Source organism: Trichomycterus rosablanca, chromosome 14, assembly GCF_030014385.1.
Source record: "Trichomycterus rosablanca isolate fTriRos1 chromosome 14, fTriRos1.hap1, whole genome shotgun sequence".
NCBI classification, from domain to species: Eukaryota; Metazoa; Chordata; class Actinopteri; order Siluriformes; family Trichomycteridae; genus Trichomycterus; species Trichomycterus rosablanca.
In genome coordinates, this window is record NC_086001.1 from 2,927,501 (window position 1) to 3,047,381 (window position 119,881).

Genomic DNA, 119,881 nt, shown 5'->3' on the forward strand with positions numbered 1-119,881 from the left:
CGACGACTGTGCTTATAGATAAATCACAGCGAGATTGACGGAACTCGTTACTTGCTAGAACATCGAGTCGTTAATATAAAACGAGGTTCTTGATTGATGACATGAAGGGTTCTGTTGGTTTTGGAGATGGAAGCACTGTGTGTGGTCATGACAAGGTGTAAATGACGTAAATTAACTAACGTCTGAGTGGAGAGTGGCAAAAACAGCCAAACCACTGGGAGGCGCAGTTGTCAGTGCGCTCTTAGTGCAGGTCCCAAGCCCAAAGAGAAATAGGAATTGATTCCAGCATAAAAACTGTCCCAGGTCCACTGGGGTGACCCCTAAATACTGTCCAGATAAGGGCAGTGGTAGCTCGGTGGTTAAGGTACTGGACCAGTAATCATAAGATTGCCGGTTCAAGCCCCACCTTGAACAGTGCCAAGTTGTCACTGTTGGACTCCTGAGCAAAGTCATTAACCCTCAATTCCTTGAATTGTATTCAGTGATGACTGTAAATCTCTATGGCTAAAAAGCGTCCGCTAAATGCCGCAAATGTAAATGCAAATGCAAAAAGGCCAGCGGGTGAAGCCAGGCGGGTCGTCAAGTCCGACCCTCAGCCAGTCATGTCAGCCAGACAAACAAAGGACAGACGAACAGACACACAGTCGGAGTCGGAGGACTCATCCCCAAGCCGAGTCCCAGATATGATTGTTAAAGTGTGGGCTCCAGGTGTAACGTGTAGGTTTGCTTAGGTGCAGAAAATGCTTTGAAGTGGAGTTTAAAGAGAACTGCACTTTCTGACAATCTGTGCCTGTGTGCTTGTGCAGAGTAAAGTGAGGTCTGTAAGAACATGGGTTGATGAATTCGATGTAACGGGACTCCAGTGGCCTGTACAGAGCTTTGGTTGCTCTTTTATAGCTCCAAATTCCCACAGACACAGTAGAAAATCTTGATTAGAATGTTTTACAAGCTCATGGTCAGGTGTCCACATATTTGTAGCCGTATCGTGCATATTCCTCACATACAGTGTATCACAAAAGTGAGTACACCCCTCACATTTCTGCAGATATTTAAGTATATCTTTTCATGGGACAACACTGACAAAATGACACTTTGACACAATGAAAAGTAGTCTGTGTGCAGCTTATATAACAGTGTAAATTTATTCTTACCTCAAAATAACTCAATATACAGCCATTAATGTCTAAACCACCGGCAACAAAAGTGAGTACACCCCTAAGAGACTACACCCCTAAATGTCCAAATTGAGCACTGCTTGTCATTTTCCCTCCAAAATGTCATGTGACTCGTTAGTGTTACTAGGTCTCAGGTGTGCATAGGGAGCAGGTGTGTTCAATTTAGTAGTACAGCTCTCACACTCTCTCATACTGGTCACTGAAAGTTCCAACATGGCACCTCATGGCAAATAACTCTCTGAGGATCTTAAAAGACGAATTGTTGCGCTACATGAAGATGGCCAAGGCTACAAGAAGATTGCCAACACCATGAAACTGAGCTGCAGCACAGTGGCCAAGATCATCCAGCGTTTTAAAAGAGCAGGGTCCACTCAGAACAGACCTCGCGTTGGTCGTCCAAAGAAGCTGAGTGCACGTGCTCAGCGTCACATCCAACTGCTGTCTTTGAAAGATAGGCGCAGGAGTGCTGTCAGCATTGCTGCAGAGATTGAAAAGGTGGGGGGTCAGCCTGTCAGTGCTCAGACCATACGCCGCACACTACATCAAATTGGTCTGCATGGCTGTCACCCCAGAAGGAAGCCTCTTCTGAAGTCTCTACACAAGAAAGCCCACAAACAGTTTGCTGAAGACATGTCAACAAAGGACATGGATTACTGGAACCATGTCCTATGGTCTGATGAGACCAAGATTAATTTGTTTGGTTCAGATGGCCTCAAGCATGTGTGGCGGCAATCAGGTAAGGAGTACAAAGATAAGTGTGTCATGCCTACAGTCAAGCATGGTGGTGGGAATGCCATGGTCTGGGGCTGCATGAGTGCAGCAGGTGTTGGGGAGTTACATTTCATTGAGGGACACATGAACTCCAATATGTACTGTGAAATACTGAAGCAGAGCATGATCTCCTCCCTCCGGATACTGGGTCGCAGGGCAGTGTTCCAGCATGATAATGACCCCAAACACACCTCTAAGACGACCACTGCTTTATTGAAGAGGCTGAGGGTAAAGGTGATGGACTGGCCAAGCATGTCTCCAGACCTAAACCCAATAGAACATCTTTGGGGCATCCTTAAGCGGAAGATGGAGGAGCGCAAAGTCTCGAATATCCGCCAGCTCCGTGATGTCGTCATGGAGGAGTGGAAAAGCATTCCAGTGGCAACCTGTGAAGCTCTGGTAAACTCCATGCCCAGGAGAGTTAAGGCAGTTCTGGGAAATAATGGTGGCCACACAAAATATTGACACTTCAGGAACTTTCACTAAGGGGTGTACTCACTTTTGTTGCCGGTGGTTTAGACATTAATGGCTGTATATTGAGTTATTTTGAGGGAAGAATAAATTTACACTGTTATATAAGCTGCACACAGACTACTTTTCATTGTGTCAAAGTGTCATTTTGTCAGTGTTGTCCCATGAAAAGATATACTTAAATATCTGCAGAAATGTGAGGGGTGTACTCACTTTTGTGATACACTGTACCTGCGACCTGGATTTGGGTCACAGCCACCGTTTTTATGAAACCGCTTTATAACGGCGACGGCGCTCCAGCACACAGCAGCGTGAAAGATGGGTAACAAGAAAAGCTCCCGCTGATTTACCTGCTGGCACCAAATCGTACCCACATGTGGCAGGTGGGTGGGTGTTAATGACAAGTCCGTGTTCAGATTGTTGTCGTGTTTTTGGGTTTTTTTTGTGCTAGAATGACAGCAGGTGGGATGAATGAGGCTTGCAGAGCAAAGCAGCCGTTTTCTCAATTTCTATAAATGAGGAATTTTATAAATAACTCCACTCTAATTATTTTGGGTGTAATTTGGGTTGATGTGATTTTATTGTATTTTATTTTGATTCTGTGTTTAGGGTGCTCGGGTGTCCTTGGCAGAAAAGTATGCATCCGTTACCACTGAGATCCAGGGGTCAGGGGTTCGAATCTCAGTGGTGCTATCGGCCGGTTGGGTGTCTGTATGGACATGATTGGATAATGTCTGGGTGGGAAGATGGGGGGGGCTGAATAATCTAGCCATTAGGATGCTGGTCAATGCTGGTCCCAAGTCTGGATATAAATAGGGAGGGTTACATGGGTATACCGTTAGTCCTAGGGAGCTTGGTAGGCATGGTAGCCCACTACTGCTGAGATGTGGGGATCCAGGGTTAGAATTTGAGTGGCGCTATCAGCATGACAAGATTGGCTAGTGTCAGCCAAACCATTGGAAGATTCACTTGTCAGTGCGCTCTCAGTTCAGGTTCCCAGCCCGAGTTAGGAAGGGATTCCAGCATAAAAACTGCACCAGGTCTGGTATGAAGATCCCCTAAATACAGGAGCAGCCGAAAGAAAAAAAAACAACGCTGTATCCAGATGCAGGCAGATGAGATTTTGAGATACAGGTATCTTTTATTTGAACCCGGGTCTCTCTGCTTGTTCTCAGGTGGTGAAGATGATGATCGTGGTGGTTTTGACTTTTGCTATTTGCTGGTTACCATATCACGTTTACTTCATCGTGACGGGACTGAACAAACAGCTGAACAAGAGGAAATCCATCCAGCAGGTTTATCTGTCCGTGCTTTGGTTAGCCATGAGCTCCACCATGTACAACCCCATCATCTACTGCTGCCTCAACAACAGGTCAGAGCTCAGTTCTAGCAGGTTTGATATAAATATAAATCTGTATTATTGTACATTTTAATCAACTGCTGGACATCAACACTCCTGGCAAACATGTCTACAGCTGAGGCCAAAAGTTTAAATACACTTGTATGGAACTTTATATTTTATTTCTGCATTTTCTCCCTTTTTCTCCCAACTTTTAGCATAGACAGTTGGTCCTCTGCTGCTGGGGACCCTGATCGTGTCTGAGGAGGGTATATTTGCCCTCCAATGCGTGCACGGTCCACCAACTCCTTCTTATTCGCCAGTACTTTGGTGGGTTGGCGCATGAGGCCAGTCTTGCACATGGAGAGTCACGCGCTGATCTCCACATTCCTTCACTTCTGTACAGGCGCCTTGGGCTACCAACCAGGGTCTTTACACAGTGTTGAAGACCTTGTCTCCTTTTTAGTCCGGTCTTTTTCCACCCAGCAGACTAGTGGCTAATTTGTCTGCTGCAGCAACTGGTTCGGTAACAGAGCCGAGATTCAAACTCAGAGGGTTTCGAATCCCAGCGCTGGTGTGCTAGCGGAATATCCCGCTGTGCCACCTGGGAGCCACTGAAATGATTCAGTGCTGAACTAAGGGAGAAGAAAATTGACCCGTTCTTTACACTTCAAACAGAACTGGATGAATGAAAAGTGCCCACCACACCCACTCACCCTGACTAACCCCTGTGCTCTTTCAGGTTCAGAGCCGGCTTCAAACGAGCTTTCCGCTGGTGCCCTTTCATCCGGGTATCCAGCTACGACGAGCTGGAGCTGCGGACAGCGCGTTTCCACCCACGTAACCGCAGCAGCATGTGCACGTTGTCCCGCGTCGACACCAGCGTCCTCGGAGACGACCCCCGCCAGCCCATCCGCAGGAGCACCAAGTCTCAGAGCCACGGCGAGCCCAACGGCGTCAAAGCCAGCCCCCCGCCCACCAAATACGGCCTCTACAGTGGGCCGAGCTTCGCCCCCGACCAGCTCAACTGAGATCCTAAGCGAGGGGCGATTATTTATTTGTGATTTACTGGTGTGTTTAAATGTACGTGGTTTTTAGTTCTCAACACTGGAAATTAGAACATACGAATGAAATTTATTGGTCTATGCCAGGGGTGCCCACACTTTTGTGGCTTGAGATCTACTATTTCAGTCGACAGGTCATCGCGATCTACTTTTTATGGTCGACTTCATCATTTTTCAAAAAAGCTTTGTAGTTTTTTTAAATGCGCTTCAGTTCCTATATTGATATTCAGCTTTACAGGGGAAGCAACTGAAAAATCATACTGACCTTATTCTGATGATTTGCTCTGAATGGTGTCGGTCAGGTTTATGTAGTCTGGACAGTAGCTGCTGATGCCGATTCTCAAGCAGCTTCCAAGTGTTCATCAGTAAGTGTCGATCGATATTTACACTTCATTATTCTCATGTGGGAAAAGGCTGATTCACACAAGTAGGTTGATCCAAAAATGCTGTTAAATATGTGGCACATTTCTTATGTTTGGATGTTTTTTCTCAGCCAGCAAGTTCCAAAATGGTCCAGCAGAGGCGCTTCATATGAATGTCAGATTGTAGGGTTAAATTTCTCCGTCAGCTTCTTCCATGTATGGACTTGAATGAAACAGCGCCTCTGCAGTGATCTTCCCCGAATTGAACTTGGTTGCACACTCATCTTCACAAACAGTGCAGGTTACAAAAGGAAAAATGCAAAAATGGTGCAAACTGGCTACTGATGAATGAAAACTTTCTATATTAGTGGTGCTTTAGGTGGGCTGAGGTTTAGCTTTGGTAACAAACCACAAATTAAAATAGCAGTGGCCGCATTTCATGTCAATCACGTTGATCTGTTTGAATGAGGTGCGAACTACCAGCGTGCTGTATCGACTGGACATATTGGGCACCCCTGGTCTATGCGGTGAGAATCTTGTTGCTGGGCAACTGGAAAGTATATACGCCAAGCTTAGGCTAATAAGCGAGGCTAACAATTTAGCTAAGACAGAAGTGACAAAATACTAGAATTATACCTCAACACTGCATTATTACTTACAGTATTTATTTACATTCAAACTTACAAATGCAATTGAAAACAACACTGGTTACAGCAAAAATGGACAAATTCAGTGTGATTTCTTTGTTGCCATACCTTGTAAAAACAAACAAAAATACTGACTGCAGGTTTTTCGATTTGACCCATTTTCAGAGATACTGTACTGTTGCTACATGCTACACCTGATCTGAAGAGAGATTATCATTTTGTTTTCATGTTTTACCCTGGTCAAGGTCACAGTGGATCTGGTTTGCCTGGAATCACAGAATGCAATGTTTAGGGCTTTGTCCAGCAAACCCCTGCAGACATAGCCGATCATGTCTGTATGTAGACGCCTGACCGGCTGATAGCACTGCTAGGGATTTGAACCCTGAATCCCAGCGGTAGTGGTCTAGCGTAGTTTACTGCTGCGCCATCCGAGTGTGGCAACCTCCTAACAATTACACATTTTTCTTTATTAAAAAAAAACAACACAGCTCTTTTTAGGTCTTATTCTTCATTATAAGATTATAGATAATTATTAATATTATTATTGTTATTATTAAGTGTTTTCATTACATTGTATCACTGAATGTTATTAAAAGTGTTAAAGGTAACATTTTAAAATCATTTGTATTATAAGAAATGTGTTTTTGTCTGATGTAGTAATTATAATGAATGTAAAAAAAAGTCCAGTATTAATGTTTAATGTATTTAATTTTATTTAAATATCTGTGCAGATACTCAATATTTGCTATCATTTCTTTGAAATTTCAAAATACTAATTAGCTGACAAATATGATTAATTATTTTTATGTTTTATCTCCGTTTTTCTTGGTCTTGGGTCTGGTTTACCTGGAATAACTGGGTGCAATGCAGTAACATACCACAAACAATCCATCACCTTGGTCATCCCTCCTCCCTCAGACACAGCCAATCATGTCTGTATGTAGAAGCCAGATGAGGGATTCAAACCCAGAATCCCAGCGGTACCGCAGCACCACCCGAGTTACCTCTAGTGATTTACTGCCCTAGTTATTTATGATTTATATAATGTATCAAGCCTTTAATAACAAGTAATAGATATGTGCCTGTATTTATTTATTTATATATTTATTATTTATTTACAGTGACTGTAAAATTCACCTTTTATATTTTTGTGTTGAATAAAAGTGATTTGGAAGCATCGAGTTCATACAGTGTCAGAAAGACCAGTTTTTATCATTTTGTTTTGCCAGCAGGTGCATTTGCTGCTATAAATGATCTCTAGGAGTGTTACTGAGTGTATGTTACTCAGTGGTTAGTGTATGATGCCCTGTGATGATCTGCAGTCCAGTCCAAGATGAATTCCTGCCCCGATGCCCAGTGTACCTTCTGAATCAACCCCTGGTAACCCAAAAATATTCACAATAAAAAGTACATTCTACATTTAACACTGACTTTATAACTAATACACAATATTACACATTTTCAGATTTTACAGGGATTTTACAGCGCACAGCTTTTATGCCTGGATGTCTGGAGGAAAATGAAGAAAGGTAACCCAGAAGAGGGTGATAAAATAATTCCACTTTATTTTAACCACATCATTAAATCTGTGAGAAGCTGCAGAATGAATCTCCAGCTTTAATAAACCACGAGTCTGTTGGTACGGGTTGGTTGGTCATATTTCTTCACAGATTTATAGTAGTTCCAAGTTTATTTGTCATTTGTACAAAAGTCAGCAGTAATTGTACATTGAAGTTTGTGTTGTGATGCTTGGGAACTCTACAGTTGAGAAACAAATTAAGAAAATAGAAACACGGATGGGGGAAAGGATAATTCAAGAACAATAAAGGGGAGGGCATGGTGTCTTAGTGGGTAACACTGTCGCCTCACAGCAAGAAGGTCCTGGTTTCTATTCCCAGGTGGAGCGGTTCAGGTCCTTTCTGTGTGGAGTTTGCATGTCCGTGTCTGTGTGGGTTCCCTCCAGGAGCTCCAGTTTCCTCCCACAGTCCAAAAACATGCAAGTGAGGTGAACTGGAGATACAAAATTGTCCATGACTGTGTTTGACATTAAAAAAATGACCTGATGAATCTTGTGTAATGCGTAACTACCTGTCTTGTCATGAATGTAATCAAAAGTGTGTAAAACACGATGTTAAAATTCTAATAAATAAATAAGAACAATAAAAAATACACTTTAATAGCTTACAAATATCAGTTTCTCACCTAAATAACACATAATGCCACTAAAAGTGTCTCTTTTTGTTATTAAATATGAAATATTTGATATACCACTTTAAATAATTGGAGTGAAATGTATTTGTCACATCCGAACAAATTCTGTCCAGGTTCACATTTCATACTGTTAGTTTATAATTTTATTATTATTTATTAGATTTTGTCGTATTTTAGTCATTTGGTTTTCCACTTCTCTAATAGAATCAGCGTTTCTCCTCATTTCAGGTGTTTGGTAGCTAATTAACTTCACCTGTAGCTTGTTAGCTCGTTAGCTCGCTAGTTAGCCTATATAAACCCTCAGCGGTTTACTTTCATTTGGCGCTATAATAAGCTATGTGTTGTTAGCAATGGTTGCTTTGTTTGCTAACACCTAGACGCTATTAATTTGGTGTATTTTTGTTATGATCCTCTCTTTAAACTTTGTATACCTTTAGTACTTACTTATCTAGTGCACTTATTTTAAAATTCTTTATTAAAAGCTGAATTAAAGTATTATTTTCTCTTTTAAGCCCTATAGCAGCCATAGAAGAGCTAACAGAGCCTCTGTGTACACATTGTATCTCATAAATGCTAACAGGGTGTCCATAAAGTTTCATCTTGTTTATTCTTTCAATTTAACACAACTAATTAGATGTTTTGAGGCTAAAAACCTTCTAACATGCCCAAATAAAAACATTTTTATCCAAAGCCTGATTCAATTGGACTGCATTAGTCTAACTCCAACAGACCTTTCCTTTGTTAAAAAACAATACATTTTACTCTTTAGCTCTTCAGATTCTATTATTATTAGATTATAATAATTATTAATCATTTGTATTATAAGAAATGTGTTGTTTTTGTCTGACATAGTTATAATGAATGTAAATAACAGTCCATCGTCAAGTATTAATATTTAATGTCTTTTGTAAGGATTTTAAACGTCTGTACGGATTCTGCAATATTTGCTATCATTTCCTTTAAATACTATTTAGCTAAAAAGTATGATTCATTTTTTTTATTCTTATTGTCATGTTTTATCACCGTCTTGGGTCTGGTTTTTCTGTAACAGGATGTCTAACTGCTTCAGTCTAACTCCAGCAGACCTTTGCATTGCAATAATTAGGCGTAGCAATATTTAATCTGTTTCTAATATAAGTCTTTACTTTTCTGTGTATGGTTCCTTCAAGATAGCTGAGTGTGTGTGCCTATTTGCATTGTCGGACACTGAATAGTGGATGACATTGGATGAAAAAGTGTTTAAAAGGGTTGCGATCACTGTGCAGAAGCTGGTAACTTCCTCCACACCAAAACGTCTCAGTTAAGCATAAAACCCTTGCACACTCATTACTAAAATTAATATATGATATCAAATATCTGTCTCCAGTGAACATTGACCCAAAGGAAACTCCATAGCTTTATAGAACTATGAAAAACCATACTTCAAAAAGTATTACAGTCATTCCATACAAATCCTAGAGTTTGAGAGCTCAGGTTATTGTGTTTATACCACTGCACCACCCGAGTTTTCTAAAATTGTAAAGGTCTGATGGTGGACATTACAAGCAGACACTAAACAACATTTAGTACATCACATCACAGACCCTGGTGGTCCCTGTACCCCACAGTAACATATGTAATATGTACAATAATGAACAATTTAACACTGTAGTATTTATATTTGCATATTCAGAAATAAACAACTAGAGTTTTAGAGACAATGTGTTTTTATTTATTTATAAGTACAGAAAGACAAAAGATTAAGATAGCATTTTAATACTTAAAATGTAAACACATAACTTAACACAAAATGAACTTAGTGAAACAGTTAATGCTAATGTCTTAATCTTCTGATACATAAAGAGCTCTCTGCATATGAAATATAGAAAGTGTAAATGTCCCGGACTATACAGCTTACCAAAATGTTTATAAAGTGCTTTAATGTTGGACCGATGACGACGAACTACTTCTCTCGGCGTCATTTTGATTATAACATCTCACTTCTCCATAATCAACCAATTTACAGTCCAGATTCAAAACTAAATGTAAAGAAGTTTACCTATACAACACCAATTGCAAAATGCATTGGTGCCACTTTTGGTCAAATGGAGCTGTAGGATAGAGACGACAGGCGCCTGTGAATTAATATAGTGGTTTGTAATGTATGATAATGTGCAAAAATGATTCCATCAAAATGTAAGAGGTGTACAATCCTGAGTTAGAAGCTGTTGAACACGTCACCCATTCACAGGACGTATGCTGGTACAGAAACATTTTGATTAGGCAAGACATCCGAGGCTGAAGTCGGTATTAAAATCGAGCATTAGATGAGCTGCACTCAGCCTAAAGGACAAACACCACCATCTACAGCACGTGGTCTACAACGGTGCATGATATCCGACACCACAGGTAACACCATGAAGAAGTCACTGTCACACGGCTGTTTGGCTTGGTGTGATCGCCGACAGTCAACTTATCCACTGGATCTGTAAGCTGTGTTCACAAGGACTATTTAGTGACCATCAAAATGTTTTTTTTTTTTTTTTGGTATGCAACAACGCCATAGCCACCGATGGCTGAAAGTCCTAGAGAGCATAATGGCTGCTCTGTAGGTAGAAGGAATGGCCCTCTTGTCTCCACTAATAATCAATTATCAGTAAATATAGAGTCTGTCTCTCTTCCAACCTTTTTCTGAAGCTACGCCTGCCCACTAATGTTGCATTAGCTGCAGTTCGGAAACGTGGCATTGTATGAACCGAACCCTAAAATGCTGGTGTGTGTTGTGTAAAAGGGGACACTGGGATAAAAAACAGCAGCTTGGACGCATCTTAGTCCACGTCTTTAAATTGTACCAGAATTTGCTTGTGCCATTAGATTGAAGGACAAGAAAGTACACATGCTTCAGGATCTGTTTGGCATGTTCCAATTGGAGTCACCCTTGGTTAGCTAATACTGAATATTGTCTGGAAATGACTGGTGTGGGTGCAGGTTTTCAAAACAACCAATCAGAAGTAGTTTAAAGACCAAGACTGACTTATTACAGTCCAGACAGCTAGAGCTCATGCTTGGTTGGTATGAAAACCTGCAGCCACACTGTGGCCCAGTGTTGGGAATATTAAATGCCACTGGTATACTTCAAGGCTTGGCCTTATGGGCTAGAGACCAGGAAAACCAGTTAAAGTGACAAGTTACTTGATAATGCCTACAACAAACCAGCAACAGGATACTCGTCGATGCATTTTGGATGGATTCCCTAATAAAATGTCCTTCTGAACACAGCCTTACACTTTATCAGACTGATTTGGCACTCACAATGCAACATGAAATGTTTACGATATTTAGTAATACACCTTCTTGTAATTATATAAACCTGCAGCAATATTTACTGGCAATCAGTTTTACGACACGACAGCATGATCACTACTTTCAAAACTAGTATTTGCATGCTTAGGCTCACATAACGGTCATGGGCGTGGCCTTTTAAAGCATGCGATACACATCTTGCTGTTTGCAGAGAGTCTTCTGCGCTGGAGGTCGGCCGACGTTTCTTGTGAATCACGGCTGGTGTCTTTCCAGTTCTTCATCACAGGTGCAACTGTATTATCACTCGACACAGTTTACAAAATATATCTTTTTTTTTTGGTGATGCACCCATAAAGTGTCCAGGTCTGAGTGACGTCTGCACTCGAGCGTGAGATAAACTCTGACCCTGAATTGTCTGAAAGTCTTGCCGGCAGTGTCTGATTGGAACTGTAAAAATGTAGAAACGCATCTGGTAACAACAATACTGTCGGAAAAAAATAAAAACGGCTTCAAGTTTTACTCTCGATGCGGCGAGGGGCGCCAGGCTCTTCCTAGCCGTCATCGTAGCAGATTTATCTTTGCATTGATTTGCATTATTTCAGTATTGTGCTTTAGGTCCAGCGCCCTCTTGTGGGCACGCACTCTACTGAAAAAAAAAGAAAGAAACTAAATAATATAAAAAAAATGACACGAGTCTTTATAAACGGATATCCAGTGAATATCCAGTGGCAGATTCTGATGGATTACAAAATGGTCTCCTTGGCTTTTTTGTCCGTTAGGAAGGTGTCGAGCTGTGATAAGTCCACCACGGCGTCGTTCCTGTTTATGGAAATGTCTTTGAAGTGGTCCTCATCACTTTGGTCCTTGGCAAAATTGACAAATACCTAAAGAGAGTTAAAAAACCAGGTGTTAATTACTAGTTAACAGCATATAAATTTCTATACAGTGCCTTGCAAAAGTATTCAGCCCCCTTGAACTTTTCAACCTTTTGCCACATTTCAGGCTTTAAACATAAAGATATGAAATTGTAATTTTTTGTGAAGAATCAACAACAAGTGGGACACAATCGTGAAGTGGAACGAAATTTATTGGATATTTAAAATTTTTTTTAGAAATAAAAACCTGAAAAGTGGGGCGTGCAATATTATTCAGCCCCCTTGCGTTAATACTTTGTAGCGCCACCTTTTGCTGCGATTACAGCTGCAAGTCGCTTGGGGTATGTCTCTATTAGTTTTGCACATCGAGATACTGAAATTTTTGCCCATTCTTCCTTGCAAAACAGTTCGAGCTCAGTGAGGTTGGATGGAGAGCGTTTGTGAACAGCAGTTTTCAGCTCTTTCCACAGATTCTCGATGGGATTCAGGTCTGGACTTTGACTTGGCCATTTTAACACCTGGATACGTTTATTTGTGAACCATTCCATTGTAGATTTTGCTTTATGTTTTGGATCATTGTCTTGTTGGAAGATAAATCACCGTCCCAGTCTCAGGTCTTTTGCAGACTGCAACAGGTTTTCTTCCAGAATGGTCCTGTATTTGGCTCCATCCATCTTCCCATCAATTTTAACCATCTTCCCTGTCCCTGCTGAAGAAAAGCAGGCCCAAACCATGATGCTGCCACCACCATGTTTGACAGTGGGGATGGTGTGTTCAGGGTGATGAGCTGTGTTGCTTTTATGCCAAACATAACGTTTTGCGTTGTGGCCAAAAAGTTCGATTTTGGTTTCATCTGACCAGAGCACCTTCTTCCACATGCTTGGTGTGTCTCCCAGGTGACTTTTTATAGATATCTTTGAGAAATGGCTTTCTTCTTGCCACTCTTCCATAAAGGCCAGATTTGTGCAGTGTACGACTGATTGTTGTCCTATGGACAGATTCTCCCACCTCAGCTGTAGATCTCTGCAGTTCATTCAGAGTGATCATGGGCCTCTTGGCTGCATCTCTGATCAGTCTTCTCCTTGTTTGAGCTGAAAGTTTAGAGGGACGGCCGGGTCTTGGTAGATTTGCAGTGGTCTGATACTCCTTCCATTTCAATATGATCGCTTGCACAGTGCTCCTTGAGATGTTTAAAGCTTGGGAAATCTTTTTGTATCCAAATTCGGCTTTAAACTTCTCCACAACAGTATCTCGGACCTGCCTGGTGTGTTCCTTGGTCTTCATGATGCTCTCTGCGCTTTAAACAGAACTCTGAGACTGTCACAGAGCAGGTGCATTTATACGGAGACTTGATTACACACAGGTGGATTCTATTTATCACCATCAGTCATTTAGGTCAACATTGGATCATTCAGAGATCCTCACTGAACTTCTGGAGTGAGTTTGCTGCACTGAAAGTAAAGGGGCTGAATAATATTGCATGCCCCACTTTTCAGGTTTTTATTTCTAAAAAAAGTTTAAAATATCCAATAAATTTCGTTCCACTTCACAATTGTGTCGCACTTGTTATTGATTCTTCATAAAAAATTACAATTTCATATCTTTATGTTTAAAGCCTGAAATGTGGCAAAAGGTTGAAAAGTTCAAGGGGGCTGAATACTTTTGCAAGGCACTGTATATGTATATAAATGTATATATAGAAAAGGTTCGTACTTGGTCTAGCGTGGTCTGTGAGACGGAGTAGTCCTCGATGTGGAGCTGCTCTTTGTTCCTGGACAGGATGCTGAAGATCCGTGCCAGCGAGGACAGTGAAGACGGTAGCTGGTACTGCAGCATGTTCCTGTGCTTCTCCTTCAACATGCTGCCGGGAAGCTCATGTTCGATCAGCTCTATCACCGGCTCTAACCGCGGCTCGCCCCCCCCGACCCGCAGGATGATGGTGTACCCATCACCAAACCTGTACATACACAAAAAAAAGCAGAGAACGTTAATCAGGTCTGATATATTGAGAAAGGGTTCTATTGCTAAAAGACTAACAAAGATTCTTTGTATGGTTCGAGGAAAACTTATAAAGGTCAAAATTCAGTGTATGTGGTACCATTTTTTTGGGCGTTCTACCAAGTTAAAAGCACAGAAATGGAAATATTTCTGTTTTTGAGGTTTTCTCATGTTCTACATGCAATAACTAACACTAAAGAACTCTACAAAGCAGTAAATAACAACAACAATAATAAATCTATATTATATAATACAATATAGGGCAGTTGTAGCCTAGCGGTATAAGTGCTGGACTAGTAATTGAAAGGTCACTGGGTTAAGCCCCACCACTGCCAGGATGTCACTGTTGGCCCTTGAGCAAGACCCTTAACCCTCGATTGCTTAGACAATAAATACTTTCACAGTACAGTTAGTCGCTTTGGATAAAAGTGTCTGCTAAATATTCAGTATTAAATGTAACTAATGCCCTCAAAATGGTTTATATTCTATAATATCTAAATCTGTAAGATCATCTAAAGGTTTAATATGGAATCTGCTTGGAAAAACACCCAGAGGTTCCCAGAACCTGCAACTCATTATTCATTTCATATCATTTTCATCCTGGTCAGGGTCAAAGCGACAAGTGAAGTGTCTTTAAGATTCTTATTGGAAGTTCCTACCTGTTCTTCAGATGCTGAACGCTGCCCAGGCAGCGGAACCTGCCGTTCACCATAATGGCCATACGAGTGCACAGAGCCTCACACTCCTCCATACTGCAGAGAAGAAGAAAACATCGCTTGTAGTAATCTGTAATATTTATTTATTAGGATTTATCAGATTCATCAGTTCAAGTTTAATATCAAACACAGTCATGGACAATTTTGTGTCTCCAATTCACCTCACTTGCACGTCTTTGGACTGTAGGAGGAAACCGGAGAACCCGGAGGAAACCCACACAGACATGGGGAGAACATGCAAACTCCACACAGAAAGGACCCAGACCGCCCCACCTGGGGATCGAACCCAGGACCTTCTTGCTGTAAGGTGACATTCATTCATATATTGTCTGTTTATCCACTGCTTTATCCTTGTCAGGGTTGTGGTGGGTGCAATTCACTGGATGAAAGGTAGGAAACACCCTGTACAGGTCGCCAGTCCATCACAGGGCACAAACACACACACACACACACCTAGGGCAATTTAGTATCTTCATTTAACCTGACTGCATGTATTTGGACTTGTCGGAGGAAACCGGAGCCCATGGAGGAAACCCACATGGAATCGAACCCAGGCCCGTCTTGTTGTGAGGCGACAGCGCTACCCGCTAATCATTCATAAACCTTATTATTATTATTATTATCAACCCAAAAGAAAGAAATGTATTTAAAGGCTGCTTATATGACACGTCTGCTAAATCTCTTACCTGTGTGACGTGAGGACGACGGAGCGCCCCTCCTTAATAATGCTGAGGATGCAGTTCCACAGCGCCCTCCGAGCTTTGGGGTCCATGCCCGTGGTGGGTTCATCCTGTCACAACGAGAACAAGAACACGAGGTTAATAACCTGGACTGCTGATTCAACAAGGAAAACACACGGATCAGCGTAAAGGAAGGAAGCAGATCATCACGCGTCTCTATCTGCAGGAATCATCTTTACTGTAACTGCAAAGCTAACATTAAATTCCTCTGCGGGGGGTTAAAAGTGGACCGAGGGCAGGGTGGGCAGCAGCGTGAAGATCACGCGGGTATTATTCGATTCCTGAGGATGTTTCATATTGACGTTTTTCCCTCAAAAGCTCATCCTGAGTCTGTTCGCCTGGTATAACCGTACCTATAACTGGCAGTTGTAGCCTAGCGGTTAAGGTACTGGACTAGTAATCAAAAGGTCGCTGGTTCAAGCCCCACTATTGGCCACTGTTGGGCCCTTGACCCTCAATTGCTATATGCTATCACATTACTATTAGTCGTATAAGTTCTTCGAAGGTTTTGGGTAATACAGGTATTTGTGTATTGGTACCATTTTGGACTCGCTTCTTAATTCCACTTACCAGAAAGACGACGGGCGGCCCGCCGATGAGAGCCATGGCGGTGGAGAGCTTGCGCATGTTTCCTCCGCTGTAGCTTCCTGCAGCTTTGTCCACATATTTAATCAACCCCAGTTTACGGATCCCCCACTCGGCTACCTGCGAACACAGAAACGTTCAGGATACACAATTAGGGTCTGTGTGAAAACCTGGTGATCACTGTACATATACATATTTACGTCATCCTATGTGCTTTAGAGAAAAGGGCGTGTCTAAATGTTTAGATCCCTTAAAATGCTCTTTAATTCTGAGTGATAATCTGACTGAATGACCTTCTAAAGTCTGGTATTAAACAATGAGCTTCTGTCCACCCTGTCTGTCCGGGCTAATCTTCCTCACCTCACAGACTTCTTTTTCAGGAACGCCGTGCAGGATGGCGTAAAATTCCAGGTGCTCGCGGCCGGTCAGCAGGTCGTTGATGGCGTCGAACTGAGGGCAGTAACCCATGTTCTGATGCACCTCGTCAATCTCCGTCAGCACGCTGAGACAGAACAGAGAGAGGTCACGGTCAGACACGCCGGACGATCAGGACTATGGATCGGTGGGTATGGAAGAGTTTATTGTGCTTGTACCTCCTGCCAGCTAGATAAGCTTCTCCGCTTGTGATGAGCGAATCGCCAGTCAGCATCTTGAACGTACTCGTTTTTCCGGCGCCGTTCACACCGAGCAAGCCGAAACACTACAAAGTCACGACACATAACAAGAGTTAAAATAGATATCAGTATAGCGCATTTAACCTGTAATTATTTGAGTGGCAGAGCCACAACCAGATGACGCCTTGCCTAGTCCTAATTTCATCTGGGACGCACTTATTCAAATATTTACATCTCCAATACAATGCTGAATGAACTCAGCAGAGACTCACATTAAGAATCGTGTCCTTCTGCATTACCATTTCTGTCTGACAGAGGGGGCACTGAGGCGCAGTTGGTTTTTCTTAGCTGTGGGAGTAAATTAGCTCCAGGTGGAAATTCCTCTATATATCTTGGTGCCTCCCTTTCAGATTTGCCAGCCCCTCTGTCCTCTGTCACCCTGTTTTGGCCTCGGAATGCAGTTTGCCCCAGAGGCAGCGTGACTTGTCCTGAGCGGACCCCACAACTGTAAATTCACATTATGCTTAAGGTGTGCCAGTTGGTTGGGTCGGGGTGCTCATGCATTTCTGGTCTGAAGATTCTCTGTGTCATATTGTGACAACCAATTCTCAGTCCTGCGCTGCCCCTGTTCTATCCGCTTTCTCCGTTGCAGGCTGCGGATGTTTCCGTGTCTCATTTGTTAGTTTGCTTCTATTCATTTGTGCCTTCTTATTTGCGACTGTCCTCTTTTTTTTGTTGGCAGCTTTTCATCCACAGTATGGTTCGTCCTTGGTTAATCATTTTAGTAAAACTCTGACAGATATTGTGAACTCTAATGCTGACCCTGAAGGTCAAGAAAATATCAACCCTGGAACTGATGCTTAGGATCAAAGTGGTGCATCTCAAATAATATGGGTGCGCTTGAAATGCTTTATGCCCTTGTGGGTTCTTTTGGTCATCAGTGAACACTACCAGACTCATCATCCCTGTAACTCTGGAGTAATTCAGTAACCAGAAGACGTGGTGATTGGGTGTATTTACCTCTCCGCGTGGAATTCCCACACACAGCCTGTCCACGGCCGGCTTCTGCTTCCTCTTGTACACCTGAAACATCACCGTACCATCACGTTACCGCCGAACGATCCTGACATCCTGTTTAACTGTTAAAACTGTAAAAAAAATTATAGTCCTTACTTTAGTCAGCTCTCGGAGCTCCAGGATGTCACTGTGTCCACCTCCGCCCACAATCCTCTGCCTCTCTCGGGCCACGTCCTCGTCCTCTTCGGTGATCGGCTTCAGGCGGGCGCTGAACCCTCTGTAAAGACCGAGACATACAGACGTCAATGTAAAGACGTGGTAGAAATTCACCTCATAGTTTCTACTCTCAGTCAGGGGGGCAAATCAGGACCTGGAGGTGCAAAAGTCCAGCACAGTTTGAGGGAAAATGCTTTAATTTTATTTTCAGTGTTTTTACTCCTTTTTAAATCAATTTAATGTCCAGTTTGAGCTTCTCTTTCTTTTTAATCGCTGACCAAAAGGAGCAGAGGCTGTCACATGCCCCGTCCGAAACAAACACCTGTCGCACTGCTATCCGTGATCAGTTGCCCCCCCTTGTAGGTGCTTCAACCGGTCAGCAGAGGTCGCAATTCAGTTTAGTCAGTTTCCCGCCACCTACAGGCACACAGCCAATCATGAGTCTGACTAGGTGCCTGACCGGCTGATAGCAGATAGTGGAGATGAGATTCGAACTCAAGAGGTCCTACCAGCCTTGAGTTTGAACCTTTTTTTGTTGAGAAGAAAAGAAATGACACAAACAGTGCCGGACTCTGTCAAACCAGAGACCATTTCAACCACTAAAACCAGCAAGCTGAAATATTTTGTTCAGGAATGAATGTTGAACGTCGTTACCTGGACTTGAGGCAGAAGCGATACTGTATAAGTATGGTGATGCAGAAGAAGACCACGCCCTCCACAGCCATAGCAAACAGGTTCTTGCCCACCATGTCCCACGCCAGAGGGGATTTGAACCGATTCTCACCTGAGGACACATTTAAATTATCATTTTTAGGATCATTGCTTAAAAATGTTACATAAATGTACTGTAGGGCAGTTGGTTAAGTTACTGGACTAGTTATCGAAAGGTTGCTGGTTCACTGCCAGGTTGCCACTGTTGGGCCCTTGAGCAAGGTCCTTAACCCTCAATTGCTTAGACAATGTACTGTAAGTCGCTTTGGGTAAAAGCATCTGCTAAATGCTGAAAATGTAAAAGTACTGTTGATAAAACTTATGAGCCGTGCTCGTTGACTTAGCCGACAGTTTAGGCACAGGGATAGAAATCAGAAGGTTGCTGGTTCAACTGCCAGTCTCACTTGCTTGAATGGGAAGTCGCTTTGGATAACAGCGTCCTTTAAATGCCGTACACGTCTTACTTTTGTACAGTTTAAAGGCTAAAATGGTCAAAAAACCCTAAAATATATTACATATTTCACCTTATAATGGCCAAAAGTATTTGGACACCTGACCATGAGCTTGTCGGACGTCCCATTTCAAAACACAAATAATTAAAATAAAGCGACCTCTTATGTGATCTTTTTAGCTGTTCAGAGAAGGGTTCTCACAATAGTTTACAGGATGTGTGTGGGAATTTGTGCCAGGGTTCTAACTCAAATATTAGAAGGCGTGTCCCAATACGTTTGTCCATATAGTGTATTTTCCTGAACACATCAACACATCAACAGTGCTGATGCTTGAGGAGCTTTTACAATTCTATTTATTAATAGTTTGAGGGACGCAGCCTTTTTCATAGTCAGCTACACATAACTGTTAGAACATAATCAGGTAAGCGATATCGTACCGAATCTCTCCAGCGCGTCGGCCATGGCCTGGTTCTTCACCATGTCTATGAGTCCCCGGCCCAGGCAGAAGTGAGGGAAGATCAGGAACACGTTCTTCAGGATGTCATTGATCCCGCCGATCTCCTGAAACGTCACAGTGGCTCTTCAGTTTTCAAAACAAGCGCTTTAAAATGCAAAATATATTTCAGCTGCAAATTACAAGGGTTCTTCAAAAAGTTTCCACACTTTTATATTGTGGTTATAAGCGGTGAGGTTGTAGTAGGAGGAGTAATCAGTCGTGTCTGAGAGACTATTCTGAGAGCCTAAGTCTGAGATTACTAGTCCAGATTTAGCTCCATGTGATTTCCACCTTTGTGGATGCTCTAGGAAGCTTTAAGGGAAAGAAGATTTTCATGTGATGATGATGTGAAAGCAGCGCTGCATCAGTGGCTACACACTCAACCGAAAGCATTTTTTGCTGATGGCATAAAAAAGTTGGTACGATGATGCTGGGAGTTAAAAAAGTACATAAATAAATAAATATAAATAAATAGAGTTTAAAAAGTGCAGAAACTTTTTGAAGAACCATCATTGTATCGCTCGCTCGGTACTCACGTTGTTCCCGAACAGCTCCAGCACAAACGTGGACACGCTGCCGTTGATCCCGATCAGGATGTTGACGCTGGTCAGGACCACGTAGGCCGTGCTGGGGATCTTGAAGAAGAACGACGCCGGGTACATCAGGGGGGTGATGGACCACCTGGACCAATCCCAAAACAACAGGTTCATTTTTAGCATTCATGTTATTTATTTGTTTGTTGTTTTTTAATTTGAATAGGAGCTGAAGGTGTGATTTTACCCGTAGAGCAGCAGTAGCAGCGCCAGGACGGGCAGGTTGGTGGAGGAGACGTAGGCCTCCTGCTGGAAGCAGATGAAGATGATGATGACCAGGGTCGCGGGGACGATGTAGTTACACTGAAGGAGGGAGACAGAGTGAGAATAAAAGAGATTAAAGTCTAAACAAGCGGTACAGACTTCAAGAAATACATTTGATTTAAAGTAAAATAACATTTCGTTTAGTGATTAAACGATGTCGAGCGTCACATTACTGCAGTAACAGATTTTGGAGTGTGTCTGTGAGAATTTGTGCCCGTTCAGTCAAAAGAGCGTTTGTAAGGTCCAGCACTAATATTCTGGATCTGGAGTAACACTATATGGCCAAAAGTATTTGGATGCCTGACCATAAGCTTGTCAGACGGTCAGTGTCAGTGGCATCTATGTGATCTTCTCGGCTATAACAACGAGACGCTCTTTTGAGACGGCTTCCCAAGACTTTAAGGTATGTCTGTGGGAATTTGTGCCCAAGCATTTGTCCTGGATCAGGAGTTAAGACCACAAGGCACAGTCACAATAACAGGAAGGGGCCTTCCCCAAACTGTTTACACAACCATTATTATTATTATTATTATTATTATTATTATTATTAGGACGGATGTCTATATACGCTATATGGCCAAAAGTATTTGGACGCCTGGCCATAAGCTTAACCTCTATGTGAACCTCTCAGCTATAACAACAGATGCTCTTTTGTGAGGGCTTCTCAGTATGTCTGTGGGAATCTGTGCCCAGGCATTTGTAAGGTCCGACAGTAATAGGAACAGTAATTTCCAACGGTAAAAGGCCAAAAGTATTTGGACGCCTGTGTCAGTAACCTTTGTGTGATCTCAGCTATTACAACAGCTGCTTTTTTAAGAAGGCTTCCCAAGACTGTTGGAATTTGTGCCCAAGCATTTGTAAGGTCCGACAGTAATAGGAAGGGGCCTTTCCTAAACTGTTTACACAAACATTATTACGATTTGGAAGGATGACCAAAAGTAATATGAGCTTGACCTCTGTGTGATCTTCTCAGCTATAATAGCCGCTTTTTTGAGAAGGCTTTAAAGTATGTCTGTGGAAATGTGTGCTGATGTCAGAGCTCGAGCTTTTCTTCATGTCATGCTGGAACAAGAAAGGACCTTCCCTAAACAAAGTTGAAAGCATGGACTTTCCTTCATATAATTAATTTATCACACCTGTGGGCGATTATTGTGGCTGAAACACATCAATTTAATAATTAGAAGGGGTGTCCCAATACTTTTGGCCGTTTAACGTGCCAGAGTGAGCCGGGGTCTCTCACCATGTCCCAGACGAAGTTGGCGAGCCAGTAGAGGAAGGGCTGAACCCCGCTGATGAACTGCATGTGCTTGGCTTTGTTCACTCTCTCCTGGATCAGGAACACCACGAAACTGGCCGGGACGAAGGACATGGCGAAGATGACGCAGATGGACACCAGAACGTCCACGGAGGTGGTCATCCTGTCGGAGACGAGTGGCTCAGAGGTCAGAGATCAGATCGGACGTTAAAGCTACGTGGTTAGCGTTTATAACGGAGAGGAGGGATGTACTCACAGGGCCACCTGGGAAAGCTGCTCCTTGGTGAGGTTGAGCGGGTGATTGAAAGCCTTGATGGCATACTTGGCGGGGTTCAGGCCGGCGGGCAGACTGGAACGCAGGATGCCGTTGTTCATCACGTTGAGGAAAGATGCGATGCTGTGCCAGCCTTTGTTATTGAACCAGATCTGCAGGACAAACACAGCCGGGCAGATCAGAACAACATCAGCCTATTTTTACTTCCGATTTAGTCATATCCTAGTACCGTTTGTATTTCCGCCTCTACTGGTGCTGACTGAGAAGAGCTGTGACTAACACACACCCTCGGACAAGAAGCAGGTAACCTGCACCAGGCGGGTTCATATATTCATACGGAGATCCGTAACACGCACAGAGAGTCACGCACTGATCCCCATTATTCCCCGTCTCTGTGCAGCACCATTAATCAGCCAGCAGAGGTCGTAACTGCAGCAGTTCCACCCTCTGACAAGCCAATTATTATCTCTGTAGGTGCCCAGACGGCTGATAGCAGAGCTGAGATTCGAACCCCCAAGCTTGAGGTCGCAGCACTGTGTCTGCAGTGCCACCTGAGAGCCCAGATTTTAATATTTTAAAAACAAGAAACCGAATTTGTTGCAATGCCGTCGTTTCACCCCGAATGACGTTAAGTAAAATACAAATCAGGTACTTGAATACGACTAAATTGGAAGGAAATATGCAATACAAAGCAAAAAATCTAAGGATTTTATTCCTAATTGTAAGGAAACTAACATTTAAGCTGCTACATTTATTATTACTAGAATCAAATCAACAATAATACGAACCTTGACGTTGTTCTTGGTGTCCAGGCTGCTAATAAAACTCGATAAGCATCTCAGAAACCTGTCGGTTGCAGTTCCCTACAAGCAGACGTTAACCAATAATAATAGTTAGCCATTAAGCTAATAACAGTTAGCCAATAAGCTACTATTGATTTATTGTAATTAATAACAGTAACTGAATGTTTTTAAGCTAAAACTCACTTGTTCCAGATCAAACCGTCTCCTCATGTTAGTGATGGCGTCAGAGATCTCATCAGTGGAGGAAAGTTCCAGTGAACCTTTCGCTCCCAGTGAGAATCCACCGTACCTAAAAAAAGCAGTAAACAATAAATAAATAAATAAAGGAATGTAAATAAATGTGTTGATGTTATAAATGTATATTCTGAGAGCAGTTTAAAGGAATCTGGTAGATTTTTGAGAGCTCTGTACCTGAATTCATTCACCCAGAGTTTATTTTTCAGACTGAAACGATAAAACAAAACAAGCGCTGCTGTAATAACGGCATCAGTGGATAAATGAATAAATGAATAAATGAATAAATGAATAAATGAATAAATGTAGGATTTAGCTCTCACCTTTTCCCGATGATCTGCGCGTACGTTTTTACCAGGTAATCTGAGATGTTTCTACCCGTCAGATTCTGCAGCGTGTTCGAGCTGCTGATTTTAACCTGCAGATAAAAATAAATCGTTAGAAACACGACTGGACTGATCAGAATGATCAGATTCAGAATTAAATCCTCCTTTATTCTCTATTATTCGGTACCTGTGGCGGTGGCAGACCCCCGGCCCCGGCCGGACACTCCGGCAGCATTTTCTTCTTACGCTCACAGCTGCACTCGCAGAGGGGCGACGGGTTCTCCATGCTCCAGTTTCCTGTCTGAAACATGTCCAATACCGAGCTGGACACTTCAGGAAGCTCCCACTCGTCGTCTCTGATCGGACACGGACCGTCTCTGCTTCAAATAAAACAATCGTTTATTATTTACATCATTCAGGACACCACTTTTAATGAGTGAATTATCGTGTTTCAGCCACAATAATTGCTAATTAAATTAAATTAAATTTAATTTAATTAAATAATTAAATATAATAATATAAAATATTATTAAAAATAATAATAAAAATAAATATAATACTATATAATAATAATATAAAATTTAATGTAATATAATGATAAAAATTAAATACAATAATAATAATAATAAAATAAATATAATACTAAATAATAATAATAATAAATAAAATATAATAATAATATTGAATATTTTTTAAAAATAAAATATAATAATAAAAATAAATACAATATACTAATAACAACAGTGATATAATAAATAAAATATAATAATAATATAAAATATAATGTAATATAATGATACAAATTTAAATATAATATTAATAATGAAATAAATATAATACTATATAATAATAATAATAAATAAAACATATTAATAATATAAAATATTATTAAAAATAAAATATAATAATAATGATACAAATAAATACAATACTATATAATAATAAATAAAATATATTAATAATAATATAATAAATAAAAATAATAATAATAATAAATATAATTTAATAATAATATACAATTTTAAAAAATAAAATATAATAATAATACATATACTATGTAATAATAATTAAAACAATATAATAATAATATAAAATATTTTTAAAAAATAAAATATAATAATAATAATAAATACAATACTATAGAATAATAATAATAATATAAAATATTATTTAAAAATAAAACATGGGAAATATAATAGTAATAATAAAGTAGTAAACTGTGTCAGTACTCACCCTGACCCGTCGTCCTGCACGCAGCTCTCACCGAAGACCCGAGCATCAGTTAAAGCTCCGAGCAGCTTGTTGGTGTGAGAATCTTCGGGGGCGTCGTTACTGTAACACGATTACGACGGTTAAACTCGTGTTCTGTTATAACCGGTCTGTGGTTCAGAATTAAGAGTAAATATAGTGGGTTCGTACCTGATGAAGGTGAACTGCTCCTCGTACATGCTGGGCTCCAGCTCCAGACTCGGGTACTTCCCAAACGGTGGCACGATCAGACTGAAGACCAGAGCGATGCACACGAACACGGCGGGAAGAACGATCTGGAAATAAAGAGGAGTCCGGTCAGAGACGTCGTTCACATGTATAAAAACGAGGTAAAATTAAGTCAGTTATTAAATATAAACGAACGTGTTACAAAGAACGTCTGAGCAGGCGCCCGGCCGGCTGATGGAAGAGCTCGAGATCTCAGCATTAATGAGCCAACGTGCTTTAGCGCCCAGCAGAACGTTTTGTGCCCTTAGCGAACATTTGATACACAATCAGGGACTCACCTGGGCGAAGAAACCTTTGCGTGAGCGTCGGGCGTAGAGGAAGCGTTTCCAGAGCAGAGCCACGAACTGCTGCCTCTTCAGACTCCAGCCTTTAACCTGGTACGAGCCTTTACCATCCGAACCTCCCAACCAGTCCGTTTCACGAGATTCTGAACATCACAGAGACACAATTACACGGCCGTCCTACTGAACCTTTATATTATTCAGCATTTAGCAGACGCTTATTTTTACCAAAGCAACTTGCAGTATACAGGGTGTCCCTAAAGTCTGGACACACAGGAAATATCACTGACTATAACTAACTATATGTTTACTAAAATACACACACACACACATATTGCATTACAAACAGAGGAAACCACATTGAAGATGAAATGGATTAATATTCTAATGAAATAAAATGTTGTTGAAAAATGTATTAAAATTAGGGCTGTCACACGATTAGTCGTGATTAATCAACTGCAAAAATAATTAAGCAAAATTTGAAGTTATGCACATTATTGCAAGAAAATGTTTCCCAATAAAAAAGTTGATAAAATTATGATAAAATTATTAAATCTAAATTATATTTAGAAAGCCAGCCAATGCCTATATAGAGTTGTTAACAGCTCCCATCTTTCAGCCAGTTTATTAAAATGAGTCTGTTTACATGATCTGGTAAAAGTGAGGATCGTTTCCTGTTCGTAACCCTGCCACTGAAAACAGGAGCTCAGGGTTCTAATATGAACCATTTCTAGATGCAACACATATAACATCATGTCGACCCACATCGTTAACTATATTAAAGCGTCTACAGTCTATTACGATCCATTTAACAGCAGTGTTTGTAATGTTCCCACGACATGTTCAGTTCATGAGCTTTCCATCCAAATTCATCTAAAATAAAGTTAGACTGAGTCTGAGCTCATTTAGCCTGTAACGTGTATCCGTGCACGCAGACGCCTGACAGACACATGCGTGTTCTGACCAAAGATGATATTAAAGCATCAATTAATAACTGTAATTTTGTCTACTGATGATTTCTCACACTTTATTTCAAACAAAAATGATTATTTAAAATATTCTATATTTTACATTATACAACAGTTAGTTCCGACCTTACAATCTGATTGGTTGAGAAGCGTTCTAACCGTGCTGATATTCGTGATAACAGCACGGCCTTTTCACACCACAACTGTATTACTCCGCCGACGCGTTGCCATTAACGACGCGTTGCTTCATGCACATAAACGCGCACGCGGGCGACACAGACTTTATTCCCGATCGCGTTTTAAATCCGTTATCTGATACACAATCTAGCGCACTGTGTAGGGAACATAAATCAATTGTCTAATTCACTATCTAGTGCACTATGTAGGGAACATAAATCCGTGATCTGATACACAATCTAGTGCACTATGTAGGGAACATTAATGTGTTCGTAACGTGAACAGTTAGCTTAATAGCCCAGTTAGCAGCTCATAAAAGTTCTGTTATCACCCATAATCCTTTGGTGTGTGCGAGAGGTTTTTTATTTCTTTTTTCCCTTCGGAGGTTCTTGCTTTCTTCTTCTTGTAGTTCTTACCTCCCTGAAATGAGTTTTGGCAACTTGGGATGTTTGCTTTGTAGTGTTAAACTTTATATTCGTTGTGGAACTACTTTTTGGCGGAAGGTATTGTCAATATTAAAGCATATTTATTATGAAATTCAGGGCTTCTTTGATTTATTTTCTTTCTTTATTTTGTAAAAACTGTTGTATAAAAGCAATAGAACACTCGAGGTCGTGTGTTATCACGAATAACATCACGGCTGTGATGATCTACTCGCCTTCGGCTCATGCCTGCGACCGAATCACAGCCGTGATGTTATTGGCGATAACACACGACCTCGAGTGTTCTATTGCTTAAATATGTAGCAGCAGCAGCTGGAGTAACGTGTAACTCACAGCCGCAAACTGGAGAAAGAGCCGTGTTATCGTTATACAGTATAAGCACAATGTTACTGTGTTAAAGCGGCGCTAATTACCACAGTGACGTGTGTTTCAAGTGGCACAAACAGCCCAATAAAAACTTTGATTTAAAATGTTATTCTCAATTAATTATTTTAATCACGATTAAAATTTTAACACGTTAATTAACGCAACTAACAACAGCGCTTTATTGATTTATTGAATACATGCATTTTGCCTGTGTGTCCAGACATTAGGAACACCCTGTACAGTCCAAGCAAGTGAGGGTTAAGGGCCTTGGTCTAGGGCCCAACAGTGGAAACCTGGCAGTGGTGGGGTTTGAACCAGCGACCTTCTGCTTCTTAAGATTGGATAGATGGATTTATATGCTACTACAATATCTGGGCAAAAGTATGTGGACACCCCTAATTTTGATAGAATTGAGTTGTTTCTGCCACATCCTTTGCTAACAGGTATAAACAGATATGAGGTAAATAATATGCTTTAATATTATAGGAACAGTTTGGGGAAGTCCCCTTTACATTATTCAGCATTTAGCAGACTCTATTTTCCAAAGTGACTTACAGCTTACAGTCATTGAGGGTTAAGGGCCTTGCTCAAGGGCCCAACAGTGACAACCTGGCAGATTACTAGTCTAAAACCTTAACCGCTAGGCTACAACTGCCCTCCTCTTTGCCTAAAATCTGTTTTATGAATAAGCTAGCCATTAAACTAAAACAGTTATTCATTAAAGCTAATAACAGTTAGCCATTAAGCTACTGAAAGTTAGCCATTAAAGCTAATAACACTTAGCCATTAAGCTATTGAAAGTTAGCCATTAAAGCTAATATTAGTTAGCCATTAAGCTGTTGAAGGTTAGCCATTAAAGCTTATGACAGTTAGCCATTAAGCTATTGAAGGTTAGCCATTACACTAATAGTTATCCATTAAAGCTGATAATACTTAGCCATTAAGCTATTGAAAGTTAGCCATTAAAGCTAATAACAATTAGCCATTAAGCTATTGAAAGTTAGCCATTAAAGCTAATAACAATTAGTCATTTAACTAAAACAGTTAACTTATAAACTAACATCAGTACTAACAGTTAGCCATTTAGCTAATAGCAGTAAGCCATCAAACTAATAACAGTTAGCTATTAAACTAATAACAGTTAGCTAATAAACTACTAACAGTTAGCCATTAAAGTATTAACAGTTAGCCATTAAGCTAATGGGTTAGCCATTAAGCTAATGGGTTAGCCATTAAGCTAAAACAGTTAGCCAATGAGTTATAACAGTTAGTTGTTGGCCACTGGATGGATGGAATCATACACTACTACAATATATAGGCAAAAGTATGTGGACGTCCCATTCTGTTGTTTGAATTTAGTTGTATAAAATAATGCTTTAACATTGGGGTAACAGTTTGGGGAAGGTCCTCTTTCTCTTTCAGCATGATTACACCCCTGAGCATGAAGCAGCTCTATAAAGACATGGTTTGACTAGCTGTGTCCAAAGAAGCTCCAGAGCAATTCAGCATAAATAAATGAACATGGTTTTGGAACGTGACGTCCAACCAGCTGATGGTCGGGTGTCCCAATACTTCTGACCATTAAAGCGTGCTGTATAAAGATGATGGATAACACGGCTACCTGGATCACCTTCTGAGTCGTTGGAATCGAGGTTATCGTCCTCTCTGAAGGGTTTGAGGCAGCTCTGGTGGTCGCCGAACGCGTGCCTGCGGTGCCTCCTCAGGGTCAGGATGGTTCCGTCTAGAAAAGTGAAACCAGTGGTATCTCATGGATCTTCTGACTGAGTCAGTAAATAATAACGTCTGGTAGATCCGTCTCGTCTTACCTGAGGTTTCTGCGTCGACGCCGTTGTCGTTGGCGACTTTCAGGAAGATCTGCGCTCAGAGAAAAAAGCTCTTAGTCACGATAAATCAGACCAGAAATATCTAGACGTATCTACAGCCACGGCGGCGCTGACGTACCTCCTCCAGCGTGGTGTCCGAGATGCCGTAGCTGGAGATCCCGAGGTCTATCAGCCGGTCGTCCACCTCGTGAAACAGCTCCACGAACGCTCCGTCCTTGGCGGCTTCGTACGGCAGGACGTAGGTGAGCTCGTGGCCCAGGTCCTCCACCAGCCGGGCTGTGGGGACGTGCTTGAAGATCACGTTGGAGATCAGAGAGACGTCTAGACGATCACAGAAGATAAAATATATATAAGTGGTTCCCAAAGTTAGCCATTAAGCTAATAACAGTTAGCCATTAAGCTACCAACAGTTAGCCATTAAACTACTAACAGTTAGCCATAAAGAAGGAATCTGGTCAGAGACGTTGTTCACGTTTACAAAAACGGGGTTCCTGGTCAAATTTATTGGCTAATAACAGCTAGTGAATAAACTACTAACAGTTAGCCATTGAGCTAATAACAGTTAGAAATTAACTACTAACAGTTAGCTATTAAGCTAATAACAGTTTGCCATCAGGCCAATTGAGCTAATAATAAGCTAATAATAGTTGACCATTGAGCTAATAACAGCTATCCATTATGCTAATAACAGTTAGCCAATACACTACTAATAGTTAGCCAGTGAGCCAATGACAATTAACAATTAAGCTAATAACAGTAAGCCAATGCACTACTAACAATTAGCCTTTGAGCTAATAACAGTTAACAATTAAGCTAAGAACAGTTACCCGTTAAACTAATAACAGTTAGCCACTGAGCTAATAACAGTTAACTATTGAGCTAATAACAGTAAGCCACTAAGCTAATAACAGATGTCCATTACGCTAATAACATTTAGCCAATAAGCCAATAACAGCCAATAAACTACTAAATTAGCCATTGTGCTAATAACAGTTAGCCAATGAACTCTCTCTCTCTCTTACGCCTTACCACCCAACTTTGGGCATAGGCCACGAACAAGTGCTCTCCAGTCATCGCGATTCTGGGCCATCTTTTCCAGTTGTCCCCATGTGTACCCCGACCTCTTCACATCCGCATCTAGGTCACGGCGCCAGCTGTTTCTTGGCCTGCCCCTCTTCCTTTTCCCTTGTGGATTCCAGAAGAGGGCCTGTCTTGTTATATTTGATGCAGGTTTGCGAAGGGTATGGCCGACCCACCTCCATCTTCTTTGGAGGATTTCTTCTTCTACGGGCTGCTGCCCTGTTTGATGCCACAGCTCCAGGTTGTTAATAGTAATTGGCCAGTATATTCTTAGGATCCGCCTGAGGCAGGTATTTATAAATGTCTGGATTTTACTCATGGTGTTGACTGTTGTCCTCCAGGTCTCCGCGCCATACAGCAGTATAGGCTTCACCATAGAGTTAAAAATCCTGATTTTGATGTTGCGTGGCCAATGAACTAATATCAGTTATTTATTAAACCTCTAACAATTAGCCATTTAACTAATAACAGTTAGCCATTAAGCCAATTGAGCTAATAATAAGCTAATAACAGTTAGCCATTAAGTATGTGGTCCATATGAAGAGACTTTGGCCTGGAAGCTCAGGGTTCCTGTAAGGTTCCTGAAAGGTTCCTGAAGTGAGAACTCGTGTATTAAGTTAATCGTACCAATAGTGGTGGTGTCACTTTCATGGTCACTACCGAGTCCAGCGTCAGAGCTGCTCTCAGACACGCTGTCGTCCTGCAACAATAAAATATAACTTTAGCGGCTAATAAACAAACCACATGACCAACATTTCTCATAACCGGCTACTTCTCTTGCAGACTGACCCCTTGGTGATCACCCACCTTCTTGAGGCTGTTCTTGGAGCAGGACACGGTGCTGCTGGAGTTGCGGCAGGAGCTGAGGGAAAGGTCGAAGTCCCTCTTGACCAGGGTGAGGTAGTAGCCGGTGCCCAGCTGGGTCTTCAGGAACAGCGAGGAACCCACGCAGCACAGCTTACCGTGCGAGATGATGGCGATCCGGTCGCCCAGGATGTCCGCCTCGTCCATGTGGTGGGTGGACAGGATGATGGTCCGACCTGAAGGAGAACCAGGTTATAGGTCAACCATTGAGCCCAACTCAGGGTTTCGACACGATTGGCTGTTTGCAGCATCTACTGGCTGGAAGGAGACGGTGAATAATGGAGAGCAGAGCGTGACTCTCTGTACGCTATACTGATCCCAGTACTGATCCTGAGGGGAGGGTGTTAGGTACAGCCCTCCTCAGTCAGTGCAGGGTCTGCAGCACTATAAGGGAATTGGATATGACTAGATTGAGAGCGTTTGCGGCATTTAGCAGACGCTTTTATCCAAAGACTGAACACGATTTTGAGCAACTGAGGGTTGAGAACCTTGCTCAGGGGCGCAACAGTAGCAACTTAGCAGTGATGGGGCTTGAACCAGCGACCTTCTGATTACTAATCCGGTACCTTAACCACCGAGCTAGCACCTCCATGTGTTGAGAAAATAGATAGAAGAACATCAAATCCAATATATTCAGGTTGCTTTCACACCGTACCTTGGCGATACTTGAGCAGGAGGTCCCAGATGCCCCGGCGGGCGTACGGGTCGACCCCGGCCGTGGGCTCGTCCAAGATCACGACCTTCGAACCCCCGACGAACGCCAGCGCCACGGACAGCTTCCTCTGCATCCCACCTGTGATTAAATACACGTCATTTATCAAGAACGCCTTCAACCGGAGGAAAACTAAGAACGAAATTGGACCTAGTACTGTTCCCTTTTTTTTCCAGGTGCTTACCGGAGAGCTGACTGGTGCGGGACTTGCGTTTGTGAGGCAGGCCCAGGTCGGCGACTATCTGATTCATCTCAGACTTCACCTTCTCCTCCGACAGACCTTTGAGACGGGCGTAGAACCAGATGTGCTCCTCCACCGTCAGCCTGAGGACCGAGCAAGGACATCAAGCTTCACTATCAATATCAGAGTCAAATATAATGTAAAAATAAGGTGAGTAAATTGAGCAAAGGGTCGCTGGTTCAAGCCCCACCACTGCTAGGTTGCCACTGTTGGGCCCTTGAGCGAGGCCATATAGTGTAACCTACAAAATGAAAATGCTGATTCGCTTTACGTACATGCTAAAGAGGACGTTGTGCTGGGGACACACGCCCAGGTTCTGACGGATGGCGCTCAGATCGGTCCGGATGTCTTTACCCATGATGTAGGCAGTGCCCGATGTAGGAGGGAACAGACCGGTCAGGATGGACCTAAAGGACGACAAACAAGGTGTAAATCAAAAGCTGTTAAAATATTCCAACAATATAATGATCAGGAGAAACGCCCTCGTACATGGTGGTCGTCTTTCCAGCTCCGTTGTGCCCCAGGAAGGAGGTGATCTGCCCCTCGTAGAAGCCCAGAGTCAGACCGTCGACCGCCAGCTTGTTCCCGTGTCTGTAAACCTTCACCAGGTTCTCGATGTAGACGCCGGGCTCCAGATCGGCCGGGACCTCCTCCATACACACCGCTTCAAAGGAGCAAATAATAAACATAAATAATATATATAAATAATAAATAATATACAAGTGTTTTACAATCAGACCCCAAAAAGGAGAACATCAAAATCCAAAAAGAACACCAGACTCCAAAAAGAAGGACATCAAACCCCTTAAAAAGAAGAACATCAAACCCCTTAAAAAGAAGAACATCAAACCCCTTAAAAAGGACATCAAACCCCTTAAAAAGAAGAACATCAAACCCCTTAAAAAGGAGGACATCAGACCCCAAAAAGAAAAACATAAAACCCCTTAAAAAGAAGAACATCAAACCCATTAAAAAGAAAGACATCAAACCCCTTAAAAAGAAAGACATCAAACCCCTTAAAAAGAAGAACATCAAACCCCTTAAAAAGGAGGACATCAGACCCCAAAAAGAAGGACATCAAACACATTAAAAAGAAGAACATCAAACCCCTTAAAAAGGAGGACATCAGACCCCAAAAAGAAGGACATCAAACCCCTTAAAAAGAAGAACATCAAACACCTTAAAAAGGAGGACATCAGACCCCAAAAAGGAGAAGAACCGACCCCAAAAAAAAGGACATCAGACCCCTTAAAAAGAAGGACATCAAACCCCTTAAAAAGAAGAACATCAAACCCCAAAAAGAAGAACATCAAACCGATTAAAAAAAGGACATCAAACCCCTTAAAAAGAAGGACATCAAACCCCTTAAAAAAGAACATCAAACCCATTAAAAGAAGAACATCAAACCCCTTAAAAGAAGAACATCAAACCCCTTAAAAAGAAGGACATTAAACACCTTAAAAAGAAGAACATCAAACCCCTTAAAAGAAGAACATCAAACCCCTTAAAAGAAGAACATCAAACCCCTTAAAAAGAAGAACATCAAACCCCTTAAAAGAAGGACATCAAACCCCTTAAAAGAAGGACATCAAACCCCTTAAAAGAAGAACATCAAACCCCTTAAAAAGAAGAACATCAAACCCCTTAAAAAGAAGAACATCAAACCCCTTAAAAGAAGAACATCAAACCCCTTAAAAGAAGGACATCAAACCCCTTAAAAAGGAGGACATCAGACCCCAAAAAGAAGGACATCAAACCCTCAAAAATTAGATAAGACCCCCACAAAGGATGTATGGACCATTCCCCTTTACCAGAACTGTATGTTGACCACTAAGCCACTAGTGTTCCATGATTACGTAATGGCGGACACCCCTTCTTGAGTGGTCATTCTAACATTCGCTGTGCCAATCTTGCAAACCGCCTGCAGGTGGCGCTATAAACAAAGATCCGTACCTTCTGTGTTCTCCCTGTTGTTGGAGGATGACGCAGCAGTCCAGCCGCACTTCTCTCCGCACCAGTACGACTTGGTGAAGGGGAAGTACCACGGCCGCGGGATTCCGTATTGTCCTGCGGGGAATCGAAAGCGTACGTTCACTCTGCGGCTACGAGGTGCGAATACTTCCAAATGAGAGTATAAATAAAAGAAAAGGAGGACGTACCCGGGAAGACGGCCTCGATGTACCAGGTCATGACGGCGTAAAGAAAAGCGTCGAACATCATCAGGGAGATGGAGGTGGTCAGGCTGTAGCTGTCCTCCTGCATGGGACTGGACAGCAGGTTGTCCCACTGGATGCCCACTCCCTGCTCCTCGAACAGAGCGAAGTACTCGCAGCCGAACCCGAACGCCACCGGCGACAGGAGGCTCTGAGAGGCCGAGACGTTCGGTTAGAAAACTGATATCGCTGAGGCACAAAATTAAACAGGTGTTACGTTCCAAACTCACCACGACCACTTTGGCGCCGAAGCCGACGTAGTCCTGCCAGGCTACGCACAGCACGTAGGGCAGGTAGAGGGTGAAGTAGATGATGCCCCCGCACGCGGCCGCCAGGTTGGCGCGAGAGAAGATGGTGCTGATGAGGAAGCACTGCATGATAGTGACTATGGCGAAGGAGACCAAGAACAGGTAGACCACGCCTGGGTCGCTGTAGGGCAGCAGGTTTCCCATCTGGAATGAGAATTAAAGGTGAGAAGGAGAATTGAGAGGCTATTTGAAGTGACTACGGGGCAATTATTCATTTTCAGAAAGGAGGTGGGTAGCGTTTGCCCAAGATGAAGATTCGTCCCACTTGGAGAGTAAGTGACCTCATTGCTGAGTACGAAGGGTTGAGTGGAGCACCCACCTTGAGAATGAGAACCAGCAGGGCGGCGCTGATGAGCAGTGGGATCAGGCTGCTGATGAACCAGCTCAGCCACAGAATCCCGTTGTCCAGTCCCATAATCCTCATGGTCTCCTTGAGCCGCGCCTCCTTCTCGTAGACGATGCCTTTGATGATGATGGCCACCGAGTACATCCAGGCCAGCGTCATGAAGAGGGGCATCGAGCGACTCATCACGCGCAGGAAGCTGCGACAGAATCAGAATCGGTATCAGAATCTGTATCAGTATCAGAATCAACATCAGTATCAGACTCAAAATCAGTATCAGAATAAGAATCAGAATCGGTATCAGAATCATGATCAGAATCAGTATCAGAATCAATATTAGATTCAGTATCAGAATCAATATTAGATTCAGTATCAGAATCAGTATCAGAATCAGAATCAATATTAGATTCAGTATCAAAATCAGTATCAGAATCAATATTAGATTCAGTATCAGAATCAGTATCAATATCAGAATCAATATTAGAGTCAGTATCAGAATCAGAATCAATATCAGAATCAATATTAGATTCAGTATCAGAATCAATATTAGATTCAGTATCAGAATCAGTATCAGAATCAGAATCAATATTAGATTCAGTATCAGAATCAGTATATCAGAATCAATATTAGATTCAGTATCAGAATCAGTATCAATATCAGAATCAATATTAGATTCAGTATCAGAATCAGAATCAATATCAGAATCAATATTAGATTCAGTATCAGAATCAATATTAGATTCAGTATCAGAATCAGTATCAGAATCAGAATCAATATTAGATTCAGTATCAGAATCAGTATATCAGAATCAATATTAGATTCAGTATCAGAATCAGTATCAATATCAGAATCAATATTAGATTCAGTATCAGAATCAGAATCAATATCAGAATCAATATTAGATTCAGTATCAGAATCAATATTAGATTCAGTATCAGAATCAGTATCAGAATCAGAATCAATATTAGATTCAGTATCAGAATCAGTATATCAGAATCAATATTAGATTCAGTATCAGATTCAGTATCAGAATCAGTATCAATATCAGAATCAGATTCAGTATCAGATTCAGTATTAGAATCAGAATCAATATCAGAATCAATATTAGATTCAGTATCAGAATCAATATTAGATTTAGTATCAGAATCAGAATCAATATTAGATTCAGTTTCAGAATCAGTATATCAGAATCAATATTAGATTCAGTATCAGAATCAGTATCAATATCAGAATCAGATTCAGTATCAGATTCAGTATCAGAATCAGTATCAATATAAGAATCAATATAAGAATCAGAATCAGTATCAGGGTCAGTTTCAGAATCATGAGCCAGAATAAAATGCTGTAGGCTGAGCGGGTGTCAGAGTGGGGTAGGCTGTTTGGGCAGGAACCCCTGTGGGCTAAGTAGGCTAAGTTTACGGGCTAATAATTCTTCCAGCGTGGCGTCTTACATGTCATCCACGTAGCACGGGTAGGGCATCTGCTGGATGTAGACTCCGGTCCTCTCCTTGCTGCCCGTGAGCGCCCTGATGATTCCTTGTTCGATGACGTCCTGCAGGTAAGAAAATCCACCCCACACGTAGCGCAGATCCTCAAACGGGTCGGCGCGAGGACCAGGGTCCCAGTACCTGAGGACAGACCGGGTCGTTACTCTCTCCTGTACAACGATCCATTAAAAAAGAGAAACCGGAACGAGCCCAGCACTCACCCGTCCTTGATTTTGTTGGTGCGCTCGACGTTGTCGATGTCCATGCGGATCTTGTAGCTGACGTCGGTGGGGAGCTGGGACGAGTCGGCCTGCATGTCCGGGAACACGATGCCGGCCCAGAACTTCTGATGGTCCAGCAGGTTCATGGATTTATTCACCAGGCGCTCCTCGTTGGCCACCGGCTCCAACTTATCCAGGTTCACGCACTGCAGAGGGAATCGAACCGGTCAAGTTGGCATTTTGTTGACCGGTTCCACGCTGGTCTGACCTAAATACCCGGCTCTGCAGCGTGGGTGTACGTACCTCCATGAAGCGAGAGATGGTGAGGATGGCCTGGTCGGTCTCGTTGAACACCTCTCTCCAGGTGTACGCCGTACCCGGGGCGCGCGTGTCCTCCGAGGCTTTGGACAAGAACCTAGAAATGTCTTCCACCTGCCATTCTGTGCCCTTCAGCTTGGCATTGAGGACCTGAGCGCTGGCGTTATTCTGAAGCAAAGTCTACAGAAAGGAAAGACCAAACAATTAGCGCGTGTTAATATGTTCCAGCAAAACTCCAAAACAACGTGACCTGAAATGTCACAAAAGGGGTGGACACGGACACTTTCTGGAACTAAATGTACAGAATCGGTCGCTCTGGTTTGTTTTATTGCAATTAAAATCTCAAAAGTGCAAACTGCCTTTAATCGGGATCTCCAAAATCTTACAACAATTGGCCGGTAGGTGGAGTGAGTGAGTGTGAAGACGATTCAAACAGAAGGAAACTGGATCTGGGCCACAATGTATAGCAGGTAGTGTGGGTGCCACACAGCAGTATTTGTTCCTGGGACCTGGGTTTGATCCCCATATGCATGACTTTCTGGTGGGTACTGTGTGTTGCTTTGAAAAGAATAAGCACCCTGTCTAGGATGTTTCGGAGTTGCAATACTCCCACTGAGACACTGAACATGATGAAATAGTCATAATAAATAAATAAATTAATTAATATATGTATTAAATAATTGGGTTTCTGGTTATGCCAGCTTGCTAGAAGCGTGTTAACCTGCTACTTTAACAAACAAATCCTTTTAAATCCTTTTAAAATCCTATAATTCATATTTGGGGATGCTGTGTATCCAGTTTCATTAGAAGAACCATGGGTAATGCCTTTGACATGAAGGGAAGCAATCCTTGCCTGTACCTCAAAGTCTGCTGCTAGTGCCAAAGTAATAGATCCTGTCAAAACTGCTAGTGCTAACATGGCATCTTAGTACACAACGTCGGAAAGGGTCATCCCGAGTCGAGCGCCATATCATGAACCAGACTGACAGCTATCAACAATATAAGGTCTGGATTTCATATCGTCGAATCGAAGACCGTTGATTACCGACTGTGCATGGAGTCACGCAGGCATCCCAAGAATCGTCTCCTTCTCTGGTTAGATGTTTGTCTTTAATACACACGAGCTCATTAATGCCAGAGACGGGTCTGTGTCGCCGTCCGTCTCACCCCAACGCTGGGCCAAGTATGCTCTGCGGAATCCACGGCATCCGTCCGAGAGCTTAACGACTTTCTACAGATGTTCTGCCAGAACTATTTTAACCGCTGGTGCAGATAGCACATTCCAGCAGGAGGACGAACCTCTCAGGGTGCTGGATTTTGTTCTTTCTGAGACTGCACAGCTTTTTGTAAGCTCTAGAACTGGGTGGCAACTCTTGGGTGGGTCGCGAGCCCAAAAAAAATACATCAACCTAAATCCTAAAGGTGTTCGGTTGAATTGAGCTCCTTCATACCAAGCGTGTCCATACACATCTTAATAAACCTACCTAAAAGTCATACTGAAGCATAAAAAGGCCTTCCCCAAACTGCTGCCACAATCCTGGAATTAATTCATTTCATATATAGTTGATTTTATTCACCCGCCATCAGTGGGTGTGGCTGAAGCACCTAAAATCAATCATTTAAAGAGCCGTCTACATACTTTTGGCCATGCTGTGTTTATTGCAGGCTGCATCATAGCTGCTGGGTCGCGTTAAACATCATGGACTAATTGTGGGTCGATCTGATAGATCTGATATACTCTGCTAGCACACCAGTGCCGAGATTCTGAACTCCTCGGTTCGACGGCGGTCGGCTGGGCGCCATCTAGCGGACGTAATTGGCAGTGCCTGCAGCAGACACTGATTGGCCACCGTGTCTGCTAAGGCGGGATGACCGGACTATGCGGGTGGGGTCTTCTCATGCTATGCAAGGACCCTGATTAGCACATAGAGAGGCATCTGTGCAGAATGCATGGGCGGAAAAAAGGGGTCTGCTAGGACTGTGCATGGGTCGGAGGAGGCGTGATCAGCAAATATACCCTGATCTAGAATATGTGCCCTCATGCTACTTTCATCAGACACAGAAATAGCAGCCGTCTGACAAAAGGCAGCCTCACAGGACATGGGTTTGATTCCTTATTGTCCCTTTTTGTGTGGAGTTTGAATGTTCTGCTTGTGTCTGTGTGTGTTTTCCTACCACAATTGTCCAAAACACACACACACACAGTCGGGTCAATTATAGGTACTAGAAAGTGTGAATGTGTGTGTGTGTGTGTGTGTGTGTGTGTGGACTGTGATGGACTGGTGACTGGTTCTGAGAGGTAAAACAGACAATAAATATATAAATAAATGAATAAATTAATAATAGACAACACGTTTAGTGCCACGTGGCTTCGTGATACAGCTGCACCATCATTCCCGTCCACTAGGTGGCGGTATTAATGTTTCAAATTCCACACTGACATGATTTGTGCTCGGTCTGAGAAGAGGTTTTATGAAGACAAAAAGAACAAACTGTACTCACCCTGACCAGGTCCATTTCTTCACTGTTCTCCATAAAATCCCAAACTTTCACCCTCATCTCCTCCCACATTCCTCCTAAATCCCGCAGCACCCCCAGCTCCTGAAACGTCTGGTTCACCTGCGGGAGAAATCATTCACAGTTGCTCTAATCAGGGATTCTTTTGTACTTCTACTTATTTAATGCAGGTTTTCTGAGTTATAATATACACCACATGTCCTAAACTATGTGCCCGCTTCACCATGACTTGCAGTTTTTAAATGATAGGCATTAAAACATATAGGAATTGTCCGCTAGCTCGTTTGCACGCTGGAACAGCCTCCGCTTTTCCAGGTAGGCTTTCTAGGAATTTTAAGTGTGTGTGAGTTATAATTTCAACACATGCATATGTTGCTTTCAATAAATCAACCTAAATCCTACACGTGTATAGTTCAGTTGAGTTCCTTCATACCAAGCTTGTCTATACATATCTTGATGAACCTACCTGAAGGTCATGCTACAGCATAAGCAGGTCTTCCCCAAACTGCTGCCACAATCTTTATTAATGAATTCTTTTCATTTATAATTATTTCTATTCTATTATTCTGTTTACTCGGCAACTGGTGCGACCGAAACTCCTAAAATCAATCATTTAAAGAGGCGTCTACATACTACATTCATGCAGAGTTTAATGCAGGCTGTATCATAGCTGCTCTTTTCATCGCTGCTGTTAAACAGCTAAAACCTCGTCTGAGAAGGCTTCTCACAAGACTGTGAAGTATGTCTGTGGGGATTTGTGCCCATTCGGTAAAAAAATGACAGCATTAGTACTACCGGGTTCAGTCCAAAAGCTGTTCAGTGGGGTTGAGGTTAAGCTGGAATAGAAAAGGGCCTTCCCTAAACCGTTGCTGCAGATTTGGAGGTATGTACGTTCGCAGTTAGCCATTGTCGTGGCTGAAACATGAATTAGTCATAATTCTTTAATATTTAATCCTGGTTTGTACCTGAGCTCCCTCTCTTTATTCTATTTTTTTCAGAGAACTCAACTGTCTCACTCTGGTGGATGGAGTAGCTGGCCCAATTGTCTGCCAGGTTGCCACTGTCGGGCCCTTGAGCCCCTTAAACCTCAATTGCTTGCATTGTCTAAATTGTAAGTCGCTTTGGATAAAAGCGTCTGTTAAATGCCGAAAATGTAAATATGTAGAGTTTCGTGGTCAGATTGAGGTATTTGGTCACAATGAGTAGTAGAAGTATGTTTGGAAAAACCCAACAACACTGTACCTACTGACAAAAAAGTGGACAGAATAGTGAAGGAGCAAGTTTACCACAGAATTCTTGAAACTTGGACGTATTTAGATTTGTTCTAGCAGGACAATGACCCACAACTTATATCAAAACTAGTATGGGGCAGTGCTAAGGTACTAGACTAGGTTCAAGCCACTGTTGGGCCCTTGAGCAAGGCCCTTAAACCTCAATTGTAAATGTAATCATTGGGAATAAATAAATCAGACTCGAGCTCGACCTTATCAAAATTATATGGACTGAAAAGTCAGGACTTTGCTAGCAAACCAGCAAATGTGGTTAAACTCTAGCAGTTTTGCCAAACAGAGAGGTCAAAGGTCGAAGAAAAGCTGTGGAGAACCTTGCTGGTGGCTTTCAAAAGCTGCTAACAAAGTAGGTGTTGCTTTTGACCTCCAGTAAACCATCCTCTGCTTATCAGATCCGAAAACAGAACTGAAATATTTAAGGTATTGGACTAGTAATCACTGTTGGACCCTTGAGCAATCAAAAAAAAAAAACCTCAATTGCTCAGACTGTATACTGCCACAGTACTGTAAGTCGCTTTGGATAAAAGCATCTGCTAAATGCTGAAAATATAAATGTAAATGTACATGATCACTCACCTCATGGATGATTTTGCGTGTGGCGGGCGTGTCCGGCGTGTATAAGATCTTTCCCATGAGCAGGGGCTTCAGGGCTCTCCAGATCATACGCGAGATGGGACTCGACTCCAGCGTCTTCATCATGTTGTTGCAGTACGGAGCTGAGAGAAACGTAAACGTAAACGCGTGAGTCCCGGCGAGCCGCGTCGCCGCAGGAAATAGGAACAGGACAGGAAACTTACTGGACGTGTTATCGTAGACGGACGCCGGCTCGCCCTCCGAGTCGTTGTGGTTGCCGAACAGAGCCTTGTAGTTGCTGTCCTCGTACCAGTTGAGCGACTTGATCTTGAGGCCGCCGCCCTCGGGGTGGCCGCACACGATGCGGGACACGGCCTGGTACACGTGGTTGGGCGAGTGGGTGGCGTTGCCCGTCAGGTACAGGATCTCCGTCCGCATGTCGCGCCAACTCTTCATGCCCACCAGCTGAGAGCCGGAGAGACAGGAGACGATTCATTACACATTCAAGCACACTGTGCAGCAACAGTTTAGGGAAGGACCTTTCCTGTTCCAGCATGATGGCAAGCTCTTGTCAGAAGGCTTCTTACAAGACTGTGAAGCATATAAAAGCTGTTCAGTGGAGCTGAGGTTATGCTGGAATAGGAAAGGGCCTTCCCTAAACTGTTGTTGCAAATTTAGAGGTATATACGTCTAAAATTAGCTATTGTTGTGGCTGAAACATGAATTAAAAAGAATAAAAGGTGTGTCATGATACTCCTGTTTATATTGTGCATATTAAAGTACTAACGTCTTAATAATTCTATGGTATAATATTCAGTCATTTTTAATTAATATAAATGTTTAATTAGGTAATAATTTAGAGATAAATAGAGCTACAGTTTGATAGATGTATATTTAATGATTTAACATACACTCAAATAAAAAAGTGATAAAAAATAGTATTATTTAATAATAAAATAATCCTCGTGACCGCTCTCGTTACAGCTCACTCATTACACGACTCAGGAGTATTAGACGTTAACCCTCGGCGTTGTTTGCCCGGGCACAGGCAGGAGGAAGCTGTTCAGACACGCCTGGACGATGCAGCCAGGTTTCTATCGGTCAAACCTCCACAGAGAGAGAAATGAACGACAGCAGATGATAATTAGTTCACGTCCTTCCTACACCGACACCTCGATTACTGACCTAGAAGCTACGGTCTCGCTAACGTCCTCATCTGGAGTTAAAAACGGTCTCGGCTGATCTGCGTGTGTGAGGCTTTACGGTGATTTATAACTACGGCCCAACCTAATTCTCTTTCAGTACCAAAGTTTCCATTTTTAGTACCAAAGGCTTCCTTTCTCAGTACCAAAGCTTGCACTCCCAGTACCACAGACTTCTATTCTAGTACCAAAGTTTTAATTTTCAGTACTAAAGGCTTCTTTTCAAGTACCAAAAGGTCCTCTTTCAATATCAAAAGCTTCTTTTCTAGTTGTAAAAGATTCTTTCTTAGTCCAGAACGCTTCTTTTCTAGTACCAAAGTTTCCTCTTTTGATACCAAAGTTTCCTCTTTTAGTACTAAAGGCTTCCTTTCCCGGAACCAAAGCTTGCACTCCCAGTACCACAGCCTTCTGTTCTAGTACCAAAGTTTGAATTTTTACTTCCAAAGGCTTCTTTCTTATTACCAAAAGTTCCTCTTTCGGTATCAAAAGCTTTTTTTCTAGTACTAAAGGCTTCTTTTCCAGCACCAAAAGTTCCTCTTTCAGTACCAAAGGCTTCTTTCTTACTACCAAAAGTTCCTCTTTTGGTACTAAAGACTTCTTTCTTAGTACCAAATGTTCCTCTTTTGGTACTAAAGACTTCTTTTCTAGTACCTTTTCTCCAAGTCTCCACCAAAAGCTTCTTTTCTAGTACCAAAGTCTTCACTTTTAGTACCAAACACTTCTTTCCTAGTACCAAAAGCCTCCTTTTTCAGTATCGAAGACTTTTTCGGTAGCGTTCAAGTACCTCACATTTACTGGTTAATCTGAACTATGAGGCATCCTAGCCATCCTACGGCAATTCAGTTAGCAATCGCTTAGTCAAAATGTCCAAGATGTCAAAGCGTAAAGCAGCTAAAAACACGACTCGGGTAACTGAGTTTGGAAAACTAACAACCGATTATGTGGACACAGAGGAAGGGGGGTCAAAACCAGGACGGGAATTTTCATATTTGAGTCTCGCACCGTCGCTGGATGTTCTAGGTTTACATTCAACCATTAAGGTAGCTGTGCTGTGTATTGTAGCTTCTATTTATTCTATCGTTTGATTTATGAGTGTAATTTAATGACTGCTGTGAAATTTGCACTTTTGTGAGACAAAAACGAGACGTTTGGAGAAGCTGCTAATCGGGAAGCCAGATTTCTTCCTCCTGCTTGTGATTAAATAATCAGTGGTGGTTTATCTGGTGGTTATCAGTGAGGAACGTACTGTACCAGCGTGAGAATATAAATATAATACTGTACGGTCAGAATTGATAAACGCTGAGCTATGCAAGGCCAGCATGTCTGTATGAAGTTTATTAAAAAGCGTCCCCGTCTCGCCTCCCGAAAGTCTTATGATCGTGACTCACATCCTCCCGGCCTTCCAGGCGCCGGGATCCACACGCTGACCACAAACAATAGCGCGGAGGTCGTTGTTGACACCTCAGCGGTCAGAAGGAGGTGACGGCAGCGGCCCGCAAGGCGACACGGTCAGAGCGCGAACAAAAGCCGAGAAACCGGAGGAGAGCGGTGCAGAACGACCTGGAGTAACCTCAGCCGGTCCAGCTCAGCACAGGGTTACTACAGTTCATCCAGCGCTGAAGCACAACACCAGAACAAAGAAACGAGGCTGCAGGCGCTTTCTGTTTCGTTACCCGTCTACACAACGTCTCAGCTAGTGCGGAAGATTAATGTGTAGTTTACATCATTTCAGAACAATGTGGACACCCAATGACAACAGAAACAATAACAAAGCAACACCCAGCAGGAAAATGTTACACAATGCATTCTATCATCTGCTCACTGTACATAAACAACACTGGAACCTACAGCCGAGCTTTGGGGGACAGTACGGGTATCAATAAAGAACGTCCCAATAAATATGGACATGTTGCTTATACATAACCTACAAACACAGAAACAGAAACCTGATCTACTGTCATTTTAAACTTCAAAACTGGAACGATGTTCTATACCAGCCACTGATACAAACCAAAGCCTTCTGTTCTTTCTCCCAGTACTACAGTCTTCTATTCTAGTACCAAGGTTTCCTTTTTCAGTACCAAAGGCTTCCTTCCTAGTACTAAAGGCTTTTTCTTACTACCAATGCCTTCTTTTCTAGTATCATAGTCTCCACTTTCAGTACAAAAGACGTCTTTCCAAGTACCAAGGTCTTCACTTTCTAGTACCAAAGTCTCAGTTTGCAGTACCAAACTTTCCTCTTTCAATACTAAAGTCTCTTCCCCAGTACCAAAGTTTGCTCTCCCAGTACCACAGCCTTCTTTTCTAGTACCAAGGTTTCCTCTTTCAGTACTAAAGGCTTTTGTCTTACTATCAACGGCGTCTTTTCTAGTATCAAAGTCGTCACTTTTAGTACCAAAGGCGTCTTTTCTAATACCAGTCTTCACTTTCAGTAGCAAAGGCTACTTTCCAAGCACTAAAGTCTCCATTTAAAGTACCAAACTTTCCTTCTTCAATACTAAAGTCTCCTTTCTTAGTACCATAGCTTGCACTCCCAGTACCACAGCCATCTTTTCTAGTACTAAAGTCTCCTCTTTCTAGTACCAAAGTCTCATTTGTCAGTACTAAAGGCTTTTTTCCTAGTATCTAGTCTCCACCTTTAGTACCAAAGGCTTCTTTTTCAGTACCAAAATCTTCACTTTGACTTTCAGTACCAAACTTTCCTCTTTCGGTACCACAGCTATTCTAGTACCAAAGTTTTAATTTTCTTAGTACCAACATCTTCCTTTCTAGTACCAAAGTCTCATCATTCAGTTCCAAAGTCCCCTCTCCCAGTACCACTCCACTTTTAGTACCAAATGCTTCTTTCCTAGTACCAAAGTCTTCTCTTTCAGTACCGAAGGCTTCCTTCCCCAATACAAAAGGCTTCTTTCCTAGTACCAAAGTCTTCTCTTTCAGTACCAAAGGCTTCCTTCCCCAATACAAAAGGCTTCTTTCCTAGTACCAAAGTCTCCACTTTGACTATTAGTACAAGGCTTCCTTCCCCAGTACCAAAGCTTGTACTCCCAGTACCACAACCTTCCTTTCTAGTACCAAGGTCTTCATTTTAGGTACCAAAGTCTCTACTTGCAGTACCAAAGGCTTCTTTTCTAGTACCAAAGTCTCCACTTCGACTTCCAGTACCAAACTTTTCTCTTTCAGTACCAGGCTTCCTTCCCCAGTACCAAAGCTTGCACTCCCAGTACCACAGCCTTCTTTTTCCAGTACCAAATCCTTTTATAGTACTTACTCAAATTTTAGACCCAAACTCTCTGTTTTTAGTACCAATTTACACCCCTTTTTTTTACAGTACCAAATCCTCCTGTCCAGTACTAAAAGCTTCTGTTTAAACACTATTACAGTCTAGTTTAAAGCTTTAAAACACAAACAGACTGAGTCACTGGCTACTGAAATGATAAAATAATTAGCGATTTATATATTTAACCGTGTTTTATTAGTCACTCCTGCTCACAAGCTTCTCTGTATCATTTTAGTGGTCGGATATTTACAGCCTGCTCAGATACTTTAAATAGACACGATCATGCTCAGTGCTCGAGCCCGCCTTGTTTATGTGCGCTGATGTTTAGCAAGCTAAGCTGTTTTAATAGTCGCTGTGAAAAAGCAGGATCGACCGCTTTTGTGAAACCCGTTAAATCCCTGATTGCTCCTTCACCCCGTGCCATGGTTCGGGTTTCTATACTCTGCCAGCCAAAAATGCCCGAGCGAGACACCAAAGCTGAGTGGGCAGCAGAAGATCTGACGTCCGACCGGGCTGAAATGTCAAACCCTGTTTTATTTCAGTCAGAGTGGAAATATATGAGACACCACAAGCAGATTTAAAACAGATAAACAATTACTGTATAATGTTTTCTAATTACTAATAGTGTTTTCAGTCTGTACCGCACATTTAAGCTGCAGTATTAAATATTTTCTGTTAAAAGATGACGCATTAATATTGATATTAGCTCTGTAAAACTAGTCATACATTAAGAAACACGTACAGTACTTTTAATGTGCTTTTAATGCCTTAAATGTGCATTAAATTACCATAAGATGAAAGGGGTGCACAGCATGTACAGTACACTGTTACATAACGTTTATCTTCACTTGCAATACCGCATTTCTACCAGAGGGGCCGCCAATTCCCTACATATACAAAACAAACAAACAAACGTTCTACACTAAAACTGTAAACAGCAGCTTATTTTGCCTGTTTTATTCAGTTTTAATATTTTTTTAAAGGTAAGAACATAGAAAAAGCCAAGATTTTACAGTTTCTGTGTAATACAATCTCTGTTTCATTTCAAAAACATGATACATTTAGTCTTGGTGAGATAAACAGGTTTGAATTGAGCCACATTTGGTGCTGAAGTGCATGTTTTGCTATTCCTTGACCATTCTACTGTATATGCAATTGTGTTCCAAATGGTGTTTTATTAATTATTATATTTTATTTCTTACAGCTCGGATTGTTTAAGGCACCTCACTCAGCGAACTATCAAGTACATACGACAGACTCATGAGCATCACCAGTAAAAACAAACCCTGCAGACAGTCAAGACGTTACACACACTGTTGTGTGTCAACAAATCCAAACATATGATCCATGAAGTGCAAAAATATTACATACAAACTCACAAAAAGGCAGAAAACACGTTAGTTCTAAGTTGTCAACCAGTTGAAAACGAACCAGATGAATTTGTAGGTGAAAATAAGTGGTATTTTCCTACCATGCCCACCTTTTCTAATATGGCACATGCTGCCGGTCATTAAAACAGCACACAAACATCATGCCCAGCTTTTATTCTGTACGTATTGTCATGTATTTGTTCTGTAGTGTTATATAAGGGATTGTTTTTCACAGTCTCAGACTTGGCCTTCATAATACGTCCCATCTATTTCTATCTGGGCTTGGAACCAGCACTGAGAGGCTGACAGCCGAGCCGTCCATGCAGGCGCCCGACTGGTGATAGCACGGCTGGGATTCGCCTCAATATAAGGCATTATTTAATGTAAAATGAATTAATAACATCTAAGTGTCGCAAACTGGGTCTACGGATCTACGAATGGAAACCATAAATAATCGAATTACTCTGCGCTCAGCAAGCGTTCCGGTAACGCTATCAGACCTTTAAATACCGCTCCGCTATCTTAAAAAGGCTGAGGGATATTTTTAGTGACACTCACCTCTACGGTCAGCGAGCCCAGACTCTCCAGAAGCCTTTCCGTGGCCAAAGATACGTCCTGGACTTTTGGGTCGGATCTGACGTCCTTCTGTACGGAGGCAGGAAGAAAGTTGGTCAGCTCGGGTTCAGTTTCAAAGCAAATTAGCATGTTTTTAGAGTAGAGTTAAGCAAGGAGAAGCATCGATGTTTGATATTTAGCAACTATAGCTGGTAAGAAGCACAGCAGAATTACTCTGCTCTTCCACATGGGATTTAATTCTGCTATTCTTATGCTACAATCTGTTCAAAAACAGGTTAGAATTATCGTTAATCGTTTATTAAAGTGGATCTATTGCTAGAAATACCAAATGTGTGTGCACCAAGAGCTCTACTCAGGAAAGACGTGGCAACCTTAGAGGTGCGAAATGATTATATGTACATTTCATAATCTAAATAAAAAAAGGGATCCTGGTAGGGATGCAGGTCCGAACTTGAATACAGACCCATGTGTTTTGAACAAAGGCTGTTAGGAAAGTCATTATTCTGCCACCTATTCCAGTCACCACCTCAAACTTCTAGTTAAACGTTGACGTTACATGACGCTGGAGATAAACGACGTGGCTTTGGTCATTGTTTTACATTTCAGTAAGATCACGCATTAACCTCCCCTGACCTGACTGTTCCACATCTCATACGGTTCACATGAGCGTCGCATCAAACGCTCGATTATTCGCTCGGAGAATAGAAACAAACAAAGTTCACTTCACATGAGACAGAAATACGCTTGTCCTTGTTTTTCTGGTCATCCATCTGATGCAAGGCTTTCTCGCGGCCGACAGAGTGTCTATTGTGGACAGAAATATGGAAATTCGTCTGTGGTTTTATATCAGCAATGAGCCCAGCGGACATTCTCCCAAAAAAGAGAGAGAAAATGATCAGCAAAACAACTGTGAGCTTACAGATGAGAGCAAGACTGATTCATAGGGGACGACAGTTATTCTTCTACTGCACATACTAAATAAACTAAAACTTTATAGGTCATTTATCTTTTACAAGAGCCATGCCTTCAACCGTAGTGAATAAAGAGCAGTTATGAGACTGTTAGAGAAGCGAAAGGAACTCTGGAGGAAGGGAAATTTATGCTGGGCAGCTGCCCCCTGTTTTAAGATGTATTTATTAAGAAAAACAAAATGTAATCATTCTCTTTACTAATAAAATTCCTTACTCGTTTTAGTACAATAAGTCACGTTAAGCTTTGTGAACCGCCGCCACACTTCATAGGAAATAACGGCACAGCAGCGCAAAATCTGTTTTGTCACTTCTCATGTGAATGCGCTGGTACTGAACTGAATACGGTGATCCAAGATCAAGCATCTAGTAAAGCTAAAGTGCAGCTTTTTTTTATTTTAACTGTTTTTAATTGTATTTCAGTGTGTGTATATTATATTTGTGTTATTTTCAGTGTATAAGTGTCAAAAACAACCCCATTATTTTACATGAGCCTAAAATTTATGCAGTTCTACAGGACCATGGACGCATTAACAGGTTTCCCAAACATCCTTATGGGAAAAAAATACCTTGAAACTCGACGTCTTTGAAACTCGACCCCACTCCCAGAACCAGAGTGTTTTTGTACCATACATACCACGTCCAGTATAAAAAGTTTAAAACCCGGCACCAAATATTCCAGTCCCAATACTAACTGTACTTATTTGCAGTAAAAATCTACCACAGGTACCAAAGTACCATGTTCGGGTATAAAATAAATAACATTCAACCTTCACAGAACCACAAACCTCAATCCTGTCGAATAACTTTGGGATGAATTAGAACGCCAGCTTTATTTTTACTGTCCTAAAAACACAACCATTCCAGAAGAGTGGAGGCTGTTATAGCTACAAAAGATGCAACAAGCTTATGGTCGGGTGTCCACACACTTTTGGCCGTACCCCCATGGTCACATGACCCAGGTATGTATATAAAGGTAACATTCTTACCCGTATGGGCTTCAAGAAGTCCAGGTTGGACAGGAAGTTGGCCTCTGCACTGTTGAGCCAGTCTGAGGACGACTGGCAAATGATTCTCCGGACCAGCTGAGACACATCTGGATCGACGATGGTCACAAAGTCCTCCAGCAGCGTGGTGTTGCACAGATCCTTCAGGTGCACTCCGAACCCTTTCATCAGCACCTGGAGGAGCGGGTACCCACACAGGAACATGTGAGGAACAAGTGCATGGAACACTGGTCTCCTTACCAAGGTCAGATATGCCCTGTAGTCTGTTGTCCTGAAGGTTCAAACCTATTTTATTTATCATAGATGCATCTACACGTGTACAGTATAATGAAATTCTGGGGTCAGAGCGCAGGGTCAGCAGTTGTTCGGGGCCCCTGGAGCCGAGAGGGTAAAGAACCTCGCTCAAGGGCCCAACCGTGGCTGCATAGCGGAGCCTGGATTCAAACCCGCAACCTTGCATTCGATAGCCCAAAGCTCTACCCACTAGGCTTCCTTGAGAGCGGTAGTGATTAATCACCTAGGGTACAAGTCTACTGTTCTAACAGTTGAGGGTTCGAGCCAACACCAACAAGATGCCACCATTGGTCCCCTGAGCAAGGCCCCGTAACTCCTAGCTCAAACTGTAGTTCTATTGTTTAAGGCCAGACGCCTTAGCACTTTCCTTTTCCTCTTATGGGAAGGCATTTTGGAATGTAACTCTGGGAATTTGTGCCCATTTAGTCAACAAAAGGTTTTGGAAATACATCCCAAAGACGTCCAGTAGGGCTGAAGTAAGGACCGAGCGTGTCTGGAGGTCCTTCAATAAAATTCTGGGGTCAGAGCACAGAGTCGGCGACTGTCGGGCACCCCAACAGTGGCTGCTGAGCTGAGCTTCCACTTAGCAACAATTGCAACAAGCCGGCACCATTGGTCCCTTGAGCAAGGCATCTGAAATTCTACCTGTTTGGATTTCATATTTTCTCATAGTACAAAGCTGTTGGTCTGAAGGTCATGGGTTCAAGCCCCATCACCAGCAAATCATCAGACTTGATATTCTCTCTGTCTGTACATGGGTTCACTCCGGGTCGTTCTCAGAAGCCCCTTAAATGGGGCGTAAACCAATGAACCCAAAAGTTACGTCATGTAGAGAACACAGCTGTGTTCCATCCGCTCTTCACAAATCTCTCAGGAGCAAATATCACACAAACAACTCGCTCCCCGTCCCGCCCCATCCCGTCCCCACCCCCCTCGTGTTCTCTTCGTCCCGGGAACGACCGCTTGTCCGCACCATCTCATGTCCTGACCCCGCGTACCCCCAGAGCTCGTTTCCGCTCCCGATGGTTCAGCTCGTGTAATCGAGCGTGAAACGGCTGATCTCAGAGCCAGATCGGACGACGGAGGAGATAAACTAAAACTAAACCTTTAAATCTCACCTTCTCCAGGTTGAGGTCGGCGTTCACTATTTGCTGGACGGCGTGTGGACTCAGCGTGGCGTTGTGCTTCAGGAACTCGGACAGAGTTTCGTCGTCACGGAGGAAATCCTTCAGCTTGAAGCCTGCAAACAAAGACGGCTTCACGTCACGTTTATCTGATGACGTCACACTTAGAGAAACAAACCGCATGTTCAGGATGCACCGCCTCCCGTGCCACACTCATAATCACACCACATGGCCGAAAGTATTCGGACACCCGACCGTAAGCTTGTTGGCCACATAATTCCAAAACCATGGGCATTAATCTGGAGTTGCCTATTTTTTTCAACAACCGAGCAAGAACAGCCTTTTTCTCTTTTGGGAAGGCATTTTGGAATGTAACTCTGGGAATTTGTGGTTCAGAAAAGGTCCTTCCCCAAACTGTTGCCACGAAGTTCAAAGCATAATTTGCATAACAATGTGTGTATCTGAAACAGCTGAACTATGGTGAATGAACATTTCACTGGTCAGGGTCATGCTGGGTCCAGAGACTCTAGCAACACAGCGAGAATGCAACCTGTGCATGGCACTATCGTTACCATTTACACCTGCAACACTTTATCCAAAGACCGTATACAGTCTAAGCTATTGAGGGTTAGGGTTAGGGCCTTGCTCCAGGGCCAGAGATGGGGCTTGAACAAGCAACCTTCTGATTACTGGTGCAGTACCTTAATAGTTAGGCTACAACTGCTTTATCTCAGGGAATTATAATACACTCATCCATCAAGGACCAGTTTTCAGTAGCCACCTCAGTACTGTTTTTGGATGCTGTGGCAACGTGGCACCAATGATATCTGCCGTGCCCAAGCTGTGCCGCCCAGTTAATATTCAGAATAATCATTTTAAACACTTGGTACGCGCATGACAGACGTGCATCGGTGGCTTGCTGCACAGATTCTCACCTGCACACAGTTACTTTTCTCTTTTCTTCTTAGATCTGATATCTGATCAACATAGACTTCTAGATCTGATAAAGAACAAGGTGATATCTGAATTTTGCGTTCCTGCAGCGAGGGGGAAACCCTCCGTTATTAACGCCCCCAGCACGGCACAAGATTCCAGACGGGCGCCGGCCTGAACCGGTTTGATTCGGTCCGAGGTTACTGTAGGTCGTTTCCCTTTGTGCGATATTAGCGTCCTACGTTCGGCGCGGAGCTCGCGTAACGTTCTGTCAGAGCTTCTCTACACGCTCCTGATGCTCCATGATCAAAAATGAGGTTAAAATTCACCGTGTGGTCAAAAGTATGTGGACGCCTGATCGTGAGCTTAAAAAGCCGACGTTATTAAAATAGAGCAACTTGATATATATGACTATAGACTTTTTTCAGCTAGGACAAGAGCCGCTATTTTGAGAAGGCTTCTCACAAGACTTTCAAGCATGTCTGTGGGAATTTGTACCCATTAAGGTAAAATAGGACAGCATTTGTATGGCTGGGCACTGATTTTAATGTTTTAGTTCATTCCAAAGCTGTTCAGCTTTTCTTCAAGTCTGTATAGAGCATAGGCATGCTCGAACGGGAAAGGTCCTTCCCTAAACTGTTGGAAGCATATAAATTCCTTAATATAATTAGTTTATTTAAAAGGGGCATCCCAATACTTTTGTCCACATTCACTCCCAGCATTAATCTTATGCATTGTTTATGATATGATAGGGCAGTTGTAGCCTAGCCTGTAAAGTTACTGGACTAGTGATCAGAAGGTCGCTGGTTCAAACCCCACCGCTGCCAGGTTGGCACTGTCGGGCCCTTGAGCAAGGCCCTTAACCCTCAATTGCTTAGACTGTATGCCGTAAGTCGCTTTGGTAAAGGGGCTGCTAAATGCTGAAAATGTAAATGATAAAACCATGGAGTTGAATTATGTGTGGACACGCCCACCAGTTCAGTCCACCATTACCCAGCATGCTCATAATGGCCTTGTCCCAAATTGGTTAAAAAAATGCCCTATCGTGACCTTTCACTGTACTTCAGGCTCATGATGGGAACAGAGAGGCAGGCGGGTGTGTTACTAAATCTGCAGGCTGCATGATTTACAGATCTCAGGTGATTCGAACCCGCAGCGGGAGTATTAATTAGGATGTGTCGACTCCCAGCATGCTTTGCACCCAAAGGTACAGGGAGTTAAGTGAAAAGCTGGTCTCAGTCTCAGCTGAGAGTCTTAAAAAAGGAGCGATCGGGGTGGTGCCGGCAGGCCTGACTTTGGCAGCTAAAGAGGGAGGGAGGTTCGGGACTCAGCGCTCATTCGGGACCTGTAGGGAAAAGTGGCTGCCAAAAAGTAAGTAAACCGATGCCAGATGGACAAAAGGCAGTGGGTAAAAGGGCATGTGGTCTAGTGCTGGTATATACCGGTCAGTCTAAAAAACAAAGCATTAAAAAATAACCCAATGTTACCCAATGCATCGAGTTATGGCGTTTCGCAACATGTGGTTTTTTCATTATTATTATGACTCAATTTTCTCTCAGTTGAGTTGCAGCCAATGGGAGTTGACTTTTTTTATTACATAACGAATGCCAGTAAACGCTCCCTTAAAGAAAGAAAGCTGCTACCTCTGTGTAGACGGACGTGAATAAGAGACGAATGATGCTCCCCCTACCCAGACACAGCGCTCGTATTTAGGGGCCCACACAGCAGATCTGGTTCCAGACAGTTTATCCCCGGATGCCCTTCCCGGCGCTAGTCGACCCTCTTATTTCTATTCGGGCACTGAAAAGCACACTGACGAATGCGCCTCCCAATAGCTAGACTGTTTAGACAATCCCTCCAACTCTCGGACGTTAGCCAATCGTGTCAATAGCATTGCTTAGATTCGATCCCTGGATCCCCAGATCTCAGAAGTAGTGTGTGACCATACCATACTTCTACCATACTCTAATACGAGTCCTCCGAACCCATACATTTAGGACGAGTAAGTCCAGTTAGTCATTCTGTTAAAGCTAGAACGTTTAAGGACAAAGACAGAGGAGGATTTTGATCCTAAAGGGAAGTGGGTGGCTGGAAAATATTAATTATTTGAGAATAAACACAGCAAATGATTAAACTAGTGTAGGAGTCAGGAGCAAAAAGCAGTGGGTGAAGGGACTTTCGGGACAGCGCAAAAGCAGAATATCCAAAAATCATTAAAGAAACCCTTTGAACCTTTGATCTTAGGTGTTTGTACCTGATTCTATTGGTTGCCAGCGCTCAATATAGGCTCCTGCTTATCACACACCATCTCTAATTTGGAAGGACGAGGACTAACACATGCTTCCTCCAAAACACGAGCTTATTACTTCCATCCTCCAAAAAAAGTATTTGGACACCTGAGCATGAGCTTGTTGGACATCCCGTTACAAAACCATGAGCATAAACAGAGCGACCTCTGTGTGATCTTTTCAGATAGAACAGCCGCTCTTCTAGATTTGAAGTGTGTCTGTGGGAATTTGTGCCCATTCCGTTAACGTCTCAGCTGATGTTCCGGTTCATTCCAAAACTCTTTCTTTAAACCGAGCTCGTTGTCTTTATAGAGCTTACTCATGCTGGAACAGGACAGGATGTTCCCTAAACTCATGTGATGTCCTTTATATCATTGATTTATTACACCTGTGAGCAACTGTGGTGGCTGAAACACATAAATTCAGTAATAATCCAGTACTCTTGTCTGTACAGTGTATTTCGAGTGGAAAACATGGGAAGGAATGTGCAAGCTGGCGTTTAATAATCAGTACAGCGTGTGAGTGAAGGCCGGCGGTACGGTCCGGTAACCGTGAGGTATTTAACACACACAAACACCACCGAACACGACCGGGACCCGTTAGGAAACACTGACGACCTCCAGCTCTGTTTTTACTCTGCTTTAAATATTAAAAATGCTTTTTGCTGGCAGTTCTAGTCTATTAAACGACGCTGGTGCGACGAGCGTTTCGTTCAGCCGTACAGATGAAGATCTAATTCTAATTTGTATATCGTTTTGCATGCCGACAAATAAACAAACCGAGATGTAGCCGGTTCTTTCTGCTTCATCGACCTCAGATAAAGTGTTGGTGTTCCAGTGTGTGCAGGGGTATAGCCCAAAAAACATGTAACTCACCCCAGAGCTGGAGTTATCTGCACCCGCTCGGATCCTGGCACGGCCAGATAACAGTCCAGCGCTCAGGGAGGATCGGAGTGATATACACTGTACGGATACAAAAGTATTCGGACACCTGATGTGGCTGTTCGTCAGCTATAGGAACAGTCAGTCTTCTGAGAAGGCTTTTGTGTGTGGGAATTTGTCCCCATTCGGTCAAAAATGACTGTATTTAGATAGCTGGGTGCTGATGTTGGTCAAAAAAGCCTCAATTGATGTTCCAATTCATTCCAAACTCCTTATATATAATTTATATATAATTTATTACACTTGTGAGCAGCTGCTGTGGCTGAAACTCGAGAATTCAAAGATTAGACAAGGCGTCCCAATACTTTTATCACTATAGTGTATTTTTTATATTATATCATGTTCCAGACTTTATTTCTACTCTAATCGTAATCGTCAGATATAAAGACGCCAATGAGCTGATATCCTCACGAGGAGAGGACACGATGGACAGATGATGTCACATATTATCTGTACTCAGTGTACATAAATACAGATTGTTCGCTGTGTTTGTTTCTTTCGTACAGATGTGCATTACAGATGTGGTCAGTTCTAATGTCCCATAACAGCACAGCTGCTGTCTGTACACCGTACAACCGAAAGTAAGTGGACGCCCCTCCTAATGATCGCATCCAGTGCTAACAGGTGTTTAAAATGATATGAGGTAAATGATCTGCTTTGTAAATAAGCATTGCAGCAACAGTTTGGGGAAGTACCTCGTTCTCATTCAGCAAAAAGCGAGTTCTATAAAGACACAATTTGCCTACTCAACCCAACACAACACTTTTGGGTTTCTTCTCTTCTCTTCCAACACTATAGACACAATTGGCACAAATTCCCACACACCAAAGTCTTGTAGAAAGGCTTCCAAGAGGACTGTAGGATATTAAAGCTACAAAGGAACAAGGAAGCAATTCAATATAAATAAATGCTCTTGGTTTTGGAATTGGATCTAATAAGCTCATGGTCAGGTGTCCCAATACTTTCAAGGTTGGAGGTCTGTAATATAAAACATTACATCATTTATTTTTAATGAGCACTCAACCCTTTAATGGTCTCACCCTGGCAGTGGTGGGGTTTGAACAAGCCAGGGTTTGAACTAGTCTAGTACTTTAACCACTAGGCTACAACTACCTACGTAACCGTGTGAATGTAAGAAGACTCTGAAGCTGTGCGGCACTAACACCACTAGTGTGCAATGCTGAGATTTCTACTAGACAGTAACCTGTATGGAATCAGGTGATGAGATGGGGTGCGGTTTTTTTGACATACCCTCTGTGCTGCTCTGCAGTTTGCGCAGGGCTCGTACCAGCCCCCTGTAGCCCTCCAGGCTCCTGTCGTTCTGGCTGTAGACCATAATCTTCTTGACATCCGTGAACAGACGGGAGATTCTGTAAGAGACACAGTAGTAAACAGACGCCGATTTAGTCGTATCCAATTACTGTACTGCTGCAAATCTACACTCCTGACTGAGGAGAGATGTGACTAACACACATGCACATTATCCACCGCTTCTTTTCACCTGAACGAGGTGGGTTCGTATAGAGATCAGTATCGTGCACGGAGAGTCACGCACTGATCTCCATTATTCCCTGTCTTTGTGCAGCACCAACATTAGAAGTTGTTTGTTGTGGACAAGGTTCCATTTTTTATTAGGAAAACTGCTAAATGTGTTTAATTAGTGTCTTATTTAGTCATTGCCTAACCCTAACCCACCTAGTTCCCATCTAGCTGAATCCCCTGTCTGAGGGTGTGAGCTAACACGTTTCCTATAACCAATGTTTTCTGAAGCTGGGAACTGGAGCTTAGGTACTTGGCACTGGGCAGATCCGTGCACCTGGACGGGTAGTGGGTGCAAAAGATGCCATAAAAAATGAAGCAGACACAGTGGAAAACCGAGGCTGGATGTCTGAAGGATGCCTGGCACCTGAAATCCCGTTTCTGTAGTGTAGTGATGTTACTTATTAAAACAGAACAAACAAGCTTACATGGAGTCGTTAAAGTTGGCCACCGCACCGGGCGCCTCTCCAGGAGTGGGGTAGCGGAAGCAGGGGTTGTTGGCGTTGCAGATGATACCTTGTACCCAGGGCAGAGTCCCGGCCGAGGGCATTGCCTTGTTGGGAAAGTGGCCTGGGCGAAGAGAACAAACAGATTCGGATCAGTGAGCGTGAACCTTTGTACGATTTAAGAGGATTAAAAGGAAAAAATTCTCCAGCTGAGGTGATCGGGATGATTTGTTATGATTTAAGATCTGGAACATTCCTCAGTAAACATGCCCGTACCAGTTTATCAAGTTTATCACCTTTTAAAGCCAAGTGCAATCAATTCAACCTGTATTTTAATATAATATAAAAACTTAATCACTGCATGTAAAACTACATGAACCTCTGATCATGTTTTCTTTATTTACTTTATTACTGGTAGAGCTCTTGGAAGCGTGTTCACAAGGCTTCTGTATTACAGAACTTCCCAGAGCTCTGTGGGATCTCTGACCATCAGGGGTTCTGGTTCAGGTTCCACACTAAAGCAAATATCTCAGACTAATGCAAACAGAAAACAGCAGCACAACTAGCTCAGATCAATACGTCCAAATCCAAGTTCAGACTCATTCAGTCTGATAATATGTTCAGTAAAGTGACCTGGTGCTCCACTCATGGCTGAATGGGTTTAAATGACGGAACATTTGTAAACATATGTTAAAAAACTATAAATAATTTTCCTGTATTGTCAAAAATGATTTGATTATATTGATTATTGATTTAATTATTAGTGCTCCTTAACAGCTCTACAGTGTATCACAAAAGTGAGTACACCCCTCACATTTCTGCAAATATTTCATTATATCTTTTCATGGGACAACACTATAGACATGAAACTTGGATATAACTTAGAGTAGTCAGTGTACAGCTTGTATAGCAGTGTAGATTTACTGTCTTCTGAAAATAACTCAACACACAGCCATTAATGTCTAAATAGCTGGCAACATAAGTGAGTACACCCCACAGTAAACATGTCCAAATTGTGCCCAAAGTGTCAATATTTTGTGTGACCACCATTATTATCCAGCACTGCCTTAACCCTCCTGGGCATGGAATTCACCAGAGCTGCACAGGTTGCTACTGGAATCCTCTTCCACTCCTCCATGATGACATCACGGAGCTGGTGGATGTTAGACACCTTGAACTCCTCCACCTTCCACTTGAGGATGCGCCACAGGTGCTCAATTGGGTTTAGTCCATCACCTTTACCTTCAGCTTCCTCAGCAAGGCAGTTGTCATCTTGGAGGTTGTGTTTAGGGTCGTTATCCTGCTGGAAAACTGCCATGAGGCCCAGTTTTCGAAGGGAGGGGATCATGCTCTGTTTCAGAATGTCACAGTACATGTTGGAATTCATGTTTCCCTCAATGAACTGCAGCTCCCCAGTGCCAGCAACACTCATGCAGCCCAAGACCATGATGCTACCACCACCATGCTTGACTGTAGGCAAGATACAGTTGTCTTGGTACTTCTCACCAGGGCGCCGCCACACATGCTGGACACCATCTGAGCCAAATAAGTTTATCTTGGTCTCGTCAGACCACAGGGCATTACAGTAATCCATGTTCTTGGACTGCTTGTCTTCAGCAAACTGTTTGCGGGCTTTCTTGTGCGTCAGCTTCCTTCTGGGATGACGACCATGCAGACCGAGTTGATGCAGTGTGCGGCGTATGGTCTGAGCACTGACAGGCTGACCTCCCACGTCTTCAACCTCTGCAGCAATGCTGGCAGCACTCATGTGTCTATTTTTTAAAGCCAACCTCTGGATATGACGCCGAACACGTGGACTCAACTTCTTTGGTCGACCCTGGCAAAGCCTGTTCCGAGTGGAACCTGTCCTGGAAAACCGCTGTATGACCTTGGCCACCATGCTGTAGCTCAGTTTCAGGGTGTTAGCAATCTTCTTATAGCCCAGGCCATCTGTGTGGAGAGCAACAATTCTATTTCTCACATCCTCAGAGAGTTCTTTGCCATGAGGTGCCATGTTGAATATCCAGTGGCCAGTATGAGAGAATTGTACCCAAAACACCAAATTTAACAGCCCTGCTCCCCATTTACACCTGGGACCTTGACACATGACACCAGGGAGGGACAACGACACATTTGGGCACAATTTGGACTGTGGGGGACACATTTGGGCACAATTTGAACATGTTCACTGTGGGGTGTACTCACTTATGTTGCCAGCTATTTAGACATTAATGGCTGTGTGTTGAGTTATTTTCAGAAGACAGTAAATCTACACTGCTATACAAGCTGTACACTGACTACTCTAAGTTATATCCAAGTTTCATGTCTATAGTGTTGTCCCATGAAAAGATATAATGAAATATTTGCAGAAATGTGAGGGGTGTACTCACTTTTGTGATACACTGTAAGTGTGGATACAAAAAACCTTTTACTGTATTTTTTAATTATATAAAAATGTATCATTAAGATTATTTATATTTATTTCAATACACTAATAGACTAAAATATCTCAACAATATTAAAAATTTCAACAAAAAACTTAATCAATTAATAATATTTAATAATAAAATCATTTTTATTTGTATTTCAACTGTTGCACATTTTTAAAGTAACAAAACTTTTTTTGCTTTGTATTTTAATTAATTAATTATAATTTCTGATGACTGATACACTATAAGAACAAAAGTATTAGGATGCCCTCTTCTAATAGTTGAAATTACATGTTTCAGCCACAACAATTGCTAACAGGTGTAATAAATCAATTATATTAAAGAATACATGCTTCCAATGCATGCTTTGCAGCAACAGTTTAGGGAAGGTCCGTTCCTGTTCCAGCATGACATGAACAAAAGCTAAGTTTAAAAACCAAGAATCTCCAGTGTCCTGCACAGAGTCCTGACCTCAAAGCTACTGAACAGCTTCGGAATGAACCGGAACATCGACTGAGGCTTCCTTGTAAAAAGCCTTCTCAGAAGAGCGACTGTTGTTCCATTTGATTCTAAAATGGGATTTTCAACAAGCACATGATCAGGTGTCCAGATACTTTTGGCCATTTAGTGTAGTTGTGGAGTTATTACAGGTGGCTCATGTTTTATATACATTTCTAATATTTTGCTCATGTAAACAATCAGAATCAGAATCAGAATCAGAATACATTTAACGTTAATAAATCTTACGTCATTTTTTCCAGATACAGATCTGAAACTGATCATTATGTGGAAGCTTGAACACTGACCAACCTGCTCAAGCTTTCATTTCATTATCAAACTCGTGTTTTGACTCATGTAACCCGTCATACCCAGAGGAACAGAAAATAAACGACTACGGTGTGGAGAAACCAGATGGAGGATCACAGGTTACTCACATTCATGTTGCTCGTAGGGAGGATAATGCAGTCGCACTGATATTAAAATAAAAAAGATGAACAGAGGCCAGATGATCTCGATCAGCAGCTGGATCTAACACACATAAACAACGCTCACGTTAGACGGCGGCAAAAAAATTATATCAGTGACATTTAAAGACGTTTTTCCATCACACAGCATGTACGATCGCTTTGTTTCGGGTTCCTTTGTTTATTAGAAGTGCCTGCGGGCTGAAATCTGAGGAGTTTTTTTATACCATTTTATACAGTATGTGATATAAAAAAAGAGAATAAATAATTAAAACAGTCTGACTGAGTGACATGTGCCTGCAAACTCATCTTATTTACTAAATAAACTTCATACATTTTTTATTTGTATTTATTTATCAATTAATCCTGGTAAACGTCATAATAGGGCAGAAATACATTCAGGAAATGGCACAAATCTACCACAGTGCAACACCTACACAGCTTTTTTTAAACATAGTGGACAATTTAGATCAGCCAATCCACCTTCTGCATGTTTTACAGGTTGAAAAGGTATCCAAGTGAAGCCTTTTAGCTTTAGCATTTAGCTAGCTTAAGATAAGTACAGTGTCTGTCTTCGGTATTGAAGTCTGTTATCTCATAACAATTTCAGTTATTTATTAAATATTAATTAATAATAAATAAATAAATAAATTCAGTAATTAAGTTGATGCAGAATATCCCAACATAACTTTGAGCATGTAAACAAAATTAGTAAGTATTAAAGCTACAAATAGCATTAGCATTAGCAAAGCAACCTTTACAGGGCATTTACATGATCTAATCGTTTAATTTATACTTTTTCTGAACGTTTATGCTTGGTGAAATGTTTTTTGCACACTTTAATCATCAATTTGACCCAGAAACCCGAATTAAATCTATTTTTTCTTTTACTGATATTAGCTCTAGACTGAACATTGTGGAGCTTATTTTAGTCGTCAAAATAAAGGTAAATGCTTTAAAAGTAATCCTAACGGGTTCATGGTCAGTTTTAAATGGGCTCTTTCTCTTAAAAAGTAAAAAATAAAAGAATAAATTAATTAAAAACAGAATAATACAGAGATGTATTTTAGAACTTATCCAGATCCACAATGGTGAATATATTTCGTAAGCTGGCAGATGATCATGGACCATCAGCTGTTTGAGACAAAACCCCATTCATTATTCGGGTTCGGACCCAGCTGCCCCCTGACATCTGCTAAAGACCCCCATTCAACCCCCCTTCAGTCAACACATGCTGCAATACAAGAACAGCAGGACTGTTTTATTCTGTTATTTTGCTTTAAAACGGGAGCTGGGGTTTACAATTATTTTACATGCTTTATAAATAAATAATTAATTTATAATCAATTCAAATATTTAAAAAGCAGCATTAATTACACAAATGCATCAGTTCTATATGTATTTATTGGCCTTCAAATTCCTCACTAGGTCTTTCCTAACAGCTGCAATCAGACTATTCAATCATTCATAATAATTTATAATAAAAATGTACAATTATTGTATTCTGTTAGAACTAATTCTATTAGTTTGACTGCACCTATTCAAAAATACATGGAACAGTGGTCCTTTGCCAAGGTTGGAAAGAAATCTTGGATTGTCATTTTATTCTATGAGAAAATTTGACCGGATGATCGGAAAAATTACCGGAAAAATAAAAAACAGGTCTTAAACACCACTAAAACATGGGGGAAAGATGTAGCCTAGTGGTTAAGATACTGGACTAGTAATCAAAATGTCACTGGTTTAAGCCCCGCCACTGTTGGGCCCTTAAGCAAGGCCCTTAACCCTCAATTGCTTAGACTGTATTGTCACATTACTGTAAGTCGCTTTGGACAAAGCGTCTGATAAATGCCAAAAATGTAATTAGGACACTGTCCAGAGTCAAGGGGATGTTAAAGCACAGTGGACTTATAGATGTATGGTCAAGAAAAATGCTCCTGCAAAATAAGCAGCAGCCGCTAAAGTCCATAGAGATTTAAAGCTTGCATGACTGTGAACAGTACCACCCAAGTTCCAGTTCTAATTATGTAAGATATGTTTTTTGGTGGTTTTGTTTTCATAAAACACAAAACATGTATAAAGGTTTAATTTTTTGACAAGGAGGTATTTCAAGTGTTCCAATCATTCAGTCTTAGGAAAATAAAACAAGTTCCCTGTGAGTGTCTATACACTTTTGACTTGTATGTACATAGTATATATGTATATAGTATATGTACATTATTTTGCAACTCTAATCATTCAATAATGAGTTGTTGACATGACAGCGGGGTTAAAAAATTCTGACCCAGCTTTGTGATCGTGGTTAAACTTACGGTCTGTCTCCGTCTGTATGTGAAGTTCTTCCACAGCAGCAAACTCAGCTGAGTGGAGACAGCCATGTTAGCACGGATTCTCTCTGTCCGTGTTTCCTTTATCCACCTGCCAACACAAAACACCATAAAAAACACGTACAATCACCGAAGAAGTGTTCAGGACGCTCACAACGCTACATCTAACACAACATCACTTCACCCAGCAGCTCAGCACAACCCAGAGGCTCCGATTTGCTGCCCGGCACTCACGCCACTCTTATGTCCAACAGGGACGCCAACCAAAAGCAGCGTTGCATCAAAGTCAACACGACTTTCGAACCGGTAAACATTTCAACTACAGCAAACAACGGTGATGTACCAGGACGCCGACTCAAATTCATCATAAAGTTTTTATTTCTAATGAGATTCTTTCATACAGAAGATTAATTAAAGGAACTGAACTGGGAACCATGATTGGTGTTGATGGTTTTAAGTGCCAGTCCTGATGCCCAGATGTTGGTTTGTTTTACCCACATGACTCAGCATATTGGTACCCAACTAAAACCCCTTTGCTGAGTGAAATTCTTGGAAGCTCAAATCATTGAAATGTAGGAACTTTCTTCCACAAAAAATCAAACATTTAAATGAAGAATTCTTACACGTCCCTCATTTATTCGACTTATTTTAGCTACATTTAATTTGTAAATGTTAATATTATTTAATTAATATTAATTACACTGTAGTTATACAGATTGTACTCAGGAGTGCTAGTTTTGTGTTAGAACTTTTCTATATAACATTAACCAAATATATAAACTAATATTAATTGTGTAGTAACATCTGTATTTTGTGTAGTAGTGTCTGTATTGTGTGTGGATTGCATAGTAACATCTGTATTTTGTGTAGTAGTGTCTGTATTGTGTGTGGATTGCATAGTAACATCTGTATTTTGTGTAGTAGTGTCTGTAATGTGTGTGGATTGCATAGTAACATCTGTATTTTGTGTAGTAGTGTCTGTAATGTGTGTGGATTGCATAACATCTGTATTTTGTGTAGTAGTGTCTGTATTGTGTGTGGATTGCATAGTAACATCTGTATTTTGTGTAGTAGTGTCTGTATTGTGTGTGGATTGCATAGTAACATCTGTATTTTGTGTAGTAGTGTCTGTAATGTGCGTGGATTGCATAACATCTGTATTTTGTGTAGTAGTCTGTATTTATGTTCTGTATTGCATAGTAACATCAGTATTTTGTGTAGTAGTCTGTATTTATGTTCTGTATTGCATAGTAACATCTGTATTTTGTGTAGTAGTCTGTATTTATGTTCTGTATTGCATAGTAACATCTGTATTTTGTGTAGTAGTGTCTGTATTGTGTGTGGATTGCATAGTAACATCTGTATTTTGTGTAGTAACATCTGTATTTTGTGTAGTAGTCTGTATTTATGTTCTGTATTGCATAGTAACATCTGTATTTTGTGCAGGTGTCTACATTGTGTGTATTGTGTAGTAACATCTGTATTTTGTGTAGTAGTCTGTATTTATGTTCTGTATTGCATAGTAACATCTGTATTTTGTGCAGGTGTCTACATTGTGTGTATTGTGTAGTAACATCTGTATTTTGTGTGTGTATTGCGTAGTAGTGTCTATATTTTGTGAAGAAGTCTGTATTTTATGTTTGTAGTGAGTAGTAGAGTCTGTAGTTTATATAGCGTGTAGTATTTAGTTGTGTTTCTCTACAGGTTCTGTGTAATGGAGGTACAGCAGAGGTCCTACAGGTCCCAGCGAGCACAGGTCAGTTGAAACGTTTAATAAAAAACATTTCGTAAACGTATTTTTCATAATTAATCACAATGATGGACCTCATGATGGTGCCTTGGATGGATTTTGTAGGTGTAAATAAGTCATTCATAATTCAGCATCATTGGGACGTAGCCAATCAGGTCTGTGTGTAAATGATCGCCTGGCCGATAGCACCACTTGGGATTCAAACCTTGGATCCCGGCGGTAGTGATTCATTTCAGTTCTCTGTTTGGAGTCGCCACAGCGGATCATTCATCCTATTTAACTTGGATTTATCCTGCACTGATATAATGGGTATAGAGTCACGCAATGACACACGTATTCTGTATTTGGATTCGAACCCCAGAGCACTGTGGCTTCTACCATTCAATCCACCACAGTAGAACATCTGGATTCCAGCTGTAGTGGGCTAGAATAATTTACTTGCTGCGCCAGCCGAGCACCATGAGCATTTATAATAAATATATAATAAAAAATGAATGATGTGCAGGAGGAAAAGCATTTTTGTTTGTTTTGAGGAACTAATAAGGGTCGTCTTTATGGTCACTTTCTTTAAACTCACAATGTTTTTCTTTCTTTCTTACTTTAATAATCTGAATTGGAATAAAATAGATTAAGAAGCCTGAATTTGATATAGTTTCTGATATGATGAGCCAAAAAGCCTTTTGTTTTGGTTTGTTTTTATCCTATTTTTAATAGGTTTGTGTTTGCAGGAGCAGAAACGACGCAATGAAAGTCTGTCCTCGCAAAAGCACACCAGATTAAACCCAGTGGTGTGAAATAAAGGTTTATTTTTGCTTTTTGATCAGAATAGATGTGTATTTTTGTTCTCTGAGGGTTGTTGCTGTGCTGTGGGAGAAGATTTGGTGGTTTATGTGTTTCACTGATGGGAGGAGGACGAGGAGGAGGACGAGGAGAGGTTACTCTCGGTCATTTGCTGCAGACGGTCTGTACTGTGTTTTTTCTTTGTTCTCTGGGATAGAGGGGTTTGTTTCTACCCAGAAAAAACCTAAAAAGTCAGTCCTAGGAGTGTTTTTAAGTTTAATAGTGTACAGTGTTTTGGAGAGACTATGGGGAGGAAAGTGTCACAACAGTTACTGTTTGCATTGTTCGACAATGAAACAAAGAAAGCAAAACACGATAATAAAAAGACTAATAATGAAATAATGAGCAATAAAAGAGGAAAAACATTCCAGTGTTTGGAAAATATTCACGTTTTAAAGAAGTTTGCTTCAGCAAGATTGTGTTTGTTTGTTTTAAGGAACTAAACAGTCTAAGAAGAAGCTCAAGACGCGACGTTTCCGAACAACAACAAAAAAAAAAGAAAAAAGAAAACGCGTAAAAATGCCACATTAACTGGAATAACAATATTAAAATGCAACTGATAAGACGCAAAAACTAAACAAAAGAAAAGAGGTTTTATAATCGTGCACAAAAAAACAACCCCTGACAGCATCACTCCACGCATCACCCCAAAAACAACCCAAAATCAGGGGGAGAAAAGCCCCAACACTAAAGGAAAAAGCTCCTACCTTTATTCCTTCTTACAATCTCAGACTGTCATGAAAATCCTTTGCTAACAGAATGAATAAAAACACTTGTTGTCTCGCGGTGGGTTGAAACGGTCTCGCGCTGCAGCGTCTCCGAGCTCGTGTGCGCACCCCTGTGCGCTCGCGGCGCTTTTATAGCGATGCGCGTGACGCCGCTTTAAGAAGCGAGGGTACTCTCGGTCAGAGCGAGAGCCCGACTCACTGAGGCACGTGCTCAGCCCAAACACACATGCACGCATGCGCACCTCTCGAAACAATAGGTATAAAACGTATAGACGCTTTTATCCAAACTGGGACAGTATACAGTCTGAGCAATTGAGGGTTAAGGGCCTTGCTCAAGGGCCCAACTGTGGCAACCTGGCAGTGGTGGGGCTCGAATCAGCGACCTTTCGATTACTAGTCCAGTACCTCAACCACTTGGCTACAACTGCAGTACAACCCCCATCCTCCCTTTTTTCAGTACTCCAATTCATCTCAAAAGTGCGGTCTGGGGCCAGTGGCATGACTAGGAGCTCATGGGCCCCGGTGCAAAAAGAAATTTCGGGCCCCCTCATCTACGGCGCCCCAGGAGCAGACAGGGTTAAGGGCCTTGCTTAAGGGCCCAACAGTGGCAGTCTTCCTATTGATAGCCCAAAGCTCTACCACTACCACAGCATTTAGCAGACACTGTTATCCAAAGCGAGTACTGTGACAATGCACTGTCTATACACAATTGAGGGTTAAGGGCCTTGCTCAAGGGCCCAACTGTGGCAACCTGGCAGTGGTGGGGCTCGAACCAGCAACCTTTCGATTACCAGTCCAGTACCTTAACCACTAGGCTACAATCCCAGCTTGTTTGGAAGCTGGTGTCAGAGCACAGGGTCAGCCATCTACGGCGCCCCTGGAGCAGACACGGTTAGGGGCCTTGCTCAAGGGCCCAACAGTGGCTTCATAGCAGAGCCAAAGCTCTACCACTTCAGCTTATCCAAAGTGACTGACAGTACTGTGACAGTATACGGTCTAAGCAATTGACGGTTGAGGGCCTTGCTCAAGGGCCCAACAGTGGCAACCTGGCAGTGGTGGGGCTCAAACCAGCGACCTTTTGATTACTGGTCCAGTACCTTAACCACTAGACTACAATCCCAGCTTGTTTGGAAGCTGGGGTCAGTGCACACTGTCAGCCATTGTAGAGCGTCCCTGGAGCAGACAGGGTTAAGGGCCTTGCTCAAGGGCCCAACAGTGGCTTCATACTGGAGCCTGGATTTAAACCGACAATCTTTAGATTACTTCAGCTTACCCAAAGCGACTTACAGCAACTTTACAGTACTGTGACCTTATATTGTTTAAGTAATTGAGGGTTAGGGGGCTTGCTCAAGGGCCCAACAGTGGCAACCTGGCAGTGGTGGGACTCGAACCAGCGACCTTTCGATTACTAGTCCAGTACCTCAACCACTAGGCTACAATTGCAGTACAACCCCCATCCTCCCTTTTTTAGGGCAATCATGTTGGACAAGAAGTCCTGACTCACTGTCAGTACTCCAATTCATCCCAAAAGTGTTCACTGGGGCTGTTTGTAGCCTAAAGCCAGGGGGAGTTTGTTGCACCGCCTGGGTGCAAGTGCAGAAAAAGAAGGACTCGATGCTTGTCCTCCTTGAGTCGTGAGAGGGAGTTCGAGAGTTTTGATTTCTGACATTTAGCAGACACTTCTATCCAAACTGTAACAGTACACAGTCTAAGCAGTTAAGGGTAAAGGGCCTTGCTCAAGTGCCCAACAGTGGCAACCTGGCAGTGGTGGGGCTAGAACCAGCATCCTTTTGGTTACTAGTCCAGTACCTTAACCGCTAGGCTACAACGTGCAGTTAAATGTCGGATGCTCCGGTTTCCTCCCACAGTCCAGAGACGTCCAAGTGAGGTGAATTGGAGATATAAAATTGTCCATGACTGTGTTCGATATAAACCTTGTGTAACAAGTAACTACCTGTCCTGTCATGAATGTAACCACAGTGTAAAACATGATGTTAAAATCCTATTTATTTATTTATTTATTGACATTTTACGATTACATTAATATTGTGTTATAATGTAATGACAGAGGTGCAGGATTAATAAAGTACAATCATAAAGTACAATCATAAATATAATAATATAAACATAATCTATCTGACGTTGTGAATTTCCCCATTGTGGGACTAATAAAGGATGATCTTATCTTATCTTATCTACGTATTGTTACATGAAGACAAGGTTTATGTTTCTGTACACGTACACTCGATTAGGCTGCACACCAGACTGATCATGAGAGAAACATTATCAGACAACTGCTGATGTTTCTTACCACAGTGTTTAGAAACAGTTTAGAACTGTTACTTTCAGGGATGGTTGATTAGCACTCGCACATCGGCGTGTAGACTGTGAGGTAGAGACTAACATGTACAAAACTTTGTGTTCACATAGGACTGTGGGACAGATGAAAAATAATGTGCTGCAACCCAAACCACATACTTTTAAATTCTATAGATTCTATAGAGTTAGTTTATTTATTCATCATCACTAACAGTTTTATTCTGGTCCGTGTCACAGTGGGTCCGGTGCGTGTACTCACATGTTCTTTAGTTTGATAAGAGCAGTATGGAGCAGGCGATCTACCTTTCGCATGTCTTTATGAGGTGAGTTAAAATCGAAGTGCGATTCTTCCCTCTGATCACTGTCTTGTTTAGTAGGGCAGCACTGTGGGTGGGTAGCACTGTCGCCTCACAGTGAGAAGGTCCTGGGTTCGATTCCCAGGTGGAGCGGTCCGAGTCCTTTCTGTGTGGAGTTTGCATGTTCTCCCCGTGTCTGTGTGGGTTTCCTCCAGGAGCTCCGGTTTCCTCCCACAGTCCAAAAGCGTGCAAGTGAGGTGAATTGGAGATACAAAATTGTCCATGACTGTTTAATATTAAACTTGAACTGATGAATCTTGTGTAACCAATAACTACCTGCCCTGTCATTGATGTTGAAGTGTGTAAAACATGATGTTACAGTATGCCGTTTGGTATGTTCTTTCTGTGTTCGCGTTGGTTGGTCCATGTACTCCAGTCTTTCTCAGGTGGTTGGTTGATCTAAATTGTCTCTAGGTATAAATAAGTGAGTGAATGAGTGAGAAGATGAGGAAATGATATGCTTCCAACTTTGCAGCAACAGTTTAGGGAAGGCCCTTTCCTGTTCCAGCATCACTGTGCCCCTGCTCTCTACAGACATAAAGAAAAAAAGACCTCAAATTAAAGAAGACCTCAGCCCCACAGAACAGCTCTAGAACATCAACTGAAGCTTTCTCGACCAACATCAGTGTCCAGCCATACTGACAGAATGGGCACAAATTCCCATACACAGAGATATTTCAACCTCTGGTGAGAAGCCTTCTCAAAAGAGCGGCTGTTGTCCCAGCTGAAAAGATCACGTCATGTTTTACACTTTGGTTACATTGATGACAGGAACGGTAGTTACTCATTACACAAGATTCATCAGTTCACAAGTTTAATGTCAAACACAGTCATGGACAGTTTTTGGACTGTGGGATTAAACCGGAGCTCCTGGAGGAAACCCACACAGACACGGGGAGAACATGCAAACTCCACACAGAAAGGACTCGGACCGCTCCTCCTGGGAATCGAACCCAGGACCTTCTTGCTGTGAGGCGACAGTGCTACCCACTTAGCCACCATGCCGCCCCGGAAACCAAAGAGGAGTAGGATGTTCAGAACAACCGTTGTGGAATCCGTGGGCGTGTCAAGTAGAGGAAAGAGAAAGCGACAGTTGTTCTCTTAATAGCACCGACACTGGAACCGAACCAGTTCAAGATCCAGAGTTATTTTGGTCAAAAAGGGCTGAGTGATTTTGGGCCAGTGCATTAGACCAGTGATCCCCAACCACCGGGTCGCAGACTGGTACCGGTCTGTGGGTAATTTATTACCGGGCCGCACAGAAAGAATAAAGAGAGATCGCTACAACAGCAGTTTTCACTGCTTCCATTGCAACGCATTTTGGGTGTTATTGTCTTTTATCACCCCTAGGTGGGAGCAGCGTCTCGTTGCAGTGAAAAAAGCTCAATTGTGAGTAGAATTGTTAAACCCACCCCTGCCGGTCCGTGAAATTATATCTTATATGAAACCGATCCGTGGTGCTAAAAAGGTGCCATTTGCTTTTGAACTGGAACGTCTGACAAGCTTTTTGCTATATAGTGTATGTGGAGCTGTGAGAGTCGTGCAGAACAACAAGCAACATGTACATGTGAAGCGGAAATCCAAACCAGAAAGAAGGAAGTCGCACAGTCGACTGCGGTGAACACAGGAACTTTCTAGATCAGTAACCAGCTCATGTGCACCAATGAAATTTCTGTCAAATTATTATTATTTTATTATTATTTGTTTTTCACAGCAGGCAGTGCGCTGGTTCAACACATTCGCTTTATTTTGATGACTTGCATCATTCCACGCTATATTTCCCCCATAATGCATCTCAGTATCAGCACAATTCTCACTTCATTTCACCGTCTCATTGTGTCAGGGTTTGTTTACCACACAGTCCGTGCTGGTGTGGGTGGTGGGTCCCGCTGCACCCCCCTGTCGCCCGTTTAAGAGCTGCACAGCACCGCTTTAACGCCGCTGCATGGAAAGAATGATGTGAATTATTCAAATGTACACAAAACCCGACAGAAACACACGGTGTTGGGTTATTAGATCAAACACACACTAAACACTGGTGAGAAATCACACATGCGAGGGTTTTAGCGAGGAACACAGACTGGCATCGGTGCCAGTCATTAGTTGGCAGTGTTGAGCTGGAGTTTGTCCGATAGTAACCTGATGAGGAGGCTAAATATAGAGCATCACATGAACAAAGAGGCACTGAGGGACAAAACACATTTCTGTGTTATCATACAGATCTACTCTGCAATCTGCAGCATTAATACGTGCATTATGTGATCAGAAGTGAGAGCCTGATCAGAAGATTCTATTACAATATCCACAATATTTTGGAGTGTCTCTGTGGGAATTCGTGCCCCCAAATGAGTTTGTGTGATTTACGTTTACTGAATTTAGCAGACACTTTTACCCCACTGTGACTAAATAAAATACATGCAATGAAGGGATAAGGGCCTCGCTTAAGGACCCAACCTTGTCTTAATTGTCATCTTTAGATAGATAGATAGATAGATAGATAGATAGATAGATAGATAGATAGATAGATAGATAGATAGATAGATAGATAGATAGATAGACAGACAGACAGACAGACAGACAGACAGACAGACAGGTAGGTAGGTAGGTAGATAGATGATTGGAATCGTGACGGGTCCAGTTTGTTCAGAGTCACTGGGCTAAATGCATTAATACAACCCAGGGCAAGATGCCAATCAAACATGGGGCCTTGGCCACTTTCAGACACGACCAATCATGTCTGTACAGTGCTAGCCTAGTGAGTAGAGCTTTGCGCTATCAACTGAAAAGCAGAGAGTTTGAATCCCAGCTCTGCCATGCAGCCACTGTTGGTCCCTTGAGCAAGACCCTTAACCCTCTCTGCTCCAGAGGCGCCGTACAATGGCTGACCCTGTGCTTTGACCCCAGCTTCCAAACAAGCTGGGATATGTGAAGAAAGAATTTCGTTGTACTGCACATCTGTATATGTACAGTGTATCACAAAAGTGAGTACACCCCTCACATTTCTGCAGATATTTAAGTATATCTTTTCATGGGACAACACTGGCAAAATGACACTTTGACACAATGAAAAGTAGTCTGTGTGCAGCTTATATAACAGTGTAAATTTATTCTTCCCTCAAAATAATTCAATATACAGCCATTAATGTCTAAACCACCGGCAACAAAAGTGAGTACACCCCTAAGAGACTACACCCCTAAATGTCCAAATTGAGCACTTCTTGTCAATTTCCCTCCAAAAAGTCATGTGACTCGTTAGTGTTACTAGGTCTCAGGTGTGCATAGGGAGCAGGTGTGTTCAATTTAGTAGTACAGCTCTCACACTCTCTCATACTGGTCACTGAAAGTTCCAACATGGCACCTCATGGCAAAGAACTCTCTGAGGATCTTAAAAGACGAATTGTTGCGCTACATGAAGATGGCCAAGGCTACAAGAAGATTGCCAACACCCTGAAACTGAGCTGCAGCACAGTGGCCAAGATAATCCAGCGTTTTAAAAGAGCAGGGTCCACTCAGAACAGACCTCGCGTTGGTCGTCCAAAGAAGCTGAGTGCACGTGCTCAGCGTCACATCCAACTGCTGTCTTTGAAAGATAGGCACAGGAGTGCTGTCAGCATTGCTGCAGAGATTGAAAAGGTGGGGGGTCAGCCTGTCAGTGCTTAGACCATACACCGCACACTACATCAAATTGGTCTGCATGGCTGTCACCCCAGAAGGAAGCCTCTTCTGAAGTCTCTACACAAGAAAGCCCGCAAACAGTTTGCTGAAGACATGTCAACAAAGGACATGGATTACTGGAACCATGTCCTATGGTCTGATGAGACCAAGATTAATTTGTTTGGTTCAGATGGTCTCAAGCATGTGTGGTGGCAATCAGGTGAGGAGTACAAAGATAAGTGTGTCATGCCTACAGTCAAGCATGGTGGTGGGAATGCCATGGTCTGGGGCTGCATGAGTGCAGCAGGTGTTGGGGAGTTACATTTCATTGAGGGACACATGAACTCCAATATGTACTGTGAAATACTGAAGCAGAGCATGATCCCCTCCCTCCGGAAACTGGGTCGCAGGGCAGTGTTCCAGCATGATAATGACCCCAAACACACCTCTAAGACGACCACTGCTTTATTGAAGAGGCTGAGGGTGAAGGTGATGGACTGGCCAAGCATGTCTCCAGACCTAAACCCAATAGAACATCTTTGGGGCATCCTCAAGCGGAAGGTGGAGGAGCGCAAAGTCTCGAATATCCGCCAGCTCCGTGATGTCGTCATGGAGGAGTGGAAAAGCATTCCAGTGGCAACCTGTGAAGCTCTGGTAAACTCCATGCCCAGGAGAGTTAAGGCAGTTCTGGGAAATAATGGTGGCCCCACAAAATATTGACACTTCAGGAACTTTCACTAAGGGGTGTACTCACTTTTGTTGCCGGTGGTTTAGACATTAATGGCTGTATATTGAGTTATTTTGAGGGAAGAATAAATTTACACTGTTATATAAGCTGCACACATACTACTTTTCATTGTGTCAAAGTGTCATTTTGTCAGTGTTGTCCCATGAAAAGATATACTTAAATATCTGCAGAAATGTGAGGGGTGTACTCACTTTTGTGATACACTGTATATATGACAAATAAAGCCGTTCTATTCTATTCTAAGGACCCAACGCTGGCAACCTCGTCATTACTGTCAGCATTTTTATGTTTTATGGTCGTGATGGGTCCGACTTTCGTGGAATCACTGGATGCAATGCAGTAACACATCTCAGGGTTTTGGCCACCCTTCCACCTTCAGACACAGCCAGTCATGTCTGCACATAGATGCCCGATCGGCCAATAGCACAGCTGGGGATTCAAACCCTAAATCCCAGTGGCTGTGGGTAGTGTGATTTACTACTGCATCACCATATGAGCACTAGCGCATCATTTATTTTATATAATTGATTTTATACACCTGTTAGCATTGAGTCTGAATGTAATACCAAGACTCAGTGATTAGTAGAATGTCTATTGATTCATATTTCTATCATTATTGATATTTAAATTTGTATTTTGGCTGTCGTTATCACCATTAGTGTTTTATTTAATGCTACAGAAAAGATGAACTGTACACAGTCATGTCAAACACGATTTGTTTATTAATAAAGTAATAAAAATGCGAGATACTCAAACGTCGGATCCTTAAAACCCAGAACACGAACACAATCCAGAATTTTCTCAAAATACTAAATAAAATTTACATTACATTAAACAAGTGTCAACATTTTTACTAAAGCCCTAAACACCACTGTCAATGATCGGTTTATATGAAATATGTAATAAAAAAGCAGATGAACTGGTCTGTGTTGCGGTGCCGGTTTGTTTCTCCTCGTCCTTAAACACTGCGGTCTCCGGGATGACCGACAGTAACCTCAGCACAGAAAACTAGGTGAAAGGGGACGTGACGTCATCAACCGGGTATAAGAGCGCCCCCACGAGGAGAGCTGGCACCGGTTCAATAACACACAGGACACACACACACACACACACACTCATACTCACACACACACACACACACACACACACTCACACTCACACTCATACTCACACACACACACTCACTCATACTCACACACAAGCATACACATGTACTCACACAGACACACACACAAGCATACACATGTACTCACACACACACACACACATACTCACACACACACACATACACACTCACACTCACACATGAGCATACACATGTACTCACACACACACACACACACACACACACACACACAAGCATACACATGTACTCACACACACACACACAAGCATACACATGTACTCACACACACACACACACACACACACACACACACACACACAAGCATACACATGTACTCACACACACACACACACACACACACAAGTGTACACATGTACTCACACACACACACACACACAAAAGCACTCACATACACACTCACATACACTGTATGCGTTCATAAAACACACACACACACACACACACACACACACACACACACACCCCACGAGGAAGAGCTGGCACCGGTTCAACAACAACATGCAGGACATGTATGTGCGAGTATAACACACACACACACACAAGCACTTTCACAAAAGCACTCACATACACACACAAGCACACTCACACACACAAGCATACTCACACGCTCTCTCACACACACAAGCACACACACACACACACACACACACACACTCAACTCATTGAACTCATCCAAATTGCCAAAGCTGAGTTACATATTTAGGAACTATATTACAAAGAAAATAATAACAATAAAATGATATGCAATATATAACAAAGTTACAGATATACAAATACACACGTAAGAAAAACAGTGCCAGTAGTTACAACAATAAAATAAAATAATACACACACACAATCACACACGAACACACAAGCACGCACACAAGCACACTTTCACACACACACACACACACACACACTGCATGCGTACATAACACACACAAGCACACACACACTCAACTCATTACATTTTTGGGAAATATACTCACTCACTCACTCACTCACTTACTTACTCACTAACCGCTTATCCAACTAGGGTCTCGCAATTAGGGTGCTGGAGCCTATCCCAGCTTTTCAATGGGCGCGAGGCACACAGTAACACCCTGGACGGGGCACCAGTCCATTGCAGGGCAGACACACACACACACACACCTATAGGGCAATTCAGTGTCTCCAATTAACCTGACTGCACGTCTTTGGACTGTGGGAGGAAACCAGAGCGCCCGCAGGAAACCCACACAGACACGGGGAGAACATGCAAAGGACCCGGACCGCCCCGCCTGGGGATCAAACCCAGGACCTTCTTGCTGTGAGGCGACAGTGCTATACCCACCGAGCCACCCGGGAAATATAATTAAAACAAAATAATAGCAATACATAAAAAATATAAAATATAAAAAATTACAGATATACATACAAAAATGTAAGAAAAACAGTGCAAGTAGTAACAACAACAACACACACAGTAAGAATCTTTAGGTCCTAAATTGTTGAACCGTGTATGTTCACCACACCATTTGTAAATTAAAACGTTCTCTAAATGTATGTTTTAATAATCCAATTAATATTAATCAAAATGATTAAACAAAACACAAACAAAGTCTTATTTAAAATTAGGATTACACATGACATCACTCGCGTCTAAAGCTGTAATTATAAATGAAATGATCACAGAAAAAGAATCTTAGTGCAGCAGTTCTCAACCTTTATTTCTCTTAGACCCCCCCTAGTGTTAAAAAAATGTTCTTGTACCCCCTGACACGGGTTATGATATTATTCTTACGCATTCAGCAAGGATAACAGAAGGTTTTGTGTTCTTGCTCATGGGAAATTCGATGAATCCATGATGAGGGTACAGAGGTCAGTATTTTCTGATTTTGGTTAAATGTAGTGGGTTGACATCTGGGAATCAAACCCAGAACCTTCTCGCTGTGTTGCAACAGTGCTACTCTATTAGATTTGTCCTGTTAGATTCAAGTGCAGCGTTTGCTACTGTAGATCAGAATATTTGACTGGAAAAGACAGGAAATACAGTAGGTGTTGAAGGACTTGCACACAGTAAACGCTCAAAGCTACAAAAGTAAAGTATGGTGTTCTACAGGGGTCGATGCTGGGACCTCTATTATTTACGCTCTACATGCTACCATTAGGGGAAAAAAAGATTCATAAACATGAAATCAGTTTCCAGTGTGGTGCAGACGACACACTGCTGTATAAATCAGCCAAACTCTCCGACATCAACACAGTCAGTCAGATTGAGGATTGTGTAAACAACATAAGAGACTGGATGTCGTGTAAATCCAGATGAGATGCTTTACTTGTCGGATCCAAGGCCGCGAGGGACAAGTTGTCCAGCGTAATGCTGAACGTTAATGCTATCTCTGGACATCACAGCGGATTCTCAGAGTCTCAGGTTCGGTACCGAAGCCGTCATATCTGTGGTACCACCTAGTTCCTCTTTTAGTTATGATGTAATAATTGTGTGTCGGAGTCTGTCTGCTGTTTATGATTTTGTTCATATCACTTTACCTGCATCTTCTGTTGTTTTTTTTTTACCTTAAGGTGGTTCGGATGTGAACTTTTTTACCCACCTGAGGATGACCCTAAAAATAAAGAAATAAATACATAAAAATAAATATAGCAATGAAATAAAAATAAAGACATAAATACATAAAAATAAATAAATAAATAATTAAATTAAATAAAAATAAAGACATAAATACATAAAAATAAATGTATCAATGAAATAAAAATAATACTAAATAGACTAAATAAAAAAATAATTAAATGAAATAAAAGTACAGAAATAAATACATACAACTAAAAATAAATGAATAAAGTAAAGGCACCCAAGTGAGAAATGAAGAACAGAACAATAAAATAACAATAAAGTAATAATTAATAAAGAAAAGGAAGAAAAGTCTCTCTGTGTGTGTGTGTGTGGGGGGGTATTGTCCATTCACTCACTCACTCATTCATTCAGTCAGTCACACCTGCTAGCCAATCCACCTACTGCAAATCTTTTCAGAGGTGAAAAAGATAAATATCTGGACAAGGGGATCAAACCCTGTTTACTGAATCTGTGTAGCACCAACACTCGCTGCTGCCTCACTATACTGCCCCAAATCTCCCTCATTATAAATATAAACACAAGTGATCCATCAACACCAGCTCCCATGGTTCCAGTTTCCAGTCTGTTATCCAGGCAGTACTGGTCTCTGTGCTGTATGCTCTCATTGTTCTGAGTTCATAAAGACGGAACAGCTGATGGAACAGCCGGCAGAACAGCTGGCAGAACAGCCGGGATCAGTCCGTGCTCAGTGTGCTCTCCGTTCTGACGTTAATCCCGGGAATTCTGGTGCGTTCTAGAGCTTCTTCTCAGGATTTGTGTTGGTTTCCGCTGATCAGAAAGCCTGGACGTAACACCCGCGCTTCCCTAAACTGTTGAGGAGAACATTCGGACCGGTTTCTGCAGATACACACACATACATATACACACACACACACACTGATGAACACTGATATAACTTAGAGTAGTCAGTGTACAGCTTGTATAGCAGTGTAGATTTACTGTCTTCTGAAAATAACTCAACACACAGCCATTAATGTCTAAATAGCTGGCAACATAAGTGAGTACACCCCACAGTGAACATGTCCAGATTGTGCCCAAATGTGTCGTTGTCCCTCCCTGGTGTCATGTGTCAAGGTCCCAGGTGTAAATGGGGAGCAGGGCTGTTAAATTTGGTGTTTTGGGTACAATTCTCTCATACTGGCCACTGGATATTCAACATGGCACCTCATGGCAAAGAACTCTCTGAGGATGTGAGAAATAGAATTGTTGCTCTCCACAAAGATGGCCTAGGCTATAAGAAGATTGCTAACACCCTGAAACTGAGCTACAGCATGGTGGCCAAGGTCATGCAGCGGTTTTCCAGGACAGGTTCCACTCGGAACAGGCTTCGCCAGGGTCGACCAAAGAAGTTGAGTCCACGTGTTCGGCGTCATATCCAGAGGTTGGCTTTAAAAAATAGACACATGAGTGCTGCCAGCATTGCTGCAGAGGTTGAAGACGTGGGAGGTCAGCCTGTCAGTGCTCAGACCATACGCCGCACACTGCATCAACTCGGTCTGCATGGTCGTCATCCAAGAAGGAAGCTGACGCACAAGAAAGCCTGCAAACAGTTTGCTGAAGACAAGCAGTCCAAGAACATGGATTACTGGAATGCCCTGTGGTCTGACGAGACCAAGATAAACTTGTTTGGCTCAGATGGTGTCCAGCATGTGTGGCGGCGCCCTGGTGAGAAGTACCAAGACAACTGTATCTTGCCTACAGTCAAGCATGGTGGTGGTAGCATCATGGTCTTGGGCTGCATGAGTGTTGCTGGCACTGGGGAGCTGCAGTTCATTGAGGGAAACATGAATTCCAACATGTACTGTGACATTCTGAAACAGAGCATGATCCCCTCCCTTCGAAAACTGGGCCTCATGGCAGTTTTCCAACAGGATAACGACCCCAAACACAACCTCCAAGATGACAACTGCCTTGCTGAGGAAGCTGAAGGTAAAGGTGATGGACTAAACCCAATTGAGCACCTGTGGCGCATCCTCAAGTGGAAGGTGGAGGAGTTCAAGGTGTCTAACATCCACCAGCTTCGTGATGTCATCATGGAGGAGTGGAAGAGGATTCCAGTAGCAACCTGTGCAGCTCTGGTGAATTCCATGCCCAGGAGGGTTAAGGCAGTGCTGTATAATAATGGTGGTCACACAAAATATTGACACTTTGGGCACAATTTGGACATGTTCACTGTGGGGTGTACTCACTTATGTTGCAACTATTTAGACATTAATGGCTGTGTGTTGAGTTATTTTCAGAAGACAGTAAATCTACACTGCTATACAAGCTGTACACTGACTACTCTAAGTTATATCCAAGTTTCATGTCTATAGTGTTGTCCCATGAAAAGATATAATAAAATATTTGCAGAAATGTGAGGGGTGTACTCACTTTTGTGATACACTGTATATACACACATACACATGAACACAGATACACACACATACACAGTCACCCACTCTCTCTCTTTTTCAGCTTTGGTGTGTAGTGGGTCCTGCAGTACTCTCTAACTTACTACTTCACTTACTCATTCACTCATTTATTCACTTACTTTCATTTACTCTCTTACAGGGCGGCACGGTGGCTAAGTGGATAGCACTGGCGCCTCACAGCAGAAAGGTCCTGGGTTCGATCCCCAGGTGGAGCGGTCCGGGTCCTTTCTGTGTGGAGTTTGCATGTTCTCCCCGTGTCTGCGTGGGTTTCCTCCGGGAGCTCCGGTTTCCTCCCACAGTTCAAAGACGTGCAAGTGAGGTAAATTGGAGACACTGAATTGTCCATGACTGTTTGATATAACCTTGTGAACTGATGAATCTTGTGTAATGAGTAACTACCGTTCCTGTCATGAATGTAACTGAAGTGTAAAACATGACGTTAAAATCCTAATAAACAAACAAACAAACTCTCATTCATTAATTCATCCATTCATTCACTTACACGTTTATTCATGAATTCACTCACTCAGTTCAGTTTAATTTAATGAGCTTTATTGGCATGACTGATACAGCGGGTACAATATTGCCAAAGCATTAAAAGAGATTTTACACACAAAAAACAAACAGATATTAATAAATAAAAGGAAAAATATAAAACAAACAAAATGAAATAAAATAAAAGCAGCACTAGTAGTGGAGTGATGGGAAACAGTGTAAAGGTGACACAGGACTGAGTGTGTGTGTGTGTGATGAGAAACTGGGAGGAGGATAAAGTACCTGGAGAAAAACCATACAGAAATGGGGAGAACCTGACAAACTTATATTTACTTAAATTATAGAAGCTCGTTTACGCCACCTAGAGGGAAATAAGAGTATAAAAGAGTTTGTAAATGACAATTTTGAAATAAAAGGTGATACTTGTGAGATAAAAGGCCACAATAGCTGGATAAAAGTGAATATTTCACAACAGAAAGTCAAAATACTATTATTATTTACATTTACACACTGCGGTTTGGGATCGAGCCTCCTTTTCCCAACGACGCTTCATTCAAATCCATGAACCGAATGAACAGATCTGAGATCAGCTGAGATTTTTACGACGTATATTTCTTATATGTGTCGATTTTAAATCTGCTGATCCAGGATCAGTGTTGAGACTGATCAGATCTCCAGCGTTCAGTACACTACATTCATCTGTAACTGAAACTCGTGCTACATTCAAGTGCGGTGGTAAAGATTGTAAATACGGGTTGAGCGCACATGGACGGCAATACAATCGCCTAATAACTAGTGAAAACTTTACATTTTTTAGGAACTTTCGAGGAGTTTTCGAGTTGAAGTTTTAGTTAAGCAAAAAGTATGTCGCACGACGGTTGATTTGAATAAATTAAGCATGCATACGAAGTGTTTTGTAAACAGCTTGTACATCTGTTTTCCATTATACACAGTCTCTTGTAAACTGGACGTATTTTTTTGTCATGCACACTAAAATATTTAATAACAAGCATTAAGTTTTATGTCATTTTGTGTCCAAGTAATTAAAAAATAGTTTATAATGCATCATATTTTGCTAATTTTGTTTCAATGAGCAACATATTTGATTCGAAACTTCAATTTTTGACAAAAATACAAGTAAGCATGAATAAATACATTAAAATGAATTACTAAATAAAAAAGGAAACAAGAGAAAATAAGAAAAAAGAAGACGATCATAATATTTCTAAGCTAAGCCTTTACACTACAAATCAGGTCGTGTTTACGACTTCGAACAGGTAACGTGAGAGATTTGGCGGAGCACTTGAATGCAGCATACATAACCCGAATTTCAGGAAGTAAGGCGGGTTCGATCAAAACACTGAACCTTCAGACTAAACTGAGTGAAATCTGTGATTAAAAGTGAAATTCTGGTGTTCCGGTGTGTGCAGCTGTGTACATTTAGTGCACACGTGTGTGTAGTGTGCGGGTTTAGTGCTTTTTGATGTGTACAGTGTGTGTTTTCCCCTGATGGGATTGTAGGTGCTGGATTTGGAGCTGTGAGATTCGAACATGGGATGTTGCGGGAGCACAGGGGTGAGAACTGGGTGTTTTCTTCATGTTTATTCATTTATACTTCATTAGGATTGTTTAACACAGCAGTAAGGTGGTGGAATGAGGTGTATGAACAGGAATCCTGGGCAGATGTACCATGTGCAGCAGAGGCGACAGGAAAGTACAAACACTCATTCAAGAAAATAACAATTACAGCTGAATTACAACGCAATTCGTGGGTTAAGGGCCTTGCTCAGGGGTCCAACAGTGGCAACTTGTTAAACTGGCAACCTTCTGATTACTGGTCCAGTACCTTAACGTTTACATTTACATTTTCAGCATTTAGCAGATGCCTTATATATATATTTTTCTCCCTTTTTAGTGCGTCCAATTGCCCCATTGCGTCATGCTTCCTCTCCACCAACGCCGATCCCTGCTCTGATTGAGGAGAACGAAGCTAACCCACGCCCCCTCCGACCCGTGGGCAGCAGCCGTATGCATCTTACCACGCACACTTTGACGAGTGCAGTGCAGCTCAGCGTTGTGTACGGAGAGACACACCCTGAGAGCACTCTTTTCTCATCTCTGTGCAGGTGCCATCAGTCAGCCAGCAGAGGTCATAACTGCACCAGTCATGAGAGAGAGAGACCCCATCCGGCTTAGTCCCGCCCATTTGAACAACAGGCCAATCGTTGTCCATGTGGCCGCTCAGCCTAGCACGCAGGCAGAGCTGAGATTCGATACGATGTATTCGAGATCCCAGCTCTGGTTCCAGCGTGTGTTTTTACCGGTTGCGACACCTGAGCGGCCTTTAGCAGATGCTTTTATCCTAAGCGACTTGCAGTACTGTGACTTGAGGGTTAAGGGCCTTGCTCAAGGGCCCTACAACAGCAACCTGGCAGTGATTGGGCTTGAACCAGTGACCTTCTAATTACTAGTCCAGAACCATAACAACTGAGCCACTGCTGGACTAAAATTAGTACTAATAATAGACCTGCAACATTTTTATTAGAAAACACACTTCTATCTTTAAAAATGCACCTATATTTATAATATATACACACCCCATATCTGAAAAATATTTTACACACACACAAACACACACACACACACACACACACACCGACTCTGGCAGGTGAAAAGAAGCGATCTGTGGCTGTGTGCGTATTATACAGGTCAGGTCGGGTCACAGTCTCAGCCCTCCTCGATCTGGGGTGGGGGTGGCGGCAATGACTAGAGAGGGAAAAGCTCCAGTTGGCCATGATTGGATTGGGTAAAATAGGGGGAAAAAACTATTTTAAAAAGCGTATTTACACATTTCACTTAAAAATTAGTAAGTAAAATAATAAAACCTAATGAATAAATGTCTGTCTTGTGTATCTGGTAGAAGAAGCGAGACTGGAAGCCGCTGGAGGATCGTAAATGTACAGATATCCCATGGCTCATCCTTTTTTTTCTGTTCAACGTCGGAATGGTGAGTACATACAGGCTGGTTAAAAGAAAAACAAAAACAAAGGTGGGCTTAATATCTTTCCCTCACGGTACTTCTCGTTTCTCCGCCAGCTCTTCATTGCCGGCTTTGCCATATCGACCGGCGCTGCCTCCAGACTTATATCAGGGTACGACAGCTACGGGAACACGTGCGGTCAAAAGAACAAAGAGATTCCAGGGATAGAACTCAGCGGCCGAGACCAAACTCAAAACAAGTGAGTAAAACCAACCAGTAAAATCATTTTCTCAAAAGCAGATCGTTGATGAGTCCACCAGGTCTCAGGTAGGTCAGGCGGTGCCTCCTCCGAGCGCGTTGAGCTTCAGTCGCCTGATTAACGTCTCGGATGAAGCACGTGCGAGCCCTCTTATATCTGGATCAGCAGCTTTCATGTCAAGGGTTAGTAGAGTCGACAGCTACGAAACTGGGGAAACTGCTGGGTGCTGTCGGATGGGCTGGTGTCTACATGGGGAACTGGCCAGGGGAACCGGACCCACCGTAGACCTGATCAGTGGTGCTGAAACATTAAAATGACAAGAAATAAATGTATATATTTATATATAAAATAAAACATGATGCTTGTTGCTCGGTCGCATGGGCGCAGTCAGATGTGCACTTTAAATGGGCACAGAGAAGTCACCAGCTGCAGTCAATCGTACTCATTAAATCATATGTCAAACACGATGCTTGTTGCTTGGTCACTTGACTCTGAATGGGCACAGAGAAGTCACCAGCATGAGTCAATCGTAATCAATAAATAATATATGAAACATGATGCTTGAGACTTGGGCACAGAGAAGTCTCTTACAGCATTTATATTTCTGTTGTTTAGCAGAAATGACTTACAGTTGTGACCTAATACAGTACAAGCAGTTTAAAGTCAAGGGCCTTGCTCAGGGGCCCGACAGTGGGCATTGAACTGATGACCTTCTGATGACTAGTCCAGTACATTAGGTGCTGAGCTCCCGCTGCACTGACTTTAACTGTAGCTCTGACGTTACTGCTGATTTGTGGTGGTTCAGGTTCTTTTTGCCCCTGAGGTAGGCAAATCAGGGTACTGGTCTGAAGCAGTCGCAGCGACTGGTTTGCATATGCAGACTGGTTTACTGTAGCGGTTGGATCGAGTAGGATCACGCCCAGCACGAGCCGGAAAACACAGATAATATATCAAAAATAGGGCTGGACGATATGACTAAAATTTATATCACGATATAATTCCGATATCGATATGGATAATACAAATGTCAGAAAAACTGCCAAGAACACTAAAATTAAATGGCTGTACCTGCAAACCTCTTTTTCTGGTTTCTGGCAAGAAATACAAGCTGAATACACGACTGAAATAATCCTTCCTCTCTTATCAGCTATTTCGTCTGCTTCTTTTTCAACTGTGGACAGTGTCGGGGCCAGACAATTTTCATAGTGGTGGCCAGACTGAGACCATTGCTCACACAGGGGCGGCACAGAAACTGTCTGATACCTTATTTTTTTATGTGGCTAGTTGCTGTGGATCTAGTAGTGTTTTGGTCACTCACTCGTTTACCTATACAGGCAGTGAGTGCCATGTAGAATTACATCAAGCCCAGCATAATAAGCTTTTTATTTCTTCTAATTTTCCCTGACAAGTGAAAAACTAAAATATAGCCTATAACCTTAACATTACGAGGGAGAATTTCAAAGATATTCTTTTGCAATACTTGATCATTTGACTGCAAACTTGTGTGTACTGATGAGACTCATCCGAACCCCAGAACATGCTTGTGTGAATGCATGGAAAACACATTTTAATTTTCTTTGAAGAATATGACACAGACTGACCGACACTATTAAGCCAAATCAGCATTGAACATAGACTTTACTTTTAATGGCCTTCTACAATGCTGGAGCTTCTTAAAACTGAACATTTTCTGTTAAATAGAAGTGTTATTTCAGAATCAGAATCACTTTATTTCGCCAGGTATGTTACACATACGAGAAATTTGCTTTGGTGATACACACAATGATACACACAACAGTCCACATAGTAGTACAAACAATACACATAATAGTACAGATAATTACACATGTATGACATGTAACATAGAACATATTTAACTGACCCGACAGCACACGGACTGTTAACCAGTATTTACCGACGTTTGCCCAAGAGAACAACTTTGGGTAAGAAGTGTTACAGCTCTGGGGAAAAAGCTGTTAGCGTGTCTGGATGTGTTTGTTTTTATTGTCCTGAGTCTTCTGCCAGATGGAAGAGTTTGAAAAAGGTGATGTCCAGGATGAGAGGGGTCTGCTGTAATTTTGCCGGCACGCTTCAGCACTCTGCTGTTGTAAATGTCCTGAAGCGTTGGCAGACTACATCCATTTAACTGCTATTACATTGTTTATTTTTTTTTAAAACGCCCAATTTAGAGGACAACCGCCCAATCTGGCAACACTGGAACGCGCAGAGCCCGTTAGTGCCTTTACTCGTAGCGCGCCTCAACTACAGTAGTATTAATTAGTACTCGGTAGTATTAGTACTCAGTAGTAGTACTTATTCAGTAATAGTGTTGGTGGTGGACATTTATGTTGAGTATATTACTGCACTGTTTTGGTGGAGAACTACTTGTTTGAGGTGCGCTGTTGAATTGCGTCCCTGTGGGAACACCTGCGTGCAAAAATGCTTCTGCAAAAAAAGCGGTGGTTGGAGAAGCCGGCCAAAGACTCATTTATGGTGGTTTTGGCCACCACAATATATGAAACATGATGCTTGAGACTTGGGCACAGAGAAGTCTCTTACAGCATTTATATTTCTGTTGTTTAGCAGAAATGACTTACAGTTGTGACCTAATACAGTACAAGCAGTTTAAAGTCAAGGGCCTTGCTCAGGGGCCCGACAGTGGGCATTGAACTGATGACCTTCTGATGACTAGTCCAGTACATTAGGTGCTGAGCTCCCGCTGCACTGACTTTAACTGTAGCTCTGACGTTACTGCTGATTTGTGGTGGTTCAGGTTCTTTTTGCCCCTGAGGTAGGCAAATCAGGGTACTGGTCTGAAGCAGTCGCAGCGACTGGTTTGCATATGCAGACTGGTTTACTGTAGCGGTTGGATCGAGTAGGATCACGCCCAGCACGAGCCGGAAAACACAGATAATATATCAAAAATAGGGCTGGACGATATGACTAAAATTTATATCACGATATAATTCCGATATCGATATGGATAATACAAATGTCAGAAAAACTGCCAAGAACACTAAAATTAAATGGCTGTACCTGCAAACCTCTTTTTCTGGTTTCTGGCAAGAAATACAAGCTGAATACACGACTGAAATAATCCTTCCTCTCTTATCAGCTATTTCGTCTGCTTCTTTTTCAACTGTGGACAGTGTCGGGGCCAGACAATTTTCATAGTGGTGGCCAGACTGAGACCATTGCTCACACAGGGGCGGCACAGAAACTGTCTGATACCTTATTTTTTTATGTGGCTAGTTGCTGTGGATCTAGTAGTGTTTTGGTCACTCACTCGTTTACCTATACAGGCAGTGAGTGCCATGTAGAATTACATCAAGCCCAGCATAATAAGCTTTTTATTTCTTCTAATTTTCCCTGACAAGTGAAAAACTAAAATATAGCCTATAACCTTAACATTACGAGGGAGAATTTCAAAGATATTCTTTTGCAATACTTGATCATTTGACTGCAAACTTGTGTGTACTGATGAGACTCATCCGAACCCCAGAACATGCTTGTGTGAATGCATGGAAAACACATTTTAATTTTCTTTGAAGAATATGACACAGACTGACCGACACTATTAAGCCAAATCAGCATTGAACATAGACTTTACTTTTAATGGCCTTCTACAATGCTGGAGCTTCTTAAAACTGAACATTTTCTGTTAAATAGAAGTGTTATTTCAGAATCAGAATCACTTTATTTCGCCAGGTATGTTACACATACGAGAAATTTGCTTTGGTGATACACACAATGATACACACAACAGTCCACATAGTAGTACAAACAATACACATAATAGTACAGATAATTACACATGTATGACATGTAACATAGAACATATTTAACTGACCCGACAGCACACGGACTGTTAACCAGTATTTACCGACGTTTGCCCAAGAGAACAACTTTGGGTAAGAAGTGTTACAGCTCTGGGGAAAAAGCTGTTAGCGTGTCTGGATGTGTTTGTTTTTATTGTCCTGAGTCTTCTGCCAGATGGAAGAGTTTGAAAAAGGTGATGTCCAGGATGAGAGGGGTCTGCTGTAATTTTGCCGGCACGCTTCAGCACTCTGCTGTTGTAAATGTCCTGAAGCGTTGGCAGACTACATCCATTTAACTGCTATTACATTGTTTATTTTTTTTTAAAACGCCCAATTTAGAGGACAACCGCCCAATCTGGCAACACTGGAACGCGCAGAGCCCGTTAGTGCCTTTACTCGTAGCGCGCCTCAACTACAGTAGTATTAATTAGTACTCGGTAGTATTAGTACTCAGTAGTAGTACTTATTCAGTAATAGTGTTGGTGGTGGACATTTATGTTGAGTATATTACTGCACTGTTTTGGTGGAGAACTACTTGTTTGAGGTGCGCTGTTGAATTGCGTCCCTGTGGGAACACCTGCGTGCAAAAATGCTTCTGCAAAAAAAGCGGTGGTTGGAGAAGCCGGCCAAAGACTCATTTATGGTGGTTTTGGCCACCACTGCCCCCCCCCCCCCCCCCCCCCCCCCAAACTGTGGATGCTCGTTCACTCACGGCTGTTGAACTCATTTTGCCGCTAATATCCACCGTGTTGTAGCGGAGTGTAATCAGAGCGCTAACTCTGAGCACTGGTGTCGTGCCTGTGGCGTACGTCATCACGCACTGACGTAATATATATCGATCGAATTTGTTTAAAAATCATATCACCGTTATTGAAACATTTTCTATCGCGATATACAGGGGTTGGACAATGAAACTGAAACACCTGTCATTTTAGTGTGGGAGGTTTCATGGCTAAATTGGACCAGTCTGGTGGCCAATCTTCATTAATTGCACATTGCACCAGTAAGAGCAGAGTGTGAAGGTTCAATTAGCAGGGTAAGAGCACAGTTTTGCTCAAAATATTGCAATGCACACAACATTATGTGTGACATACCAGAGTTCAAGAGAGGACAAATTGTTGGTGCACGTCTTGCTGGCGCATCTGTGACCAAGACAGCAAGTCTTTGTGATGTATCAAGAGCCACGGTATCCAGGGTAATGTCAGCATACCACCAAGAAGGACAAACCACATCCAACAGGATTAACTGTGGACGCAAGAGGAAGCTGTCTGAAAGGGATGTTCGGGTGCTAACCCGGATTGTATCCAAAAAACATAAAACCACGGCTGCCCAAATCACGGCAGAATTAATATGCACCTCAACTCTCCTGTTTCCACCAGAACTGTCCGTCGGGAGCTCCACAGGGTCAATATACACGGCCGGGTGTTTCAGTTTCATTGTCCAACCCCTGTATATCGATATTGAATTATTGTCCAGCACTAATCAAAAAACAACTTCATTACAAACCATTAAAACCTATTTGACGCCACTTTATTGGACCCACCCCTACCCTTGATCGAGGAGGCCGAGGTTGTCATTTATCCCCCGCCCTTCATCTCGAGCCACTCGCAGTTGTCGATTCCCACACCCTAAACAATTTTGAAATGAAGTAGAACATCAATAAAGGCTTACAAATGCTTGTTTCACTTTATGGGCACAAATTCCCAAAGACATACTTCAAAGTCTCGTGAGAAGCCGAAAAGATCACTCTGTTTTAATACAGTTTGTTTTTGAAACCGGACGTCCAACAAGCTCATGGTCAGGCGTCCGAATACTTTTGGCCATTTATTGCAGTATACGGTAGCGGGAACGATAGTTGTCGTGACGACTATGCCACGACGGTCGCTAGGGTGGTCTAATACGCCGACCCAGCACTTCAAAGAGGTCAAGCGTCTCTCTCGGCGCTGCTGTCGACCCGAACGGGTGCTCAGCAGACACAACTGGGCGTGTCTGAAGGAGGGAGGATCAGGTGTGTTTTTTTTTGTTTGTTTTTTTCTTATTGCTTCTGCAACAGTGGCAACAATGACCCCTGCTGTCCAGCCAAATTGGTGACATTAATAGCATGAGAGTCCACTGCTGGCTGGTGGCAAAGAAGCGCTCGGTGACTTTACACGTATTGAAGGGGGCAGGTCTGCTGCATGAAGGACAGAATAGGGAATTGTAAATGACTAAATCAACAGAATAAGGTGAAAGTAAAACGTGTGTGTGTGTGTTTTGTTGTGTATCGCAGGTACGTGTTTTTCCTGGACCCCTGTAACATCAACATCGTGAAGAGTAAGATCAACTCGGTGGCGCTGTGCGTCTCCAGATGTCCAGAGACGCAGCTGAAGACGTACGAGGACCTCAGAGCGTTCGCGCAGAGCAACGGTGAGCACGTGCTTCCTTCTGTTCATGTCCCGCTGAAACCAGTGAGCAGAATTGGGACTCCCGCAACCTGGTTCTTTAATCGTCTCCTTATGGTTTCAGGTTCTCACTTATGCTCGTATGAACTGGAACCCAGCAGCTACCCCAGTGACCCGAACAAGGCCAGCAAGTGCCCCAAACTTCCCGTCCCTCCCAGGTAAACCTGATTCCGGCTCACTGTCACAACAACAGAACTGGTTAGACGCACCACATGACCAAAAGTATATGGACACCCGTTGTGATTATAAGGTTAAGGTGTGGCTCGGTGGGGTAGCACTGTCGCCTCACAGCGAGAAGGTCCTGGGTTCGATCCCCAGGTGGAACATCTGGGTCCTTTCTGTGCGGAGTTGGCATGTTCTCCCCTGTGTGGGTTTCCTTCCAAAAAACATGCAGTCAGGTTAACTGGAGACACTGAATTGCCCTGTAGGTGGATGTGTGTGTGTGTGTGTGTGTGTGTGTGTGTGTGTGCGTGCCCTGCGATGGACTGGCGCCCCCCCCGTCCAGGGTGTTACTGTGTGCCCTGCGCCCATTGAAAAGCTTGGATAGGCTCCAGCACCTCCCCCCCGACCCTGATTGAATAAGCGGTTAAGGAAGGGAGTGAGTGAGCGTTTCGGCCACACCCGCTCTTAACGAGGTTTTGCGTCGACAGTTTAGGGAAGGCCCATCAGACACTTGTACCCAAAGCGACTCACAGCGATGACTGATACAGTTTGAGCAGTTAAGGGTTAAGGGCCTCGCTCAGGGGCCCAACAGTGGCAGCTTGGCAATGGTGGGGCTTGAACCGGCAACCTTCTAATTACTAGTCCGGTACCTTAACCGCTGAGCTATGAAGAAAAGCTCGGTTTAAAGAAACCCCAGTGTCCTGCACAGAGCCCTGACCCCACTGAACAGCTTTGGAATGAACCGGAACGCCGACTGAGGCTTTCTTGAGCAACCATACGACTAACTGGGCACAAATTCCCATAGACATACTTCAAAGCCTGGTGAGAAGCCTACTTAGAAGAGCGGCTGTTATAGAGTGACCTATAGCTATTTTCCGGCGGCACGGTGGCTCGGTGGGTAGCACTGTCTCCTCACAGCAGGAAGGTCCTGGGTTCGATTCCCAGGTGGAGCATCTGGGTCCTTTCTGTGTGCGATCAGCTATTTCATCGAAATGGGACGTCCGACAAGTAGATGGTCAGGCGTCCGAATACTTTTGGTCGTAAGGTGAGAGTATATGGATGCGTGGGTACAGAGATATTTGATTTTTGAGTCTCTTGTTCTACAGTAAATCGTTGCCGGTGTTCCAGCGCTGCACGCCGAGCGACATCTCCTGCTACGCCAAGTTCGCCGAGGCCCTGACCACCTTCGTCAGCGACAACAGCGTCCTGCACCGGGTCATCGCCGGGGTCATGACCTCCAAGGAGATCATCATGGGACTGTGCTTGCTTTCGCTAGGTAACGTCTCTCCACCGCTCTCTCTCTCTCTCTCTCTGTGCGCTGAACCCTGATCGCGTCCCGTTCTTGACATGCGGTACGTGTGTTTGCGTCCGCAGTGCTGTCCATCATCCTGATGGGGGTGATCCGCTTCATCTCCGCCCTGCTGGTGTGGCTCCTCACGGCCGTCGTGGTGCTCGGCTCGCTCGGTACGGTAATCGTGTATTTACGACACGTGGTCAAAAGTATGTGGACGTCTGACCAATAGCTTTTTTTTTTTTTTGCAGCTATAACAGGCTTTACTCCTTTGGCAGGGCTTTTTTGTATTTACATGTTCAGCATGTAGCAGACGCCTTTAATCCAAAGTGATTTACAGTACTGTGACAGTATACAGTCTAAGCAATTGAGGGTTAAGGGCCTTGCTCAAGGGCCCAATAGTGACAAGCTGGTAGATGTGGGGCTTGAACCAGCAACCTTTTGATTAGTATTCCAGTACCCTAATTGCTAGGCTACAACTGCCTATACATTGCAAGCTATTCTGGGTTAAGGGCCTTGCTCAGGGGCCCAACAGTGACAAGCTGGTAGATGTGGGGCTTGAACCAGCAACCTTTTGATTAGTATTCCAGTACCCTAATTGCTAGGCTACAACTGCCTATACATTGCAAGCTATTCTGGGTTAAGGGCCTTGCTCAGGGGCCCAACAGTGACAAGCTGGTAGATGTGGGGCTTGAACCAGCGACCTTCTGATTAGTAGTCCAGTACCCTAATTGCTAGGCTACAACTGCCTTTATATCGCAAGCTATTCAGGGTTAAGGGCCTTGCTCAGGGGCCCAACAGTGACAAGCTGGTAGATGTGGTGCTTGAACCGGCGACCTTCCGATTAGTAGTCCAGTACCCTAATTGCTAGGCTACAACTGCCTTTATATTGCAAGCTATTCAGGGTTAAGGGCCATGCTCAGGGGCCCAATATTGACAAGCTGGTAGATGTGGGGCTTGAACCAGTGACCTTCCGATTAGTAGTCCAGTACCCTAATTGCTAGGCTACAACTGCCTTTATATCGCAAGCTATTCAGGGTTAAGGGCCTTGCTCAGGGGCCCAACAGTGACAAGCTGGTAGATGTGGTGCTTGAACCAGCGACCTTCCGATTAGTAGTCCAGTACCCTAATTGCTAGGCTACAACTGCCTTTATATTGCAAGCTATTCAGGGTTAAGGGCCATGCTCAGGGGCCCAATATTGACAAGCTGGTAGATGTGGGGCTTGAACCAGTGACCTTCCGATTAGTAGTCCAGTACCCTAATTGCTAGGCTACAACTGCCTTTATATTGCAAGCTATTCAGGGTTAAGGGCCATGCTCAGGGGCCCAATATTGACAAGCTGGTAGATGTGGGGCTTGAACCGGCGACCTTCCGATTAGTAGTCCAGTACCCTAATTGCTAGGCTACAACTGCCTTTATATTGCAAGCTATTCAGGGTTAAGGGCCATGCTCAAGGGCCCAATAGTGACAAGCTGGTAGATGTGGGGCTTGAACCAGCAACCTTTTGATTAGTAGTCCAGTACCCTAATTGCTAGGCTACAACTGCCTATACATTGCAAGCTATTCTGGGTTAAGGGCCTTGCTCAGGGGCCCAACAGTGACAAGCTGGTAGATGTGGGGCTTGAACCAGTGACCTTCCGATTAGTAGTCCAGTACCCTAATTGCTAGGCTACAACTGCCTTTATATTGCAAGCTATTCAGGGTTAAGGGCCATGCTCAGGGGCCCAATATTGACAAGCTGGTAGATGTGGGGCTTGAACCAGTGACCTTCCGATTAGTAGTCCAGTACCCTAATTGCTAGGCTACAACTGCCTATACATTGCAAGCAATTAAGAGGTTAAGGGCCTTGCTCAAGGGCCCAATAGTGACAAGCTGGTAGATGTGGGGCTTGAACCAGTGACCTTCCGATTAGTAGTCCAGTACCCTAATTGCTAGGCTACAACTGCCTATACATTGCAAGCTATTCTGGGTTAAGGGCCTTGCTCAGGGGCCCAACAGTGACAAGCTGGTAGATGTGGTGCTTGAACCGGCGACCTTTTGATTAGTAGTCCAGTACCCTAACCGCTAGCTATTGCAAGCTATTGAGGGTTAAGGGCCTTGCTCAAGGGCCCATTAGTGACAAGCTGGCAGTGATGGGGCTTAAACCAGTGACCTTCTGATTAGTAGTCCTGTACCTTAACCGCTAGGCTACAACTGCCTATACATTGCAAGCAATTCAGGGTTAAGGGCCTTGCTCAAGGGCCCAACAGTGACAAGCTGGTAGATGTGGGGCTTAAACCAGCGACCTCCCGATTAATTATATGTGTATATACAGTATATTATACAGTATACAGTCTAAGCGATTGAGGGTTAAGGACGTTACTCAAGGACCCAACAGTGGCAACCTGGCAGTGGTGGAGCTTGAACCAGCGACCTGCTGATTAGTAGTCCAGTACCTTAACCGCTAGGCTACAGCTGCCCTACATTTAGCAATGATTGTGCCTAAAACACCAGACTTCGCTCATTTAAGTGGCGTCCACATACTTTTGACCACATGGTTTATCATTTACAGAATACCAGTCCTGTTCTTTGATCCAAACATGACCGTGATCGTTTTTTTCCCTCCCTCAGGTGGGACCGGGGCCCTCTGGTGGCTCTACGTCGATCACCGGCAATCTGTGAACGCCACCATGCCTGCTAACGAGCTAGCCGTGGCTAAAGATAACGAGAAGGCTCTGCTCATCTACGCCATCGCAGCTACAATCTTCACGGTACCGTGCTTCAGTCAGATCATCACTCGGAATTAAGGCGCCTCAGTAGGAGCATTTTAGGGGATCTAAGAATTTAGACACGCCCTCTTCTCGGGAGTGTATGATGAGTGTGTGAAGTACGTCTATGTAGAGAGAGCACTGGGTTTTCAGACAGACCCCTAGTGAGCTGCCTGTCGATCCTGGGCAGGCGGGTAGCGCCGCTGATTCTCACCAACTTGATTCTTTGATGTACCAGGCGATCCTGCTGCTGCTGCTGTTCTTCATGAGGAAGCGGGTCGCTCTCACCATCGCCCTGTTTCGGGTGGCCAGCAAAGTTTTCGGATACTTACCCCTGCTGGTGCTGCAGCCCTTCTGGACCTTCCTCACCCTCATGCTCTTCTGGGTTTACTGGATCGCCGTGCTGCTCCTGCTCGGCACCGCAGGTATCGGGTTTTTTATAACTGGAGTCTTCTCTATGTGGCCAAAAGTATCAGGACACCCGACCGCGAGCTTGTCGGACGTCCCATTTCAAATCAAATGCTGTTAAAACCGAGTGACCTCTGTGTGAGCTTTTCATCTAGAACAACAGCCGCTCTTCTGAGAGGCTTCTCACAAGACTTTGAAGTATGTCTGTGTATGGGAATTTGTCAAAGTCAAAGTGAACTTTATTCCAGATGATACAACTAGGAGTGCACAGCTGAACGAGATGCAATCCAATGTGCAAAATATGAAAAAAAGAGCATAAAAAAGACAAAATATACATTAAGTTTAAAAAAATATAAGTGAAGTAAAAATAAAAAATACTGCACAGACATTGTAGACAGACATAAAATACACTTTAAGTACACTTTAAGTATATACTGTATATATACTTTAAGTAAAAAATTGTAAACATGCTACCGGTGAAGTAATAAATAAAATAAAATGCTGGTATTAGATTTAAGCAATAGAACACGAGAGGTCGTGTGTTATCGCCAATAACATCACGGCTGTGATTCGGTCGCAGGCACGAGCCGAAGTTATTCGTGATGTTATTCGCGATAACGCACGACCTCAAGTGTTCTATTGCTTTTATACAACAGTTTTTACAAAATAAAGAAAGAAAATAAATCAAAGAAGCCCTGAATTTCATAATAAATATGCTTTAATATTGACGATACCTTCCGCCAAAAAGTAGTTCCACAACGAATATAAAGTTTAACACTACAAAGCAGACATCCCAAGTTGCCAAAACTCATTTCAGGGAGGTAAGAACAACAAGAAGAAGAAGGCAAGAACCTCCGAAGAGAAAAAAAAGAAATAAAAAACCTCTCGCACACACCAAAGGATTATGGGTGATAACAGAACTTCTAGGAGCTGCTAACTGGGCTATTATGCTAACTGTTCACGTTACAAACACATTAATGTTCCCTACATAGTGCACTAGATTGTGTATCAGATCACGGATTTATGTTCCCTACATAGTGCACTAGATAGTGAATTAGACAATTGATTATGTTCCCTACACAGTGCGCTAGATTGTATATCAGATAATGGATTTAAAACGCGATCAGGAATAAAGTCTGTGTCGCCTGCGTGCGCGTTTGTGTGCATGAAGCTTGTCGTTACTGGCAACGCGTCGGCGGAGTAATACAGTTGTGGTGTGAAAAGGCCGTGCTGTTATCACGAATATCAGCACGGTTAGAACGCTTCTCAACCAATCAGATTGTAAGGTCGGAACTAACTGTTGTATAAACTTAAGTTATTGCACAGAATAAAAGAGTAGCAGCATGATGTAGGTATTTGTGCCCATTCAGTCAGAATATGACAGTGTTTGTATGGCTGGGCACTGTCGTTAACGTTCCGGTTTATTGGAAAGCTGTTCAGTTGATGCTAAGGTCATGCTGGAACAGAAGGGAACCTTCCCTAAACTGCTGCTGCAAAGTTGAAAGCACAGAATTTCCTGTATATGGATGATTTATTACACCTGTAAGCAATCGTGGCTGAAACACATGAATTCAATAATTTTGTCCATTTAGTGGATGTCAATCCCTGCAGGGGGCGCTAGCCATGACAGACCGGAGATAAACGCACTCACACCCTGAGCACAGTAAAATGTAAATCCGCTGCAGTGCCTAAAATGATAACTTAGTTGGTACTTACTTCCTCGCCACTGGGGGCATTTCAGAGCAGCCGATACCACTTCTGCATGTTTTCGGGTGGTAGAAGGAAATCGAAGTACTTAAACAGGTGGAAAGAACATGCAAAACTCCTCACTCCTTGTCAGGGCGCAATTTAGAAAAGCATAGATGGGCAGAAATGCGTAAAATCGAGTGTTTAGTGTTTTTTAAATCAAAAAATATCAATGAAAATCCAGTTTTATCAGGTGGTTCAGGTGGTTCTCAGTATGTTCGTCACTTTATTCTACAGGAAGCCCGGTGAAGAACAATCAGACCGACCTGGTGGAGTTCCAGATGCACGGACCACTTCAGTACATGGTGTGGTACCACGCCTTCGGCCTCATCTGGATCAGCGAGTTCATCCTGGCCTGTCAGCAGATGACCATAGCGGGAGCCGTCGTCACCTACTACTTCACCAGGTACCATAAATACCCAATAAATACCCCACCTTAGTACTTACGTCCTCACCTCCGGGGGCATTTCAGTGCAGTCAATCCTGTTCAAACAGCTGGAAAGAACATGCAAAACTCCTCACAGAAAGTGATCAGAGGTGACAAACCCAGGTTCCCAGGACCCATGATGCTTTGCAGCACCCACGCTACCAGCTGTGCCACCCTGTGCAGGCTGGCGTCTTATCACACCTGCTTTCCCAAGTTTCCCTGACCTCAACCCACTGTTCACCTTTGGGATGAATTGGAAGGCTGATTGTGAGCCAGGCTTTCTCGTCCACCATGAGCGACTGATCCCACAAATGCCCTACCGACCGACCGGGCACAAATTCCCACAGACACTCCCAAATCTTAAATGGAAACTTTTTTCCCAACAAACGAATAGTCAGGTGTCCACGTACTTTTGGCTTTATAGTGTTTTAGTGTTTCCTGATTTTCGTTGTTGTTGTTGTTTCAGAGATAAATCTCAGTTGTCCATGACGCCCATCCTGACGTCAGTTCTGAGGTTGATGCGCTACCACATCGGCACGGTGGTTAAAGGAGCTTTCATCATCACGCTGGTGGAGATTCCACGTCTCATCCTCACCTACATCCACAGCCAGCTCAAAGGCCAGGTGAGTCCAGATATTCATCATAATAATAATAATAATAATAATATTAACATTAAGTATAGTAATAATAAGAATAATAAAATTAATCATAATAATGATATTATTAACATTAATAATAATAATAACTGTAATATTAATAATAATAATAATAATAACATTAAATATAATAATAATAATAATAATGATGATGATAATAATAATAGTAACATTAAATATAATAATAATAATAATGATAATAATAATATTAAAGATAATAATAACAATAACAACAATAATAATATGAATGACAATAATATTTATAATAATAATAACAATAATAATAATAAGAATACTATTTAATAATATTTATAATAATAATAATATAACAATAATATTAATATGAATGACAATAATATTTATAATAATAATAATAATAATAATAATAACAATAGTAATAATAATAATATGAATGACAATAATATTTATAATAATAATAATACGAATGAATAATAATATTTATAATAATAATAATAATAGTAACATTGAATATAATAACAATAATAATAATAATAATAATAATATTAAAGATAATAATAATGGTGAAAATAATAATATGAATGACAATAATATTTATAATAATAATAATAATAACAACAACAACAATAATAATAATACTATTTAATAATAATATTTATAATAATAATAATAATATTAATATGAATGACAATAATATTTATAATAATAATAATACTATTTAATAATAATATTTATAACAATAATAATAATATTAATATAAATGACAATAATATTTATAATAATAATAATAATAATATTAATATGAATGACAATAATATTTATAATAATAATAATAACAATAGTAATAATAATAATATGAATGACAATAATATTTATAATAACAATAATAATAATATGAATGAATAATAATATTTATAATAATAATAATAGTAATAATAATATGAATGAATAATAATATTTATAATAATAATAATAATAATATTTATAATAATAATGATAATAATAATAATTATTATTATTATTATAGTAACAATAATAATCAAAACAACAACAACAATAATGAAATGTCAGATGCCTCTGACATTCGAACCTGGACGCTAGTGGTTGTAATAATAATGATGATGAAAGATGATTGATTGTAACGTCCTGTAGGAGAACGCGTGTGCCAGGTGTATGCTGAAGGCGTGCGTGTGCTGTCTGTGGTGTCTGGAGAAGTGCCTCGCCTACCTCAATCAGGTAAACGCAACGCCAGATCACTCGCTAGCTAACGGTTAACGTGACGTTATATACTAGCACTTTGGACTGGCATTGTAGCCCAAACTTTACTAAAATGCTCTGAATGTTTATTTTATTGCTATAAAGATATCGCTTATATAAATGTGTTTGTTTTATTTAAGAACGCGTACATAGCGACAGCCATCAACAGCACGAGTTTCTGCACGTCGGCCCGAGACGCCTTCATCATCCTGGCTGAGAACGCTCTCCGTGTGGCCACCATCAACTCTGTAGGAGACTTCGTTCTCTTCCTGGGGAAGGTATCAACGTTAAAGCTACAGTGACTCTCCTGGTATCTGATATGATTCAGACAGACAGACAGATAAATAGATAGACAGACAGACAGATACAGATAAATAGAGACAGACAGACATAGATAGATAGACAGACAGACAGACAGATAGTTAGACAGACAGATACAGAGACAGACAGACAGACAGACAGACAGACATATATAGACAGACAGATAGATAGATAGATAGATAGATAGATGATAGACAGACAGACAGATAGACAGACAGATAGATAGATAGATGCTAAACAGACCGACAGACAGATAGATGATAGACAGACAGACAGACAGACAGATAGATAGATAGACAGACAGACAGACAGATAGACAGACAGATAGACAGACAGATAGACAGACAGATAGATAGATGATACAGACAGATAGACAGATAGATAGATGATAAACAGACAGACAGACAGATAGATGATAGACAGACAGACAGATAGATAGATAGATAGATAGATAGATAGATAGATAGATAGATAGATAGACAGACAGACAGATAGACAGACAGATAGACAGACAGATAGACAGATGATACAGACAGACAGATAGACAGACAGATAGATAGATGATAAACAGACAGACAGACAGATAGATGATAGACAGACAGACAGATAGACAGACAGATAGACAGACAGACAGATAGATAGATAGATAGATGATACAGACAGATAGATAGATAGATGATAGACAGACAGACAGACAGACAGATAGACAGACAGATAGATAGATAGATAGATAGATCAAAGGAACTAAAAGGGCCTTCCCTAAACTGTTTTCACTGAGAATAATATAGTTGATTCTCTGTAATATTAAACTCCTGTTAGCAGAGGGTGAGTCTGAATCACTTGAACTTGGCCATGTTGTCTGTGTGTCTGTGGTCAGCGACCCTAGACCAGTGCAGGTTCGTCCAGACGCCTCAAATGTCCACTCGAGGGCAGCGTTGAGGTTCCTCCTGTAAACGCAGCGCGTGTGTTTTTCAGGTGCTGATCGTGTCGTGCACGGCGTTCGCCGGCATGCTGTCGCTGAACTACCAGCGCGAGTACACGGTGTGGGTGTTGCCCCTCATCATCGTCTGCGTGTTCGCCTTCCTGGTGGCCCACTGCTTCCTGTCCGTGTTCGAGATGGTGGTGGACGTCCTGTTCCTCTGCTTCGCCGTCGACTGCAAGTACAACGACGGCAGCCCCGGCAGCGAGTACTACATGGACAAAGCTCTGATGGTAACGTATCAGTGCGTGCGCTGTATCACCGAAAGTATGTGGACACCGGAAAATGAGCCAGTTATACAGCAGGAGTGGAGTGGTGGACGTAGTGTCGGTTCTGGCAAGGCTTTCCACAACAATTTGGAGTGTGTCTGTCGGAATTTGTGCCCGTGAGCATCTGTAAGAGCAATGCTGGGCAAATCTGATGTTCAGTAGCATTGAGGTTAAAAAAGTAGGGCAGTTGTAGCCTAGTGGTTAAGATACTGGACTAGTAATCGAAAGGTCGCTGGTTCAAGCACCACCACTGCCAGGTCGCCACTGTTGGGCCCTTGAGCAAGGCCCTTAACCCTCAATTGCTTAGACAATATACTGTCACAGTACTGTAAGTCGCTTTGGATAAAAGTGTCCTCTAAATGCTGAAAATGTAAAGAATTAAAATGTAACGTAGACACCTGACTATTATCTTGACACAATCGGCTATGTCGAAGAGTCGTGGTGGCCGAACCAGTCTAGCTCTTAGAAGGTGCACTTGTCAGTGTGCTCTAAGTGCTGGTCCTAAGCCTGGATAGACATAGGAGGGTCTGATATACCCCTGTTAGCAAGAAGCGTGACAGAAACACCAGAAATGACTGATTAAACGGGGCGTCCACATACTTTTGGCCCCACGGTGTATCTTTTTAGCGAGGTTAAACCAGAGCCGACGGTAACCGGGTGTGGTTCTGTGGTCGGTGCTCGCAGGAGTTCGTGGAGAGCAGCATGAAGGCCGAGGCCGAGGAGAAGAGAGACGGCGGGAGCAGCCGAGAGATGAAACCCATGGTGAGTGAGCGTCCGCGAGAAGGTCCTGGGTTCGATTCCCGGGTGGAGTTTGCATGTTCTCCCCGTGTCTGTGTGGGTTTCCTCTTGTAGTCCAAATCCGTGCAGTCAGGTCAACTGGAGATACTAGAAAATGCCCTGTGTGTGTGTGTGTGTGTGTGTGTGTGTGTGTGTGTGTGTGCCCTGTGATGGACTGGCAACCTGTCCGGGTATTCTACAGTATTAATTATTCCAGCGATTAATCGAGTAATCGGATAAGAAATACTTTTGCTTTAATAAAGAGCAAAAATAAATACATATAAGATTAAATAAGACGCGTCTCTTAAAACCAACTGCACATTTTTATTCCTGCATACAGGACAGTTTAAAGAGAACATTTTTGAAATGCAAAAACAAATACATCAGAAATAAATCAAATTACCTTTAAAATGTAAACAGGCAACCTAAAACTAAGGCATAAATAATAATAAACAATAATACATGAACAATGCCTCGAATTTGTGCAACTTTAAGAACTAAAAGTTTCAGCTACAGCTCACGCAGAACATAAAGCTTTAATATTTTGTCGGGAGGCTTTGTGGCGTTTGAAGGAGGTTCTGTCAGGATTGTATCTCCTAGATGAGGTAGATTTGGCATTTGTGTCTTTAAAAAAGCAAAAAAGCCTGTGGTGGTTGTGATGAAGAAAAGTCAGCATAACAACACGACGCTCTGATGGTGTGGATGTTGTTCTGAGTTTTCCTTTTTTCCAGCTTAAAATGATCTCAAACTTTCTGTGGTTTTCTGTCCGGTTCTCTGTTTGCCCCTCGATATTTTCTCTCTCTCTCTCTCTATTTAGCAGTCCTAAATCGCATACTTTCATACTGAACAGTACGCAGGAGCAGCGGGCGTGTCCGAATACGTAGTATTCATTAAACTGTACGCAAAAAGTACCCGGTTTAAGTCCTGTTAAGTGCTGTTTAAGTATGTGATTTGGGATGCAGCCCTCGGCTTCTTCACGTCACCTGCCCACAGCGTAAACATGTTGTGCAGAAGTGTAAGACACTGTGCGCTGTATGTGTATAGTTGTATGGATTAAACAATCCCTCGATGCGAAAAATTTGCATCGATGATTTTTAGTAATTGAATTACTCGAGGAAGTCCGGGGTGTTTTTTGCCCTTCGCCCCTCAGACCCATCGCGACCCTGATTAGGATGAAGCGGTGCTAAAACAGACAGTGGATGAATGAGTAAATGATTCATTCATTCATCGTCTGACTATCCATTCATTGAACTCGGACTATGGTGCTGTATCTCACACCTCTAGTACGCTAGCCCAGTGCTGCTGAGATCTGGGTTCGAATCTCGGCGGTGCTATCAGCCAGCAGGGTGTCTACACAGACATGATTGGTCATGTGAGGCCGCTCAGGTGGCGCAGCGGTAAAAAGACACGCCGCAACCGGAGCTGGGATCTCGAGTACGTCGTATCGAATCCAGCTCTGCCTTACCGACCGAGGCCGAGCGGCTATATGAACGATTGGCCGGTTGTTCAGATGGGCGGGACTAAGGTCAGAATGGTGCGGTTACGACCTCTGCTGGCTGATTAGAGGCGCCTACACGGAGATGAGGAAGGAGTGCTGTTAGGGTGTGTCTCTCCATACACAGCGCTAGGTGGCGCAACACTCGTCAATGTGTGGGTGATAAGATGCATACGGCTCCTCGGTCAGAGCAGGGATCGGCAGAGGCAGAGAGGATGCGTGATGCAAATCGAGCAATTGGACGCTCTAAAGGGGGAGAAAATGCATAAAAAAATATATATATATAAATAAATAATTGGTCATGTGTAGGTTTTTTTGGGGGGTGGGGGGTAGATTGAGATATTCTTTCTTTGTGTCCTGTGTTTCTCTGTCTGGGCCCTGCCGCACTTCTGACCAGGATGAAGCGGTCGATGATGACTTGGCCATCGTGTGTGTGTGTGTGTGTGTGTGTGTGTGTGTGTTTCAGACTGGCGGAGGAACTCTGGCGTGATGAAGACCGACGTCTGTAGACGAAAACCTAACAGGGTTCCACTGCACGTCCTCTTGGTGCTACTGAGCAGATCCGACACTCCAGTACCTGCATTTCCTGAGTGTAGTGAACGATGCTGTAGAGGATTTAAAACATCTATGCATCACAAGTATCGACTATCGTTTTATATCGATCAGATCGTTATCCAGACGATTTTATACGTTTTTTTAGACGAGTTTTTTTGTAACGGACAGGTTTTAGGGGTAGAACTGTTACTAAATGTTACCGTGATCTTTTTTTATGGATTTTTTTTTTACGTCCGTGTGTAGACGCCCGACCGGCTCACGGCGCCACCCGAGCGCTTCGTTCATATCAGTGCTAATCAGCAAATAAACAGCAAGTGTGTGAAAATGTTCAGGAGCTTCAACTGTACTTAGATCCTAAAAATAGTCCAAAGGGTTTGGGGAATTTTTTTTTTTAAATATCAATACACTGTTTAGAAGTGCCCAGCTAGAACCAGATTTTAAGATACACTATGTGTCCCAATACTTTCGTCCATGTCGTGTACATGCTGTCGGAACCGCAGTTCTATTGTTCTATTGTGATCTGAAATAAAGTGTAACCAAACTTTGCCAAATACGTCCTGTGTCTTGAACTAAATCGTTTTCGGCGTCCCACTTCAGGCCCATGATACGGTAATACCGGTGCTATAGCGCGTCACACATCCTCTCCTCATACCCGCCTCCATGAACTCGGAGCGGCTGGTAAGAGGCACGGTCGGCGAAGATTGAACCTCTGGTCCAGACCCCCAGGTTCCGGTGAAGCTCTGTGTGTACCAGAACACTTTGCAGCCGAACTGGCAATCCCTCAAACATCGAAGAACCTCCACGAATCAGAACGTTTTGAAAGAGACTTCTCATTTATTAGTGATCTTCATGATGTTCTTCAGGTGGAAGAGCATCTCCACGTATAGGAAACGTTCCACAGCTATCAGGGTGGCGGTGGGTTGTGAAGGACAGTATTGTCTTCACTTGGGTCAGCAGCTTGTGGAACGCCAAGGCGGCCAGTTAGGTCTGTGTTTATGGCCTCTCCACAGAATCCTGCTGGACTTTGACTGCACACGGACTGGAGATCGGCATGATCCTTGGGTGCCACCGTCAGCTTGGAGTAAACGTCAAGGCATCCCAGTTCCTTAAACTTCGTCTTCCCACTCCCGGGTTAGAGTCTCGTCTCTGCTACTGGTCGGCTGGGTGGGAAAGATCGGACTAAAGCGGGGTGGTTATCAACGCTGTGTGAGGACCTTGGTGGCCCAGGGCGCCTGTACAGAAAGTGGAGGAGCGCAGAAATTGGGGCGTGGCTCTCCGTACGTGAAGCGCAAATCCACTGAGGTTTGGGAGAATAAGAAGGGACTGGTAGGACTGCGCGCACGTCGGCGGGGAGAAAAAGGGGGTAAAATTTATAAGAATATAGTCTTTCCAGAGGGTTCTCTGATGTCTCTGCAAGATGAGAAAGGGTCTCCAACAAAGCCTGCTTTTGTGTATCCGCTTCCACTCATCATGTGTTAGTCCTGATTTTAAGCAGAGAGCTCGCTCTTTGAGAGATTTGAGCAAGCTGGGAGTCGAGGATTTGCCGAAAATGGGCGAAAGCAGCTGGCTTTTCCCTCCCAGAGTCCTTTGCTTACTGGAAAACCAAAGGAAGGTGAGTAAGCTCCAGTTTCTTTTGAAGTTTGCACAAGTTCTTTGATCTATTATGACATCACAATAGGAAAAGCATCAAAGGAAAATCAAAGACGACTCGAACACGAGGGAATATGAATCAAACCATTTTAATTCACGGATTCATTCACTAAACTTTGAACGCACTGTACGGCCAAAAGTATGTAGACACCTGAACAAACCATTCAAACCATGGAACAACATTTGCAACTTGAACAGCCTCCGCTCCTCAGAGAAAGTCTTTCCACGAGATATTGCGCCACATGATCCCCCATGCTTCTTCTCTGGAACTCTGGAACATCTAGAAACGGGTTCAGGACAGATTCAGGAGGACAGGTGAATTTTGAGATGCTCCTTCAGCTTCGGTATGGTGGCCTGTTCTTCATGGCAGACGTGGCAGCGCAGCGGCAGCTTCAGCAGCTCGCTCGTACCCTCCTTCACGCTCACTCGGCCGTCTCGCTCCAACATGGTGATAACTTCTATAGAAATAAAGAACAAATGCAATAAAAATGCATCTATATAACGTCTACAAAAGCTTCTACGACCTTAGAAGCACCAAGTGCTTAAAGTTTAGCTTCTGCGGTGGTAATACAGGTGACTTAACGTACTACAGACTACATTTCCCAGACTCCCTTGCACTGCTTTGCTCATTCAGTGTGTCATCCTGTCCAGGGAATTCCCGCCCTGCGGTCAGTGTTTGACAGTGAAACCCGACCCACCACGACCCTGACCAGGATGAAAATGATATCAAGCGTATAAATGAATTCTAACCCACCGTCCGAGTCGATGAAGTACCGGGTGGTGAAGGAGTTCCAGTGCTTCTTGTTCTTCAGACACGGAGAGTCGAAGTCCTGACTGATCACGTGCAGGTGGACGTGACTGCAGAGCGAGACCGAGAAAACATCACGTCCATCAACTGTGATATGATAGAGCAGCTTCTTTGTTTACATCCCTTCATCATTTTAAACAGTGTGAGGATCGAAGAACGGTGTTTAAGAACTGACTGTTTAGTGGTGTGATCATATGATTACTGTCCAGGGTGTTCCTGCTCTGCGTCCGTGCCCAGTGTTTCCCCGTGGAACCGGCCCCACTGCAACCCTGACCAGGATGAAGGGAACGCTTCCTTTCCAATAATACTCTATATGATCAAATACATGTGGACACCCCTTATATATACATATATATATTGGATTCAAATATGATCAGCATCATTTTCATGTTTTATCATCACGTCATCCTGGTCAGGGTCATGGTGGGTCCTGTGTCCCTGGAATCACTGTGTGCTAGTCTATAGTGGGGCCTCGACCATCCCTCCCAATCAAATCTGTACGTAGACGCCCAACCGGGCAACAACACAGCTGGGGATCCGTACCATGGACTGGGGCTAGTGTGCCACCAAAGCTCCCCAAGTCAATTATATGTAGTTTAAACAGTTTGGGGAAGGTCATCCTGTTCCAGCATGACCGTGTCTCTGTTAAGGACAAATTTGGCGTCGGAAAACCCAGTGGCTTGCACCTTTGGGATGAATTGGAAGGTCGCTTGAGAGCCAGTCTTCCCATCCAACTTCAGAAATCCCCTTTTAACTAAAGGCCCAATTCCTACAGACACTTATAGAAAGCTTTCACAGAAGAGCAGAGGCTGTTATAGCTGCAAACTGTTAATGATCATGGTTCTACAATATTTCTGTGTTTGGTAGGTGTTGCTGACCTCATGCTGGGGATGGCGTGGTAGCCCAGTCGGACGCCGAGCTTGCTGGACGGCGGGCACTGCTGTACCATGCTGCGCCCGACCGTCTGCATGTGTTTCAGCAGGTCCACGTGTTCCGACCTCAGGACCTTCAGACTGGAGATGGACTCCCGCGGGAGGACCAGCCAGTGGTACCGAGCTTTGGGGTATTTATCCTTGATCACCACCACCCGGTCGTCTTTGTACACCTGAGGTGAAGGTAAATTCGGGTTACAGGAGGCGGAGTCGCCATTCTCGTAGTACCATGACGGTTTTAAAAAGACCAGGTCAAAGGTTTAAATACGCTTGTTGAGATTTACGGCCTCTAAACCTGTAGTGGTTTAAAGCTGGCTTGACTGTGTGCAGTGTTACCTGTGTTTAAGCTGCTTCATGTTCTTGTATTACATCACACCATCAACAAAAAGGTTTGGGTTTTCTTTCTAACCTTAGCTAAGGAGACCACTGTTCAATGAAAGTCCACTAGTCCCGTCAGGTCACTACGCCGCCGTGGCTTTTGCGTGGTGCGTCATGTGTCACCTGTAGCAGATTAGCCCCTGCTGGCGTGATCCCGGTCGTCCCCTTCAGTGTGGTCATGTGGGGGCCTAATCACACACTCAAAGTAACGTAATGTGTGGGATTTAGATTTGGTTTAGACATCGGTTCATTTTCTGTTCTGGCCGTCTCGTACACTCACTCGGTGCTTGTCGTCTTCCTTCATGAGATTTCACAAAAGTCTGAGTCTGAACGCGTCCACATCTGAATCCAAGACCTCCCCACTGCAACATTAGGGCTCATTATCTATCTTTTAACGCCGTGTTTACTCTTGTGAGTTACATTCACGGCAGGAAAGGTTTATGTGGGTGCTTTGTATCCGTTACGTAGTCTCTGATATTATATGTGCATTCCTAATTTAGTAATGGTAATGAAGTTCAAAAGTTTTTTCTGTTTTTCCAAGGTTAAAAATGTCTTTCATTGTTCCAGCTATTGCGAATTTTCGTTTTCCCGTTGGTATTTAGGGCACTCACTTAGTATGTGTGTAATCGTGATGGGTAATTGGCGGGATTCACATTGTGGGGCAGCTGTCGATCATCCGAAAACCTGCTATTTTACAAGTGTGTGTAAACATCTGACCTGGATCGATGAGGAACCGTTAAAGACGTTACCTGCATCTTTGGGTCCTGCATGGAGACTTTTAACCCCTGACTCCAGTGACCTGCAGATTCCTGTTGAGAACAGTGATGACGACGTGGTGAATTTCACATCCCACGTTAGATTTTAAGCAAATTAAAACCAACATCGATCGATCGTCTGATTAGCTAGCATCAAGCCTGAACCTTACCCTTAATTTCCCAGATTGAGAGCCAATTTTGGGCCTGCGTTCATGAGCTGTGGGTAATGACCGAAAGAACCAGGTGGTGGGTACGAGCTTTATTAACAAGGTTTCTTTTTACCAGAATGCCTGGGTTCGATCATTATTCTGGAGAATTCTAGAGGGGTGGCGCTCCTCCTACAAGTCAAGGGTGTCCACTGATTGGCTACCCCTGAACTGACCCTTCCATAAATCCTGTTATCACACAACCTTCAATGTTGTCATGTTGGCGCCTCATCACTTAAGTGGTTCTGAAGCTCATTTTCTGTTCTGGCCATCTCGTACACTCGCTCGTTGGTGATCATCTTCCTCGAAGAGATTTCACAAAAGTCTGAATGCGAACTCTTGAGCGTGGCACTGCTCCTATGAGTCAAGGGTGTCCACTGATTGGCTACCTCTGAACTGGCCCTAAGTCCTGTCATCACACTACCTTCAATATTGTCATGTGGGCGCCTTATCACACACCCAAGGTAAAGTAACTTGTACCCACCCGCCCAAAAAGACAGGGATCAAACCCAGGTCCCTGCTGTACCCTACATATTTACCTTTTCAGGTGTAGGTGTTGAATTTTCGGCCTGAGCAGAACCGTTGGATTTTCTCTCTGCATGAGAACTCATTGAGACTTTGCGAGCAGGACTTGGATCCTCCTCCTCCTGAACGTCTCTCTGACGGGGTCTCTTGGTCGGTCTGTGTTTTTCCGGAGCGGCGTCGGAGGAGGTGGAGTCCTCTCTGAAGAGCACGCTGTAGGCGTACAGACGGTTGACCATGTAGAGCTTCTGACCGGCTTTTAGAGTGACCTGGGTGCAGAGGTGAGGGACACGGTGGTGTTGGTGGAAGCTAACGGTCACCGACCTGCACGATGATTCAAATTGTGGGTGATATGGTCTTTTTTCTGTATAGCTATCACCACGAAACGTGTTTCTTTGCGCAGACGCTCTGGGTTTGGCATGAAAACAATGATAAACAGCACCACATGCGCTTTACCTGATTGCCTTTGCCCACCGCCACATCGTCCACGCTGGTAGGATTGGCGCCCAACTGCAACACGACAACAAAACACAGTTAAAAATAAAACAGTCCTGCTCAATAACGATGCTTTTAATCTTTACATCGGATTTCTGTGGTAAACAGACCCACCTGCTTCACGCTGACGAATCCTCGGTTACAATCGGCTCTCAGCTGAACTATCAAGAAGCAGAAATTAATGACGGTCAGGATGCAGAACTCAATACGGCTTTTTTAAAGATGAAATATACAGTATAGAAAACGATATCTGCATGTTTGTGGGGTTAATGATGTGCCTCTTTTAATCGTTCTGTAAATCACTGCATGTTACATTTTGTATGTGACTAAAGGAGAATATATATTTATATATATTTAAATGTGTGTGTTGGTGCTACCTTGCTGTCTGGAACACTTCTGGTCTTTAATCTTAGTTTCCGGGCCTCGTCCCAGGATGTGAGTGTTATAATGAAGAAGCTGGATGGGTTTGTGGCTTTCATCCTCACTGACCAGCCAGCAGGTCGGCATTTCACCTGAGAACAACAAAATTAGAAACCTAGAAATAATAAAGAGCCTATAAATAATATTCCTGGCGCTGTGATGATGGTTTATATAACATTTATATTGCAAATTTAAAATAAGTATGTAAAGTATTATTAGAATAATAAACCACCTCCTTGTTTCTACACTCACTGTCCATTTTATCAGCTCCACTTACCATATAGAAGCACTTTGTAGTTCTACAATTACTGACTGTAGTCCATCTGTTTCTCTGCATGCTTTGTTAGCCCCCTTTCACCCTGTTCTTCAATGGTCAGGACCCCCCACAGAGCAGGTATTATTTAGGTGGTGGATGATTCTCAGCACTGCAGTGACACTGACATGGTGGTGGTGTGTTAGTGTGTGTTGTGCTGGTATGAGTGGATAATTTTTAAATACCGTGTCCACTCACTGTCCACTCTATTAGACACTCCTACCTAGTCGGTCCACCTTGTAGATGTAAAGTCAGAGACGATCGCTCATCTATTGCTGCTGTTTGAGTCGGTCATCTTCTAGACCTTCATCAGTGGTCACAGGACGCTGCCCACGGGGCGCTGTTGGCTGGATATATTTGGTTGGTGGACTATTCTCAGTCCAGGAGTGACAGTGAGGTGTTTAAAAACTCTAGCAGCGCTGCTGTGTCTGATCCACTCATACCAGCACCATGTCAGTGTCACTGCAGTGCTGAGAATGATCCACCACCCAAATAATACCTGCTCTGTGGGGGTCCTGACCATTAAAGAACAGCATGAAAGGGGGCTAAAAAGGTATGTAGAGAAGTAGATGGACTACAGTCAGTAATTGTAGAACTACAAAGTGCTTCTATATGGTGAGTGGAGCTGATAAAATAGACAGTGAGTGTAGAAACAAGGAGGTGGTTTTAATGTTATGGCTGATCGATGTATATGTCTGTTATTTAACAACTGTCTTATTAATCTCCTCATTATTAATAAAATAATAGTATTTCTTATTTTAAAGTTTAAAAGGCATCAACAAAACACATCAGAAATGTAATTGATTATTTGCAATGTATTGTGGAATGTTAGTATATGGAGAACATGCCAATCTTCTCACAAACTGGACCACTGGATCAATGTTGCTTGCCAGCACCCGCTCTATCAGCTATGCCATTAATGTGGCACATGTGGGTATACGATGATCTGCAGCAGCAGCAGCAGCACAACAACAGTATTGTAAGCACTGGAGTCCGTCATGTTTTCGTTTGTGAGCAGTAAAAGCTGAATGTAAACAAGCCAGGCTCTGGTTTTTCAGCTAATTTAATAAAACAGCTTTAAAGTAATTCAGTATTATCATGTGTCCGGGTATTTACATCTTTGTTATAATTATAAAGATTATTAAAAATTAACCAGCGGATCTGTAATTGATCTATGATTGTATTTATCTCCAGTCTTAATGAATTACGATTCCACAACCTGTAACAAAAACTTTCCTTTTGTAAATACGTGCTGTTTAAATACATTAATAAGCTTTAATTACCTTAAAGTGGAAGATATTTACTGTAGGTTTTAATAATATTTAGTTATAAACAGTCAATTTAGTCTGATCACACTTGCATATCCAACCATTCTCTTTCAAAACTCTGCTAACAACACGGCAATGTGTAAAAACGACCATCAGGCCGTATTCCAAACAGATACATGCACCCTATATAAGTCCCCTACACTCCCTATAGAGCAATAGCAGCTTTGTTTTATCTAGTGCACTACAGTTCTAAAATAGTGCTATTTAGCACACAACACATCTGTCCCTGTTCTTAACGTTAGGCGATTGTTTTACTGCCACCTATAGGACTGGAGTGGGAGCACTGCAAGTGGGAGTGTGTGGACAGTGTAGACCAGGGGTGTCAAACTCATTTTCACCGAGGGCCACATCAGCATTATGGTGGCCCTCAAAGGGCCGATTGTAACGTATCCTGCTGTGATTGCAGTCACATTGCTGTTTTTCTTGGAGGCTGAATTCTGCATTTATATTGTTCTACTTTACCACAGACACGGCCTCATAACACAAGAGACGCACCGGTTTCTCTTCCTGAAGCACAAACTTGTTTTCATTTTCATTAAATTTCCTCCTTCTGCTTAATTTTCTTAATTATCTTCTTGTACATTTTAGGATCATGTGTAAATATGTGTAACATCATCTACTGGCGGGATGTGTCACTTTGCAGGTCACAAAATCAGCCTGCATTTTAAAAGATGCAGTTTGTTTAGGATTTTACAGTGTATTTTTAAGACAATCATTCTGCCCTCACTAATAGTTTATCCCCCTTTCTCAGCTAGACAGACAGACAGACAGACAGCTCCCTTCAGAATACAGTCGGTTTATTTGCTCCCCAGCTGTGTGATACACTGTGTGCACCAGAATGAAGTAAAAATGCAAACAATAAAAACAATAAAGAACCTAATACAGTAAAAGCACACAGCTGTAGTCAAGTGTTACATCTGGTACAATATGAGATTTAACCAAACGTAAAATAACGAGTTAAAATTGTGTGTAAAGATACTAATTGCTATAGTAACAGTAACAATAGTATTTAATTACGGTAAATTTGTAACTAAAACGCTGTGATATACTCACTAAACATGTACAAACAACTGAGAATATAAACGTATATATATAAAAATATATATTATTATTGTTTACGTTACTGACTACGCTACCCTGCATTCTTTTGCCGTAAAAGTCACATGGCTTCTTAGCGAAGATTAAAGTTAGTTGCCATGACTACGATGTCCCGTTGTCTCTTAAAGGCGCAGGAGCGCATTAAATTATAAGTGCGTCTCTGTAACGACTCGAACCATCACAACAATCATACAGTCGTTTAAGCTCTCGCGGGCCGGATCAAATGACGCGGCGGGCCGGATCTGGCCCGCGGGCCGTGAGTTTGATGACCCCTGGTGTAGAGCGTGGGCATTCATTCATTCATTCATTCATTCATTCATTCATTCATTATCCTAGTCAGTCTCGCAGTGGGTCCGGTGCCACCCAGAAACTCAAGGCAACAATACTCCTTAGATAGGGCACCTATCACTCATGCAGCCACTCATTTACTCCCTCATTTACTCATTAACTCACTCATTTATTTACTAACTCACTTATTTACTCACTAACTCACTCATTTACTCACTAACTTACTCATTTACTCACTAACTCACTTATTTACTCACTAACTTACTCATTTACTCACTAACTCACTCATTTACTTACTAACTCACTCATTTACTCACTAACTCACTCACTCATTTACTTACTTACTCACTCACTCATTTACTCACTATCAATTTATGTCAGTTATGTATTATTCGTTTGACAATATTATAATATTATTATTGTTATTATTATTATTATCATTATTATTATTATTATTATTATTATTATTATCATTACTATTACTATTATTATTATTATTATTATTATTGTTATTATTATTATTATTACTATTATTATTGTTATTATTATTATTATTGTTATTATTATTATCATCATCATTATTATTATTATCATTAATATTACTATTACTATTATTATTATTATTATTGTTATTGTTATTATTATTATTACTATTATTATTATTATTATTATCATTATTATCATTGTTATTATTATTATTATTATTATTATTGTTATTGTTATTGTAATTATTATTGTTTGTTATTATTATTATTGTTATTATTGTTATTATTATTATTATTGTTATTATTATTGTTATTATTATTATTATTATTATTATTATTATTATTGTTATTATTATTATTATCATTATTATTATTATTATCATTATTATTATTATTATTATCATTATCATTATTATTATCATTATTATTAATATTATTATTATTATTACTGAATGAGCTCTTTTACTCAGTCGTAAACTGTTTGATGTCAGAAGTTGCTTGGCTGAGGTTAAATACTAAACAGTTCCTTGCGTCCTCTTTAGGCTTCCTATTAAGGGTATACAGTAATAGCAGCTACGTCCTATGTAGTGCACTTGGTGTATATCGTTAAGCTATTTGTAATTGGGCCCGACTTGTCAGCAGAGTCAGTCTGAGAGTCGCTAGCTGAACTTCCTCATTCTGAGGGCATTTACATAGCTCGGTAGGTTTGTTTTTACTGACAGATTTCTGATGTTTTATGTGTGAGTGTTTGTGAGGATTTGTGTCGCTTTCTGGCTGGTTTGGTGCCGCTGTCAGGGTGAAAGAATGAACCTTTTTACGCTGTCATTTGATTGAGTCGCTGAGTTAGCTTAGCTCAATGCTAGCCGTCTAGATAAACGAATTTGACTTAATATTAGAATTGGGTAATTTCTAACATTTCGGATGTTTTCTGTATTGTATTTATTTTGTATTTGTTTAGTGGTGCGTTCAGTGTTAAACTCGTATAAAGCTGGTTTGTTATTTGCAGTTTAGCTCTGTGCTATAGTTAGCCCGCAGGCCTCAGAGTTGAATAATGACAATAATAATAATATTATTTACATTTTACAGTTTTAAACTTTTATTCTGTGTCTGTTTTAACATTTTACTACAAGGAAAATAATATTTAGTTAAATATAGGTGAATTTTGTGTTTAGTTTATAAGTTTGCAGTTCCTGCTCCATCACTTCGTACACGTAGGCGAAACCCAGAGCACTATACTACACTTCTGTACTAGCTAGTATGTAAGTGTAGTATTCAGAGTACAGCGCACTATACTACACTTCTGTACTAGCTAGTATGTAAGTGTAGTATTCAGAGTACAGCGCACTATACTACACTTCTGTACTAGCTAGTATGTAAGTGTAGTATTCAGAGTACAGCGCACTATACTACACTTCTGTACTAGCTAGTATGTAAGTGTAGTATTCAGAGTACAGCGCACTATACTACACTTCTGTACTAGCTAGTATGTAAGTGTAGTATTCAGAGTACGGCGCACTATACTACACTTCTGTACTAGCTAGTATGTAAGTGTAGTATTCAGAGTACGGCGCACTATACTACACTTCTGTACTAGCTAGTATGTAAGTGTAGTATTCAGAGTACAGCGCACTATACTACACTTCTGTACTAGCTAGTATGTAAGTGTAGTATTCAGAGTACAGCGCACTATACTACACTTCTGTACTAGCTAGTATGTAAGTGTAGTATTCAGAGTACAGCGCACTATACTACACTTCTGTACTAGCTAGTATGTAAGTGTAGTATTCAGAGTACAGCGCACTATACTACACTTCTGTACTAGCTAGTATGTAAGTGTAGTATACAGAGTACAGCGCACTATACTACACTTCTGTACTAGCTAGTATGTAAGTGTAGTATTCAGAGTACAGCGCACTATACTACACTTCTGTACTAGCTAGTATGTAAGTGTAGTATCCAGAGTACAGCGCACTATACTACACTTCTGTACTAGCTAGTATGTAAGTGTAGTATTCAGAGTACAGCGCACTATACTACACTTCTGTACTAGCTAGTATGTAAGTGTAGTATTCAGAGTACAGCGCACTATACTACACTTCTGTACTAGCTAGTATGTAAGTGTAGTATTCAGAGTACAGCGCACTATACTACACTTCTGTACTAGCTAGTATGTAAGTGTAGTATACAGAGTACAGCGCACTATACTACACTTCTGTACTAGCTAGTATGTAAGTGTAGTATTCAGAGTACAGCGCACTATACTACACTTCTGTACTAGCTAGTATGTAAGTGTAGTATCCAGAGTACAGCGCACTATACTACACTTCTGTACTAGCTAGTATGTAAGTGTAGTATTCAGAGTACAGCGCACTATACTACACTTCTGTACTAGCTAGTATGTAAGTGTAGTATCCAGAGTACAGCGCACTATACTACACTTCTGTACTAGCTAGTATGTAAGTGTAGTATTCAGAGTACAGCGCACTATACTACACTTCTGTACTAGCTAGTATGTAAGTGTAGTATACAGAGTACAGAGCACTATACTACACTTCTGTACTAGCTAGTATGTAAGTGTAGTATTCAGAGTACAGCGCACTATTCTACACTTCTGTACTAGCTAGTATGTAAGTGTAGTATTCAGAGTACAGAGCACTATACTACACTTCTGTACTAGCTAGTATGTAAGTGTAGTATTCAGAGTACAGCGCACTATACTACACTTCTGTACTAGCTAGTATGTAAGTGTAGTATTCAGAGTACAGCGCGCTATACTACACTTCTGTACTAGCTAGTATGTAAGTGTAGTATTCAGAGTACAGAGCGCTATACTACACTTCTGTACTAGCTAGTATGTAAGTGTAGTATTCAGAGTACGGCGCACTATACTACACTTCTGTACTAGCTAGTATGTAAGTGTAGTATTCAGAGTACAGCGCACTATACTACACTTCTGTACTAGCTAGTATGTAAGTGTAGTATACAGAGTACAGAGCACTATACTACACTTCTGTACTAGCTAGTATGTAAGTGTAGTATTCAGAGTACAGCGCACTATACTACACTTCTGTACTAGCTAGTATGTAAGTGTAGTATACAGAGTACAGAGCACTATACTACACTTCTGTACTAGCTAGTATGTAAGTGTAGTATTCAGAGTACAGCGCGCTATACTACACTTCTGTACTAGCTAGTATGTAAGTGTAGTATTCAGAGTACAGCGCACTATACTACACTTCTGTACTAGCTAGTATGTAAGTGTAGTATTCAGAGTACAGAGCGCTATACTACACTTCTGTACTAGCTAGTATGTAAGTGTAGTATACAGAGTACAGCGCACTATACTACACTTCTGTACTAGCTAGTATGTAAGTGTAGTATTCAGAGTACAGCGCACTATACTACACTTCTGTACTAGCTAGTATGTAAGTGTAGTATTCAGAGTACAGCGCACTATACTACACTTCTGTACTAGCTAGTATGTAAGTGTAGTATTCAGAGTACAGCGCACTATACTACACTTCTGTACTAGCTAGTATGTAAGTGTAGTATTCAGAGTACAGCGCACTATACTACACTTCTGTACTAGCTAGTATGTAAGTGTAGTATTCAGAGTACAGAGCGCTATACTACACTTCTGTACTAGCTAGTATGTAAGTGTAGTATACAGAGTACAGAGCACTATACTACACTTCTGTACTAGCTAGTATGTAAGTGTAGTATACAGAGTACAGCGCACTATACTACACTTCTGTACTAGCTAGTATGTAAGTGTAGTATTCAGAGTACAGCGCACTATACTACACTTCTGTACTAGCTAGTATGTAAGTGTAGTATTCAGAGTACAGCGCACTATTCTACACTTCTGTACTAGCTAGTATGTAAGTGTAGTATTCAGAGTACAGCGCACTATACTACACTTCTGTACTAGCTAGTATGTAAGTGTAGTATACAGAGTACAGCGCACTATACTACACTTCTGTACTAGCTAGTATGTAAGTGTAGTATTCAGAGTACAGCGCACTATACTACACTTCTGTACTAGCTAGTATGTAAGTGTAGTATTCAGAGTACAGCGCACTATACTACACTTCTGTACTAGCTAGTATGTAAGTGTAGTATTCAGAGTACAGCGCACTATACTACACTTCTGTACTAGCTAGTATGTAAGTGTAGTATTCAGAGTACAGCGCACTATACTACACTTCTGTACTAGCTAGTATGTAAGTGTAGTATTCAGAGTACAGCGCACTATACTACACTTCTGTACTAGCTAGTATGTAAGTGTAGTATTCAGAGTACAGCGCACTATACTACACTTCTGTACTAGCTAGTATGTAAGTGTAGTATTCAGAGTACAGCGCACTATACTACACTTCTGTACTAGCTAGTATGTAAGTGTAGTATTCAGAGTACAGCGCACTATACTACACTTCTGTACTAGCTAGTATGTAAGTGTAGTATTCAGAGTACAGAGCACTATACTACACTTCTGTACTAGCTAGTATGTAAGTGTAGTATTCAGAGTACAGAGCACTATACTACACTTCTGTACTAGCTAGTATGTAAGTGTAGTATACAGAGTACAGAGCACTATACTACACTTCTGTACTAGCTAGTATGTAAGTGTAGTATTCAGAGTACAGCGCACTATACTACACTTCTGTACTAGCTAGTATGTAAGTGTAGTATTCAGAGTACAGAGCACTATACTACACTTCTGTACTAGCTAGTATGTAAGTGTAGTATTCAGAGTACAGCGCACTATACTACACTTCTGTACTAGCTAGTATGTAAGTGTAGTATTCAGAGTACAGCGCACTATACTACACTTCTGTACTAGCTAGTATGTAAGTGTAGTATTCAGAGTACAGAGCGCTATACTACACTTCTGTACTAGCTAGTATGTAAGTGTAGTATACAGAGTACAGCGCACTATACTACACTTCTGTACTAGCTAGTATGTAAGTGTAGTATTCAGAGTACAGCGCACTATACTACACTTCTGTACTAGCTAGTATGTAAGTGTAGTATTCAGAGTACAGCGCACTATACTACACTTCTGTACTAGCTAGTATGTAAGTGTAGTATTCAGAGTACAGCGCACTATACTACACTTCTGTACTAGCTAGTATGTAAGTGTAGTATTCAGAGTACAGCGCACTATACTACACTTCTGTACTAGCTAGTATGTAAGTGTAGTATTCAGAGTACAGCGCACTATACTACACTTCTGTACTAGCTAGTATGTAAGTGTAGTATTCAGAGTACAGCGCACTATACTACACTTCTGTACTAGCTAGTATGTAAGTGTAGTATTCAGAGTACAGCGCACTATACTACACTTCTGTACTAGCTAGTATGTAAGTGTAGTATTCAGAGTACAGCGCGCTATACTACACTTCTGTACTAGCTAGTATGTAAGTGTAGTATTCAGAGTACAGAGCGCTATACTACACTTCTGTACTAGCTAGTATGTAAGTGTAGTATTCAGAGTACAGAGCACTATACTACACTTCTGTACTAGCTAGTATGTAAGTGTAGTATTCAGAGTACAGCGCACTATACTACACTTCTGTACTAGCTAGTATGTAAGTGTAGTATTCAGAGTACAGCGCACTATACTACACTTCTGTACTAGCTAGTATGTAAGTGTAGTATTCAGAGTACAGCGCACTATACTACACTTCTGTACTAGCTAGTATGTAAGTGTAGTATTCAGAGTACAGCGCACTATACTACACTTCTGTACTAGCTAGTATGTAAGTGTAGTATACAGAGTACAGCGCACTATACTACACTTCTGTACTAGCTAGTATGTAAGTGTAGTATTCAGAGTACAGCGCACTATACTACACTTCTGTACTAGCTAGTATGTAAGTGTAGTATTCAGAGTACAGCGCACTATACTACACTTCTGTACTAGCTAGTATGTAAGTGTAGTATTCAGAGTACAGCGCACTATACTACACTTCTGTACTAGCTAGTATGTAAGTGTAGTATTCAGAGTACAGCGCACTATACTACACTTCTGTACTAGCTAGTATGTAAGTGTAGTATTCAGAGTACAGCGCACTATACTACACTTCTGTACTAGCTAGTATGTAAGTGTAGTATTCAGAGTACAGCGCACTATACTACACTTCTGTACTAGCTAGTATGTAAGTGTAGTATTCAGAGTACAGCGCACTATACTACACTTCTGTACTAGCTAGTATGTAAGTGTAGTATTCAGAGTACAGCGCACTATACTACACTTCTGTACTAGCTAGTATGTAAGTGTAGTATTCAGAGTACAGCGCACTATACTACACTTCTGTACTAGCTAGTATGTAAGTGTAGTATTCAGAGTACAGCGCACTATACTACACTTCTGTACTAGCTAGTATGTAAGTGTAGTATTCAGAGTACAGCGCACTATACTACACTTCTGTACTAGCTAGTATGTAAGTGTAGTATTCAGAGTACAGCGCACTATACTACACTTCTGTACTAGCTAGTATGTAAGTGTAGTATTCAGAGTACAGCGCACTATACTACACTTCTGTACTAGCTAGTATGTAAGTGTAGTATTCAGAGTACAGCGCACTATACTACACTTCTGTACTAGCTAGTATGTAAGTGTAGTATTCAGAGTACAGCGCACTATACTACACTTCTGTACTAGCTAGTATGTAAGTGTAGTATTCAGAGTACAGCGCACTATACTACACTTCTGTACTAGCTAGTATGTAAGTGTAGTATTCAGAGTACAGAGCACTATACTACACTTCTGTACTAGCTAGTATGTAAGTGTAGTATTCAGAGTACAGAGCACTATACTACACTTCTGTACTAGCTAGTATGTAAGTGTAGTATTCAGAGTACAGCGCACTATACTACACTTCTGTACTAGCTAGTATGTAAGTGTAGTATTCAGAGTACAGAGCACTATACTACACTTCTGTACTAGCTAGTATGTAAGTGTAGTATTCAGAGTACAGAGCACTATACTACACTTCTGTACTAGCTAGTATGTAAGTGTAGTATTCAGAGTACAGCGCACTATACTACACTTCTGTACTAGCTAGTATGTAAGTGTAGTATTCAGAGTACAGCGCACTATACTACACTTCTGTACTAGCTAGTATGTAAGTGTAGTATTCAGAGTACAGCGCACTATACTACACTTCTGTACTAGCTAGTATGTAAGTGTAGTATTCAGAGTACAGCGCACTATACTACACTTCTGTACTAGCTAGTATGTAAGTGTAGTATTCAGAGTACAGCGCACTATACTACACTTCTGTACTAGCTAGTATGTAAGTGTAGTATTCAGAGTACAGCGCACTATACTACACTTCTGTACTAGCTAGTATGTAAGTGTAGTATTCAGAGTACAGCGCACTATACTACACTTCTGTACTAGCTAGTATGTAAGTGTAGTATTCAGAGTACAGCGCACTATACTACACTTCTGTACTAGCTAGTATGTAAGTGTAGTATTCAGAGTACAGCGCACTATTCTACACTTCTGTACTAGCTAGTATGTAAGTGTAGTATTCAGAGTACAGCGCACTATACTACACTTCTGTACTAGCTAGTATGTAAGTGTAGTATTCAGAGTACAGCGCACTATACTACACTTCTGTACTATCTGTCTCGCGTGTGT

The 119,881-nt window shown here is 42.2% G+C and overlaps 5 protein-coding genes and 1 long non-coding RNA gene across 17 annotated transcripts in view; 4 read left to right on the forward strand and 2 right to left on the reverse strand.

The window, feature by feature from the left end:
- tacr3l (tachykinin receptor 3-like) overlaps nt 1-4,787 on the forward strand; it is a 14,977-nt gene extending 10,190 nt beyond the window's left edge. Inside the window, exons 4-5 of the mRNA XM_063008619.1 lie at nt 3,593-3,789; nt 4,499-4,787. Of these exons, the coding sequence (XP_062864689.1) occupies nt 3,593-3,789; nt 4,499-4,787 (486 nt within the window). The remainder of the gene's footprint in view (nt 1-3,592; nt 3,790-4,498) is intronic.
- Nucleotides 4,788-9,728: 4,941 nt separating this feature from the next.
- abca1a (ATP-binding cassette, sub-family A (ABC1), member 1A) lies at nt 9,729-66,324 on the reverse strand. Of its 4 annotated transcripts, none has more exons than XM_063008261.1 (50): nt 66,217-66,324; nt 62,905-63,010; nt 60,563-60,656; nt 57,181-57,322; nt 56,465-56,583; nt 51,046-51,167; nt 49,616-49,807; nt 47,641-47,727; nt 41,458-41,698; nt 41,237-41,376; nt 39,357-39,473; nt 36,840-37,034; nt 36,537-36,742; nt 36,280-36,456; nt 34,805-35,027; nt 34,408-34,629; nt 34,124-34,328; nt 33,918-34,031; nt 32,454-32,628; nt 32,240-32,371; nt 31,908-32,047; nt 31,667-31,804; nt 30,955-31,187; nt 30,775-30,847; nt 29,186-29,388; nt 29,050-29,098; nt 28,854-28,964; nt 25,267-25,415; nt 24,911-25,035; nt 24,725-24,823; nt 23,679-23,868; nt 23,489-23,583; nt 23,343-23,375; nt 23,115-23,220; nt 22,917-22,991; nt 22,111-22,280; nt 21,840-22,017; nt 20,523-20,638; nt 20,279-20,423; nt 19,684-19,807; nt 18,738-18,867; nt 18,024-18,144; nt 17,871-17,933; nt 16,830-16,936; nt 16,597-16,738; nt 16,222-16,356; nt 15,598-15,701; nt 14,855-14,947; nt 13,911-14,154; nt 9,729-12,206 (listed from the first exon to the last, which is right to left on the reverse strand). In XM_063008261.1, exons 2-50 carry the CDS (start codon nt 62,968-62,970, stop codon nt 12,066-12,068), a joined length of 6,801 nt encoding a protein of 2,266 aa, XP_062864331.1. In that variant the 5' UTR covers nt 62,971-63,010; nt 66,217-66,324; the 3' UTR covers nt 9,729-12,065. The 4 variants fall into 4 exon arrangements, with proteins under 4 accessions (XP_062864331.1, XP_062864330.1, XP_062864329.1 ...); XM_063008260.1 differs by having other exon boundaries at nt 23,679-23,871; XM_063008259.1 differs by having other exon boundaries at nt 28,845-28,964.
- Nucleotides 16,726-20,616, forward strand: LOC134326056 (uncharacterized). The gene is made up of 3 exons (XR_010014473.1): nt 16,726-16,798; nt 20,294-20,446; nt 20,529-20,616. It is a non-coding gene; the product is annotated as an uncharacterized LOC134326056 (long non-coding RNA).
- Nucleotides 66,325-81,478: 15,154 nt separating the features above from the next.
- Nucleotides 81,479-103,097, forward strand: slc44a1a (solute carrier family 44 member 1a). Its single transcript, XM_063008274.1, has 16 exons — nt 81,479-81,559; nt 82,905-82,991; nt 83,081-83,223; nt 89,311-89,447; nt 89,547-89,640; nt 90,751-90,920; nt 91,019-91,108; nt 93,547-93,686; nt 93,922-94,108; nt 96,075-96,243; nt 96,731-96,887; nt 98,052-98,135; nt 98,297-98,434; nt 99,453-99,689; nt 100,410-100,487; nt 102,464-103,097. Exons 1-16 carry the CDS (start codon nt 81,536-81,538, stop codon nt 102,485-102,487), a joined length of 1,959 nt encoding a protein of 652 aa, XP_062864344.1. The 5' UTR covers nt 81,479-81,535; the 3' UTR covers nt 102,488-103,097.
- Nucleotides 103,098-104,272: 1,175 nt separating this feature from the next.
- On the reverse strand, nt 104,273-110,401 carry aptx (aprataxin). Of its 6 annotated transcripts, none has more exons than XM_063008666.1 (9): nt 110,315-110,401; nt 108,676-108,810; nt 108,413-108,454; nt 108,260-108,313; nt 107,821-108,072; nt 107,070-107,129; nt 105,889-106,115; nt 104,957-105,060; nt 104,273-104,660 (listed from the first exon to the last, which is right to left on the reverse strand). In XM_063008666.1, exons 2-9 carry the CDS (start codon nt 108,775-108,777, stop codon nt 104,506-104,508), a joined length of 996 nt encoding a protein of 331 aa, XP_062864736.1. In that variant the 5' UTR covers nt 108,778-108,810; nt 110,315-110,401; the 3' UTR covers nt 104,273-104,505. The 6 variants fall into 6 exon arrangements, with proteins under 6 accessions (XP_062864736.1, XP_062864735.1, XP_062864734.1 ...); XM_063008665.1 differs by having other exon boundaries at nt 104,273-104,657; nt 108,413-108,459; XM_063008664.1 differs by having other exon boundaries at nt 108,413-108,459.
- Nucleotides 110,402-112,867: 2,466 nt separating this feature from the next.
- osbp (oxysterol binding protein) overlaps nt 112,868-119,881 on the forward strand; it is a 44,582-nt gene continuing 37,568 nt past the window's right edge. For all 4 annotated transcript variants that reach the window (XM_063009076.1, XM_063009078.1, XM_063009079.1 and 1 more), the window contains exon 1: nt 112,868-112,930. The gene's annotated coding sequence lies outside the window, so the exon portion shown is untranslated. The remainder of the gene's footprint in view (nt 112,931-119,881) is intronic.

What these genes read in the sequence shown, in the direction of transcription:
- abca1a (XM_063008258.1), bottom strand. Translation starts at nt 62,970, where the DNA reads ATGGCTGTCTCCACTCAGCTGAGTTTGCTGCTGTGGAAGAACTTCACA. An exon ending in CGTCTACGATAACACGTCCA is followed by an intron (nt 41,377 to 41,457) that starts GTAAGTTTCCTG and finishes CGTTTCTCTCAG; the next exon opens with CTCCGTACTGCAACAACATG. An exon ending in GCTTATCTAGCTGGCAGGAG is followed by an intron (nt 16,739 to 16,829) that starts GTACAAGCACAA and finishes GTTCTGTCTCAG; the next exon opens with CGTGCTGACGGAGATTGACG.
- slc44a1a (XM_063008274.1), top strand. Translation starts at nt 81,536, where the DNA reads ATGGGATGTTGCGGGAGCACAGGG. An exon ending in GATGTTGCGGGAGCACAGGG is followed by an intron (nt 81,560 to 82,904) that starts GTGAGAACTGGG and finishes TGTATCTGGTAG; the next exon opens with AAGAAGCGAGACTGGAAGCC. An exon ending in ACAGCCAGCTCAAAGGCCAG is followed by an intron (nt 96,888 to 98,051) that starts GTGAGTCCAGAT and finishes AACGTCCTGTAG; the next exon opens with GAGAACGCGTGTGCCAGGTG.
- aptx (XM_063008664.1), bottom strand. Translation starts at nt 108,805, where the DNA reads ATGCCGACCTGCTGGCTGGTCAGTGAGGATGAAAGCCACAAACCCATC. An exon ending in GATTCGTCAGCGTGAAGCAG is followed by an intron (nt 108,314 to 108,412) that starts GTGGGTCTGTTT and finishes GTCGTGTTGCAG; the next exon opens with TTGGGCGCCAATCCTACCAG. An exon ending in CAACACCTACACCTGAAAAG is followed by an intron (nt 107,130 to 107,820) that starts GTAAATATGTAG and finishes TGTTCTCAACAG; the next exon opens with GAATCTGCAGGTCACTGGAG.